The 144179-nt window shown below is 37.3% G+C and overlaps 1 protein-coding gene across 1 annotated transcript; it reads left to right on the top strand.

The window, feature by feature from the left end:
- Positions 1 to 61461: 61461 nt before the first annotated feature.
- LOC118654589 (protocadherin-11 X-linked) lies at positions 61462 to 142000 on the top strand. The gene is made up of 2 exons (XM_036305978.1): positions 61462 to 62026; positions 139478 to 142000. The coding sequence occupies exons 1-2, from the start codon at positions 61487 to 61489 to the stop codon at positions 141998 to 142000; spliced, it is 3063 nt and encodes a 1020-aa protein (XP_036161871.1). The 5' UTR covers positions 61462 to 61486.
- The last annotated feature ends 2179 nt before the right edge of the window (positions 142001 to 144179 follow it).

Below are 144179 nucleotides of genomic sequence, written 5' to 3'. Positions count from 1 at the left end.
TTTTTTTTCCTTTTGATAATTGTATTTTTGTTGTAGATTATATAGTCAGTGTAATAAATTTAAAAATATAGTAGATTTATTATCTTTTTCTTCAAAGATTGGTTCATTTTTATATCATTTCTATACAAATTTGACAGATATGACTATAGGCAAACCTGGAGCAATTTTTGATTTTTAATGAATTTGCTTGGACAATCCAAAGTTAAAATAATGGCTTTTAGTTCTAGTCACTGTTCAGAATCCTGATACATAACACTGGGATAAATACCAGGATGATAAAATGTCTCCCAGTATTAAACAACTAAATCACTAACATTCTCTTGAACCACAAAGGGAGACTGGAATTTACTTACAGTTCCATATGCATAGTATCACATCTCATTGAATCAATCAATTATTTTAACTGACTTTTTTTTTTTCCAAATTGACTTCTAGTTTTAATTTAATGTGGACATTAGTCTTTTTTCAATATTAATCATTCTATTGTTGTAAACATAACTTTTTGGAAATTACAGACCAACTTAAAACAACCAACAGCTTGCCAAACAAAGAACTAGCACCCAAATAATCCAAGAACTTGGACATTAGACTGATTGTCTAAATAACTCAATCAGTAGTTCTATGTCAAACAAATAAAGTACAGCAATTTTTTCTTCTTTAATCATATCTTTAGGTCTTATCAGCCAGGAAAGAAGACTATGAGTTAATAATATCGATCAAAGATTAGTCACAAGTTAAAATGTACTCACTTGAATTTATTTTTTAAAGAAATGACATTATTATAATGCAACAATGATGTGAATACAGTGCGAAAATAAACCTGATGAACATGGATGCCTCTGCTTGGTAAGTACAACAAGGGAAGCTTAGCTTAGTGGAATTTTGCCTAAGGAGACTCTCATTTTAGTAGGCAAACATTATGCATTTTTCAATCATAGTGATATATTTAAATCTTGAAAAAATAGAAGCACTTTTTAAAAATACAAGTACACATAACTTCTAAAATTGATGATACATAGCGGCCTTCAAATTAGATATAAACAAATATAAAGGAATCTTTAATAATTCCCCAAAATTGTATTTCACATACTAATATTCATGGCCACTTTGTTACTTGAGATTCTCCTGTTCACAATGAAATAACTATTTTGTAGAACTTAGATTGTCTTCCTGATATTAGGATATATTATCACCAGATAGCAGTGGCGCTGTAAGAATTCAGTTCCTATTGGTGTGTGTTTTGCTCAGACATGAAATATTTCTTCTTTAATAGATGTAATATCTAAAATTGGATAATAAACCATATTTATGCAAATATTCAAAACATTAAAAAATAAATATTTAGACCCAACTTATATTTTCCTTATCATATTTTGCTAATTAATTCTTAATCCCTAATCTTCTCCAGAGACTTTGATTAGTTTATTTCTGGCCTACTCTATAGTTTGTAATATTTTCCTGAACTAATTTATTTTTAAAAAACCTTGCAACTATGGGAATTTAAAATAGAAATTTTAGAGGACTATTCTATATTGTTGAATAGAGATTTGAACTAAATCCATAACCTCCATGGCACAAATTATTCTATTTTCACACTGATTTTAAGAAGGCACATCTACAACTAAAATGTCTGTTATTTTTTCAGTTCAATAATAAAATATAAACATATGTATTTCTGTTGAGTTAGTGGCTCCATTTCTATTGGGACATTGTGCTTTGCTTACAAGAGTGAATGTGAAATATTCACACTGAGATTATTTGTTATGAGGAGTAAAAGATAAACTTTTTTTTAAATTAAATCTTTATTGTTCAGATTATTACAGTTGTTCCTCTTCCCCCCCCCCCATAGCTCTCCTCCACCCAGTTCCCACCCCACCCTCTGCCCTTACCCCTCCCACTGTCCTCATCCATAGGTGTGCAATTTTTGTCCAGTCTCTTCCTGCACCCCCACATCCCGTTCCCCCCAAGAATTGTAAGTCCACTCCCTTTCCATGCCCCTGGTTCTATTATATTTACTAGTTTACTCTGTTCATCAGATTTTTTATTCACTTGATTTTTAGATTCACTTGTTGATAGATATGTATTTGCTGTTCATAATTTTTATCTTTACCTTTTTCTTCTTCCTCTTCTTAAAGAATACCTTTCAGCATTTCATATAATGCTGGTTTGATGGTGATGAACTCCTTTAGCTTTTTCTTATCTGTGAAGCTCTTTATCTGACCTTCAATTCTGAATGATAGCTTTGCTGGATAAAGTAATCTTGGTTGTAGGTTCTTGCTATTCATCACTTTGAATATTTCTTGCCACTCCCTTCTGGCCTGCATAGTTTCTGTTGAGAAATCAGCTGACAGTCGTATGGGTACTCCTTGTAGGTAACTGACTTTTTTTTTCTCTTGCTGCTTTTAAGATTCTCTCTTTGTCTTTTGCTCTTGGCATTTTAATTATGATGTGTCTTGGTGTGGTCCTCTTTGGATTCCTTTTGTTTGGGGTTCTCTGCACTTCCTGGACTTGTAAGTCTATTTCTTTCACCAGGTAGGGGAAGTTTTCTGTCATTATTTCTTCAAGTAGGTTTTCAATATCTTGCCCTCTCTCTTCTTCTGGCACCCCTATTATTCGGATGTTGGTGCGCTTGAAGTTGTCCCAGAGGCTCCTTACACTATCTTCATATTTTGCTTTTTGCTTTTCGGGTTGGGTATTTTTTGTTTCTTTGTATTTCAAGTCTATGACTTGATTCTTAGGATCCTCTTGTCTGCTGTTGTATCTCTGTATATTATTCTTTATTTCAGTCAGTGTATGCTTAATTTCTAGTTGGTCTTTTTTCATATCCTCTAGGTTCTCACTAAATTTATCGGCGGTTTCCAGAAAATTCTTGAAAAACCTTATAACCATGGTTTTGAACTCTATATCCAGTCATTTGTATTCCTCCATTTTGGTCATTTGTGACCTGTTTCTTTGTCTGCATTTTTTATGCTTCCCTGTGCTGGTTGAGTGGCTTTGTGTGCTAGGTGTCCTATAGGGCCCAGTGGCTCAGCCTCCCCCATTACCTGAGGTGGACACTCTTGGTGCACCCCTTTGTGGGCTTTGTGCACAGTCTTGTTGTAGTCTTGTTGTAGTTAAGCCTTGATTGTTGTAGTTATCACTGGGAGGAATTGACCTCCAGGCCAATTGGCTGTGAGAATCAGCTGTGCCTGCAGTGGGAGAATTTCTGTGCTGAAAACACCCTTCTGGGGCAAGACTTGCTTCACCAGGGCTTTGGTGCTCACTGAGTCTGTCCCCTGAGTGTCTCCCTTATGGATCTGAAGAGTTGTATTCTGGATGGTCCTGCTCTGACCACTGGGTACACTGGCTCTTGGATCCAAGGAGGTGCTAATTTAGCCTCTGCCTGAGGTTACCCAGCTGGAGGTTACCCAGCAGGAGCTACGAAGAGATCTGCAGATCCCCCTTCCTTTTTGGGGGGTTTGGAGGTGCCCAGATGAGGCCCAGCTGTTAAACACTGCAAGATGCTGTGGGGCCATGGACCTTTTCTTGGAAGTTCTGGGTCTGTCTGGCCCAGCTGCAATTTGTTAGGTATTTTTCAGATTGCAAAGGGCCAGGGCATTCATATGCAAAAGCCTCTACTGCAGCCTGGGTGGGGCAGGGTCTCAGGGAATTAACAGGGTGGAGCAAGCAGCTATGGCTAATCCTCAGCCCTGCCCTAAGGGGCCCAGCATCTCAGTGTCCCCGTAATTGTTTCCAGCACCTCTGAGGGAAAGCCGCCCTCAAATTCCGAGTTCTGCCTGCTGCCAGACAGTCCAGTTTCTCCCTGTATGAGTCCTGGGTCCCCAGAGACTTCCCGATACTGGAGTTCAGAGCAGTCGGGAGCTTGTGACTCCCTCCCAATTCAAAAAGACAGCTGCGTCCTCAGGTCCAGCCCCTTGCCACCCACGCTTGAGCTTCCGTACCTCTGCACTTTACTTCCACAGCTCCTCTGAGTCTCAGTGTGCTTTTCTCTTTCCTTCTAGTTGTAGAATTTCCACTCATCCAGCCTTCCTGTAGTTCTGGATGATTTCTTTTTTGTCTTTTAGTTGTATTTTTGAACTTGTTGTGGGAGGCAGCAATTTCCACTGTTTACCTATGCCGCCATCTTGGTTTCAGTCGACAAACTTTTTGATATAGCATAGTAAATGATGTAATTGAGCCTAATAAGGTTGTTTAAAGATTCACAAGAGATGATAGATTTCAGACCATTCGTTTTGATTTACTATGAATTCCTTTATAACTACTCAGTTTCTTGTCTGTGAAATAAAAATACTGGCCACTGAACAATTTTTTCTGAGATTGAAAATAAGTCATAAGACATTAAAAATTGTATTACACAGAAGAATAGAACTGAAATATATGAGGCTTTAAATATCTTACATTTATATTCATATATTTATATTTAAGTGTATCGATATTCAGAAATGATCACAAATACTAAATACTGACATACTCATAAATAAATTTTAATAATAAATATTATACATAACATTAGAAAAAACTGATGTGATGGTATATAAGTAAGTTGTATATGTTTCTTAACATTATTTGAAGTGCATTTGTAGAATTATGATACATGCATATATTCAAATATTAGACATTAGTATTTACATAAAGGCATATATGGATACATATGCTCACATATTATTGCTTAGAAAAAATGGCAATATAATGATTAGATACATGTTCTCAAATACAAATTTGAAATTATTGTATATACTAATGGAAAAACAAACTAGATTTTTAGATTTTCATCTGAATACTCAATTCCAAATATTTTTTTATTGACCCATTAGTAACAGGCATCACCACAACCCAGGTCAGAGAAAGTTGACAAGTTCACAAAGCAGGGAGATTTACCTCACTCCTCATTAGGGTTTTGCCCAGTAATTTTTATAATCGTCTACTTTCCATCACCTTATCCTTTCCTTCGACTGTACTTTTTCTTTCTTTCACTGAATTTTCACCTCTCTTTTTCAGAAAGTGATTTGTTGAAAGATTAAATATTTTACTTTGAAGTCACAGTTTTCTTTCTTTTTAAAAAAAACACATTTTTAATTGATTTCAGAGAGGAAAGGGGAGGGAGAGAGAGATAGAAACACAATGATGACAAACATCCTGCACACCCCCAACTGGGGATCAAACCTGAAACCCAAGCATGTGCCCTGACCTGAAATCTCACCCGTGACCTCCTGGTGCATAGGTCAACGCTCAACATTGAGCAACATGGCTGCGCAAGTCACTGTTTTCTATTTCTGTTCTACAGAGGTACATCTATCTATGCCAAAACAATGTTTGAAAATCCCTTTTATTGTACTTTTTAAACATTATCTGTTTTTCTAAAATTAAAGAAAAATTACAAGTAGGTATATATTCCTGGGATCCTTAAGACAAATATTTGTCCCATTTATATTTGTCCCTTTTCTTGCTCTCAATTGTCTTGGAGATGCAGAATAAAATAGTACATGCACAGGAGAATAGGGCTTTCATTTATATATCTAAATATTGCCTGATAAAAATAATAAACATATAAACATGTACTTATATTTTGACTAGAATTTTGAACAAAGGTGAGTCAAAATAGATAACTTTAATTAAAATGATTATTCATGCCCTAACTGGTTTGGCTCAGTGGATAGAGCATTGGCCTGCAGACTGAAGGGTCCCAGGTTCAATTCCAGTCAAGGGCATGTACCTTGGTTGCAGGCACACCCCCAGTAGGAGGTGTTCAGGAGGCAGCTGATCGATGTGTTTCTCTCTCATCAATGTTTCCAACTCTCTATCCCTCTCCCTTCCTATCTGTAAAAAATCAATAAAATATATTTTAAAAATAAAATAAAATTATTATTCATGTGTAATACTATGTTTATGTGCTCATTTGACTTGCATCTAGCATATGATTCACCAATAACTTTCTTTTTTAAATTATACTAGAAGCCCAGTGCAAAAAAATTTGTGCACTTTTGGGGGGGGGGGGGCGAATTCCATAGCCTGGCCTGTGCCCTCTCGCAGTCTGGGACCCCTCGGGGGATGTTCACCTGCTGGCTTAGGCCTGCTCCCAGTGGGGGTGGGTCTAAGCTGGCAGACAGACATCCCTCTGGCAGTCCGGGAACCCTCGGGGGATGTCCACTTGCCACCAGGGAGCAGGCCTAAGCTGCAGTTGGACATCCTTAGTGCTGCTGAGGAGGCGGGAGATGTTTCCGCCACCACCACTGTGCTGGCAGCTGGCAGCCTGGCTTGTGGCTGAGCAAAGCTCCCCCTGTGGGAGCGCACTGACCACCAGGGGGCATCTCCTGCATTGAGCATCTGCCCTTTGGTGGTCAGTGTGTGTCATAATGACCAGTCATTCCCAGTCGTTCTGCTGTTAGGGTCAATTTGCATATTACCCTTTTATGATATAGGATATTTTTTATTGATTTTAGAGAGAAAGGGAGAGGGAGAGAGAGATAAAAACATCAATGATGAGAGAGAATCATTGATCAGCTGCCTCCTGCATGCCCCCTTGCTGGGAATCATGCCCACATCCCAGGTATGTGCTCTGACCAGGAATTTAACCATGACTTCCTGGTTCATACGCAGACACTCAACCATGAAGCCATGTGTAATGGTGACTCAATCAGTCGGGCACCAATAACTTTTGAAAACTAAGAACCACCTTCTGCTGCTATCACTAACTTGAAAAAAGACAAAACAAAAAACAAACTAATCTTATCATAAAAACATTCAGTTAATAATTCAATTTAACTTTTAGGAATATTTAGTTTAAATAAAAAATCTATTCATTTATAAAAAAACACATAGAATACTATTTTTATAAAAGTTCATTATCCCATCTGAGCTTCAAATAAAATGATGTTAATAAGTTAGTCACTTACCTATTTTTAGAAAAATTTCAACAAATAAAATGTAAAGACTTTCAAAGAGAAACGTTTATTTTATACCTTTGTTAGTCAATATGAAAGAGGCTCTGGGTTTGCAATGTATGTTTCATCATTTTTAAGTTGTTAACAAAATGTAAAATATGGGCTGCATATTGTACCTGAATAATATACATTTTTAACATAAACTAATTGAAACACATTTGCATGGAAATGATAGTTTTGCATGTATTTTCAAAAGGGAGGAAATAGCCAAGCAGGGTTTTCCGGAATGCAATAAAACTGTCATTATTGAAAGCCACATTTTACTTTTATTTGGAGTGACATAAATACTTTAAAACTTTATCTAAAATGTAAATTCATATAAAATTACATATTTGAAAGCTAGAAATATTTTGATATTATTCAAAGCTAAAATTGTATGTGATATTAACATATGATAACATTAAATATCAATTATTTGCTTTGCAAAAAGATTTTTTGATGTGTAAATAGATTTAACCTAGACTCTAAATATTAGGTTCCCAGACTGTATTAAAAATGACATTTGGCCCTGACTGGTGTGGCTCAGTTGGTTGAGCTTCCTCCCATGCAACAGAAGGTCATGGGGGCAATAACTAGTCAGGGCACATGCCTGTATTGCAGGCTTGATCCCCAGTAGGGGGTATGCTAGAGGCAGCCAGTGGATGTTTCTCTCTCATATAGATCTCTCTCTCTCTCTCTTTCTTTCTCTCTCTCTCTCTCTCTCTCTCTCTCTCTCTCTCTCTCTCTCTCCCCCTCTCCCTCTCTCCCTCCTTCACCCTTCCTCTCTCTCTAAAATCCATAAAAACATTAAAAAAATAACATTTGTTATCAGTCCTCCAGGTGTTACATACATAACAGTCATGCTTAGTTAATAAGTGAAAGATGCTTAGTAGATGCAAGAATCTGGGATGACAAAATATGTTAAAGAACTTTATATAAATGAAACAATAAAATCCTGACTGATGTTAAAACACACTGATACATTAACAATATGCTTTCATGAAGAAGTGGTTACTAGAGAAAAGACTTAGCTCAGGGAATTCAGAAAGCTGGTCTTTCTTCAAGTGGGACAGATACTCTTCCTGTCCTTTCTTGCTTTGTATATGATTAAAGGACACTCATTCACATGAAAATGTTATCCTTGCATGCATGCATTAGGAGAGATGGAGTAACCTGTGTATCCAAGTTCTTATTGACAGTCTGTGTTCCAGTGCAGAGAAAATCTACAAGTTAAATAGAGGCAATTTTCTTTTTTTTCTTCCAGCTAATATTAGTATTTATTACCTTATAGTTACCTATGTTAGTAGAGTATACTGCACATAGTTTAGAGACTAAAATTCGTCTTCTTTGATCCCCTTTATTTTCTGCTTCTCACTGCCACATCTTTTATATTGTCTGTCTTGCCTTTATCAAGTCTCAAATAAGTATTTTTTTCTTTACTTATTTAAGCAACCAGCAGCTCACACCACATAAAAGTTACATTATTAGGAGGCCCACCAATTTTGATAATTTCTAAATCAGTTTTTCTGTCCTCTCAATTTGCACATTCCCCATATGCTTAGAATTAATTTTCTGTATGAATATTAGAGAATTTAATAGTAGTGGAAAGTCTCACTATACCTAGGCTGAATATATAAAGTAGGAGCATATAGAATTGCTTTTTTTCAGGTCAAAATTGGTTTAATATCAGCAATTTTATATGGTTCAACCTAATATTCAAAAGCCACAGTCCAGGAGATATACTGAAAGACAGAAATTGTAGCTTTACTGGTAATAATTTCTAAGTTATAATGATTATCAATGGAGATAGTTCCTGAATATAGTGCTCATATATGCAAATTTGTCAATATCCTATATAATAAAGACGTAATTTGCAAATTGACCATCATGCCCTCACACAAAGATGGCTACCCTTATGTGGTCACAAGATGTCTGCCACAAGATGGCTGGCAGGGGAGGACAGTTAGAGGTGACCAGGCTGGCAGGGGAGGGAGGGCAGTTGTGGGTGATTGGGCAGGCAGGGGAGGACAGTTGGGGCAATCAGGCCAGCAGGGGAGGGCAGTTAGGGTGACCAGGCCTGCAGGGAAAGGAGGGCACTTGTGGGGGGGACCAGGCAAGCAGGGGAGGGAGGGCAGTTGGGGACAATCAGGCTGGCAGGGGAGGGAAGTTGGGGGCAACCAGGCTGGCAGAGGAAGGCAGATGGGGGCAGCCGGGCCATCAGGGGAGCAATTAAGCATTGATCAGGCTGGCAGGGGAGTAGTTAGGAGGTGATCAGGCTTGCAGGCAAAAGCAGTTAGGGGCAATCAGGCAGGCAGGCAGGCAGGCAGGCAGGCAAGCAGTTGGGAGCTAGCAGTTCCAGATTGTGAGAGAGATGTCCGACTGCCGGTTTAGGCCTGATCCTTGAGAGGTCCTAGATTGGAGAGGGTGCAGGATAAGCTGAAGGACACCCCCCTTCCCCAGTGCATGAATTGTATGCACCAGGCCTCTAGTCATTACATAAAAATTAAGTAAAAATTAGAGTTGGAGAAATCTTTATGAATAATGCATATTTCTGGAGAAAGTACAAATTGTACAAGTTGGGACTTCTTACCTAATTTTCACATGCGTTCCTGAAAATGAAAAATAATTCCATTAAATGTCATTACTACAAATTACCCAATTATGCAACATCAATTTCAATGAGATGTAGCATCAAAGAAATTTATTTTCCAATTCAATTACTTATTGGATGAGCAGACATTTTTCCAATAAGAAGATAGGCATTTGGATCAAAAGATTGTATTTAGTTCTTTCTACAGAAGATTTATAGTATTTGTACTATAATACGGATTATAGTATTCACTATACACATAGAATGAGACTTGCATATTATTGTTTACCCATTTTAGAAAAGTGAGAAAATTTTATTCCTAGGAAAAAGTTAAATTAATAAAATAATTTGGCATTAAATACATTTCTAATTTTTCATGAAGTCACATTTTCATATAGATCAAATTTTACTGAGTGATCACCTCAATAGTTTTGATATAAATTCCAATTCCAAGACATTGGTAGGTTGAGTTTGTTTTAATATAAGTGAACACAAACATATTTTGTGTTGTATAAAATCTGTGTAGCAGTTAAGGGCATAAGCTTTGGAGTCAGATAAATCTTTCAAATTCTAGCTGAATACCTATAGCTCTGATACCTTGGGCAAGTTACTTAAACTCTTAGAGCCTCATATCCTCATATGTAAATAGAAGTGGCAATAACAGGACATACATCATAGGATAGTTGTATTAAATGTATTGAGTACAGTGTTTTCGATTTAATAAGAACTTAATAAAATGCTAACTACTATGATTTTAATTTTTATAAACTTTAGAAGTTCTATTAAGATTAAGCTAATTGAGATATCATCAAAATAATTTTTCAGGAACATGGACATTTGTTTCCTTTATATTTTATTTTAATAAGATTATGACTTACAGGAATTTACCAGTGTGTATATAATCTTGAAAGAAAGAATAGCCTGAGTGGAGAACCGCCAATTTCCTAGATTATTTTCAATCACATATTGATAGTGTGATTACTGATAAAGTCTATTGTTTGCTAAACAGTGGGAATTTTCTATTTCTTGGGTTGGTGACAGTGTGGCAAAAAGAGTCAGTATAAATAAAGAATATCCTTTCTTGAAAATGTAAGCAATGTTAATGTGATATGATCTCCCATTTTATCAAATGCAAGTTTTTTTCACATTCTTAGTAGAATTAATCCCGATTCCTTTTAAAATTTATAAAAATTATTTTAAAGGACTTTATATAATTAAAATTGCCATTTTTAATTTGAATTTTTGTGGTGATTCAGAATATTATTTATCAACAACAGTGTCACAAAACATAAAATAGCAGTTTTATTATAATTAGACTGCTCATTTTTAATTAACTAGTGAGAAAGTAAAAAAAAAAATTAAAGACTTTAAAATATCATTAAATGATTAGATTAAATTTTACATTTGTTTTAATTTATTGTTTCTAAATCTTTAATCATGCATTTATAGGTTTATCTGAGAAAATTCCATTCTAAAATAAATATGTTACTTCATTCTCCAATGACTACTCAGTCAACATTTATGTGGTTGTGGGTTTCCTTTCTTTTATGCTTGAAATCATATTTTATTTCTAAACTGATCACTTTCTGTGGTCAAAGATGGTATACTTTCAAGTGCAGTTATTTATTATAAAATTAAATATTTTGAAATGTTTTAGGTTTGAGCCACCAGGTATGGAAATAACCTAGCTAATTATGCAAGTTTTCAAAAGATTAACATAATAGCAACAGTAGGCACAGTATATCATGATTAAAAAAAAACATTTGTATGAAGACATATTACTTGATCTTACTTAAAAGATCAATTTTGTTGAAGAACTTTATTCAGTTCTAGAATCAAATCCAAGAATGAGGTTTTTCTTTCATTTTTTTAACATTATAAAGTCAGAAAGTTGAAAACTAGTAGATATAACACGGAAAAATTATTAAGAAAAATAGTCATTTTCCATTTATGAAAACTGAGATAAGAAGAATACTGATAAAATCACCCACTGCCATACTTCTAGAAGTTGCAGTTTCCCTTTGTGATATATTAAAAATGTTGAATAGACAAAACTTTATTTTAAGGAGGATTGTTTATGAATATAAAATCTAATCACTTAATCTATTTTTAAGAAATTTTTATAACAACATATTTAAATTTAGTAGTTATTTGTCTGAATTTTAGTTCCACCTTCTCCCCAAATAAATACAAGCAGAAGATGAATTTTTGAGGCCATAAATTCTGCTTCTCTCAAAAATGTAGTTTCATCATACAGTCTTTTGGCATTCTTTAAAGTAGACCCTTGAGAGTATTTATCATGACATTGTATATTTCTAGATAATATATAATGTTATATATTGTATATATACATATACTAGAGCCCTGGTGCACAAAAATTTGTGCACTCAGGGGGAGGGAAGGTCCTTCAGCCTGGCCTGTGCCTCTCGCAGTCTGGGACCCCTCAGGAGATAATGACCTGCTGGCTTAGGCCTGCTCCCAGGTGGCAGAGGGAAGGCCCAATCCCTAGGTGCAGCCCCTGGTCGGGCTCAGAGCAGGGCCAATTGGGGAGTTGGGGCGCCGCCCCCTGTCATGCACAGAGCAGGGCAGATTGGGAGGTTGTGATGCCACCCTCAGTCACGATCAGGGTAGGGCCGATTGGGGGGTTGGGGCACCGGCCCCTGTCACACTCAAGGCAGGGTCGATGGGGAGGTTGCGGCGCCACCCCCTGTCACTCACAAATCAGGGCCCATCAGGGGGGTTGGGGCTCCATACCCTGTCATGCACAGAGCAGGGTCAATCAGGGGGTTGGGGAGCTCTCCCCTGTCACACACAGAGCAGGGCCCATCAGGGGGGTTGGGGCTCCGTACCCTGTCACGCACAGAACAGGGTCAATCAGGGGGTTGAGGAGCTCCCCCCTGTCACTCACAGAGTAGGGCCAATAGGGGAGTTGGGGCACCGCCCCCTTTCACTCACAGAGCAGGGTGGATCAGGGGGTTGGGGCGCCGCCACTGTCACACTCAGGGCAGGGCTGATGGGAAGGTTATGGCTCTACCCCATCACACACAGAGCAGGGCCTGTGGGGGGGGTTGGGGCGCCGCCACTGTCACACTCAGGGCAGGGCCTATGGGGAGGTTAAGGCTCTACCCCATCACACACTGAGTAGAGCCTGTGGGGGGGGAGGTGTTGGGGCGCCACACCCTGTCACACACAGAGCCGCAGGGCGATCAGGGGGTTGGGGAGTTCCCCCCTATCAGGCACAGAGCAGGACTGATCAGAGGGTTGGGGTGCCTTCCCCTGTCATGAACAGAGCAGGGTGAATAGGGAGGTTGTGGCCCCACCCCCTGTCACACATGGAGCCTCAGGGCGATCAGGGGGTTTGGGCGCTGCCCCCTGTCATGCTGATCCCGGTGCCGGGAGGCATATTACCCTTTTACTATATAGGAGAGAGGCCTGGTGCATGGGTGGGGGCCGGCTGGTTTGCCCTGAATGATGTCCTGGGTCAGGGTGGGGGTCCCCACTGGGGTGCCTAGACAGTCTGGATGAGGGGCTGAGGGCTGTTTTCAGGCTGGCGGGTGACTGAAGCTCCCACCTGCTCCTTTTTTTCTTTTTTTTATTCTGGGCCAGCTTTAGCTCTGGCTCCAGCTCTGAGGCCTCTGCTGCTGAAAGCAGGTATCTGGTTTGTTTGGGTTTTATAATCGAAACACTGTTTTAACTCCAGCTCTGAGATCCTGGCTGGCTGAAAGCAGGTTTCTGGGGTTTTGTTTAGCTTCTATATTTGTAACAATGTTTCAAACTGCAAGCTCAGAGGCCAGCAAGGCAGGCGGGGAACGTTGGTTTCCTCTGTCACTGAAGCAAGCAAGCCTCATGTTAGCTTCAAGCTGCCTGGCTGCCGGCCGCCATCTTGGCTGGCAGTTAATTTGCATACCGCCCTGATTAGCCAATGGGAAGGGTAGCGGATGTACGGTAATTACCATGTTTCTCTTTTATTAGATAGGATATGTTATAAGTAAGTGTGTACTTTTAAATCAGCATTTATAGTAACTTTAATCATGCATTTCAAGAACTTTCAAACATTATAAGGCTCTAATATTAAGATAAAAACCTTACCTTCACAATAATGTTAATCGGTTATAGGTACTATGTTTAGAGAAGTTTCACACTATAATAAGTGATCATGATTAATAGATATAGGGCAAAATAAACAGAATACTTACCCCCAAAAAATAAAAGATAAACAGAGTTTGGTAATAAGAAAGTAACATTAGCCCTAACCAGTTTGGCTCAGTGGATAGAGTGTCAGCCTGTGGATTGAAAGGTCCTGGGTTCGATTCCGGTCAAGGGCATGTACCTTGGTTGTGGGCACATCCCCAGTAGGGGGTGTGCAGGAGGCAGCTGATCAATGTTTCTCTCTCATGGATATTTCTAACACTCTATCGTTCTTCTTTTCTCTCTGTAAAAAATCAATAAAATATATTTTAAAAAAAGAAAGTAACATTGGATAAGTGAAATGTCTAGGACTTTTTTCTTGAATAATTTAGTACATTTTATGTGAATAATTTAAGGAACTATAAAGTGGGGAGATTGACACAACTATACAAGTGAGGGAGGAGAAGAAAGGTTGCTATTCAAACTTGATTCAAATTGGTTGCCTGTGTGATGACACGTGCTTGAATATTTTGATCTATTTATAATGACTATTCTAAGGATTTACTAGGTTTTTTTAAAATATTGGGAAGAAATGTTAATGTTTTCCCCTTTTCTTGAGGTAGCCCGAAAATAAAGCTTGTTAGAAGAATGAGAATGAAAGTGAAGGAATGTTTTGTGTTTGCTAAAGCACAGCCACTTAAAAGGCTTGATTTCCACTAGAAAAAGTTGTTTTGTTTTAAAAGAAGAAAATGGGCATTTGATGTTTCTCACCTTTCATGGTTGTGACAATTCTTTTAGATAACTTAAATTCTTTAAGTGGAGATTTGTTGTAAATTCTATAGCACACCTGTTTAAAAAATGTAGGCCACAGAAATCTGAAACTACAAAAGAATCTTCTCAAGATAAGTCACAAGGAGTGTAAATTTCAGTTATCTCACCAATGGGAACTCCCTTTCTTATTACTGTTCATCTAATAAGGCACTCAGGTGATGGGAATTTTAATCTCACTGAAGAACCAAATTTCTCTATGCAAATCATTTGCATAAGTAAGTCAAGGTTTGAGTTTAGGCTTAGGCTTAAATTGGTGGAAGGATAATAGGCAATGTGGAATTTGGTGCTTAACTACACTTACCGAGTGCAAGAAAAATACAACAAACAATTCAGAAACCTCCCTGAGGTTTACAGGGGCTAGTCACATCTACATTCCTTGTTTTTTCCCTTACCAACTGTACCCATGCAATCACATCAGAACATGTAGAGAAGAGCAAACATTTTTTAAATATATTTTTATTGATTTCAGAGAGGAGAGAGAGAGAGAGAAACATCAATGATGAGAGAGAATCATCAACTGGCTGCCTCCTGCATGCCCCCCACTGTGGGGGGGGGGGGTCAAGCCCAAAACCCCGGCACATGCCCTCAGCCAGAATCAAACCAGGGACCCTTCAGTCTGCAGACCGACACTCTATCCACTGAGCCAAACCAGCCAGGGCAAGAGTAAACATTTTATTCATAGCTTCTGTGAAATCTAAATAGAGATGAAATTTTTCTACTATCACAAACACCAAGAATCTGGTCTTATAGATCCATGCATCTAAGGATCAGGGAGAGGCAATGAGATACATACTCCTATTCAACACAGTTCAAAGAATTTAACATTTAACAGAAACTTCCCTGTTACCCTTATTGATATAAAGGTGAACATGGAGAATCAATACCTAAGGCAGACAGCAACTGCACTTGATAAATTAATTTATAAGCTTGAATCAACCAATGAAGATGGTTTTCTACCGGAGACTGTTGTAGAAGAAAGCAGAGTATGTATGTTTCCTTTAGCTGATATGTTAGTTTCCTCTCTCTTCAGACATCTTTCTCTGTTTTTCTTCTTTCTATATTAGAAAAATCTTAAGTCAGAACTTTCAAACTGTTTTAGCTATATAGTTGTTTGCTTGACTTTCTCTTAATCTTAAAACTATTAGAATAACGTTCTTACTCCTACCTGGCCTTGGGAATCTTCAACCGAGATATGTACCCTTGACCAGGTAATTGAACCTGCAACCCTTCAGTCCGAGGGCTGTTGCTCTAATCACTGAGCCAAATCAACCAGGGCTGATCTTTACTTTTAGATTAATACAGAATGCAATACTAGTTGAGGAATTTAAAGCATTCGCTTAGGGCATGAAATTTTTTAAATTTAAGTTATATGTCATGGCCCAATAAAAATTCTATACAGAGATTAAGAGAAAATTCACATATATTTGCATTTAGCTATGCTTTTAAATATAGAGGCCAAGATAGATATTCACATAGATGATTGGTGATCACACTTCACTAGAGATCTCTAAGCATATCTGACCTCCACATTGATCTTATTTATCATTAATACAATTACAATCCTATATAATAAAAGAGAAACATCCAAATTAACCATCCCTCTGCTATGCTCAACCCACACCCACCAGCCATGCCCACCAGCCAGTGAGGAGTGAGTATGCAAATTAACCCAACAAAGATGGCAGGTAATTTGTATACACAGAGCAGAGTGGGAGAGCCAGCAACTTGGGGGGACATGGCTCCCTCGGTCACTCCCTTGTGAGGATGTGGCTCCCTCGGTCACCGGATGGAGAGCAGAGCAGGAGAGCTGGAGGCTTGGGGGGACATGGCTCCCTTGGTCAGGGAAAAGCCAGAGTGTGGGGAGCACCAGGAATTCTGGGAATCGTAGTTCTATCTAGACCAGGGGTGGGCAATCTTTTTGACTCGGGGCCACAATGGGTTCTTAAACTGGACCGGAGGGCCGGAACAAAAGCATGGATGGAGTGTTTGTGTGAACTAATATAAATTCAAAGTAAACATCATTACATAAAAGGGTACGGTCTTTTTTTTTTTTTTTTTTTTTTTTTAGTTTTATTCATTTCAAACAGGCCGAATCCGGCCCGCAGGCCATAGTTTGCCCACGGCTGATCTAGACACTAGAGCAAAGTGAGCCTGGAGCAAGTTACTGTTGCAGTTGGGGATGGAGGGGAAAACAAAGGTGAGAGACATAAGTAAAATCAGAGTGTCTAGGAAAAATTAAAGGGAAGATATCCTAAAACTTCCAGGAAACCTCCACCAATGGAGCCAAGAAAAAAAAAATGCCTCTATTATTCTGTGAGCAACAAACCAAACTGGGTTGGGGGTCTCAGACAATTCGCTCATATGATTGCAAAGACAGACAGAAACTCCCAGATTGGAGAGGGTGCAGGTCGGGCTGAAGGGCTCCCCCTCTACCCCCCATCTCCCACCCCAGTGCACGAATCTTCATGCACCGGGTCCCTAGTTAAGATATAAAGTTAGTTTGATGACTAGTATTATAACTATTAGCTAATAATTAACTTTTGTAATAAAATAACTTTTATAAAGATCTTAGATTAAAATATGTTCTCACAGGCAACAGTGTGGTGATGGCCAGAAAGAGGGGGGTAGGGTCTGGGTGAAGATGAGTAAACCAGGAGAACATGGGGGACATCTATAATAGTATCAAAAATAAAAATATATATTCTCTTATTTTTCCTCAACATTTTCTTGCAAACCAGGTCATTCCCTGATTTTACCTTATCTGTTGTTAACACTAACCTTTTCAATCACTTAGACTTAAAAAGCTTGGGAGTATTCCTTCTTCTTTATCCCCACTTTCCAAGCTATAAATTCAGATGTTTCTATCTTCCAATATCTTTACATTACCATCCTTCTTCCTATATCTTGTACCACTTAACAAAATAATTGAAAGAAATGCCTCCTCCATGATGCCCTTCCTAATACCATTATCCAAAATTTCATTTTTTGGTATTCCCATAGCATTTTGCCCTTTTTCTTTGTCAGTTAGCCTATTCAGTGTATCATTTATCTTGTACAAATCTTGTCTTATCTTCCCCAGTATATACACTTAACATAGTGTAAAGCTACTTTATTATATAAACCTAACTTAGTGATTTACACAGTATAGGTGCTTAAAAATTAACCAACTGGATGGATGGATGAATGAAAGGGGATGAAGTATCCTGATAAAGCACATTTTTCTTATGTAAAGACATGCATAACTTTAATTAAATAGGAATATGAAGTGCCTTTGAACTGTGTTGTCCAAAATGGTAGCTACTAGCTACATATGGCTATTAAAGTTTTTAAAATAAAATTAATAATTTGTTTTCCCATTTCCACTAGTCACATTTTAACTGGTTAATAGGCGTATTGTCTACCATATTGGGCCATGCAGATATAGCATATTTCCATCATCACAGAAAATTTTATTGGAGAGTGCTGCTCTAGAAATAAATGGAAGTGAAAACACAAGTCTCTGGAATTCTAGGAAGGTCAGGATCATAATTTCCCATATTAAAAGGTGTACCTTACAGATGCCCCCAAATGGTGGAGGATTAAGTGGAAGCTACATTGACACTCTCCCAGAATCAAACAAGAATTACAACTAAAATACGGGAAAATCATCCTGAATAATCAACTTAAAACTAGCTGGAGAGAACATTTATAAGCAAGGATGGAAAGTGGAGACTGCATAGAGACTGGTAGGAAGTTCTGAGTTGTGAGAGGGCTGGCTGGGTGCCCACAGGCAGTAGATGAAGTTAAGAGGGATATCTTAGCTGTGGGGGATTCCCACTGAGAACTCTGGGGTCTAAACCCCAAGTTGGGCTCCCCAGGCCAAAGTAGCAGAACCAAGAAAGTTGCCCACATAAAATCTGGTTGTGAAAAGCAGCAGGGTTGGTGTCTGCCAGGGAGAGATGGCTGGAAATGCAGGCACTCTCTTAAAGGACCAACATGCAAAATTTTGTGTGCAGCCACTGTCATTGTGCACCTGCAGAGAGAGGGCAGGGTGGACTGGAGTTGTGTGAGCAGAAGTCAGGGTTGGGGGCTCTGGAGTTAGAGCTCAGAAGGCAGACACCCCAATTTCCTATGCTGAGTCATTGCCCCATAATGCAGAGGATATCTTTCTCAGGCAGACCTTTATCATTCATGGAGCTTTTGCCATTGTCAGGGAAGCAATTGTCCTACCCTGTTGGAAAACCTCTTGCCCTACCACTTGGAGTTTATACCTTGCTGTGTATGTACCCTGAGGCTCATTAAGAGACTGAGAATAACAATTAGCCTGCAGACAGAGGCAGATATTAGGTTGCTTTCAGGCTTTGCCTGATCTGCTTCTGCACCAGGGGTTAGGAAAAGCAGACCTTGGTGCACATCTTGGTCCTTTCCAAATGTACCCAATCCCAGCAGAGGGAGCCACAAAGATTGCTGAGAGCTGCAAACAGGGCACTCAGGGACAGTCACAAACAGCCTCTGGTATGTTGTCCTGCACCAGAGACCCTCCCAAAAGAGTAAGTGTCATAGATCGATGTTATACATGGAAACAAAACCAAACAGGCAGCAAAAATGGGGAAACAAACAAACAAAAATCAAGCCCCAAATGAAAGAATAAGAGAATTCTCTAGAAGAGGAGCTGAATTAAATGGAGATAAGTAATTTATCAGATATATATTTCAGAATAATGATTAAAAGTATGTTCAGCAGCATGAGAAAATATATAGAAACTATGAAAAATGACCAGTTGGAAATAGAGAATGACAAAAAATAAAAAACACATTGGAAGGAATAAACAGCAGATTACAGGAAGCTCATGATTGGATCAGTGGATTAGAAGACAAGGTAGGAAAAAATCATTCAATCAGAGAATCAAAGAGGAAAAAAAATAATAAACACGAGGACAGCGTAAGGGAGCTGGGGACAACATGAAACAAAACAATATTCACATTAAAGGAATAACAGATGGTGAAGACAGTGAGCAAGTGATAGAGAAACTGTGTGAAGAAATAATGGCAGAAAAATTTCCTAACCTGGGGAAGGAAAAAATCACAAAAGTTCAGAAAGCACAGAGAGTTCTAAGCAAGAAGAACACAAAGAGGCCCACACCCAGATATATTATAAATAAAATGACAAAAATTAAAGACAAAGAGATACTCTTAAGGCAGCAAGCAAAAATCAATTTGTTACCTACAAAGTAACTCCCAGAAGGCTGTCAGCTACTTTTTCATCTGAAACTCTACAGGCCAGAAGGGAATGGCATGAAGTACTTGTGGCAATGTAAAACAATGATCTCAAAACAAGACTACTATATCCAGCAAAGCTATAATTCAAAATAGACAATAAAATAAAGAGCTTCCCAGACAAAAATAAGAGGGTAAAGGGGTTCATTTCCACCAAGCCAGCATTGCAAGAAATGTTAAAGGGACTCCTGTAATGAGAAGAAATGGATAAAGAGAGAAACATAGGCATAAAGAATTAAAATGGCAATAAATAAGTACCTATCAATAATAAACTTAAATGTAAATTCATTAAGCTCTAATAAAAAGACATAGAGTAGCTGAATGGATAAGAAAACATGTCCTAAATATATGCTGTGTACAAGAGACCAACCTCAGAAAAAAATAGTCATACAGGATGAGAGTGAATGTATGGAGAAAATATTCCATGCAAATGGAAAAGAAAAAAAAAATCTATGGTAGCAATATTCATATCTGACAAAATAGACTTCAAAATGAAGGCCATAAAACAGACAATAAAGGTCACTACATCATACTGAAGGGATCAATCCAACAAGAGTATATAACCCTGGTAAACATATATGCACCCAATATAAAAGCACCTAAATATATAAAAAATTTCTGGAGGACTTTAAGGGAGACATTGACAGCCTGACAGCAATAGAGTCATAGTAGGGGATTTTAGCAACCCACTGACTTCACTGTATAGATTTTCCAGACAAAAAATCAACAAGGAAGCAGTGATTCCAAATGACACACTGGATCAAATGGATTTAATTAACATATATAGAACATTTCACCCCAAAGTTGCAGGATATATATTCTTCTCAAGTCCACATGGGTCATTATCAAAGATAGCCCACATGTAAGAACATAAAACAAGTTTCTACAAGTTCAAGAAGATTGAAATAATATCAAACATTTTCTCTGATCACAGTGGCATGAAATTAGAAATCAACTACAGTAAAAACCAGATAAAGACACTACAAAGAAGGGGAAATACAGGCCAATATTCGTGATGAACAAAGATACTAAAACCCTCAACAAAATATTAGCAAATCCAATCCAGCAATATATGAAAAAGATCATACACCATGACCAAGTGGGGTTTATTTTAGAGATGAAAGGATGGTACAATATTCCCAAATAAAAAACATGATACATTATATAAACAAATTGAAGACACAAATCACATGATCATATCAAAAGACTCAGAAAAAGCATTTGACAAAATCCAACACTAATTTTGGATAAAAGCTCTCAGTAAAGTGGGAATAGATTGATCATACCTCAATATAATAAAGGCAATATATGACAAACTTACAGCCAACATCTTACTCAATGGACAAAAACTAAATCCACTTCCCTAAGAACAAGAACAAGGAAAGGATGTCTTCTTTCACCACTCTTATTAAACATAGAACTGGAAGTCTTAGCCCCAGCAATCAGAGAAGAAAACATAAAAGGTATCTAAATTAGAAAGGAGGAAGTAAAATGGTCATTATTTGCAGATGACATGATACTGTGCATAGAAAACCCTAAAGACTCCACCAAAAACTCTTAGATTTAATAATGAATTCAGCGTTGTAGCAGGATACAAAATTAACACCAAAATTAGATAACATTTTTAAACACCAATAATGAATTCTCAGAAAGAGAAACTATAAAAACAATCCCATTTACCATTGCAGCAAAATCAATCAATCAATCAATCAATCAATAAGATACACAAGAATAAAGGTAGTATAAGTGAAAGATCTATACTCAAAAAACTATAGGGAATTAAAAAGGAGATAGTGGAAGATATAAACAAGTGGAAAATATGCTGTGTTCATGGATTGGTAGAATTAACATCATTGAAATACCATATCATCCAAAGAAATCTATAGATTCAATGCAATGCCTATTAAAATACCAAGGGCATGTATCAGATATCTAGAACAAATGCTCCAGAGATTTTTATAGAACCAAACAACTACAAAACAACCACAGCAATCTTGAGAAAGAACAAAGTTGGGGGATCGCAATACCAGATATCAAGTTATACTACAAAGCCTCTGTAATCAAAACAATCTGGTACTCTCCAAAGAATAGGCATATAGATCAATAGAACAGAACAGAGACCCCAGAAATCAGCCCATGCCTTATGGTCAATTAATATTTGACAAAGGAAGCAAGAACATACAATGGAGTCAAGACAGTCTCTTCAATAAATAGTGTTGGGAAAAATGGAAAGACACAAGCAAAAAAATGAAACTAGACTACCAACTTACACCATACACAAGAATAAACTAAAAATGGATAAAAAACCTTAATACAAGTCATAAAATCATAAAAATCCTAGAAGAAACCATTGGCAGCACAATCTCAGACATCTTTTGTAGCAATATATTTGCCAATACATATCCTGGGGCAAGAGAAACAAAGGAGAAAAAAAAGGGGGGACTACATCAAACTAAAGAATCTTCTGCACAGCAAAATAAACCATCAGCCAGTGGAAAAGGGAGCCAACTATATGGAAGAACATATTTTCCAATGATACATATGATAAGGGGTTAATATCCAAAATATATAAGGAACCCATACAGCTTACCAAAAGAAGACAAATAATCCAATTACAAAATGAGCAAAGGACTTAAATAGACACTTCTCCAAAGTGGGCATACAGGTGGCCAGGAGATATATGATAAAAAGCTCAAAGTCACTAATCATCAGAGTAATGCAAATTAAAACAACAATGAGGTATCAACTCACACCTGGTTACCATCAACAAATCAACAAAGGACAATTGCTGGCAAGGATATGGAGAAAAGGGAACCCTATTACACTGCTAGTGGGGTTGCATACTGATGCAGCCACTATGGAAAACTATACATAGTTTCCTCAAAAAATTAAATGTGAAACTGCCATTTGACCCTGTGATCCCATTTCCAGTAATAATTTTATATCCTAAGAATCCAGAAACACTATTCAGAAAGAATATATGCACCCCTATGTTCATAGCAGCATTATTTACAATAAACAAGATCTGGAAACAACCCAAGTGCTCATCAGCAGATGAGTGGATAAAAAAAGCTGTGGTACATTAATATCATGGAATATTATGCATCAATAAAAAAGAAGGATCTCTTATCTTTTGCGACAGCATGGAGGAACCTAGAAAGTACTATGCAAGCGAAATAAGGCAGCCAGAAAAAGACAAGTATCACATGATTTCCCTCATATGTGGAATCTAATGAACAAAATAAACTGATGAACAGAATAGATCTAGAGACATAGAAGCATGGAAGAGATTGATGATTCTCAGAGGGAAGGTGGGGGTAGGGGGAGGGTTTGAGTGGGTGGGAAAAGAGTAACCTAAGAACTCATAGGAATATATGAATCACCTATGGACACAGATAATACTGTGGCAAGGGCTGTGGTGGGGTGCTTGTGTGGGCTAGAATAGGCCAATGGTGGCGAGAAGGAGCCATCTGTAATACTTTCAACAATAAAGATAAAATTTTTAAAAAGTGTAACTTACAGCCATTTACAATTTAAAAAATTTTATCCCTTAGAGAGGAACATTTATATCAGTGCCATTCTAATCACATTTTCATGTAAATTATAATTTTTATCAAAACCAATATAAACCTCAATATATAATATGAATAGGTAGTAAGTTGTAATATTTTTAACATAAATATGCTTTAAATAATTTAGCAAATTTGACTTATTTAGAATTAATAATGCAACAAGTGTAAGCTGGCTTTCCAAATATTTAAAAGCTTCATTTAGTCTAAAGCCTTGAAATGCCATTCCAACATACTCTATCTCCAAAAATATTTGGACAGTTTGTCTTTTAATCCAAGAGGATCCATAAAATCATGTTGCAAACAAACTTCATATGCCTTGTTTCCCCTTTTTCAAAATCTGAAATTGTGCAAAAGATCATTAATATTTTCTTGATTTGTAGCCATTACAGCAAATTGGAGGATCATGATGTGTAATGATGGACCTCGACTTGTTGAATTTAGATTTGTGGTTTCTTGAAATCAACCTCAAAATGTTTGACCTATCACAGGAAAACTCTGTTGTGAATAAGGAGGATTCCATAGAAGTCTTGCCTCAGCTGGTCTCAACTTTGTAGTCTTTTGAAGAAGTTTACAAGCTTGGGAGAGATACCATTTCACTGTCCTTACAGAATTAGAAATTTCCCTCTAAGATGGTATACATTGGTATAAGAGGCACTATCATTAAGAACAGTTTTATAATTGAAGAAAATTGATATTAATATATATTTATTTTAGGTTTTTTTAAATCTTTACTGTTGAAGCTATTACACACGTCCCCCTTTTCTCTCACTGACCTCTCCAACCCCACCCCCTCCAGGCCTTCACCACCCTATTGTATGTATCTATGGGTAATGCATATACCCATATAAGTTTATTGGTTGATTTCCCCCACACCACTGCCTTCCCTCTGAAACTGGACAGTCTGTTTGATGTTACTATGTCTCTGGGTCTATTTTTGTTCATCAGTTTATATTGTTCATCAGATTCCACATTTGAGTGAGATCAGGTGATACTTATCTTTCTCTGACAGGCTTATTTTGCTTAGCATAATGCTCTCTAGGTCCATCCATGCTGTTGCAAGTGGTAAGAGTTCCTTATTTTTTACAGCTGTGTAGTATTCCACTGTATAGATGTACCACAGGCTTTTAATCCACTCATCTGCTGATGGGCACTTAGGCTGTTTCCAAATCTTACCTATTGTAAATTGCGCTGCTATGAACATAGGGGGTGCATATATTCTATCTGATAAGTGTTTCTGATTTCTTGGGATATATTCCTAGAAATGGGATCACTGGGTCAAATGGGAATTCCATTTTTTAAGGTAACTCCAAACTGTTTTCCACAGAGGCTGCATTCCCACCAGCAGTGTATAAGGGTTCCCTTTTCTCCACATCCTTGCCAACACTTGTCATTTGTTGATTTGTTGATGGTAGCCATTCTGACAGATGTGAGGTGGTACCTAATTTTTGTTTTGATTTACATCTCTCTGATGATTAGTGACTTTCAGCATTTTTTCATTTTTCTCTGAGAATTTAAAAAGAATAAGAAAAGCTTATAATAAGCTATCTAAGCCTACAACTTAAAGAATTAGAAAGAGAGTAACAAGAAAAGCCTAGAGTAAGTAGAAGGAAGGAAATAATAAAGGTCAGAGGGGGAAATAAATGAAATAGATACAAAAAAAAACAATAAAAATGAATAAAATCAAGAGCTGGCTCTTTGAAAGGACAAACAAGATTGATGAACCTCTAGCCAGACTCACCAAGAAACAAAGAGGACCCAAATAAACAAAATCAGAATTTAAAGAGGCGAAATAACAACTGACCCCATAGAGATACAAAGTATCATAAAAAAAACAAAAAACAAAAAATCTACTAGGAACAACTCTATTCCAAAAAGCTAGACAACCTTGACCAAATGGACATATTCCTAGAAAAATACAATCTTCCTAAAACTCAATCAGCAAGAATCAGAAAACCTGAGTAGACCAGTAACTACTGATGAAATTGAAGCAGTAATAAAACAAACAAACAAACAAAAACCCCAGCACACAAAAGCCCTGGTCCCGATGGCTTCATGGGGGAGTTTTACCAAACATTGAAAGAAGAATTAACACCTATTCTCCTCAAACTAGTCCACAAAACTTCAGAAGGAAGGAACACTTCCAAACTCTTTCTATGAAGCCAGTATTACCCTAATCCCAAAACTAGATAAAGACACTACAAAGAAGGAGAATTATAGGCCAATATCCCTGATGAACATAGATGCCAAAATCCTCAACTACTAGCAATGCATTAGAAAGATCATACACCATGACCAAATGGGATTTATTCCAGGGATGCAAGGCTGGTACAATTCTGCAAATCAATAAATGTGACACATCAAATAAACAAACTGAAAGATAAAAAACACATAATCATATCAATAGATGCAAAAGAAGCATTCAACAAAATCCAACACCCTTTTTTTGATAAGAATGATCAACAAAGTGGGAATAGGGGGATCAGACCTCAACATAATAATATATGACAAACCCACAGCCAACATCATACTCAATGTGCAAAAATTAAAACCGTTTCCCATAAGTACAGGAACAAGACAGGGTGCCTACTTTCACCACTCCAGTTCGACATAGTACTAGACATGGTAGCTGTAGCCATAAGAAAGAAGAAGAAATAAAAGGCATCCAAATTGGAAAAGAGGAAGTAAAACTCTCATTATTTGCAGACGACATGATATTATATATAGAAAACCTTAAAGAATTCATAAAAAAACCCTAGATTTTAAAAATGAATTTAGCAATGTAGCAACATGTAAAATTAACACCCAGAAATCTATGGCATTTTGTTACACCAACTAGAGGCCTGATGCACAACATTTGTGCATGGGGGGAGGGGGTCCCTCAGCTCGGTCTGTGCCCTCTCACAATCCAGGACCCCTCAGGTAGGGTCCCTAGGCCTGGCCTATCTGGGCTTTACTTCCTCCAGTTGCCAGCAGATGGCTCCACCCCTGCTGCTGCCACTGCTTGCCATCTGTGCCATGCTGCCCCCCTCCCCCGCCACTGGTTGCCTCCTTCTATGGAGACAGGCATGGGGTGTGATCACTTGGCTGGCCTGGGCCTCCCTCTGTGGGTGATCTCTGCGGGAGGCCCCAGATCGATCACCCCACAAAGGGAGGCCCCGCCCACCCGCCACAGTGCCACCACCAGTTGGGTAGCCTGGGCCTCCTTCTTTGAGGTGATAGATCGCTGTCCACAGGGAGGCCCTGTCCACCCGGCCAGGGATCCTTGGTCGATCTCTGGGCAGAGGGTGGCCTGGACCTCCCTCTGTGGGGTGACCGCAGGAGATGGCAGGGTCCTCTGACCCCCGACCAATGGCATCATACTCACCTTGGCTGGCCAGACCAATGCATGTCATAGTGTGGTCATCTAGAAGGTCATCTGGATAGTCGTTTTGCTGTTAGGTAGTTTTGTCAATTTGCATATTATGCTTTTATTATTATAGATAATGAACTCTCAGAAAGGGAAACTAAACAAAGAGTCCCATTTACCATTGCAACAAAAAATTAAGATACCTAGGAATAAACTTAACCATGGAGGTAAAAAAACAACAACTGTAATCTGAAAACTACAGGATGTTGAAAAAAAGAGAGAGGAAGATCTATGCAAGCAGAAGAATGTACTGTGTTCATGGATTGGTAGAATCAATAACATTAAAATAGCCATACTACCTAAAACAATCTATAGATTCAATGCAACCCTATTAAAATACTAATGGCATATTTCACAGAAATAGAACAAATATTCCAAAAATTTATATGGAATCAAAAAAGACCCCAAACATCTGTAGCAATACTGAGAAAGAAGAACAAAGTTGGGGGGATCACAATACCAGATTTCAAGCTATATTACAAAGCCACTGTTCTCAAAGCTGCCTGATACGGGCACAAAAACAGACATATAGACCAATGGAACAGAACAGAGAACCCAGAAGTCGACCCAAGCCATTATGCTCAATTAATATTTGACAAAGGAGGCAAGAGCATACAATGGAGCCTAGACAGTCTCTTCAATAAATGATGTTGGGAAAATTGGACAAACACATGCAAAAAAATGAAACTAGACCACCAACTTACACCAAACACAAAAATAAACTCAAAATGGATAAAATACTTAAATGTAAGATGTAAAACCATAAAAATCTTAGAAGAAACCATTGGCAGCAAAATCTCAGACATCTCTCTAGCACTATGTTTAAGGATACATCTCCTAAGACAGTGGAAACAAAGGATAAACTAAACAAATGGGGCTACATTAAAATAAAAAGCTTCTGCACAGCAAAAGAAACAATCAACAAAACAATAAGAGAGCCTACTCCATGGGAGAACATATTTGCTAGTGATACCTCTGATAATAGGTTAACCTCACTAATGTATAAGGAACTCATACAACTTAACAAAAGTAAGATAAAGAATCCAATTAGAAATGGGCAAAGGACCTAAATAGAGAGTTCTCCAATGTGGACATACAAATTGATATTAATATTAAGGTAATTATGAATTTATAGTGACATAATATCCTATCTAATAAAGAGGTAATGTGCAAATTGACCATAACTCCAACACACAAGATGGCCACCCCTATGTGGTCAAAGATGGCCATCCTCATGTGAACATAAGATGGCCGCCACAAGGTGGCCAGCAGGGGAGGGCAGTTGGGAGGGAACCAGGACTGCAGGGGAGGGCAATTAGGGGTGACCAGGCCAGCAGGGGAGGGCAGTTAGGGGAAATCGGGCTCGCCAGGAAGCAGTTAGGCATTGATCAGGCTGGCAGGGTAGTGATTAGGGGGCGATCAGGATGGCAGGCAGAAGCAGTTAGGGGCAATCAGGCAGGCAGGCAGGTGAGCGGTTGAGAGCCAGCAGTCCTGGATTGTGAGAGGGATGTCCGACTGCCCGGTTAGGCCCCCTCCCACCAGGATTGGGCTTAAACCGCAGTCAGACATCCCCCAAGGTGTCCCAGATGGGAGAGGGTGCAGGCTGGGCTGAGGGACACCCCCTACCCCATGCACAAATTTTATGCACCGGGCCTCTAGTGTGATTAATAATTAAGGCAGTATAATTTTCCTCAACTTCAGAAAATAATTAGTACTAGGTAATGAGTCTAGGCTCACACCCACTCCATGTATATAGAACCTTGAATCTATGCTTTCCACTGTTTCATAAACCTACTGCAACTTCCATATTCCATGTTTTAGTTTTATAGACATGTTATAACAGTCAAGGGGAGAAAGTCCAATTCATGTATATGACATTTTTATTTAACCTTTCCCTACCAGACAAATAAGGGTAGCAGAGACTTTGATTCCCTTGAATTCCTAGAATATTTTGTGCCTACATTTCAGAGTCATGAGTTATTTGCTGCTAATGGTACTTTATCTATCAAGTAACATAAAATCCTTGCATCCCTGAAACCAAAGAAAGGGACCTTGGATACCCTGCTGTGCCAACTCCCACCTCATGTAGCATCGGGTTATTGAAGCCCTCTCTATTTAGTGCAACTATTTTACTTAAGTTTCAACTTATTATGTTGTACTGTATGCACAGGTATTTTTCTTCCTTCCTCTCTTTTCATCCTCCATGTCACAGCTGATTGCAGAGTACTATGAGGACTGTACAAAAGTGGTGCTTTATTTAAATATTTCAAGGTGATTTTTATATATGTTAAATACCATGTAAGTCACACTTCCACTGGGTCTTTGAAGGAGTACAGATTTTATCTAAACTATCAATTTTAGTGTTTGAACTTTTACTTTTCTTAAATAATTTGTTAACATTAAAATGTTAACAGAATGAATTAGGCAAAAGGGAATGCTATATTTCAATATACTAATTGATATCATGTGAGGAGAGCTATAAAACAAAAAAATCCCACAGATTACAGTAAATATTGGCTTGCGTGACCACATATGTCATCAATGTATTGTCAATTTCTAAAGAATAAATTATGGGAAGGACACAACATTACATAAAACCCTACTAATGGGAACCTACGAAGACTTGAAGGTCCTTTTGGATTATGGTGTGATGCCATTAGGTCTATTAGTTATTCATGTACTACTATATTACAGATGTACCAATTTTCAAAATGAATAACTTTTCTGTGGACTATGAGCATCCTGGGTAGAGGGACAGTTTTTATTTTTTTAATTTTTGCCTTTCCAATGCATGGTACAAAGAAACTACTCAACAAACATATACCAAACTAGCAAAAAGTAGGTTGTTATAATTAATAAATATATGGAATTTATTGAAATGGTGAGAGGATGATTCAATTGAATAAGTTAGTAGTGCATCCCCCCAATCTCCAATTAAATGAATAAATGTCGTTTAAGATCCTATTTAATTAAACAAAATTTGAAATATTGTATAAAATGTCATGGGAGATTTTATTTTTTCAAAAAAAGTTAGAGTTTGTAATTTATTGATTAATATGTCCTCCAATGCACCCTTTGCCTTCTCATAGTATTTGTGATATACTAATACATTATATTTTACCAGTGGCCCGGTGCATGAAATTCGTGCACATTGAAAGGGAATTAATTAGAGGAAATATTTTAATATTGCTATTTGCCCTTTCTCTATAATAAAAGTGTGAGAGATAAAAGGAAATGAGAACAATGGATATGAATATAATACATAATTTTATTAATAAATAAACAGTAATAAAATAATATAACAAACTCATGATGTAAAAACAACACTGATGCAAATAATGACTGATAAAGTGATTAAACTTATTCTAATATCTCCCTGTATACCACATTAAGAGTAAAAACACTTTCAGAGTGCTTGACTAATTTCCCTTGGGATAAAGTATTTACAACTTTAACTTTAACATCACACGCTCTTCGAACTCGAGAGAAAGCAACATATAATTGACCATGTGCAAAAACGGGTTTAGGTAGGAATATTCCTACTCTGTCTAGAGTTTGTCCTTGTGATTTATTAATAGTCATCTCAAATGCTGGCATCATGGGAAACTGTCGTCGAATTAATTTAAATGGGAGACCAGTGTCAGATGGGGACAAATCAATTCTTGGAATCAGAACAACCTCACCCTCTGCAGATCCTGTTAATGCTTCAGCTTCAATAATGTTAGGTTGTAATCTTTTGATAATAAATCTGGTACCATTACAAAGAACCCATTTACTATTGAGATTTCTCAATAGCATGATGATTGCACCCACTTTCAATTTTAATTTATGCCACGGCATTCCCGAAGGAGTAATACTATTAAGAAATTCGATGGGAAAATTTTCCTTTTCAGCATCATCTGTGGAGTCAATGGAATCATCACTCAAATATGTGTGAAAATCTCCATCAAGTATATCCAAAATTTCTTCATTTAATTTTTGAACATGCTCATTTTTTGGACAAAGAATTGCATGTTTAGATATATTTTTAATATTATCTATAGATATAGTATTTCCAAAGGTGGCTTCAATAATAGATCCGTTACAAATCATTTCATGGGGGATTTTAATAATATCCATTCCTAAATGAAAACTGCTATCAAGTTTGCCATCCCCAAGTTTTACTAACCACTCACTATAAGCAGAATCCTCTGCTCTCATATTTGTTGTAAGAGACAACTTTCTGAAACATCCCCAAACATTGCAGTACTTTAAACTCCTTTGTACTATGGCCGATCGCATAGCATGTGGTACAATACTGAGACATTGTCGAAAATCCCCTCCGAGAAGGAGAACTTTCCCACCAAATGCAACATTCAGACTCATAATTTCTCTTAGTAATCTATCTATGGCATTTATAGCATGACTGGATGCCATGGTGCATTCATCAATAAGAAGAACTTGGGCCTTTTTAATGATTTTAGCAACTTCACTCTTTATATCGAGTCTAGAAATTGAAGTTTCATTTAATGTAATCGGTTATTTATATTGGGAATGAAAGTTTCTTCCACCAAGAAGTAAATTTGCAGCAGTTCCTGTAGATGCTGTGAGTAAAACAGTACCACCACGACCTCTAATATAATGTGTTAAAACTTTATACAGATATGTTTTTCCACTACCACTTGGACCATCCAAGAAAAAGCATTTGGGGTTTACAGTTTGATCTTCGATGGCTGAAGTTATAGTCTGAAAGGCTGCCAACTGTTCATCATTCAGAGAATTTATCAAAACCTCTGCCCTTTGTTCCTCGTACAATTGATCACATGTATTTGCATTCGTTAATAAAGGATAGTCCGGAAGTTTGAAATGTAAACATTTCATTCCATGCAATGTGAATACCTCTTGAACTTCGTTAAGGGCATGCGTTTCACAGTTTACACAGGCACATTCTCTTCAGTGTAATTTCCAACAGAAATCTTCAATAAAATGAGATTTATTCTCTTTCCATAATTTGTCTGCAGCAGAAGGACATCCAAACACACATATGTATGCAAAAAGTTGCCATAGTTGTTTGGGCATATTAAGGATGATTGCATCGTCAATCATATCTTTGCAGATAGTGTCAACAAGTAATAATCCCCGGTGTTTAGCAACTTCACGAAATGTATCATAAGTTACTCCTCCTACAGTTCGCAGATCCTCAAAACTTACCGCACCTTTTACATGCAGAAGCAAAAGTCTAAGCTAATATCGTTCTAGTTCTCTAGTGCTCACAGTGAACAGTCTACTTAATACTTTATTCCCACCCTTTCAGCGTTTTGTCCACAAAGAATTAGTAAACACATAATGCTGTGGGATCACCCAATAATAATAATTACGTGCATCAGAGTCTTCTCTATTCAATAAGAACCAAGCCATCAAAGTCGAGTTATGCCTTTTAGCCCTATCTAAAACTTCAGCAAAATCATCTGCATGAAAATATAAATTCTGATCATTTGGCAAATGAATAGCTAATCTTGTGATTGCATGAGATTGGTCATGCATTCGCATTCCAAAAAGTCTCCAAACAGCCTCAGGAGTGCTCACATACCTGGAGTCAATGAAGTCCTGTACTTCGTCATGATTGATAATATTTTTCTCAGAAATTTGAATATTTGCACAGTCGTGCCCGTTATAGATGTATTTAAATAGATAATTGACACTTGTAATTGATGCACAGACTTCAACATTTATATGACAGTTATACTTGAGGGACAAATACGGGTTATAAGGGACAATCCAAGTATTATCAACAATTTTATTTCCAATAGAAATGGTGCTACCAGATCTTCGTTTGTATTTGGGATATCCATCAATACTTCCAATGGTCTCATTTTGAAATTCTTTCGGATATCCCTTTGAACATTTTCCATTTTCCATACATGGACTACTTGTATTTTGCATTCCACATGGTCCATGTACCATATTTGTTTTTACAATTTGAAAAAGTCGAGGACACTGGTTCTCATCTGGAATTTCTGCCTTAACTATATGGTCAATGTCATCTTCTGAACGTAATTTGGACTCATTATCTAATATACATAATATGTGAGCGTGAGGCAGTCCACATTTCTGAAATTCAATGACATGAATCTTAGCTATTACTTTGCCAAATAAATGGAATTTACATATATCATTTAAAAGAGCGTTCAGCTTAATATTAAAAACTCTGGCTACCAAGTCAGGTATGTTTTCAACTTTTTGCCAGCGTTGTAAATTGTTTGTAATATCTGCCCATTTGGGGTTGCATGTCATGCTTATAAATAAATCAGGCTTGCCATACTTCGTTACAATTGCCATAGCATACTGATATCGCTGCTGCATATTTCTGGGACTACCCTCAAAAGATGATGGAAGTATTATCATTTTACCAATTGGCACATTGTCATTTTCAGATCTAGATTTGAGATAATCCATCAAACCACTATATTTTTCAACTCTCAACTTAGATTGGTTTGCTTTGATGAAATTTATCCGATTGGCCTCCATTTTTTGAATATGAATCCACAATAAACTGTTGAGTTAATTTTCCTGCATTTAAAATAGGATTGAACGTGCCCCTCACAGAGAGATGAAATCCATAATACTGCATTTGGGTGACTCGTGTCCTTATATTTTCTCTAGTATTATTGCCGATTACACTGTTGTCTCTGAGTCTTAATGCTATATCTGTTCCCCAGCCTTTTTCACCATGTGGGAAAAGAATAGGATATGTCATTGCATCTAATGTAGGAAACAGGATATTGATTTATTTCATTTTAGTGGCACTTGGATTATTAGGATCTGGTTTACAATGAATGAGCAAGTCCCTTTCAAAAGGAGGTTCTCCATCTTCGTTTCTGAATATGACAGCAACTTTGGTTACACGGGGAGAATTATATCTACTTGGGTCACTGTTAGGATCATATTTAATCGCCATTGTTACCTCTGTGGGAGCAATACCTTTTGCTGCTGCTTCAGATTGGGCTTCCTTTTCTACCTCATGTAGCATCTTGTATGATTTTGTTAATTCATTTATTTCGTACATGAGGTTGTTGATGTTGATCATGAGTCTTTCTGAGAAGCCCTGGTTTTCTGGCATTGCTAGTCTTTTACTTGTAGCTTCAGCTGTATCCAAAATATAGAGTTGAGCAAACTTCAGAGAAACACCATCTGAAGGGTGTAAAGTTCCAGTACGGTGATAAACTTGTCCGTGTATTCTAAAACAGTATGGCCCATATCCTGATGGCGATGCAATATTAGCACCCATGGAAGCAAAAGCAAAAGAACTATTTATGGATCGAATATTTTCCATGAAATTTTTACTGTCAGAATCTTCGTTTGTCATTAATCTTTTTAAATATGCCAGGTAATCTGGAAAATGTATATCATTTGGACAGACTTTCCCTTTGCTACAACATCGAGTAAATTTCCCATCGGATGGTTTTTCATCGGAGAAATTTAGGGATAGGCAAAATTCACATTGAACCGTCATTCCACCACAACTATGTTCAAGGATTGCATCTTCATGCACTCCATTTTTGTTGAGAAGGCAGTTCCTACCGGTATCGGTAGTACTTGTTGATGACTGTTCTCTAGACATATTTTGTCATCGCCACCGCCTTCTTTCCCTTTCAAAGGCACGTTGGTCTTTAGACATTTTCTGTCGATGATACCTCAGTCTTTCGGCTTCAGAGTGACATTTTTCTAGTAGGTGCTCTTCAGATACATTCTGTTGCAGACATCGCCTTCTTTCAAGATCAGATGCATGTTGCTCTGCAGACATTTTCTGTCGATAACGCCGGCACTTTTCAGCTACAGAGCTACCTTGTATCAACCGTTTATCTTTGGACATTGTCCTACCTGTCTACTGACATCGTCTGAGATGCAGGAGAATGAGAGTCCTGCCGGTCAGGCCACTGAGAGCTATGTGACTAAGGGCTGATTCTGGCTGAGTCTGTGGGGGTGGGACTTCCTCCTCCCTGCTGTCACTTTCCTCAGCTGTGATGAGGAAGCTGGGGTGACAGGTCACACTGTCCCCGGAAGCCTGGGTCAAACACTGGAGGGCTGGTTGGGGGCGTGACTGGTAGTGAATTGCAGCCAGCCGGGATCTCCCCCAGGAGGGCCAGTTGGGGGTGTGACTGCTGGCCACCACTATGGTTGCCCCACCAGCCCAGATTCCAGGCGGGAGAGCCTGTTGGGGGCTGACAGCAGGCGGACCGCAGCAGCCGCCCCGCCAGCCAGATCTCTGGGTGGGAGAGCGGGTTGGGGGTGTGAGTGCGGGTGGACACTGCAGCTGCCCCGCCAGCCCTGGTCTGCCAGCGGGAGAGCGGGTCTGGGGCGTCTGCCCACAGTCACGCCCCAACCTGCTCTACTGCTGGGAGAGCGGGTTGGGGGCCTGACTGCAGGCAGAGGCCTCAGCCACCCTGCAAGACCAGGTCTGCCGGCAGGAAAGCAGGTCGGGGGCGTCAGCCCCGCCAGCCCCGGTCTGCAGGTGGGAAAGTGGGTGGACGCTGCAGCTGCCCAGCAATCCCCGGTCTGCTGGCAGGAAAGCGAGCCAATGCCGCAGCCACCCCGCCAGCCCTGGTCTGTCAGCAGAAGAGCGGGTTGGGGGCGTGACTGCAGGCGTACGCCTCAGCTGCCCCTCAAGCTCCCGTCTGCCAGCAGGAAAGCTGGTCTGGGGTGTGACTGCGGGGGGGGAAGCCGCAGATGCCCCGCCAGCCCTGGTCTGCTGGCGGGAGAGCCGGTTGGGGTCTTGGCCAGTGGCGGACAGCTGCGGTCATGCCCTGCCAGCCCTGGGTTGCGTCGCCAGCCATCCAGGTCACAGATAGCAGGCCCGGATGGTGGAGGGGCAGGCAGGATGGCGCTGTCCCATCCTGCCTGCAGTATGCAAATTAGCCGCCATCTTTGTTGGCGGTTAACCGCCAGGTTAGTTGGCAGTTAATTTGCATATCGCCCTGATTAGCCAATGGCAAGGGTAGCGGTCGTACGCTAATTACCATGTTTCTCTTTTATTAGATAGGATTAGTTACTATAAAATAAAATAGAAGTTTTTTTAATATATTTTATTGATTTTTTACAGAGAGGAAGGGAAAGGGATAGAGAGTTAGAAACATCAATGAGAGAGAAACATTGATCAGCTGCCTCGTGCACACTGGGGATGTGCCCGCAACCAAGGTACATGCCCTTGACCAGAATTGAACCCAGGACCCTTCGGTCCACAGGCCAATGCACTATCCACTGAGCCAAACCGGTCAGGCTAAAATACAAGTTTTTTGCCACAAATTCTAATTCTCAGTTTCACTCTTCCATGTGGCAGAAAAAAAGAGTGAAATATGTGCCACACACCTCACATATTTTTAAATTGATTTTTTGAGAAAGAGAATGAGTGTGCGACAGAGAGGAACATTGATTTGTTGTTCCACTTAATTGTGCATTTGTTGGTTAATTCTTGCATGTGCCCTGACAGCAGACCAAAAGCCCAATCTTGGCACATTAGGATGACGCTCTAACCAGCTGAGCTACCCAGCCAGGTCTCAGGCACATTAATCATTCCTTAGGGAAGAAAAGATTTAAACAACCTCCTTTTCCTTTAAAAAATATGTGTTAAAGTATACGTGGCATATAATATTGTATTAGTTTAAGGTGTAAAACTAATAGTGATTCGATATTTATATACACTAGCTGATCACTACGATATGTCCATTAACCATCTATCACTGTACAAAGTTTTTATGACATTACCGACTTTATTCCCTGTGTTGTACATGATACCGCCATGGCTTATTTATTTTATAACTGGAAGTTTGTATATCTTATCCCCTTCACTTTTCTCTCCCATCCCACTACAGTTTCAGCTTGAGTTCAAGGGATTTTTTTCTTCATCATTTTAGACTTTTAATCCCTTCTTGTACTTTTTTGATCATTATTTTCATTATTCCTTTCCATTATCTCCATTGCTTCTCTATCTCTTCCCATCATTTACTTCAGGTACTCAAATCCACTCAGTAGTATTCAGAACCACCATATCCAACAAATATCCCCACACCTTCCTTGTACTTCTCAGTCTTTCATGTCACCCATTCATTGAAGTCATTCCCAGTTCTACTACTGTTTTGCCAAATTCCTCACCGTACTTTTGAGCTTCCATAATTTTTCCAAGTCTTTACCCATTCCTTAGGTTCCAGAGCTCCTACACTCCAATTTCTGCCAATTAGTTTTCATTCACTATTGTCCTGCCTAGACTGTATGAATATTCCTATTCTCCTAGTCCACATCCTATCCTCAAAATCATTCATTGTCATTCTTTTTAAATGTAATTTTTATATTTCAATTACAGCTTATGTTCTATATAATTTTGTATTGATTTAGGTGTATAGCATAGTGGTTAGAAAATCATGTACTTTAAAAAGTGTTCCCCTGATATTTTGAGTAACCACCTGGCACCATTTATAGTTATTACAATATTATTGACTGACTGTCTTCACTATGCTATATTTTACATCCCATAACTATTTTGTAACTAACAATTTCTACTTTTTCATTTTTTCACCCCTCCCCCACTTCTCTCCCCTCTGGCAACCATCAGTCTGTTCTCTGTATCTGGGAGTCTGTTTCTATTTTGTTTGTTAGTTTATTTTGTTCTTTTTTTGTTTGTTTATTATTGATTTCTGAGAGGAAGGGAGAGGGAGAGAGATATAGAAACATCAATGATGAGAGAGAATCATTGATTGGCTGCCTCCTGCATGCCCCACAATGGAGATCAAGCCTGCAACCTGGGCATGAACCCTGACCGGGAATTGAATCATGGCTTCCTGGTTCATATGTTGACTCTCATCTCAACCACTGAGCCATGCCGGCTGGGTCTATTTTGTTCTTTAGATTCTGCATATGAGTTAAATCATATGGCATTTGTCTTTCTTTGACTGATTTATTTCACATAGCATAATACCTTCTTGATCCATCTATGCTGTTGCAAATGGTAAGAGTTCATTCTTTTTTATGGCCAAGTAATATTCCATGGTATATATGTACCACCACTTTTATAACTACCCATGTATTGACGAGTACTTGGGCTGCCTCCATATATAGGCTATTATAAATAAGGCTTCAATGAACATAGAAGTACATATATTCTTTCAAATTAGTGTTTTGGGTTCATTTGGATATATATCCAAATGTGGACTTGCTGGATCATAAAGCAGTTCCATTTTTTAATTTTTTGAGGAAACTACATATTGATTTCCACAATGCTATACCAGTCTACATTTCCACTAACAGCTTATGAGGATTCACTTTTCTCCAATCTTCAACAGCATTTTTTTGTTGATTTATTGATAATAGCCATTCTGACGGGTGTGATGTGATAGCTCATTATGGTTTAATTTGCATTTCTCTGACAATTAATGACTTTGAGAATCTTTGCATATGTCTCAGCCATCCTTTAGCACTTTTTGTAAAACTGTCTATACAGGTCCTCTGCTCATTTTTATTTGAATTGTTTGGGGTTTTTGTGGGGGTTTTTTGGTGTTGACTTGCCTGAGTTCTTTATAAATTTTTTTTAAATATATTTTATTGATTTTTTTTTACAGAGAGGAAGGGAGAGAGATAGAGAGTTAGAAACATCGATGAGAGAGAAACATCGATCAGCTGCCTCCTGCACATCTCCTACTGGGGATATGCCCGCAACCCAGGTACATGCCCTTGACCGGAATCGAACCTGGGACCTTTCAGTCCACAGGCCGAAGCTCTATCCACTGAGCCAAACCGGTTTCGGCAATAAATTTTAGATATTGACCCTTTATTGGATGTATTATTGGCAAATTTATTCTCCCTTTCATTACATTGTATTTTTGATGTGTTGATGGTTTCCTTTGCTGTACAAAAACTTTTTAGTTTGATGTAGTCCCATTTGTTTATTTTTTTCTATTATCTCCCTTCTTTTCAAGTTTTCTCCAAGCCACTTTCAAATTCCTCTGCTCCTCATTTACAAACAGCTTGAGTTTACAAACTGCTGTGAATGAGACAGTTTGTAGTTTAATCAGTGATAGGTTGGTTTAATTTTATTTTTATTGACCATTATCATGCACATGACATTTTAATGATCTGTTATTTATAGCAAGCTTGCTTTCAACGAAGTGTCTTTCAATAGATGATTGGATAGAGAAGATTTATACATACAATAAAATATTACTCAACCATAAAAAAGAGGAAATACTCCCATTTGCCACATGGATGGATGTTGATAATATTGTGTTAAGTGAAATAAGTCACACACAAATGTCAAGGTCCATATGATTTCACTCATATGTAGGATATAAAACTGAAAGCAGCAAATGAACTAATAAGGAAATCACACAAATATTCATAGACATAGACAACAGCATGATAGTTACCAGAGAAAAGGGGGATGGTGTGGTAAACAGTAAAGAAGGTCAAATATAAAGTTTTAAAAAACTCACTGATCCAAAACTTTGCTGACAGCCTTCTTAATAGTTGTCATATTTTTTTATTATGAGTGTCTTTAGCACTTATATTTATCCTTACTATTGTGCTCATTCAGATATTCTCCCAGTGATGCTAATGAGTGAGAGTATGAGGAACATAGTCGTGAAATGCCCTGAAGTAAATGATAACTGTGGATGACCAGAGAAGTGGAAATATTATTAGGTAGAGAGTGGGTGTTGGCTTGGCAGAAGAGGGACGGTCATGGGTTATAATTTAATGGGAAAGACATATGTTGGAAGCAAATGATAAAGACCTCAAATGCTAGGCCTCAGAGTTTAAATTCTATGCATTTTAATAGACAAAGCACTTAGACTTTTTTGTTGTTGTTGCTCTTAATCCTCATCTAATACTTTCCCCATTGATTATATATATATATTGATTTTATATATATATATATATATATATATATATATATATATATATATATATGGAGAGAGAGAGAGAGAGAGAGAGAGAGAGAGAGAGAGAGAGAGAGAGAAAGAAGAAGAAGAAGAAGAAGAAGAAGAAGAAGAAGAAGAAGAAGAAGAAGAAGAAGAAGAAGAAGAAGAAGAAGAAGAAGAAGGGAGGGAAGAAACTGGGAGGGAGGGAATGTTAGAGAGATAGAGAAAGAGAGAGAAAAACATTAATGTGAGAGACACATCAATTGGTTGTCTCCTGCATTCTCTCTGATCTGAGGCTGGGGATCAAACATGGAACCCAGGTATGTGCCCTTGAATGGGAATTGAACCCAAGATCCTTCTGTGTGCAGGCAGACACTATAACCACTGAGCCACAGCAACCAGGATGGTAACACATTTAGTTTTTTTATTTTTAGTTGTTGTTGTTTTTCAGTTTGGTTGTATATAGGGCTTTACAAACTAATGTTTGTTTATTTTCTAATATAAAAAAATAAAAATTGTTCCAATAAAAAAATAATGGTTGGATACATAATATTTGGGAATGCTTTTTTTTTAATTAAAAAAAAGGTGGAAGTGCTGTCCTCATGTTCTATGTGACTCCCTTTAACAGTTCCTTTTGAAAATTAGCATCTGTAATTAGTAAAAAAGTTTGAAGGTGCAATGTTGTAGTTGTCAGCTGTAACAGGTTTTAATTATCTTTTTTTTATTTTCAAGTGATCAACTTTACAGAAGTTGAATTTTTAGCATTTTCAATGCAAAATCATAATGACATTTTAGTAGGGAATTGTAAATTGAAAAAATCACTTTGTTTTGTGACAGGTGTCGGTTTCAATATTTTCAACACAGTGCTGGATTAGAGGCTTTCAACATGTACTACAATTAAGCAACTAAAGTAGCTACCTACTTGACCTAACTTATACTTGTTCTTTTCATTTATTTATTAAAAATTTTAACAATGGTTATGCAGGAAATGATTATCACAGAAGTTCTGAAAAAGGAAATAACTTTGTCATGGAGAGTAATAAGCACACAACTAAAAATGATAGCTTGACAGGAAATAATCTAGGTAGAGGTAGGTAAATCTTTGGACAAAGGTAACAATGAAGAACTTATGAAATATCTCCATGGGAGCCAGATTGAATCTCTGAATGATGCTTACTTGCTTTCCTTGCATGAATGTTGTACTTTGTCACAGTCAGCTACTGATGATGATAATACTAAAAGTCTAGGATCTGTTGAAAAGTCAAGACCTTGTTAACCAAACCTTGTTTACCAAGAAATAAACTTAGCTACATATACTTGTTGTTTAAAAATTCAAATGTTAATTAAAATCATTCAGTGAGCCCTAACCGGTTTGGCTCAGTGGATAGAGCACCGGCCTGCGGACTGAAGGGTCCCAGGTTCGATTCCGGTCAATGGCATGTACCTCTGTTGCAGGTCCATCCCCAGTGGGGGGTGTGCAGGAGGCAGCTGATAGATGTTTCTCTCTCATTGATGTTTCTAACTCTCTATCCCTCTCCCTTCTTCTCTGTTAAAAACATCAATAAAATATATTTTAAAAAAATAAAACAAAATAAATAAAATGATTCAGTGAGTCAATATATGGTTTCTGTTTCCTCAAAGGGAGAAATTGGTTGATTTAAACATTTCAAAAACTAGTCATACTATCTAAAAATAAAGGTCATTGGAATATAACCTTTTCGAAAAGTTTATCAAGAGTTGCAAAATTTTGACAGGAAATTCTATTACCAAAAAACTAACATGAAAAAGGAAAATGATCATTAATACTTTAAAAAAACAAGATATCCATTGTAAATTATATTTTAAAAGCACCTGTTGCCAAGCAAGAAACAACCTTAAAAGCGCTATCTACTGAAACCAAAGCATACAGCCTTTAAACCTAATAAATATAATTTTAAATCAGTTACAATTATTTAAAATATTCAGTTGATGACAATAAGGTATTTTAACTTTACATATGGAATTGTAATAAAAAATTCTTTAAGACTGAAGCATTGTTCATAATTGAGATTCATTCTGCAAATGATTACAGATTTATGACTAAAGCTTATTTCAATGTTAGAACAAGAAAGGATCTTATACAAGAACCTCAGTTCTACTTACTTTGATGAGGAAAATAGGCACAGAATGATTAAATGACTTCATCTAAGTCATAGCTACTTAAAGGCAGACTTAATACTCGAATTCAAGTACATTTTCCCACACAAGATTAGACTTATTTATCTTTGTGATTGAGTGCAGGATAAACAAACATTTTATTTATTTTATTTAGTTTAATAACAATAACAGCAAAAATTACAAACAAATTCAATGCTCATTGTGGTTCCCAGAACTATTCTAAGTGCTTTACATATATTAATTCATTTAGTTTTCAAAATACACCCTGAGATGGATTATATTATTATCTATATTTTGTATTGAGACACAGAAAATTTTAAAAACTTGAATAAAGTTACACAAGTAGTAAGTGATGGGTCATGGATTCAAACCAGGCAATCCTTCTCCATAGCTCATGCTACAAAATCCTATATAATAAAAGGCTAATATGCAAATAGACCAAATGGCAGAACAACAGGTCACTATGATGTACACTGACCACCAGGGAGCAGACGCTTAATGCAGGAGTTACCCCCTGGTGGTCAGTGCACCCCCACAGGGGGAGCGGTACTCAGCCAGAAGCCAGGATCAAGGCTGGAGAGTGTAGTGGCAGTGGTGGGAACCTCTCCAACCTCCACTGCAGGCAGGCAGTAAGAAGCGAGGGGTTCCGGACTGCAAGACCTTATAGGAATCGGGCCTAAGCCAGCAGGCAGACATCCCCCGAGGAGTACTAGACTGCAAGAGGGCACAGGCCAAGCTGAGGGACGCCCCCCCGACCAATGCAAGAATTTTGTGCACTGGACCTCTAGTATTAAATAATTTTTTAAAATATATTTTGCCAGGGCAGTTTATATTTGGATATAATAACATTTCATAATTTTGATTTTTAAATAAGATATAATAATTTTTATGACTTTCATTTTTAAGTAGGGAAATCAATGATTGTTTCAATCATGTCAAATACATTTAGCAATAGCTTTTAATGAATGGTTCGCTTCAGTGTATGTGAATCCCTGAATTAATCATTTGGCTGAAGTCATCAATACTGGTCATTAAGACAGTTGCAGGAATGGATCTATATGGAGTTCTTTAGTTCAGTCTGTATTTTCAGATATTTTCACTTATTTTTAAAACTAGAAGAGCATACCAAAAGTACATTTAAATAATGCCTCTATGAAATGTCTCATTTTTGTGAACATGGTGGGATTAGCTATCAACTATTTTTTTCATACACTTGATAATAACTATATTATCAAAAATGATTTTATATTTTTTCATGAATATGGACCAAAACACAGAAATAAAAGTCCTATTTTTTCTAGCTGGTTTTAGTCTGTTGTGTTGCTAGTTTCAAAATAATATTCAGTAAAATCATACCCTATAAAAGAGCATTTTTTGGCATTTATATGTTAACATACCATCATGTGAGAAAGAAATACATATAAGTGCATGAAAAACAATTAGAACAACATTATATACTAGTAGCCCGGTGCACAAAAATTTGTGCACTTGGGGGTGAGGGTGAGGAGTGTGGCCAGACCCCTCAGCCCAACCTGCACCCTCTGTCATGTTCCGGGACCCCTGCCACTCCTGGCCTAGGCACAGGCCTACAGGCTTGGGCAGCCTGGCTCCCGAGGCCCCAATTTATCAAGAGAACAAAGTCGGCATTAGTTACAGCCCCCATCGAACCCAGTACAGTGCATCTGTGTGTACAACTGCCTCGTTCATGTGCCTGCTTCGCCCTACTGAATTACTAACATCTTGAGGACATAGCTCTGTCTTATCCTGCTTCAACTTCAGTGCCTAGCCTGGTGCCATGGACCTGAGAGGGTTTGCTGAGTGAGTGAATAATGAGTGAGTGAATGAGTGAATGAATGAGCGAGTAAGTGAATGAGCAAGCAGCTACCAGTGGGGATAGTTCGCACTCTGCTTTGAGCTGCCTGACACCAACCCCGGGAAGTTTCCCCCCTGCTCCCAGCTGCCTCACTCCCCTCTCCTGGCTGCATAGTTCGTGCAGGGCAAAGGCTGCCCGGGTGTGCGTTTTGGCAAATCAGTGCATTAGCACCTGCTAGCCTGGGATCCCAGAGGAGGGCCCTTTGTGGGCATGACCAGTGGCAGATTGGTGCATTAGCACCTGTAGGCAGGGGATCCCCACTGGAGGGCTGTTTGTGGGCGTGGCCAGTGACAGATCAGTGCATAAGCACCAGTCAGCCAGGGATCCCCCTGGAGGGCCGTTTGTGGGCGTGGCCAGTGACAGATCGGTGCATTAGCACTGGTCAGCCGGGGATCCCCCTGGAGGGCCATTTGTGGTTTGGCCAGTGGAAGATCAGTGCATTAGCACCTGTCGGCAGGGATCCCCGCTGGAGGGCCGTTTGTGGGCATGGCCGGTGGCCGATTGCTGGGGTTCTGCCGCCAGCCCTGGGTCTGTTCCCATACGGGCCGCCTGCCACCCAGGTCGTAAATAGCAGGCCCGAATGGCAGCGGGGCAGGTGGGATGGTGCTGTCCCGCCCTGCCTGCAGTATGCAAATTAGCAGCCATCTTTGTTGGCGGTTAACTGCCATCTTGGCTGGTGATTAATTTGCATATCTCGCTGATTAGCCAATGGGAAGGGTAGTGAAGTTACGGTTAATTACCATGTTTCTCTATTATTAGGATTGGATGTGGAAAAGGTAGATGTCAATACCTAATGCACAGAATACTCATATAAATGTACTATTTTATATATACTGATATAAATTATGAAAACTATCATCAAAATTAAAATTACATTACAATGTTAGATCTTCCTTCACACATTCCTTCTATTTATCACATTTTTTTGAAATAGAACAAAAAATGAAGAAAATAAAATTTAGAATAACTGACTCAGAAGAAATAAGAATTTTAAAGGAAAAAAAAGGTACTAGGAGCAAGACTGGATATTCCATAGGGAAACTGAGGCAATTCATTTCTATTTCAGTGGATAATGGCTTTTACATGGGGTATAATTCACTTTGTCTAAGTTCTTTAAACTCTCAGAAGCCTTTTCTTTATTAAACATTATTTCTTTATTAAAATGTATATATAAATACATAAAAATAAAAATTCAGCAATATTTATTAAGACTGTATCCAGCACTGTGGAAAACTTTGAAATCAAGAGTGAAATAAGCACAAAAATAGAAATAGGAGGAAATTTGTAAACTGTAGCAGGTAATGTATATCATTGGTGCTCTGACTGTATGCTCAGAGGAGGAGAGTGATGTGGATTTGGTGAACTACACACAAGGATTGAGAGCACAATAATAATCCTATACAATAAAAAGCTAATATACTAATTAGACTGAACAACAGAACGACCATCCTGACAACCTTCTGGATGAAGCCAGGGCTGTGAGGGCTGAGGCATCTGGGGCTGCGAGGGTGGAGCCCCTTGCACAAATTTTGTGCATCGAGCCTCTAGCTAGATATATTAGAAAACAGTGGCTTACATTATTCTACATTATAGGTACTTATTTATAGTATTCATACATTTCTGATATAAATCAAGACAAATTTACTGTCTGAAGTTTTTGAAGAATTGATTATTTCTATTATGCATTATATTCCTAATACTGATAGTATAATGGTGGTAACTTATGATGGTGGTAAATCAGGAGAACGTGGTGAGTACCTCACACTTCTATTGACTGTACACAACCTACTAAAATTATCAAGTGGGTAATTGTATTGGTATATTATCTCATAATTTTAGTTTCTCAGATACAGAACATTTATCTATATAGCATTTCTCATAGGTTTTATTGAAAATAATTATATTTTAAGATACTATTTATTTATAATCATAAAACTGCACTTTTTTGGGGTCTCAGATCTCAAGTAGTGTGATTACCAATGTAAACAGACAGGAAATTCAATTGTTACTCCTTGAATGAACAGGTTACCAATCTCTTAAAAATATGCACTACCTAATAGTTTTCAGATTTAATATAATAAAATAGTATTCATTCCTAAATGATTCACTAATAAACTTTACTGCATTAATTTATATATTTTTGTCCTCTTCCTATTATTTGGGGACCCCAGCTATCATTTCACTTTCCTGAGTGCATGCATAGATCCAGATTATTTTCTTCTTGCTCTAGATTAGCACTGTCCAATAGAATTTTCTGTGGTGATAGAAATGCTCTATAATCTGCACTGTCTAATATTGTAATCCTTAACCACTTTTGCATATTGAACACTTGAAGTGTGCCAAGTGCAACTGAGCACTGGAATTTTTAATTTATTTTTAGTTTTTATAGCTAGCTATGGCAAGGGCTACTGTATTGAACTGCATAGCTCCTGATGCTTATTTGTAGTCTAAATATGACTATACTATGCAAAAGGAGACTTCTTTTATCAGAGCCTAATCATATTTGCTTTTAAAATTTTGTTCCTGTGCCATCTATAATATTAAGTCCTGACATGAAGTAATTTTATCATGAATAGCACTGGCCTTTATTTTCCACGGGTGTCATTCTATAGGAAGAATCAATACAGCATATGATTTCAATTTCCTAGCATTAGCATCAGTTATACCAAGTGTGAAATATTTTTGGTTATGATAACTCATTATTTAATCTTCATTAAGGATTTGAATATCTTTACTTTTGTTATTTATAAAGATTTTTAAATTGATTTTTATAGAGAGAAGGAGAGAGATGAACATTGACATGAGAGTGAAATATTTATCGGTTTCCTCCTGCCCGTCTCCTACCCGGATTGAGCCTACAAACAAGGCATATGCCCTAATGGGAAATCGAACAGGCAACCTTTTGATGCATGGGAGGACACCCAACAAACTGAGCTAAACTGGGCAGAGCTGGAATATCTTTGAAAAGGAAAATATAATCTTTGAGTGTTTCTAATATTTCTTGGAATATTAAGAAAATTTGAGGACAATATTATACAGTTATCATCTATATAGGAATTATAACATATCTAAAATGAGAGAAAGACAGTTTTCACCTATTTCACACTGGATTTCAAGTTGAAATCATCACAATAAGTTGTAATTCTGAAAATCCAAAGATATTTTTCGAGGAAAAGTAACAATCATTTGAGCCTCCAGTTCCTAATAAGATGAATGATGTCTTTATTTTCCTTCTTTAGAAAACTCTTTTTAAAAACCAGATTGAAATCTAGTTTTCAGAAGATATATTTAAGGTTTTTTTTGCAAACATTCATAAATAAGCAAAGTTAAAATTATATTTTCCATAAGCAGTACAATAGGTAGATTAAGAAAAATAAATGCCTAAATATCTTTTTTTGTCTCCATATGCATTAGTTTTGGGACTTGGTTAAAATTGTCAGTGGTGGTCAAGGGGTTGCCTCGCTGAAGATAAGCTCTGGCCAGAGATAGTACTCTGTACCCCCAGTTCTTACCTTGCTTATAGGAATGAATTCAAACAAGAGGTAACAAATAGCAGCAAAAGCAGATGAAGATTTATTTGCAGGAAAGAAATACATTCAGATAGGACCTGAGCAGGCAACTCAGTCAGCTGAAATGGAACTGAGTGTCTTGACATTTGGGAGTCTGAGGATTTAATACCCCTAGGCTGGAATATCTCTAGGCAAGGAGCACATCATCCCCTCCTTCATGTCTCAAAAAAATATATCTTTAAGCTATAAGAATCCTTCATCTAGGTGCTATTCCACCGAAGGGACTCTTAATCTTTCCTTCTCACATAGGGCCCTGCCACCTACATTGTCTATTTTCAGTTTGTTATATCTCAAACATGCTTCCTCCAAGCCACAGCTATCTCTCCCAGCTCATATCTTTCTATCTGCCCACTCTAACAAAGTATTTCATTTTGGGACTGCTTTAATGTGAGAGTAACTTTGACCATACCAGTTACATTTCAAATATTGTTTAGTAGACTGGCATTTTGATTGTTTTTTTTAAATTATTATTTTAAAATTTAAGTTACTTTTTATTCAATACTAGAGGCACGGTGCACAAAAACGTGCACTTGGGGGGTCCCTCAGCCCAGCCTGTGCCCTATTGTAGTCTGGGACCCCTTGGGGGATGTCCACACATGGGAGGCCCGGATGGCAGCGGGGCAGGCGGCGGCTCGCGCTGTCCCGCCCCGCCACCCTGGGTAGCACATGGGAGGCCTGGATGGTGGCTCGCACTGTCCCACCCCACTTGCAGTATGAAAATTTAACGGCCAACTTTGTTGGGTTAATTTGCATACTCTTCTGATTGGCTGATGGGCATAGTGAAGGTACAGTCAACTAATATCTTTGTCTTTTATTAGTGTAGATAATTTTGTACTAGAGGCCTGGTGCATGAAATGTGTGCACTCAGGGGGTCCCTCAGCCAGCCTGTGCCCTCTAACAGTCCAGAAGCCTTCGGGGGATGTCCCCCTGACAGCTTAGATCTGCTCCCTGTCAGTCAGACATCCTTAGCGCTGCCTTGAAGGCAGGAGAGGCTCCCGCCACTGCCACTGCACTCCCCAGCCATGAGCCTGGCTTCTGGCTGAGCAGCCCTTCCCCTGTGGGAGTGCACTGACCACAAGGGGGCAGCTCCTGTGTTGAGCATCTGCCCTGTGGTGGTCAGTGTGCATCATAGCAACCTGTCTTTCCACCATTTGGTTGATTTGCAAATTAGCCTTTTATTATATAGGATTAGTTTGAGTTGTACAGCATAGTTGTTAGGCAGAGGTACATTTTACAAATTGTTTCCCCTGAGATTTTCAGTACCCAATGGGTACCATACATAGTTACTGCAATATTATTGATGATATTCCTTATACTGTACTTTACATTCCCATGACTATTTTGTAATTTCTAATCTGTACTAACTATGAAAAACAGTATGGCGTTTCCTCAAAAAATTTAAAATGAAAACTGCCTTATGACCCAACGATTCCACTTCTGTGTGTATATCAACTGACACTTTTTCTTTGAAACTCTGTGCATGTGAACACACATATATACACAAGAATGTACACTCAGAAACATGAAAATTATTATTTAAATCATACAAATTAAATACATTATGAATATTTCAGTTAGGATTTAGCAATTGCTTATTGGTTCCAATAACAAAACTGTATCCAACTCTGAAGATGGAAAATTTATATTCTTAATTTCCCTGTTGACAGTTACTTAAAGTATTTGTGAGGTTAATGCACTGCTTGATTTATTTTAAAAGTAACAAATTCGTCTTACAATATGCTAGCTTATTATTATATAGAGGGAAGGCTCTTGTGGTGAGAAAGTGTGGAGTATGGTGAATGAAGACTAATGAGGAAAAGAGTGACTTTTAATGATTTTATGAATCTGTGGTAATCCAAAGTTGGAAACAAGATAAAAAGGGGAAAAAAGTAAATGAGAAGAATCTATAAGTATTTAAAAAAGATACATGATTAGAATTAACTTAAATATTACTTTACTTTTAATTGGAAAAACTGATTGCCTAAGAACAATTTAGTGTAATTTGTAATGAAGATACCTCCAGGAGAAGGTTGTACTTAAGATACACTCATCAGAAAAATATAGGCTTTTTAATAAAACAGAATACATGAAATAAAGAATATTCCAAGATTTTTTTATAACACAGCTCTTGCTTCTTGTGTCTTTTCTAGTGATGTGATCTTTAAAAAAGGAGTTCAAAACAAAAGAATTACAAATCCAAATATCTAAAAAACATTCCTTAAATACTTGTTATATATTTGGCATAATGTCCATCCACTGCTAAACTAAATAAAAGGCCTACTAATAAATTTTGGTAAATAGCTGAAATAATTCATTTGCATTAGAGTAGAAAACTACACTATAAAACATTATGGATCTGTACTATTATTTCCATTTAAAGCATATTTTATGGGAGATGAATTTTATACCTGTTTTTTGTGTTTTTTTAAATTTTCTTTTCTTTCTTTTAAAAAAATTATTTTATGGTTTAAAGTATTACAGATAATAGCACATATGTCTCCTTTTTTCCCCCATTGACCTTCCCCCAGCCTCCCCAACCCCCAGCACATGCCCTTACCCCCACCCACCCAGTGTCTTGTGTCCATTGGTTATGCTTACATGCATGCATACAAGTCCTTCGGTTGATCTCTTACCGCCCCCCGCCCAACCCACAACACACCCCAGCCTTCCGACTGTAATTTGACAGGCTGTTCAATGCTTCTCTGCCTCTGTATGTATTTTTTTGTTCATCAGGTTATAATGTCCTTTATTATCCATAAATGAGTGTGATCGTGTAGTGTTTTTCTTTCACTTCCTGGCTTATTTCACTTAGCATGATGCTCTCCAGCTCCATCCATGCTGTTGCAAATGGTAAGAATTCCTTCTTTTTTATAGAGGCATAGTATTCCATTGTGTAGATGTACCATAGTTTTCTAACCCACTCTTCTGCTGATGGACATTTAGGCTGTTTCCAAAACAGCTATTGTAAATTGTGCTGCTATGAACATAGGGTTGCATATGTGCTTTCTGATCGGTGTTTTTGTTTTCTCCGGATATATTCCTAGAAGTGGTATTACTGGGTCAAGTGGCAATTCCATTTTTAACTTTTTGAGGAAATGCTATACTGATTTCCACAATGGCTGCATCAGTCTGCATTTCCACCAGCAGTGAAGGAGGGTTCTTTTTTCCCTGAATCCTCTCCAGCACTTGTCGTTTGTTGATTTGCTGATGATACCATTCTGACAGGTGTGAGATGGTACCTCACTGTTTTTTGATTTGCATCTCTCAGATGATTAGTGACTTTGAGCATGTTCTCATGTGTCTCTTGGCTTTCTGAGTGTCCTCTTTCCCTCTTTCGAGTGTCCTCTTTTGAAAAGAGTCTATTTAGGTCCTTTGCCCATTTTTTTTATTGGGTTGTTTATTTTCCTTTTGTTGAATTGTATGAGTTCCCTATAAATGTTGGAGATTAAACCCTTATCGGAGACAACATTGGCAAATATGTTCTCCCACGCAGTGGGCTTTCTTGTTGTTTTGTCGATGGTTTCTTTTGCTGTGCAGAAGCTTTTTATTTTGATGTAATCCCATTTGTTTATTTTTTCCTTAGTCTCTCTTGCCCTAGGATCTGTGTCTGTAAGGCTATTACTACAACATATGTCTGCAATTTTGCTGCCTATGGAATCTTGTAGGATTTTTTATGGTTTCCCGTCTTACATTGAAGTCATTTAGCCATTTTGAGTTTGTTTTTGTGTATCGTGTAAGTTGGTAATCTGGTTTCATTTTTTTTGCATGTATCTGACCGAATTTCCCAGCACCATTTATTAAAGAGGCTGTTTTGACTCCATTGTATGCCTCTTTTGTCGAATATTAATTGGGTATAATGGCTTGGGTCAATTTCTGGGTCCTCTATTCTGTTCAATTGGTCTATATGTCTGTACTTGTGCCAGTACCAGGCAGTTTTGAGAACCATGGTTTGGTAATATAGTTTGATGTCTGGTATTGTGATCCCTCCACCTTTGTTCTTTCTCAGGATAGCTGTGGGTATTTGGGGTCTTTTTTATTCCAGATGAATTTTTGGAGAGTTTGTTCTAGATCTTTGAAATATGCCATTGGTATTTTAATAGGTATTGCATTGAATCCATAGATTGTTTTAGGTAATATGGACATTTTAATTATGTTGATTCTACCAATCCATGAACATGGTATGATCTTCCATTTGTTTATGTCTTCCTCTATCTCTTTTTTCAATGTCCTGTGATTTTCCAAGTATAGGTCTTTTATGTCGTTGGTTAAGTTTATTCCTAGGTATCTCAATTGTTTTGGTGCAATGGTAAATGGGATTTATTTTTTTCATTTCTCTTTCTGTGAGTTCATTATTGGTATATAAAAAGGCCATAGATTTCTGGGTGTTAATTTTGTATCCTGCTACATTGCCAAATTCATTTATTAGGTCTAGTATTTTTTTATGGAGTCTTTGGGGTTTGCTATGTATAGTATCATGTCATCTGCAAATTAGGACAGTTTTACTTCTTCTTTTCCAATTTGCATGCCTTTTATTTTTTCTTCTTGTCTGATCACTATGGCTAGTACTTCTAGTACTTTGTTGACAGGAGTGGTGAAAGTGGGCATCCTTGTCTTGTTCCTATTCTTAGGGAAAATGGATTATTTTTTGCCCATTGAATATGATGTTGGCTGTAGGCTTGTCATATAGGGTTTTTATTATGTTGAGGTATGATCCCTCTATTCCGACTTTGCTGAGAGTTTTTATCAAGAAAGGGTGTTGGATTTTGTCAAATGCTTTTTCTGCGTCAATTGATATGATTATGTGATTTTTGTCTCTCAGTTTGTTTATGTGATGTATCACATTTATTGATTTGCGGATATTGAACCATCCTTGCATCCCTGGGATAAATCCCACTTGGTCATGGTGTATGATCTTTCTAATATAATGCTGAATACGATTTGCTTGAATTTTGTTGAGGAGTTCATCATCTATGTTCATCAAGGATATTGGCCTATAGTTCTTATTTATTTATTTATTTATTTATTTATTGTGGTATTTATTTGGTTTTGAGATTAGGGTAATGCTGGCTTCATAGAAAGAGCTTGGAAGTGTGCCTTCCTCTTGAATTTTATGGAATAGTCTGAGTAGGATAGGTTTTAGTTCTTTTTGAATGCTTGGTAGAACTCCCCTGTAAAGCCGTCCGGACCAGGGCTTTTGTTTGCTGGAAGAATATTGATTAATGTTTCAATTTCTTCGGTACTTATCGACCTATTCAGGTTTTTTAACTCTTCTTGGTTGACTCTTGGGAGCTTGTATTTTTCCAAGAGTATGTCCATTTCATCTAGGTTGTCCATTTTGTTGGAATAGAGGTCTTCATAGTTTTTGTTTTGTTCTTTTTTCATAATCATTTGTATTTCTGTGGGATCGGTTGTTATTTCACCTCTTTCATTTCTGATTTTGTTTATTTGGGTCTTCTCTCTTTGCTTCTTGGTGAGCCTGGCTAGAGGTTCATCAATCTTGTTTATCCTTTCAAAGAACCAGCTCTTGGTTTTGTTGATCTTTTGTATTTTTTTTTTTTTTTTGGTCTCTATGTTGTTTATCTCTGGTCTGATCTTTATTATTTCCTTCCTTCTGCTTATGCTGGGCTATTCTTGTTGCTGTCTTTCTCACACTTTGAGTTGTAGGGTTAGATAATTTCTTACCAACTTTTTTTTTGTTTTTTTTGTTTTTTTTGTTTTTTTTTTTTTTTTTGTTGTTGTTGTTTTTTGTGTTTTTTTTTAAGGAAGGCTTGTAGCACTATGAACTTCGCTCTCACGACTGCTTTCACTGTGTCGCACCGATTTTGGGTTGTTGTGTTTTTATTGTCATTTGTTACCAGGATGCTTTTTAGTTCATCTTTTCTCTCTTAAGTAACCCAATCATTTTTTAATAACATGCTTTTTAGCCTCTAAGTGTTTGATTTTTTATTGTATTTATTGTAGCTGATTTCTAATTTTGTGCCATTGTGATCTGAGAAGATGCTTGATATGATTTCTATATTCTTGAATTTGAAGAGACTTTGTATGTGACCCAATATATGGTCTATCTTTGAAAATGACCCATGTGAACGTGAGAAGAATGTATATTCTGTGGCTTTGGGGTGAAATCTTCTGAAGATGTCAATTAATTCCATCTGATCTAGTGCGTCATTTATGATTGATGTTTCCTTGTTGATTTTTTGTTTGGAGGATTTGTCCAATGGTGATAGTGTGGTATTAAAGTCCCCTACTATGACTGTATTGCTATCAATCTCTCCCTTGATATCCTCCAGAAGTTTTTTTTTTTTTTTAATATATTTTTATTGATTTTTTACAGAGAGGAAGGGAGAGGGATAGAGAGTTAGAAACATCGATGAGAGAGAAACATCGACCAGCTGCCTCCTGCACACCTCCCACTGGGGATGTGCCCGCAACCAAGGCACATGCCCCTGACCGGAATCGAACCTGGGACCCTTCAGTCTGCAGGTCGATGCTCTATCCACTGAGCCAAACCGGCTTTGGCCAGAAGTTTTTTTATGTATTTGGGTGCTCATATATTGGGTGTGTATATGTTTTCCAGAGTTATTTCTTCTTGTTGGATTGCTCCCTTTAGTATTATAAAGTGGCCTTCCTTATCTCTTTTTATATCCTTCACTTTGAGATCTAATTTGTCAGATATAAGTATTGCTACACCAGCTTTTTTTTAAATTTCATTTCCATTTGCCTTAAAAAACTTTTTCCATCCCTTCACCATCAGTCTGTGTGAGTCCATTTTTCCTGAAGTGGGTTTCCTGTAGACAGCAGATATGTGGGTCATGTTTTCTTATCCACTCAGCTACCCTATGTCTTTTGATTGGGGCATTTAATCCATTAACATTTAAAGTTATTATTGATAGGTGCTTTTTTGTCACCATTTTTATTCTTTACGCCTGTGTTCCTTCTTCGTTTCCTATTTCTTCTTTTTACAGAAGACCCTTTAGCATTTCTTGCATTGCTGGTTTGGTGGTAATAAACTCCCTTAGTCCTTTTTTGTCTGTGAAGCTCCTGATTTCACCCTCAATTTTGATTGATAGCCTTGCTGGGTACAGTATTCTTGGATTCAGACCCTTCCTTTGCATGACTTTGTATATTTCATTCCATTCACTTATTGCCTGATGTGTTTCTGTTGAGAAATCAGTCACTAGTCTGATGGGGCATCCTTTGGAGGTAACTTTCTGTCTCTCTCTGGCTGCTTTTAAGATTCTTACTTTGTTGTTGGTGTTTTCCAATTTAATTATAATGTGCCTTGGCATTGGTCTTTTGGGGTTCATTTTGTTTGGGACTCTGTGAGCTTCTTGGATTTGTGTGAGTTTTTTCTTTCCTATATCAGGGAAGTTTTCTGTCATTATTTCTGCAAACATGTTTTCTGTTCCTTGCTCAGTTTCCTCTCCTTCTGGTACCCCTATTATGCGGATTTTGTTTTGTTTTGTGTTGTTCCAAAGTTCCATTATGCTCTCGTCCTGTTTTTTAAGTTTTGTTTTTTATTTTTTCTAGGTGCTGCTCTGCTTGGGTATTTTTTCCTGCCTTGTCCTCTAGCTCACTGATGAAGTTCTCTTCTTCTTCTAGTCTACTGTTGATGCTTTCTATTGGGTTCTTTATAGCAGCGATGTTATTTTTCATTTCTTCTTGGTTCTTCTTCACTTCCTCTTGGTTCTTACACATATTGTTGAATTTGTCTTTGATTCTTTTCAGCCACCTTATGACCATTTCTCTGAATTCTTTCTATGACATATTGCTTGCCTCCTTTTCATTTACTTCCTTTTCTGTTAATGCCTCTTTTTCTTTCATTTGCGGGCTGTACCTTTGTGTCCCCATGATCTCTCTTTTCCAGGTGTCTGGTTATGTAGCTCTCTCTCTCAGTCCAGCACTGCACACAGTTCTCCAAACATCTCTTCTGCAAGTTCTTTTTCCCCTGGCACTAAGCAGCGGGCACACTGGTACAATCTGAGGCTGCCTTTTTGCGCCCAGTCCAGCTATGGGCTGATTTTTAGAGTTCCCTTCTGCCAGCAGCCTTGCGGATCCCCTTCCACACCCATGGATCATGGTGGCCCCAATGGCTGTGGACTTTGTGGGGTGCAGACTTCCCCCACACACCCGTTTCTTTCTCCAACCTGGATTGCAGACCTCACCTTTCCCTAGGTAAAATCTCTATACCTATGTTTTTATGTTATAGAGGTAAATCATCAGGTATGAGGTAGGCTTTTACACATAAAAATACCACTTTTTATTATTCATTCTGTACACTTTGAAAGATGCTAATAATATTGAAACAGGACCCAACAGAAGTGGTGTTTAATTTAACTATAAATGCTAATTCCGTTTTTAAAGCCAAAATTCTGCATAATTATTTTTCAATCCTAAATTAATTTTATCAATATGTAATCTGTATATGACCCATTTATGGTTCAGATATTTTTCTATCAAATTACTCATTGGTGTTATTTTTAAAATTTATCTTTATTGTTGAAATGGTAATACATGGGTTATTCATAAATGCATATAAGTTCCTTGGTTAATTTCTTCCCACCCACCAATCTCTGCCTTCCCTCTGAGATTGATCAGTCCTATTTATGGTTCAAATGTTTTTCTATCCATTTATTCATTGGTGTAAATTTTTTTGCCATCCAGTTTGTTTTGGTTTTGAAGTGACACAAAATGAAAATCACAGAAATAATACTGAAATATGTATAAAAGAATAAGAATTTTAAAAATAAAGGATTTTTTTTGCTAAACCTTTAGTCTGAAGTGCCTGTTATTAAGCAGTTGATACACCAAGTAGCAAGATCAGTTTTTAAAATGTTGCTACATCATTATTGCTCAGTGTCCTATGATGTGTAGCTCCTGATGATTATGGATTATGTCACCCCAAATTCATGTTACCAGGAAGAACTTCTAAGAACTTCTTCCTGGGTGATTGAATGCAGTTAATAAAGGTGAAAGTCATCTCCCTGATTTTTGAGACATGTTGATAGACACCATTTTCTGATTACTAGTATCTTACCTTGATTCATTTTTCTAGTTTCCAACCACCATTTCCAAGATTATGGTGGTATATTTTGTTTGTTTTAAAGTGTCATTTTTATTACATCATGATTTTGATAAATTAGCAGCTGACATAAATGAAAATTATACTAAGTCATTACCATTTTTTTCTCATTAAACTTATACTCTTTGATTATTTTGAGAATAGGAATAAAAGTAATCACATATCCTTACTAAAAATAAAAATAAGTTATTTAACAAATTCACAGCAAATTCACAAATGTATACCATTTATTTATTTTTAAAAAAACATGATCATCTAGAGGATTTATAGCATGTGAAATTAATGCCTTTTGATATAAAAATTCAATATATAAATATTTGCCCACAGATATTCACATGTAGCATATAGTTGTTATAAAGATTAAATGAAATAAGTAATTTGAAATCACTTAGAGCAATTAAAATGCTATACAGAATAGAAATTATCTCTTTACCTTTGGTGAATCTAAGATTTATTTATTATGATATTATACTTAATGACCAAATATATTAAAATAATTCATAGATACTGAAATAATCATTATTAAATTCACCCCAACTTGATAAAAATATATGATAATGGATGAGCATTTTGCCATATGGAATATAATTCTTTCTATAATAATTCCATATTATAAAATCTCCCTAATTCATACATAAAAATCCAGAATAGTTAGTATAAAAGAGCAATCTTCATAAAGTATTTTTTTAAGCGTGATTAAGCATTGATTATTAACATATTTGAAACCCTGTTACAGAATTCTTGTGGAGTGTTAGAATGAATCAATAGAATATATCCGTGGCTGGTGAGGGGAGGGTTGTTCAGTTGGTTAGACCATCGTCCTGTACCCAAAAGGATTGTAGGTTTGAAAGCAACAATAAAATATAAACATTTATAGAAGGAAGCAACACTAATGGAATCCACTTCTTAGAGAAAATTAGACACAAACGTTAAAATTAGATCCATAAAAAATAAAATGGAATCAATGAGTCCATTGTGGAATAAAATTATTAAAAATACCAGTTTTATGGAATTAAAGTACCTTCTTAAATATTTAATTTTGAAAATTCAAGTTTAAGAATACATAGGAAATAATTAAGTCAAAGAGGACACCGATGCACCTCCCCCATTTTCACTGTGGTCAGTCCCTTTGAAAATATTGAATTTAGCAGTTACTCCAGTATGTTTTTCTCCAGATATGGTTTCTTTTCTTGCAAAGTCCTAAGATTTTTTTCTTGTCAACCTTAAGAACCACCTTAACATTTCCTATGCTTGTGAAAGAAGTTTTGACAGTGCATGAGAACAATAACTTAGAAGCGACTTTATTGTGGTTGTTTATTGTTTTGCTTGTTTGTTTGTTTACTTAAAGAGACATTAAAGTATTTAGAATGATGGGAGCCAAGTGGAGTTAGGATTATGGCCAACATATAGATATTTATTTTCATGTAATACCTAAATTGGTACTATTTTTAAATAATTTGTTATTGTAGTATGTAAGCCATTCACTCTTATAGAATTAAGTGTAAATAAATTAAACACAGCTCTTTAATGAAAGAAAATGTAGCAAGTATGCAAAGGAAATTATGCCTTGGGATTCTTCTGAACAACTATTTCAACATCACTTTTATGGTTTAAACTCTCTAGATTTTCATAGTAAAGATTTAGTTCCCCTACCTACTTATCTTTTTTAGAACTAGATTGTTCAGAGACTTTAAAATGAACCTGAACTTTTGCTTTTCAAATCTTAAAATTTCAGAGTTGCTTCGTTTGATTCTGTTTTTGCTTTCTCTAATTGTCATATGATTGTTGCCTACCCAACTGCTATGTGTTACCTATGAAAACATCACTTAAACAGCAGTATTGAAACCTGTAGATAAATTTAATTCTCTGTATCTGATTTCATTGTGCTTGTCCTAGCAATTTACATGCTAACCTTAGGTTATTGTAAGAGTGGGGTATGGAAGAACAGTGAAATGAAATTTAAGGTTATTTTATCATTTGTTCATGAAAGATAAATTTGAGCCAAGCAAAGGTAAATGTGTAGGAATATTTTCCCTGAATATCTGAGGTAAATATATCCTGCTTCTATAAAACCAAGCAGTGACTATTTATAGTCATATTTAGTAGCTAAGTTTCTATATTGGCCATTCAAAGAATTAAACTCAAAATTTTAAAGAAAATCCACTTTAATTTTTGTTTTGTTTGTAAATAATTTAGTATGTATAACAATACATATTCAACTAGAAAATGCAAGGGTTGGAATCAAACAATGGAGAATGAGGTTATTTAATCATGTATTTTTACATCCTGATAGCAGAGTTGAGTTTGTTATATATTGGTTTAACACTAACTTAAAGATATTTCGGAATATTTATATTATCATATATAACCTCTGTGAGGGCAGGTATGTTTATCTGTTTTTTTCACTGATATATTCTCAGTGCCTATAACAGTGCCTGGAATATGAAAATTGCTTAATAAATATTTTTGATAAGTGATTAAACTGTCATGATAGTAATTACTAACTAGAGGGTAAATATTCGTTTCAGGTTTGCAATATGTATTTTCATAACAGTTTTAGAAATGACATTGTCTTATTTTTTTCATTTTTTTCCATGGTTTTTAAAAACTCCAAATTAATTTTGAATGATAAAGCAAAGTTTAAAATATTTTATTTGATGATGTTATTAAACGGTAGAGTAGGACAGATTATAATGGGTTGGGAGAGGGAGACCGTTTGGAATTAGGTCACTTTCTTAATTCCTCCTCTTGTGTAGAGATATTGTAACATGCATGCAGTGTTTCTAAAAATGGTCTGTAGTATTCTTCTGCCAGTTGTAATGATGTGTAATACCTAAGGGTAAGACAAGAATAGAGTGGTAGTTTTAATTCCAGTTGTCAGTGTCCCATTTTTATTTTTGCTTATGTTTGCATGGTATTTATAAATTCACACACATAGACATTCATTTTTTAGGTGTCCTAGAGTCACAAGGTATAGTACACATGTATATGTATGCATATTAACTAATGGTAAGTATAAATAGGATACATTATTCTCAAATTTATAAAGGAGTATAAGGCCAATAATTCACAAGAGAATGAATCTTGAGGTTTCTATATTATGTAATCCCAATGCTCATCATTGAGCAAATGATGCTGAAAATACCACAGGCAATAGTATTTGGTGTTGTTTACTGAGATAGATAATTTCTTTAGCAATAGCATTGCTTAATATTATACTTAAAATGTTTTGTAAATGGCACCAATCACTCAAAACAGGAAAGTGGTTGAACCCTAAATACATACTTTTACAATTCAGTGAAAAGAAATATAAAGTGATATGTTTCAAGTTTATCTACTTTATTTATTGGTTCTCCTCATGACTTAAACCATCTCAATTGTTCTAACAAATGGATTTATTTTATTACTGATTGCAAATAGGAAAGTGTCCTTTTCTCCACTTTTTTGTTTTCTGACCTGTCCATGTGAATGTTTTTTTTAATGCAGATGCCCAGCTACACAGGGGGAAATTACTTAACATAATACATTGTCTGGCATAATCAAACCATTATGCCTATAGCAAGTTATGTCATTTCACGAGTCCTCTGTTTTTACTAAATTTTTTATTATTTATTTATTACTAATAAATACTGAGAACTTCCTTAATTACATACCTGTCTGCATTAATAGTTTTCCTTAATGGATTTTTAAATAACTATTTGTCAGCTAATTTTTTAAAACTTCTGAATGCATTGATAGCTGCATTAATACCTCTTTAATTATAACACATATAACATCTGATAGGGTTTATTGCAGTATGATACAAATTTTATTGTGTTTATATATTAACTACAAATGACATCTAGAAGCACATGAAATATTCCATGATACTATATATTAAAATGTATTTAATATACCAAAATTAATGCTATATTAAACAAATCTAGTTGAGAATAAAAATTGAGAATTAATAAAGGAAAACAAAAAACATTGAAAATTTAAATAATAAAAATTCCTTATTGAATTTTATCAGAAGAACCAGAGAACTGAAATAATTTGGCAGATTTTAGTGAGTTACAAATAATAAGCAATGTATTATAAAGAGCCAGAGATTCTTTGTTTTTTGACTCATTGGTTTAACTCAGCAAAGTGATTTCAAATGACTTTGTTCTTTTTAAACCCTAGTCAAGTTCTTCCTTTTTGTTGGTTAATTTTTATTTCACTGTGTAGATGTGAAAACCCGTTTCATATGGACTACTTTCTACCATGTATATACACAAATTCTCAGAGTTGAGCTATCTTCTAGTCCCGTTCTCCCACTGAATGTTTGGATATTATCTGCCAAATCATAAGTATGCAGAGCTAACCTGGTGATGCATCTTCTCTGTCACTACCTCCAAAGATGGAGTTCATTCTCCCCTGAAAACTATATTTTCCCCCAAAATGTTTTGTTAGGCAGCTGTTTGTATTAAACTAACAAAAATTTAGTTTCCTCCCTATAATTTATCCCTATTCTTATTCTTCTCATCCAAAGAAGGAAAACTTAATATGCTTTATGGATATTTTTTCCCATGTTTAAGTATTTGTCATATAAACTACTCTCCTCTCTGAAAGGACTTCTTTTTAATCCAAACTTACCATGCCTCTCATATATCATGATTCTTTATTTTCTGTTATTTAGATCGATTTTACATTTTGATGCCCAGAACAAAACACTCAAAATAGTGTATATCTTCATTACCAATAGAAGAATTGCATTTGAAATCCATATTATAACAAAGAATAATGATTACTAGTATATTTTTCTGATTGGTAACATATTCCTTTACTTTTCCCTAACCATTGAATTAAATATTTTAATTATTTTTATTACCTTTAACTAAGTTGGTATGTCATAATTTATCTTTTATAAATGTTATCAATGGTGGACACTTTTATAACTTCCTAGTCCTTTTAATTACTGTAGATAACTCTAGATGTCTTGTTTCATTTTACATCTTAATGTAAAAATGCATATTTTATTTTTAAAAAATCTGATAGTTTATTTAACTGTTGATTGTACTATTTTTGTTTAATGATTTTAAATTAAACTGAGTAATTATTAAACATACATTTAATTGTCAGCTTTACTAATTTCTTCTTCCTCTTCCTCTTTCTCTATCTCTTTTTTTCTTTTTCTTTTCTTTTTGACAGTACTCTGCGGGGGGGGGGTACAACGAACTTTGAGCCTTGTACCTGGTATGGACTTGTTGTCCGGGACGTATATATTTGCGGTCCTGTTAGCATGCGTCGTGTTTCAGTCTGGCGCCCAGGAGAAAAACTATTCCATTCGAGAAGAAATGCCAGAAAACGTCCTGATAGGCGACTTGTTGAAAGACCTCAACCTGTCCTTAATTCGACACAAGTCCTTAAAAATTCCCATGAAGTTCAAGCTAGTGTACAAGACTGGGGAAGTGCCACTGATCCGAATCGAAGAAGGTACTGGTGAGATCTTCACTACTGGAGCCCGCATTGATCGTGAGAAATTATGTACTGGTATCTTGCTGGATGGCCGTTGCTTTTATGAAGTGGAAGTTGCCGTTTTGCCAGATGAAATATTTAGACTGGTTAAGATACGTTTTCTGATAGAAGATATAAATGATAATGCACCATTATTCCCAGCAACCGTTATCAACATATCAATTCCAGAGAACTCAGCTATAAACTCTCGATTTGCTCTCCCAGCGGCCATTGATCCTGACATAGGAATAAATGGAGTGCAAAACTACCAACTCATTAAGGTGCGTTTTAAAAACATTTTGTTAGAGAAAATTCATTTTTTTAAAGACAAAAAGAATGGTCTTAGAGTACTTCAAAATTTGAGTAAGTCATCACCTTAATTTTTCAAAGTTTAAGCAAAGTATTGTGGAGAAAATTAATCAATGCAATTTTTGAAATTGAATAGGGTTTATTAATCTGAATCTTCATTTTATGTGTATTAATTTTCACCAATTGTTAGTGTTTCCCTTAATCCACTAATGTGGTAAGACAAGGGACTCAACCATACTACTTACAAATCAATAACCAACCCTATAACTTACTTTTAATCCGTCTGATTATGATTGCCACAAATTTGAACTAAACACACAAATCTAAAAGTTAAGAATGAATTGAGACATCAATTTTTCTCAGTGATTATTTTTGATAGAAACCTTTATCTTGCCTTTTGAAAATATTCTGGATAAATTTATTTGAGAGATTTTTCATTATTAGCATTTCTACACATATATAGAATAATGAAAATTATTTTTCATAATGATTTTCAAGTCAAGGTAAGATCTTTAAGCATTATGAGTCATCAAAATGAGGGTAAATTTCAGCCAATGTGCTGTTTGTTAATGTTAAATATTTTCATTTTTTTTCCAATTCTTTGAAAACACAGAGGATTTATTTGCACTAGAGGGTAAGTAAACCTTTTAGTGAAAAAGCTTCAATTAATCCGAAGAACCTATTTTGTCTTGAGTTGGGTCTTGGATGGGGAAGGCAGAGAGAAGATTAAATGGTTTCTTCAAAATATTTTAATTGCCTATGTGATATATAAAGCAGTAGAAAACTCAGATTTTGGTATTTGAAATAGTACAATGTGCTTGAATGATCTTGAAAAATGTGTAAAAGAACAAATGTGTAGATTTAATATAGAGATGGTCAAGGGATTTTCAAAATTTTATAAACATTTTTTGACAATTCATTACCAGATTGCATAGGGTTTATGAATAACATGAGTAACATGATCAATGCTAAAAGTATTCAAAGTTCACATAAATAAGATATTTTAATGTATATTACCTGAAGGTTTTGGAATGGAAGATGTGAAATATTGGAAAACTTCTCAGCTGATGCCAATATGTGGTGAAGGTATATTTATAAATTCATTTAGAAATTGAAGGCTACAGAACTCTTGAGTGAATTTGAGTGATATGCAAATTTGTGTGTGAATATAAGTAAAAATAGAAAGAGAAGTGATAGGTTATTTATAAATAAGCATTTAGGTAAAATCTATTCAGTGGAAAAAGTTGTAAGAATAAGAAAAGTATAGATCACAATTTTGTATTTAGAAAAAGTAGATAAGCCCCTTCCAGCTTAATATTTTTGACCATTAGTTTCTTCTATCATAATATGAAGATGATGATGTAAATGTCACAGGGGCAGAATTGGAAAGAATAAACACTAACTAGAGAGTAGATATAACGTCATAAAATATTTTTGGAGATGCTTTAAAATATGTGGCAATTTATAGAAATGTGAGGCTTAGTGAATACTATCTTTAAAGCAACACTGTCAATAGAACTTTCTGCAATGACTACATTTCTATAATATGTGATATCCAATATAGTAATTACTGGCCACACGTGGCTATTGAATACTTGAAATAGGATTAGTGTTACCATTGAACTGAATTTTAAATTTTATTTAATCTTAATTTTAATTGCCATATATGGTGGTAGCTACCATATTAGACAGCACAGTCTAAGCAAAATCAGTTTAATTTGAAAGTAAAATTTAACAGGTAAAAGCAAAGACTTGTCAAATTAAAAACATTTCATTCTACTTTAGAATGTATGATAAGCCAAAAGTGAACTATACAATGCACCTAAACTACTGGGGCATTTGTATGGCTCCATGTACAAGTAATATTCTGACTCTTTGTTTAAAATAATGAGTATGGAATATAAAGCTAATACCTGGGCATGCAGAGGGCTAAGACATGGGTGATGTTAACTGAGTGTACTTTGACTTACAGAAAGGTCCTGTCATGAAAATAGTACGTATCCTGGCAGGATAGAGAGGTTAAATAAAAGGAAGAAAATAAGCATGTTTTGATTAATCCATAAACTTTAATAAATATTACAATTTGAAAGTAAGTAAGCTAACCATCGTAATGTATTTTAAAAGACCCTCTGTCCAGCAGAATAAAATAAGAATTTAATTAACACTTATTTGTTCTATTTTTGTTAATTAGACAAGACTAACAAAATCATAGTTTACCCTAACTAGGGAAATATAAAATCCATATGAAAAAAATCACATAATAAAGGGGGAAATAATTTTTAACATTCTAGGCAAAAATACGTCAGTTTGTACATGAAAGGGTCCTGCTTTTGACAACTGTATATTAATTAACTAAAAATAAAGGCAGTGGTAGATGAATGGCAGCATGAGAGAATCCCTTGGTTTCTCCCCTTGAAGTTTCAACAATTTGAATGGCTATAACTCTACAAGGGATTCCATAGTGAATGCACAAACACACCTGAGAGATATGCACATTGAAACATCTAAAGGTGGGCAAGTCTGAGTGAAGGCGGGGAGGTGAGAAAGGCAGGAAGCTGAAAGGAGCCACACTTGCAGTTCTGCAGCTGAAAGCTCACAGTGAGGCTTGGCCTGGAAAGGGGAGGAATTGAGTTGTAGCTCCTACCCCATTCAGCCAGGAGGAGCAAAGAAATTTAGTGAGCATTCCTATAAGAGTAAACAGTACAGGCTGTGGCTGAGCCCAGGTTCCTGGTCAAGACACAGCACCGGAGTGAGGAAGCGGTTGTAGGTCAGTCAGCATTCCAGAAGGAGAAACAAAGCCATAGAGCTTGGTTACCCATAGCCTCCCAGAGCTCGCCTCCCTTTGTCCTTGGTATCTAGTTATGAAGCACACTATCTGCAAGCTGGAGAAATGGTCCTACAGAATCAATTTCATCCCTGAGCAAAGAGTGCACTCTGTGACTGGTTTCAGGGTTGGGGCACAGAGAGGACTCCCAGAAGTCAGGATGGCTGAGATCACCGTAACTCAAATGGCAAAACAACACAGAAGACTGCTGGGTTCCCCCAGCTCAGCTCATCCCACCCCAAGGAACTGCAACTACACTGATGGCAGTATCTGGCTATGGTGACAGCACTGGGATTTCACAGACATAAAAACTTGTGATTTAGCTCCACCTATTGGAAAATAATAAAAGGCCTATTCATATTAATCTGCTAGAGAAGTGTCACCTATATATAGATGCCTACACAGAGAAGGAATCCATCAACTACCATGAATAACCAAGGTAATGAGGCAGTTTGAAAAGAAAATGAAAAATATCCAAAATCAAACATGAAGACATGGAAATATGTGATTTAAATGACAAAGAAATAAAGATTATAGTTCTGAAAAAACTCAATGTGATGCAAGAAAACACAGATAGGGAGCTTAATGAACTGAGAAACCAAATCAAGGAACAAAACGAGTACTTTACTAAAAATATTAAAACTTAAATAAAATAAACAAATAGATATTGTGGAGATGAAGAACTTAATAAAGGATATCAAGAATGAACTATAGAGCCTGGCAGTGTGGCTCAGTGGTTGAGCGTTGACCCATGAACCAGGAGGTCACAGTTTGATGCCCGGTCAGGGCATGTTCCAGGGTTGTGAGCTCTATCCTAAGTAGGGGACATGCAGGAGGAAGCTGATCAATGATTCTCTGTCATCATTGCTGTTTCTATATCTCTCTCTCACTCTCCTCTCTCTGAAATCAGTAAAAAAAAAGAAAAAAAAGAATGAAATAGCAAGAATAGGAAATAGAGCTGACCAGATGGAGTAAAGGATTAGTGGTATCAGGTAGAAATCTAGATATGACAGAAAGGGAAAAAGAGAGAAAATTGAGCATAAAAAAATAAAATAACTCTAAGAGAACTATCTGACTCTATCAGAAAGAGCAATATAAGAATAATAGGCATACCAAAAGAAAAAGAAGAGAGAGAAGGGAGCAGAGAACCTATTCAAACACATAGCTGATGAAAACATCTCAAACTTATAAAAGAGCTAGATCCTGGAATCCAAGAAGGAAACAGAACACCTAATTACCTCACTCCAAAAAGGCCTTTTCCAAGGTACACTATATTAAAACTGTCAAAAATTAATGACAAAAAATAATTCTCAAAGCCGACAGAGAAAAGAAGAAAGTAACCTATAAAGGGATGTCCATTAGGTTATCATCGAACTTCTCAGCAGAAACCCTACAAGCTAGAAGAGAGTGGAACCAAATATTCAAACTACTGAAAGAAAGAAATTACTAACCAAGTATAATATATCCAGCAAAACTTATCCTTTAGATATGAAGGAGAAATAGAAAAAAGACCTCCATTGCATGAAGTACTTAAGGGGATTATTCTACCTGAAGCAATAAAGTATCGCAAAACTATGAGTAAGATCACCAACAACCTTATTGCAAAAACACAGATGATTTGTGACAACAACAAAAATAAATAAATAAAAGGGGAGGGGATAAAGGTCTGAATTTGAAAAGGAGGACGGAGCCAGATTCATTCAAAAGAAAAAGGACTACTGTATTTATGAAACTCTCTTTTTCATAACGCTAATGGTAACCACACATGAAAACCTAAAACTTAGACACCTAACTCTAAAAAAGATGAAACAGAGGAAAGAAATATGGAACCCATTAAAGAAAAACAACAGACAGAAACACAAAGGAAAAGAACCAACGGAGGCACAGAGCTACCAGAAAAAAAAGGATAAAATGGCTATAGGAAATCCTCATACACCAAGAATTACTCTAAATATAAACGGACTTAATTCACCAATAAAGAGGCACAGAGCAGCAGATTGGATCAAAAACAAAACCCAGCCATATGATGGCTTCAGGAGGCTCAGCTAAGCTGCAAAGACAAAATTTGACTTAAAGTGAAGGGGGAGAATTATTCTCTAAGCAAATAACATCCACAGGAATGCAAGTGTAGCCATACTTATATTTGACAAGATGGATTTCGAGATAACCAAGGTAATACGAAAGAAAAATGGATATTGTATAATGATAAAGGGGATATCAAGAAGACATAACACTTCTTAATATATATGCACCCAATCAGGGAGCACCAAAATATATAAAGCAGGGGTCCTCAAACTTTTTAAACAGGGAGCCAGTTCACTGTCCCTCAGACCGTTGGAGGGCCGGACTATAGTTTAAAAAAAAAAACTATGAACAAATTCCTATGCACACTGCACATATCTTATTTTGAATTAAAAAAAACAAAACTGGAACAAATACAATATTTGTATTTGCATGTGGCCCGTGGGCTGTAGTTTGAGGACCCATGATATAAAGCAACTACTAACAGAACTAAAGAGAGAAACTGACAAAAACACAATCATATCGGTATTCCATTGACAGCTCTTGATAAATCAACCAAAACAGAAAATTAATAAATATCAACTTTAAATGACATGTTAAACCAAATGGACATAATAGACATTTGCAGAGCCTTTCATCCCAGAATATCAGATTATACATTCTTTTCCAGTGCACATGGAACATTCTCAATGATAGACTATATGATTGGTCACAAAACTAGCCTTAGCAAAATGAAGAAGATTGAAATTATACCAAGAATATCATCTGACCAAAATGCCTTGAAATTAAAAATCAATTGAAAAACAGAAGTAAAGAAACCCACAGATATGTGGAAATTACAAGACTGGTAATTTAGCATTTGGCCACTGCACCCATGAGTACATAAGTGTAATAAAAAATCTATGGTATATTTACACAAGGCAATACTACATGGCTGTAAAAAGGAAGCAACTCTTACCTTTTGTGGCATCATGGATGAACCTGGAGATTATTATGCTAAGAGATATAAACCAGCCAGAGAAAGACAAATATATGATCTCACTTAAATGTGGACTCTAATGAACAAAATCAGCTGACAAACAAATAGAACCACATACATGGATACATGGTAGAGACTAACAGATGTCAGAGGGGTGGTGAGGAGAAGGGCAAGCAGGATGAAAGAAGATGAATTGAATAGCCAAAAAGCATACATGCATAGGTCATGGATGCAGATAACAATGTGGTGAGGGCCAGAGGGAGGCGAGGTGGGAGTCTCTGTGGAAGTGGCAAAGGTGGGAAAATTGAAGACATCTTAATAATGAAAACAATAAAAACAAAAATATATTACAAATATGTGGAGATTAAACAACATATTGCTGAAAAATGACTGGGTCAAAGAAGAAATAAAAGGTGAGATAAAATATATATATGACAATATGCTATATCAAAATTTCTGGGATGCAATAAATTCAATTATAAAGAAAAAACAAGAGAAATATCAAGTAAACAATATATGATTCCATCTTAAAGAGCAAGAAAAAGAAGAACAAAATCCACCTAAATTCACTAAAAGGGGAATAATAAAAATTAGAACAGAATTTAATGAAATAGAGAACAAAAAGATTATATAAAAATTAATACAACAAAGAGCTGGTTCTTTAAACAGACTAATAAAATTGACAAACCCCTGACTAGACTTACTAAAGACAAAAGAGAAAAGATTCATACAAACAAAATCAGAAATGACAGAGGAAAAGTTACTACAGACAAGATCATACTAGAATACTATAAAAGATTATGTGCCACCAAATTCAATAACCTAGAAGAAATGGATAGGTCCCTAGAAATGTATAACCTTCGTGGACAGAATCATGAAGAATTGGGAAATCAAAATAGGTTGATAAACTGTGAAGAAATGGAAACAACCATTAAAAACCTCCAGAAAAAAAAAAAGTCCAGGACCATATGGCTTCACTAGTGAATTGTACCAAGCATTCAAAGGAGATTTGATACCTACCCTTCTCAAACTCTTCCAAAATGTGAAGAAGGGGAAATACTTCCTAACACATTTTAGAGGCAGGGGCTGGGTGGAGATAGGCAAATGTGGGGGTTGGGGTTGGGGGTTGGGTACATCTGTATTAGTGTCAACAAAAAAATAAAGTTAAAAAAAGTGACCAGAGGGCCTGAACAGACATATCTCCCAAGATGACATGCAAATGGCCAACAGATATATGAACAGATGTTCAACTTCACTAGCTATTAGAGAAATGCAAATCAAAACTACAATGAGACACCCATTAGAATGGCTATTATCAACAATATGAGTAATAACAAATGTTAGAGAAGTGTGGAGAAATAGGAACCCTCATTCACTGCTTTTGGGAATGTAAACTGATACAGCCACTGTGGTAATTGGTATGGAAGTTCCTCAAAAAATTAAGAATAGATTTACCATATGAGCCAGCAGTCCCTCTTCTGGGTATCTATACCAAAAATAACTGGAAAACATTTATTTTCAAATATATATACAACTATATGTTCATTTCAGCATTATTCACATTGGCGAAGACATGGAGATAACCATAGTGTCCTTTGATAGAGAATTGGAAAAAGACAATGTGGCACATATACACAATAAAACACTACTCATCTATAAGAAAAAAATTAAATACTGCCATTTGTGACAACATAGATGGACCTTGAGAATGTTATGATAACTGAAATAAGTTCATCAGAAAAAGCTAAGAACCATATGATTTCACTCATATGTGGTATATAAAAGTGAAACTCATAGACACAGAAAACAGTGTGGTGGTTACCAGAGGGAAGGGGACAAGTGAGTAGTATAAGGTAAAGGGGCCCAAATATATGGTGACAGAAAATAATCTGACTTTGGGTGATGGAAAGACAATACAGATTATGTATCATAGAAATGTACATTTGAAATGTATAAATGATCCTATTAATCAATGTTTTCCCAATAAATTTAATTAAAATATAAAATAACTGTGTTTATGAAAAAAGTAAAGGCAGTGGTAGAAAATATTTATTAATGTATTTAAAATGTGTATTATATAAAGTAGCATAAGACTTAAAATTTAAAAGATTTATATTAAAAATTTAATTAATAAATGCTTTAATTAATTTATGCATATTTCATATTAAGTATGCTTTGACATATTGCTTTGAAAAGCATTAATATTTCACATTTTAAATATTTGTAAAATCCATTTCAGAATATAAATTTATTCTTTCTTTTAACTAGTATAGAAAGTGAGTATTGAAAGACTAAATTCATTAACAATTGATTTTTGCATAGTACAAAGAATCTATATATATAAAAACCTAAGTGACCAAAGGGCCGAATGACCAGAATGACCCGAATGGCCATTTGCTATGATGCGCACTGACCACCAGGGGGCAGAAGCTCAATGCAGGAGCTGCCCCCTAGTGGTCAGTGCGCTCCCATAGCTGACCGACCCATCCCTGCAGCCCACTAGCCCAGTGACAGACACTCCCTCCCTCAGTAGTCCTACAGGTCCAATCTCCAGAGAACAGGCCAGGCACCAAAGGACCATTGCCACCAGCATGATCCTGACCGCACCACTGGCATCCTGGAAGTCTTCCTCTGGCACCACAGCTGCTTCCCCTCCTTAGACGATCCAAAAGGAAGATACAATATAAAAGCAGCCGCGAGGTGGCTCCCGACAATCAGCACAATTGTCAGTGGGACGGATCTGGATCCCTGGCTGGCAAGGGCATCCCACTGCCAACCTGGAGAGCCGATCATATCCCGTCCTCCACCCTCCCCCCCCCCCAACCCCGAAGGACCCCACCTGTGCATGAATTCATGCACTGGGCCTCATTTTATATTAAAACTTATCTGTGTGACCTTGTTAAGGTTAATTTTAAACTTTTGTAGAGATGAGGTTACTCTGTAAGAAAAAGAGATTCATATATAAAATTTATGACATTTGTTGTCACTTAAAAGATATACAGAAGTGATATAGACTCTGTTCTCTGTTTTAAGTGCGTAAACTATAATGAGAATTTACCATAATATTTTTCTCCCATTTTTTTTTATTGTTTAAAATATTACATATGTCTTCTTTTTCCTTGATTGACCTCCCTCAGCAACTCCCACCTCTGAGGGCAAGTCCCACCACCCCAGTGTCTGTGTTTATTGGTTATGCTAATATGCATGCATACAAGTCCTTTGGTTGTTCTCCAAACACCCTTCTCCCGCCATTTGTCTCTGGATCTATTGTTGTTCATCAGTTTATGTTGATCATTAGATCCCACATATGAGTGAGATCATGTGGTATTTACCTTTTTGCGACTGGCTTATTTTACATAGCATAATGCTCTCCAGTTCCATCCATGCTGTTGCAAATGGTAAGAGTTCCTTCTTTTTTATAGCAGTGTAGTATTCCATTGTGTAGATGTACCACAGTTTTCTAATACACTCATCTGCTGATGGGCACTTAGGCTGTTTCCAAATCTTAGCTATTGCACATTTTGCTGCTATGAACACAGGGGTGCATATATTCTTTCGGATTGGTGTTTCTGTTTTCTTGGCATATAGTCCTAGAAGTGGAATTACTGGGTCAAATGGGAGTTCTATTTTTAATTTTTTGAGGAAACACCATGCTGTTTTCCACAGTGGTTGCACCAGTCTGCATTCCCACCAGCAGTGCACGAAGGTTCCTTTTTCTCCATAACCTTGCCAGTACTTGTCATTTGTTGATTTGTTGATGATAGCCATTCTGATAGGTGTGAGATGATGCCTCATTGTCGTTTTGATTTGCATCTCTCAGATGATTAGTGACTTTGAGCATGTTTTCATATGTCTCTTGGCCTTCTGTATGTCCTCTTTCAAAAAGTGTCTATATACTAGTAGGTGCTTTGCCCATTTTTTGATTGAATTATTTATCTTCCTTTTGTTAGGAAATATCAGTTATCTGTAAATTTGGGAGATTAAACCCTTATCTGAAATAGCATTGGCAAATATGCTCTCCCATGCAGTGGGCTTTCTTGTTGTTTTGTTGATAGTTTCTTTTGCTGTGCAGAAGCTTTTTATTTTGATATTGTCCCATCTGTTTATTTTCTCCTTAGTCTCCATTGCCCTAGGAGCTGTATTGGTAAAGGTATTGCTACAACATATGTCTGCTATTTTGCTGCCTATAGATTTTTCTAAGATTCTTATGGTTTCCCATGTTACATTTAAGTCCTTTAGCCAATTTGAGTTTGTATATGTGTGTGGTGTAAGTTGATGGTCTAGTTTCTTTTTTGTTGCGTGTATCTGTCCTATTTTCCCAACACCATTTATTCAACAGACTGTCTAGACTCCATTACATGCTCATACCTTCTTTGTCAAATATTAATTGAGCGTAATGGCTTGGGTTGATGTCTGGGTTCTCTGTTCTGTTCCATTGGTCTATATGTCTGTTCTTGTGCCAGTACCAGGCAGTTTTGAGAGCCATGACTTGGTAATATAACTTTATATCTGGTATTGTGATCTCTCCAAATTTGTTCTTCTTTCTCAGGATTGCTGTGGCTATTCAGGGTCTTTGTCGTTCTTTTTTTGTTGTTATTTTTTTTGTTTTTCAGATGAATTTTTGGAGAGTTTGTTCTAGGTCTGTGAAATATGTTATTGGTATTTCAATGGGGATTGCATTGAATCTACAGATTGCTTTGGCTAGTATGGACATTTTAATGATGTTGAGTCTACCAATGCATGAACATGGTACGTTCTTCCATTTGTTTATGTCTTCCTCTATCTCTTTTTTCAATGTCCTGTAGTTTTCTGAGTACAGGTCTTTTACCTCCTTAGTTAAGTTTATTCCTAGGTATCTTAATTTTTTTTTGCAAGGGTAAATGAGATTTTTATTTTATCTAATTTGTTTATTTTTATTATTTTTTTAGTTTTTCTCTCTGTGAGTTCATTATTAGTGTATAAAAAGGCCATAGATTTCTGGGTGTTAATTTTGTATCCTGCTACATTTCTGAATTTATTCATTAAGTCTAATAGTTTTTCCATGGAGTCTTTGGGGTTTCTATGTACAATATCATGTCATCTGTGAATAAGGACAGTTTTACTTCTTCTTTTCCAATTTGGATGCCTTATATTTCTTCTTATTGTATGATCACTATGGCTAGCACCTCCAGTACTATATTGAGCAGGAGTGGTGAAAGTGGGCATCCCTGGCTTGTTCCTGTTTTTTTTTTTTTAGGAGAAATGGATTTAGTTTTTGCCCATTGAGTATGATGTTGGCTGTAGGTTTGTCATATAGGTTTTTATTATGTTGAGGTATGATCCTTTTATTCCCACTTTGCTGAGAGTTTTTATCAAGAAAGGGTGTTGGATTTTTTTCAAATGCTTTTTCTGTATTGATTGATATGATTATGTGATTTTTGTCTTTCAATTTGTTTATGTGATATATCACGCATATTGATTTGCAGACAAGTTATTGCACCATCCTTGCATCCCCGGAATAAATCCCACTTGGTCATGGTATATGGTCTTTGTAATGCAATGCTGGATCCAATTTGCTAGAATTTTATTGAGGATTTCAGCATCTAGGTTCATCAAGGATATTGGTCTATAGTTCTCTTTCTTTGTTGTGTCTTTCTCTGGTTTTGGAATTAGGGTAATGCTGGCTTCATAGAAAGATCTTGGAAAACGCCTTCCTTTTGAATTTTTTGGAATAGTCTGTGGAGGATAGGTTTTAGTTCTTCTTTGAATGCTTGGTAGGACTCCATTCTAAAGTTGTTCGGACCAAGGCATTTGTTTGCTGTAAGATTTTTGATTACTGCTTCAATTTCTTCAGTAGTTATCAGCCTATTTAGGTTTTTGTTTTATTCTTCCTGATTGAGTTTTGGGAGCTTGTATTTTTCTAAGAAAATGTCCAATTCATCTAGGTCAGTGGTCGGCAAACTCATTAGTCAACAGAGCCAAATATCAATAGTACGATTGAAATTTCTTTTGAGAGCCAAATTTTTTTAAACTTAAACTACATAGGTAGGTACACTGTTATTAACTTAATTAGAGTACTCCTAAGATTTAGGAAGAGCCACACTCAAGGGGCCAAAGAGCCTCATGTGGCTCGTGAGCATCCGTTTGCCGACCATGAATATAGGTTGTCCAGTTTGTTGGAATAGAGTTGTTCATAGTATTTTTTCATAATCCTTTGTATTTCTGTAGGGTCAGTTGTTACTTCACCACTTTCATTTCTGATTTTGTCTATTTGGGTCCTCTCTCTTTGCTTCTTGGTGAACCTGGCTAGAGGTTCATAAATCTTGTTTATCCTCTCAAAGAACCAGCTCTTGGTTTTGTTAATCTTTCGTATTATTATTTTTTGTTGGTCTCTATGTCATTTATTTCTGCTCTGATGTTTATTGTTTCCTTTCTTCTGCTTATACTGGGGTTTTCTTGTTGCTCTCTTTCTCACACTTTGAGTTGTAGGGTTAGATAATTTATTACCATCTTTTCTTGTTTTTTGAGGTAGGCCTGTAGCACTATGAACTTCCCTCTCAAGACTGCTTTCACTGTGTCACATAGATTTTGGGTTGTTGTGTTTTTATTGTCATTTGTTATCAGAATGCTTTTTAGTTCTTCTTTGCTCTCTTCAGTAACTCAATCATTTTTTAATAGCATGCTTTTTAGCCTCCAAGTGTTTGATTTTTTATTGTATTTATTGCAGTTGATTTCTAATTTTGTGCCATTGTGATATGAGAAGATGCTTGATATGATTTCTATCTTCTTGAATTTGAAGAGACTTTGCCTCTGTCCCAATAAGTGGCCTGTCTTTGAAAATGACCCAGGTGCACTTGAGAAGAATACATATTCTGTGGCTTTGGGTGTAGTGTTCTGAAGATGTCAATTAATTCCATCTGATCTAGTGAATCATTTAGAATTGATGCTTCTTTGCTGATTTTTTTTTGTTTGTTTAGAGGATTTATCCAGTGGTGTCAATGGTGTATTAAAGTCCCCTACTATGACCACATTGCTGTCTATCTCTCCCTTGATATCTTCCAGAAGTTATTTATTTTTATGTATTTGGGTACTCCTGTATTGGGTGTGTATATGTTTACCAGAGTTATATCTACTTGTAGAATTGCTCCCTTTAGTATTATGAAGTGGTATTCCTTCTCCCTTGTTATGACCTTCACTTGGAGGTCTAATTTGTCAGATATAAGTATAGCTACCCCAGCTTTATTTTCATTTCCATTTGCCTGAATTTTTTTCCCATCCCTTCACTATCAGTCTGTCTGAGTCCTTTTTTCTGAGGTGGGTGTCTTGTAGACAGCAGATATATGGGTCATGTTTTCTTATCCATTCAGCTACCCTATGTCCTTTGATGGGGGAATTTAATTCATTTACATTTAAAATTATTATTGATAGGTACTTGTTTTTTGCCATTATTATTCTTTATGCCTGTGCTCCTTCTTCCCTTCCTACTTCTTTTTCCTGCAGTCCCTAAAGAATTTTTTGCATTACTGGTTTGATGGTAATAAACTCCCTTAACCCTTTTTTGTCTGTGAAGCTCCCTATTTCCCTTGAATTTTGAATGATAGCCTTGCTGGGTATAGTATTCTAGGATTCAGTCCCCTGCTTTGCATCACTTTGTATATTTCATTCCATTCCCTTCTGACCTGATGTGTTTCTGTTGAGAAATCAGTTGATAGTCTAATGGGAGATCCCTTGTAGGTAACTTTCTCTTTTTCTCTGGTAGCCTTTAAGATTCTTACTTTGCCATTGGTGTTTGCCAATTTAATTATGATGTGTCTTATTGTCTGTCTTTTTAGATTCATCTTGTTTGGGACTCTGTGAGCTTCTTGGATAATGTTAGGTGTTTGTTTATTTGTTTGTTTGTTTTTCCCAATATCAGGGAAGTTTTCTGTCATTATTTCTTTAAACTGGTTTTTTCTATTCTTTGCTGTTTCCTCTACTTCTGCAGCAGACCTATTATGCAGATGTTGTTTCATTTTGTGTTGTCCCATAGCTCTCTTAGGCTCTCCTCCTGTTTTTAAGTTGTTTTTTGTTTTGTTTTTTTCAGTTGCTGTGTTTTTCCTCCCTTGTCTTCTAGTTCACTGATGTGGTCCTCAGCTTATTCTAGTCTACTGTTGATGCTTTCCATTGTGTTCTTTATTGCAGCTATGTCATTCTTCAATTCTTCTTGGTTCTTCTTCATTTCCTCTTGATTCTTACACATGTTGTTGAATTTGTCTTCCATCCTTTTCAGTGTCCTTATGACCATTGCTCTGAATTCTTTATCTGACAAATTGCTTGCCTTAATTTTGTTTACTTCCTTTTCTGGTGATTCCTCCTTTTCTTTCCTAGGAGGGGTGGGTGTTTCTTTGTCTCCCCATTTTTGCTCTTCTCAGGGTGTCTGGTTATGTGGCTCACTCTCTACCACATTGAATTAAAGGCACAAAATACAACTCTTTCTATCCATGGATTGCCTCACCAGCTGTGTTTAACTGGCCAATTCTAGGTGGATGTTATTTGAATCAGCTGCTGCTTCTTCTATCTGCTCTCTGAGAAGGCGCAGGACCCGTCCCTCTATTCAGCCACCACCTTGTCTACCCTTTGATATCCCATAATATCCTATATAATAAAAGAGAAACATGCAAATTAGCCATCCACCCGCTATGCCCAAGCCACACCCACCAACCACGCCCATCAGCCAATCTGAGTGACTATGCAAATTATCCAACAAAGATGGTGGTTAATTTGCATATGCAAGTGTCAAGCACCCCAGGAGATGACAGCGGCTGTGGGCTCCCAGGACCTTTGCCAGCCCCAGGAGGTGTGCCAAGCCACACCCGTGGGCTCCCAGGACTTTCACCGGTCGGGGAGGCATGGCTGCCCATGACTAGCCATGCCTGTGGGCTCCTGGGACCTTGCCAGCAGAGAGCGGGAGGTTTGGAGGACTTGGCAGAGCAGGAGACAGCTGGACACAGAGCAGAGCAAGAGAGAGGGTGGCTTAGAGGGTGCGGCTCCCTCTGTCACCCCAGCTTCCTCATCACAGCTGTGGAAACTGACAGCAGGGAGGAGGAAGTCCCACCCCCACAGAATCAGCCAGAATCAGCTATTGGTCAGACAGCTCTCAGGGGCCTGATGGCCAGGACTCTCATTCACCTGCATCTCAGACCGTGACAGTAGAGAGGTGGGACTATGTCTAAAGGACAACTGTTGATACAATGTAGCTCTGCAGCCAACAGAAAGTGTCTGCAGAGCAACATGTGTCTGATCTTGAAAGAATACGGCACCTGCGACAGGATGTATCTGAACACCAGCTACTGGAAAAACATCACTCTGATGCCAAAAAACACCGGCATTATCGACAGAAAATGTCTAAAGACCAATGTGCCTTACAATCGTAACAGTGACCCAGGTAGATATAATTCTCCCCAATGTAACCGAGGTTGCTGTCATATTCAGAAACGAAGATGGAGAACCTCCTTTTGAAAGGGACTTGCTCATTCATTGTAAACCAGATCCCAATAATCCAAGTGCCACTAAAATGAAACAAATCAATATCCCGTTTCCTACATTAGATGCAATGACATATCCTATTCTTTTTCCACATGGTGAAAAAGGCTGGGGAACAGATATTGCATTAAGACTCAGAGACAACAGTGTAATCGGCAATAATACTAGACAAAATGTAAGGACACGAGTCACACAAATGCAGTATTATGGATTTCATCTCTCTGTGCAGGACACGTTCAATTCTATTTTAAATGCAGGAAAATTAACTCAATAGTTTATTGTGGATTCATATTCAAAAATGGAGGCCAATCAGATAATTTTCATTAAAGCAAACCAATCTAAGTTGAGAGTTGAAAAATATAGTGGTTTGATGGATTATCTCAAATCTAGATCTGAAAAGACAATGTGCTGATTGGTAAGATGATACTACTTCCATTATCTTCTGAGGGTAGTCCCAGAAATATGCTGCAGCGATATCAGGATGCTATGGCAATTGTAACAAAGTATGGCAAGCCCGATTTATTCATAACCATGACGTACAACCCCAAATGGGCAGATATTGCAAACAATTTGCAATACTGGCAAAAAGTTGAAAACAGACCTGACTTCATAACCAGAGTTTTTAATATTAAGCTGAATGCTCTTTTAAATAATATCTGTAAATTCTATTTATTTGGCAAAGTAATAGCTAAAATTCATGTCATTGAATTTCAGAAATGCGGACTGCCTCATGCTCACATATTGTTGATATTAGATAGTGAGTCCAAATTACCTCATGCTCACATATTATTGATATTAGATAGTGAGTCCAAATTACGTTCCTCTAATTAATTCCCTTTCAATGTGCACAAATTTTGTGCACCGGGCTACTAGTTTTGATATAATTTCCATTAATTTGGACTACTTATACTAAATATGTATAAATTTATATATATATGTGTGTGTATATATATATATATACGTATATATGTGTATACATATACCATTGTATATATTACAAATATATGTTGTATATGTATTTTAAATATATCATTTCATTAAATGTTATTAAATAATATATTTAAAGCATATTATTTTACATATTACATATGGTACATAGTATACACTATACATAATGCTACTATATGTATATCTTTATCTTCATCTATTATCTATCTAATACACATATACCATTGAGCAATATTTGACAGAGCTTTTGGCCAGGAGTTGAAAATTACAAAATACCTTTACTGTCACACTATTATTCTTATAGTGTGTTATTTATAAAGTTTTTTCATATTTTATGTTTGTAGACTGGGAAGCCAATATTTTCACAAATAAAAATGTACCTCAAGCACCTCATTCTGACTCTGGATATAGATATAAGGACCTACTCCTTCCCATGGTCCCATGGTTGGAACTCAGGGGAAATTAGTTTGTTACATATGTCTTCATTTTCTGCTTCAAATTTTCACCTTCCTTTATATATAAGCAGTAATATTTCTATACAAGTTCAGTGACAATGTGTTGATTGGTTTCCTTATGGTAGACTTGATGATGTTTCAAAGGCTGAGAGTTTATGCAGACAGAGCATGAAGATCAAGTGTTTCTCAGATTGGTGATCCCACTCAAAGTTCTCAACCATTTTGGCTCATCCCATCAAGCATCCTCATCTTTTGCATCAACCTCAATTTTTTCTTGGGTAGATTCTTTTACCACAATCAAGGTTTGGGGCCATTGTTTCTATATTTTAAAATTTAAAACAAAATACTTTATTTGGTCTTTATTTTTAAAACTAAAAGAGAACAAAACATATTCCCTGTTGATCAAGACCTTGGAATTATAAACTAAGGTTAGAGTTAGATTTGTTTTGAAATCTTAAATTAGAAAATCCAAATTTTGAAAATATTATCTACCATTCAATTTGTTAATCTTGAATCAAATTGCCAGGAATGAGGCATTAAATAATATATTGTGGAGAAAAATAATACTTACTTTATTATTCTGAAGGAGTTAATATCTATTTTATGTAACCATACCTCAAAATGGTGTGTTATATCAGGAGTGAGTAAAGATTCATTAATGGCTTTTCAGGCAGATTATGCTATAACAAACAATGTATTTAATTGTTTTTGGTAGCATAGTTGCCTCTAAGAGGCTCACAAGAGATTAACTATAGTGATTTTCTAATTTTTTCAAGTACAAAAATAAATTTTACTTAGAAGTTCAACCTATCAACATTAAGATAACTTGATTTTATATTCTTTGAATTCTATGGCATGCTGATTAACATTTTTATCTATGCTAAAAAGGCAAAGAAATGATGATCAAATGCTAATGACTATTAGGTCCCTGAAAGGAGAGGATTGTTATCAAAGTACATCTCCATTTTGGGGAAAATGACAACATAAAGCTTATTCTCTTTACAGATGGATCTTTATTAGTGCTGTCAATTCTTATTAAAATTAGAGTATGACACTAATAGGATTAAGTTACCTTTAACTTCATTGCCATTATCAGAGTCCTGGTTAATATTCATAGTCTACTAACGTATTTCATTAAATACAGCTGTTATTAATAGTCCTGCATGGGGCACATATACATAGAGCATTTTAGATCAGTTTTAGCATTTATAAATTGAGACTCTGAGGAACAAATGTGTTTCCAAGGCTGATTACTTTACTCACATCCTGCCCTTTGACCTGATAATACCAACTAACTATAAGAAATGCTGCTAAATTGTAATGTTGATTGTTATTAGGTACAGATTTATTTATCTGTTGTTCCATTGTTCACTGTATCTAAATAAAAACCAATACGATGCATAATTTTGTGACTGCCAAATGGTATGACTTAAAGCCCAATATAAATATATATTTATACAGACCTCCCTAATGAAAGCATGAGCTTTCATTAAACAAATCTACTTGGATTACATAATTCTGATAAGTGCAAATAATCTAAGATAATAAATGTATCAAGTGGGTAGTTAATTTGGAATAAGTTATTTTTTTTGTCTACACCACTTTATATTGGTTACATTATAGCAACACTTAGTGCTATGGAGGCACCTTCTTAATGAACTGAAATATGAGTTTTCATTTAATCTTAGACAAGACCAAAAAAATTTGATGGCTTTGAAATGGTTTCATATCAGAGGTAATGATTTCCTATTTAGAACTGATGATAAAAGCAATAAGGTCATTTTGGGAGAAACATTCTGATTTTGTTTTAGTTTGTCTATAAAATAATTTATATAGCTTTATGCTTTTCTCATTCAACATGCCTTATGCTTTATGTGAATCTATTCATTTTTGAAGAAATTATCAAAGTTATAGCAAAAACTATAAAACACACATAAAATGAGTTTTTATTTCAAAATGAAATACTAAAGAAATTAGCACTCTTTGCATTTATCACTTTATAATCTTCTTAATAAATCAATTAAAATGTGTGAATAATTAAATAATACACTAGCATAATAGATTAAAGAAATTACTTTGACCACAAATTAAATTTTAGTACATCTTTGTTGAACTTTCTTTTCATTTCTGAATGTAGGTAGAGGTTACCAGAGGAAGGAAAGTATTATGTTCAATCCTATATAATAAAAGCCTAATATGCTAAGTGCCCTGTTGCCCGGTTGGCCATTCAACCAATCAAAGCATAATATGCTAATGATATGCTAAGGCCACTCACCCGCTCACTATGACTTGAACTGACCACTGGGGTCAGACAGTAGACTGATAAACCAGTCACTATGACATGCACTGACCACCACAGGGCAGATGCTCTGACTGGTAGGTTAGCTTGCTGCTGGGGTCCAGCCCATCAGGACTGAGCGAAATGGGCCAGACACACCCTGGAGCCCTCCTGCAGTCCCTCCCCAGCTGGCTAACCTCTGGTGTCCCTCCCCGGCCCCGATTGTGCACAGGTGAGGGTCCCTTGGCCTAGCTTGCACCTTCTTGCAATCTGTGGACACCTTGGGGGATGTTGGAGAGCTAGTTTTAGCCCGATTCCGCAGGCCAGGCTGAGGGATCCTACTGGTGCATGAATTTGTGCACCGGGCCTCTAGTTTAATTATAAAAGAAAGCTGAATTGTCTTAACTATTTCTGCATTTTCTGTTTGCAGAAATTATTATATATCCATCAGTCTCCTCTTACAAAAATGTGATGTGTTTCATCCACAAAATGTTAAATATTTATTGCTAGAGATTTCAGTGCATCAAAATAGAATATCCACATGCATGCAGAAACAAATGTTTCTTTTAGAAACTAAAACAATGAACTATAACTGTCCAAATGTTTTTCATTTGCTGTGAAATAAAAGCAGTTATTCTAGATACCAATCATAAGAAACTTATTGCTTTTTTGTAAATTTAAAGACTGTTTAGTGGTAATATATTTTAATTGCTACATATAGGCATCTCTATACTTGCAGGTAAACTAAGAAAAGTAGTACAAAGTTATATAATAGTAAATACAAATGAAAGGCCTTTTGGAAAAGTAATTTTAAAGCTTGTTCTAGTAAACAAGGAGTTTTAAAAGTTGAGTATTATAAAATGAAGCTTTGGATTATGTAATCTAAATTACATTTGTCCTTGAGGTCTCATTTAATTGGGAATTTTATTCTATGGAGGATATGCTCATGAACATATCGCATCCTCTTGCTTATTTTGAATTTAGAAATCTGTTATTTTAAGATTCGCCAATAGAATGAAGTGAAATTCTAAAGAATGAAAAGTTTTTATACTAAATATTATCTTGGCTGTATCAATAACTGCTTACTAATATAACCACCTAATTACAGTCATCTAAATTTAACATATACTTAATGGGTGTTCTATATACAAAGTCTTGAGGGTTAAAAATATATTTAAAAATAGTTACTGTCTCTAAGGAGCTTAATAGCAGGCAGTATTGAGAGTATATGTTATACTAATGATAGTAAGGAGGAAAATGTTTACTATATTAAAAAAATTTTCTTGCATTGGTCACTTTGCCATTAAAAACATGTATTTTAAATCTTAATAGTTTCAGAAAAAGTAAAATTTCCAAATCTACTTTTAGTAGATTTTTATCAAGCACCTTAATTAATTTTTAATTAATCTATATACCATACTATTTTACTAGTCTGCAATTATGGCATTAATACCTTTTCCAAATGTTATTTTCAAAACTATTTGAGAGCATAAATAATACATTTTAGACAAAAATGTCAATTTCTGTGCTAGTGGTGGTAATTACATGTCTTTTTATTATCTTAATTTCAAACTTATCTATGCTTCCAATTCCTCACCTATATAATGGATAAAATTTAAATTATTCTTTTCTATCAGTAGGGGCATTATAAAATGAATAAAATAAGAGAAATATGAAATTTGCTGAGTGCCTTAAAGAAAAATATTCTATAAATAATAGTTACTGTTTTAACTATATAGCTTAAGATTAATTATAGTGTTCCCCATTTTCTCTAAAATTGCTTTATACCCTTTCAAAAGCATATTTTGAAACCTCCAACATACCTCTTGTCATGCATATTTTATATACGTATACAGAGAAAAATCTGACCATTATTCTCCTCTCAATCAATGCCACTGGCTCTACATTTATTTCTGCAATTATGGCATTAATAATTTTATACTAATGATAGTAAGGAAGAAAACATTTATTACATTAAAAATAATCATCTCAATTTAAAAACAAACAAATGAACAAACTTCCATTTACTTTCTTTAGCTATCTCTTTTTAAATTTTTTTTTTATTGATTAAGGTATTACATATGTGTCCTTATCCCCCCATTACCCCCTGACTCCTCCACTCATGCCCTCACCCCCCTATTATCTGTGTTCATTGGTTAGGCTTATATGCTTGCATACAAGTCCTTTGGTTGATCTCTTCCCCTTACCCCCACCCTCCCCTACCTTCCCTCTGAGGTTTGATGGTCTGATCGATGCTTCTCTGTCTCTGGATCTGTTTTTGTTCATCTCTTGAATCAAAGCTTTCATTCACTTCATTTGTCTTTGCTTCCTCTTGGCCCTCCATATGACAATGATACTGCTAATGTGAATACTTTCTCATATACAACTTCTACCATCTGGAATTGCTTTATTTACATCTCATTCATATGCCATTTAAAAAATAAAATTTTATCTCTTTTCTTTTTCACACTGAAATCATTTTCTATTTCCCTATTTCTTTTCTTGTATATGAATCATTATCATATTTACATAGTGGGTTCTGTAAGAAAGATAAGCAATAATAAATTTAAATATTTTAAATTTTTAATCACTAAATTTAGTAGGTTTTAAATATATTTTTTTAAACAGGAGATCTGCTAGTATAAGCCATTCATGGATGCTAATATATTTTCCTGGTTTATGAGGGGGAACAAGCTATCCTTTGATGACAAGATTTTGTTTAGAAGCATTTTTTGGCCAGGTACAAGAAGAGCTTTGCTGTTAGTAATCCTATATAATAAAAAGCTAATATTCAAATTGTCCCCTCGACCAGGAGTTTGACCAGGGAGTGGGGCCGGCTGGCCAACCTCCCACATCCACTCTCCCTAACTGGCCTGGGCTGATTGGCCCCTATCAGGGTGGGCTGGTCAGACCCCACCTGTTCATGAATTCATGCACCAGGCCTCTAGTGAAATTATAATGAAGTAAATGGTTAACAGATAACAAAGTCATGCTCCAAACAATTCAAGGATGTGTACATTAAAAAACCCCCACACAATTTAATGAATTATAAATAAAGACATTTAGAACTTTATATAAAAGATTACTTTTAGTTGAAAATACTATTTTATTTAAGTCACCAAATGATTACATAGAGGAACACAAAGTGCATCTATAATAATAAAAGTGTAATATGCTAATTAGACCGGAGAGCCAAACGTCCTTCCAGACGTCCTTCTGGACGACCTTCCAGACAAAGCCAGGGCTGTGAGTGCCAAGACAAGCCACTGTGGCTGTGAGGGCTGAGCCCCTTACACAAATTTTGTGCATCAGGCCTCTAGTATAGCTATAAAAAAGCTGGAAAATAAAATTATGTTTAGTTGCAAACTAAGATATATTTAATTAACTCCCTGATATCCAACTGCTTTTGATAAAGAAATATGAAATGAAGACCACTTAAATGAGTTGCATAAGCAAACTGATTATAAGATTCTGATGTTGATTGTTATATTCTATACTTCATTTAATGGTGTCACACTTTTTTTTTCCTGAAGACTTAAGCACAGTAGTTTCTCCTTATCCACAGTTCCACTTTTTGTTATTTCAGTTACCAATGGTCAACCTCAGTCTGAAAATATTAAATTGAAAATTTTAGAAATAAATAATCCATAGTTTTAAGTTGCACATCATTCTGAGTACATGACATGTAATATCCCTTTGTACAGTGTATTCAAGCTATATACCCTTCTCATCCATTACCAGCGGTTCTCAACCTGTGAGTCATGACCCCTTTGGGGGTTGAACGACCCTTTCACAAGGGTCGCCTAAGACCATCCTGCATATCAGATATTTACATTATGATTCATAACAGTAGCAAAATTACAGTTATGAAGTAGCAATGAAAATAATTTTATGGTTGGGGGTCCCCACAACATGAGGAACTGTATTAAAGGGTCACGGCATTAAGAAGGTTGAGAACCACTGCTATAGACACTTAATAGACATCTTGGTTATCAAAGGAACTGTGGCATATCTCAGTGCTTGTGTTCAAGTAACCCTTATTGTACTTAATAATGTCCCCAAAGCACAAGAGTAGTGATGCTGGTAATTCAGATATGCCAAGGAGAAGCTGTAACATGCTTCCTTTAAGTGAAAAGGTGAAAGTTCTCAACTTAATATTGAAAGAAAAAAATATGCTGAGGTTTCAGAAATCTACAGTAAAAATGAATCTTTTACCCTTGTAATTGTGAAGAAGGGAAAAGAAATTTACAGTAGTTTTGCTGAGAAAGATCACACTCTTATTTTTTAACCATATATTGTTACACTTGCTCTATTTTATTATCAGTTATTGCTGTTAATCTCTTATTGTGCCTAATGTACAAATTAAACTTATGTAAGTATAGGGAAAATATACATAAGGCTCAGTATTATTTGTAGTTTCAGGCATTGCTGTGGATTTTGGAATATATCACTTGAGGGTATGGGGAACTACTGCACTTAAGACATTTTATATTTCAGGAGGCATGTAAATTTTCTAATTTTACTGTAAAGAAATTGATACCTTAAAGTCAGCTATGAATCACCATACAATGTTTTCAACACCATGTCACCCCTTCAAATACATCATTCTAGATTTCAAACTCAGTCTACAACTTTCTAAGCAGAAGTAGCATCCTATCATTTCTTTAAACTTATTTTTATTATTGAAAGTATTACATATGTCCCCTTTTTTCTCCATTGATCCATACTGCTCTGCCCCCCATGCCTTCACCACACTATTGTCTGTGTTCATGGCTTATGCATATATACATATAAGTGATTTGCTTAATCTCTTCCCATCCCACCTCCCCCCCCCCCCCGAGATTCATCAGTCTGTTCCATGCTTCCATGTCTCTGGATCTACTTTGTTCATCAATTTTTGTTGTTGTTGTTCATTAGAGTCCACATATGAGTGAGATCATGTGATACTTACCTGTCTCTGGCTTATTTCACTTAGCATAATACTCTTCAGGTCCCTCCATGCTGCCTCAAAGGGTAAGAGACCCTTCTTTTACAGCTGCCATGCCTTTCAAACAATTGTAATCATGTGGGAATGAATTTTAATGGGATAAGAAAAGTGAAAATTTTCTTCCATGGGGATGGTGGATATGGCTTTTAGTTGGAACACTTTTGAATGGCTTCTATTTAGACTGAACTCATTTATCCATCTGTAGGTTTTAGGATTCTCGACATTTCTCTAAAATCTCCCCACCCCCCCACCCCCGAAATCCTGCCATGAGTTTTCTGGCATATTTAGGTGCCTGGAGTTTTGCCTTAGTGATTCAAATGATGCTTAGGATCAAATATCCAAATGGTATAATGAAAAGACTTTAATAAAGCTAGAGGTCTCACATAGAAAACTAGTTTACATGTAACATAACCAGAATAATTAAACTGAGGTTTTAATCTTTTTAATATAAATCAAAATTTCATTTTTTATTATTTATCTAGTAGACCTGACTTCTTGAGCTATATTTGTCTACACAAATATAATTATACTGTAGTAAATTTAAATAATGTAAAGTAATTTATAATTTTCTCCAGTTGTTTTGTGGATGTTTTGTAAACACTAATCTCCCTTTAACTATGCCTGGTCTTCTATAATCTAGACTGGTAAATTGACTCCTGTCTTAGATGTTATGTTCTACATACCCTACAAAGTAGCAGCCAGCCTCATTTATGTATTAATGATTGTAAAAATAGCATTTTAACAAATAACTTTCTGACACTAGCAGACAATTGTGGACTTTGGTGAAGCAATTCTAATAGTTTTGTACTCTCTTCTTCTTTCTATCTTAAGGCATAATGACCTCATTAGATTAGCACCAACTCTAAGTCAACATAAACTATTGTCTTATAACCTCAAATTATTCTGAAACATCTCCATGCTTTGCAATACAGCTTATTAACAATTGTTTCAACTGCTGCAGCTGTTAACATTTCTTAAACTTGTGACTTCTTCAATGAGTTAGTGATAGTTGATTCACTATGTTGCAGTGCATTGCCACAATGAGTTACTGACAATTCTTTTTACTGAAAACAGCTTTTGTTTTAGTAGGATATTGAAATATATTTTTCATGCTCTAGCCGGTTTGGCTCAGTGGATAGAGCGTTGGCCTGAAGACCAAAGGGTCCTGGGTTCAATTCCAGTAAAGGGCACATATCTCGGTTGCAGGCTCCTCTCCCACTGAAGCCCTAGTCAGAGCTCCTGCAGGAAGCAACCAATCTATGTGTTTCTCTCCTATCGGTATTTCTCTCTGTCTTTCCCCCTCTCTTCCACTCAATGTAAAAATCAATGGAAAAAATATCCTCAGGTGAGGATTAAAAAGTATATTTTTTCATTGTTTTTTTCCTCACAAATAACTGACAATATAACTCTGTGCTTTCACACATGGTTAGCAACTTGTTTCACAAATAACTCAATTTGTTCTCCTCGTCACAGTTATTAGTAGTTGCATTAAAAGATAGCTGCTTATTTTTCTGATTGCATAGGCAATATTTTTAGTTATTTTAAATGTTGATTTCTCAAATTATTTCCACAGAGATAGTGGACAAATGGTTTGACCTGTAGAGTTCAGATTCAATTTGTAGATTAAAGAAGAATTATGTGTGTGTGCCTGGTCTATATCTTTGTGTATATTTTACCTCCATTTTATTTGAATCTGGTTTTCTGTCATCTATTTGCATTATACAATTTACCCTCTACTTAAGAGTAAGTTTGAAAGTAAAAGGGTCCCTCTTAATAAATTAAGTGAGGAGTCACAATATCTAAAACCAAATTATCTAGATTAGTTCCTTCTTTGACATTTTACTTTCCTCTCTTCCTGAAGGTTTGATCTACCTTGCATGAGAGAGCTGCTACCTCCTGTGAAAATCAGTAAAATCAACTATTGTGCAAACTTAAACTGCATTATCCATTCATTTCAGCTGATTAACTCTCAGGCCGAGTTAACTCAATTGGTAAAACATTACCTTGTGAAGAATTATTTGACAGCAAACATGCTGTCATCAAACTTATTTAAGGAATGGAAAACAGATATAATTTCATTAAAAACTAGTGGCTCGGTGCACGAAATTCATGCACGGGTGAGGGGGTGTTCCTCAGCCTGGCCTGCACCCTCTCCAATCAGGGACTCCTGGAAAGATGTCCTACTGCCGGTTTACAGGGATTGGGCCTAAACCAGCAATTGGACATCCCTCTAGCAATCCGGGACTGCTGGCTCTTAACCACTCACTTGCCTACCTGCCTGATTGCCCCTAACCACTCTGCCTGCTGGCCTCCCCCCCCCAACTGCCCCTCCCACCATTGGCACTTGAAAAGAATGTATATTCTTCTGCTTTGGGGTTAAATCTTCTATAAATGTCAATTAAATCCATCTGATCCAGTGTGTGCTTTAGAATCACTGTTTCATTGTTAAGTCTTTGTCTAGAACAATGGTTCTCAACCTGTGGGTCTCGACCCCTTTGGGGGTCAAACGACCCTTTCACAGGGGTAGCCTAAGACCATCAGAAAACACATATTTTTGATGGTCTTAGGAACCAAGACACCGCTCCTCTATCCTTCTCCAGGTGGGTCCACCCACATACAGATACACCCACATACGAGTACCTGGCGTATTAAAGGGTTGCGGCATTAGGAAGGTTGAGAACCACTGGTCTAGAAGATCTATCCAGTGAAGTCACCTGGGTGTTAAAGTCCCCTCCTATGACTGTATTGTTGTCTAGATCTCCCTTAAAGTCCTGTAGAAGTTATTTTTATATATTTAGGTGCTCCTATATTGGGTGCATATATGTTTACCAGGGTTATATCCTCTTGTGGGATCGATCCCTTTAGGATCACATGGTGAACTTTGTTGTCTCTTGTGATGTTTTTCATTTTGATGTCTGTTTTGTCAGATATGAGTATTGCTATTACAGCTTTTTTTTTCTTTTTCATTTGCATGGAAATTTTTTTCCATCCCTTCATTCTCATCCTGTGTCTGTCATTTGTTGTGAGGTGGGTTCTTGTAGATAGCATATAATTAGGTCATGTTTTTGCATCCATTCAGCTATCCTATGCCTTTTTATTGGAACATTTAATCCATTTACATTTAAGGATATTACTGATAGGTACTTATTTATTGCCATTTTAGTTCTGTATGACTACGTTTCTCTTTCTGTTTCTTCTCATTACAGCAATCCCTTTAGCATTTCTTGTAATGCTTGCTTGGTGGCGATGTACTTCTTTAGCCCTTTCTTTTTTGTCTGGGAAGCTCTTCATTTGACAGTCTGTTTTGAATGATAGCTTTGATGGATACAGTAATACTGGTTTTAGATCCTTGCTTTTCATTACCTTGAAGACTTCGTTCCATTCCTTTCTGGCCTCTAGGTTTTCTGATGAGAAATCAGGTATCCACCTTATTGGAGCTTCTCTGTAGGTAACAGTTTCCTTCTCTCTTTCTGCCTTTAAGATTCTTTGTCTTTAATTTTTGACATTTTAATTATTATGTGTCAAGGTGTGGGCCTGTTTAGGTTCTTCTTGCTTGGAGTTCTCTGTACCTCCTGGACTTGTGTGAGTTTTTCCTTTGCCAGGTTAAGGAAGTTTTCTGCCATTATTTCTTCAAACACATTCTCTATTCCCTTCTCCCTTTCTGCCTCTTCATACACACCTGATATTTGAATATTGTTATGTTTCACATTGTCCGACAGCTCCCTTAATCTATCTTCATGGTTTGTAATTGTTTTTCCTTCTGGGTTCTCTGATTGAACAATTTTTTTCAACTCTGTCTTCTAATTCATTATTTCAATCCTCAGCTTCCCCTAATCCGCTGTGTATTCCATCCAACGTGTTCTTTATTTGTGTTATGTCATTCTTTATCTCAGACTGTTCTTTTTTCATAGTTATTATATCTTTTTTTATACTGTTGAGCATTTTTACCATCATTAATCTGAACTCTGTTACAGATAAATATTTTTATCTCTGCTTCATTTATCTATTGTTCTGGAGAATTCTCTAGTTATTTTATTTCGAGGTTGTTTCTTTGTTTCCTCATTTTGGTTGTTTGGGTTTGTGACTATGTATTAGGTAGATCCTCTACACCTCTCAATCTCTAATGCAGGACAGTGTAAAAGGCTGTTTCTGACTAATTGGATCAGGCAAAGACTCAAAAGCTCCAGAGACCACCTCTGTCTACAGACTAATAGGATTTCAACTAGAATTGCCCCCAGGCAATTGTCCTCAGATGTAGGTAGAATTTTTTCAACAGGGTGGGGCAGTGGCTTCTGCCTGGAGCCTAATTGTTACTTTTAATCTCTTAAATGGCCTCAAAGCAAGGTGTTTTCCAATAGCATGTGTCGACTGTCTTCCCCTCAGGCAAGGCAAATGTCTGTGTGGGAAAGATGTCCTCTGCTGGGTGAGGGAATGACAGCCCAGGAAACTTGGGGTGTCTGCCTTCTGAACTCTATCTCCTAAGTCCCCAGTCCTGGGTTCTGCTTTCACAGCTCCAGTCCACTTCACCTTCCCTCTTCTAGAGCACAAGGTAGATGGCTCCACAGGGAATTTTTGTGCATTATCCCTTCAAGAGAGTGCCCAAACTTTCAGCTGCCACTTCCTGGCAGACAGCACCCCACTGATTTTTCACAGATAGATGTTATGTGGGTACTCTCCTCAGTTCGGTGCTCCCAGCATTAGGATTAGATCCCAGAGTTCTCAGTAGCACCCCCGTCCCCCTAGTTGAGATATCTCTCTGGGACTTCAGTTGCTGTTTGTGGGTGCCTGGCCAGCCCTTTCATGCCTCTCCCCCTTCTACCAGTCTCTATGTGGTCTCCACCTTCAGTCCTTGGGTATTAGGGTTCTCTCCTGTGAATTTTCTGTTGATTATTCAGGAAGCCTTTCTGTATTTTAGTTGTAATTCCAGCTTATTCCTGGGAGCATTCTGTGCCTTTAGTTCCCTTTTTATTAGGATTTTGTCTTGAATAACCCTCAGGCAATCATCCATAGGTGTGGGAAGCATTTGTTTTCAACAGATTGAGATAATTGCTTCTGTTTGGAGGCTAATTGTTATTCTCAGACTCTAATGGGCCTGAGCAACTCCACACCTTGGGGCAGATTGTTTTCCAATAGGGTGGATCAACTGTCTTCCCCCCAGTCAAGGTCGCCTGTATAGCAAATGTCTGCATGAGACAGGTGACCTCCACAGTGTGAGGGAATGACTCAGCATAGGAAACTGGGGTATTTGCCTTTAGAGCTCTTAACCCAAAATCCCCAATCCTGGTGTCTGCTTTCACAGCTCCATTCTGTCCTCCATCTTCTGAAGCACAAGGTAGGTGGCTCCACAGGGAATTTTGTGCCTTGGAGTCTTAAGAGAGTGCCTGCATTTCCAGCCATCTCCCCCTGGCAGACAGCAACTCCACTGTTCTTCACAGCCACATGTTATGTGGGTACCCTTCTCAGTTCTGGTGCTCTCTGCTGGGGGCCCACCTTGGGGATTAGACCCCAGAGTTCTCAGTAGCAACCCCACACAGCTGAGATATCTCTCCAGAACTTCAGCTGCTATCTGTGGAAGCCTTCCAGCACTTTCATGTCTCCACCCCTCCTATTAGTCTCTATTTGGTCTCCACTTTCTGTCCCTGTGTATCAGGTGTGATCACTCTACTCCCACTTTACTGAGAGCTTTTATCAAAAATTAGTGTTGGATTTTGTCAAATGCTTTTTCTGAATCTTTTGATATGATCATGTGATTTTTGACCTTCAATTTATTTACTATATGATGTATCAATTTTTTTTGCTAATATTGTACCATCCTTGCATCCCTGAAATAAATCCCACTTGGTCATGGTGTATGATCTTTTTAAAATACTGCTGGATTGAATTTACTAATATTTTGTTGAGGATTTTAGCATTTATGTTCATCATGGATATTGGCCTGTATGTCCCTGGTAAAGCTATCTGGACCAGAGCTTTTGTTTGCTGGGAGATTTTTGGTGACTGCTTCAATTTCTTTAGTAGTTAACAGCCTATTCATGTTTTTTGATTCTTCCTGGTTGAGTTTTGAAATCTTGTATTTTTCTAAGAAAATGTCCAATTCATTTAGGTTGTCTGACACTGCCTCTAGATGGATATGTTTCTGTTTTTGTTTCCAGTACCAAATGGCACCTCAGCCCATTTCTAAAGGGCTCCCTGGGGGTATTTTGAATCTTTGTTTCCTTGCCAAGCTCAAGGCTGGGTGTGGCTGCACTGCTAGGAGGGACCTGGTCTTCAGGAGAAAAATGTCTGTTCAGGGTTTGAGGAATCGGAGTGTCTCAGAGCTGGTTTCCTGATCGCCTCTCCCTATTTTGTTCCCCAGATTCCACAAAATCACCTTCCCCTGCACTGCAGCCTAGGTGAGTGTTTTTAATTGAAAGACCCTGGGTTTAGCAAGTAAAAGCAAGGAGATTATAAAGACAGAGTCACTGCGCTGCTGCACATTTCTCTCCCCATGGCACTGCATGCCTGATGCAGAATTTCAGGCTGCCTTTCTGGGAGCAGCCTCCCATGGCTGTGGGCTTAGATCTAGAGTTGCTCTGCTGCCAGCAGCCCTGTGGACACCCTTCCACAGTCAAACATTACCTTGTCCTCAAGGGACATGGTGTTGGTTCAGTGCAGTCCAGGCTGCGCATGTTTCTCCCCCCAGCTCAGATCCCTGATCCCACTGTTTTCCTGGCTTACTCTGACCTTTCTGTCCACTGATTGCCTCTCCAGATGTGTTTAATTTGCCAATTCTGGGTGGGTGTTATTTGATTCAGCTGTTTCTTCTATCTGCTCAGTGAGAAGGCACCAAATCTGTTTGACTATTCATCACCATTTTGTCTCCGCCTGGACAAACATTTAGGAGCTCGCAGTCAGGGAGGCTGGAGTCTCAGTGTTTGTGGCTTCACAGCTGTGGTAGCTGATCCCTGGCCAGTGTGGCTTTAGGGTCCTGGGTAGTGTCCGAGGTCTCCCCAGGTGGAGGTGTGGGTGAGCTCTCAGCCACAGCCGCTGTCCCCCTCAAGATCTCCTTCGTCATATATTTATTGACTATTAGGTGTGTGCTGATTTCTGGGGTCTCTTTTCTGTTCCATTGATCTATATGTCTGTTTTGGTGCCAGTACCAAGCCCATTTGACTATAGTGGCTTTGTAGTATAATTGCACATGTTGTATTGTGATACCTCCAATTTTTTAATCTTTCCCAACATAGCTGTGGCTATTTGGGGTGTATTTTGGTTCCGTATACATTTGGGGAGTGTTTTGTTTTGTTTTTTAGATCTATGTTATATGCTGCTGATGTTTTAATAGTGATTGGATTTCATCTATAGATTGCTGCGGTAGTATGCACATTTTCATGATGCTAATTCTGCCCGTCCATGAACATGGTGCATTTTTTTCATTTGTTTATATCCTCCTCTATCTCATTTTTCAAAATCCTGTAGCTTTTCACATACAGTTCTGTTTTATCCTTGATTAAGTTTATTTTTAAGTATATTTATCTTTGCAATGAAAAATGTTTTGTTTTATTTTGTTTGTTTTTAGTTTCTCTTTCTGAGAGTTCATTATTGCTGTATAAAAATACCATCAATTACTTGGTGTTAATTTATAACCTGTTACATTGCCAAATTCATTATTAAATCAAGTAGTTTTTTTTGGTAGAGTCTTTAATCTCCGAATAATGATAGTTTTATATCCTCCTTTGCAATTTGGATGCCTTTTATGTTTTTTTTTTTCTTGTCTTATCCCTGTGGTTAAGATTTCCAGTACTATGTTGAATAAGAGTGGTAAAAATGGACATCCCTGTCTTGTTCCTCTTCTTAGGGGAAATGATTTAATTTTTCTCCATAATGTATGATGTTCGGTGTAGGTTTTTCATATATGGTCTTTATTATATTGAGGTATCATCACTCCATTCCCACTTTACTGAGAGTTTTTATGAAAAATGGGTGTTGAATGCTTTTTCTGAGTCTATTGATATAATCGTGTGTGTGTTTTGTTTTTTTTTTTTGGTCTTGTAATCTGTTTATGTGATGTGTACCACATTTATTGATTTCATCATACACACTTGGTCATGGTGCATGATTTATTTAATATTTTGCTGGATCTGATTTCCTAATATTTTGTTGAGTATTTTAACATCTCTGTTCATCAAGAATATTGGCCTATTATCTATCCATTTTTATTGTCTTTATCTGGTTTTAGAATTAGGATAATACTGGCCTCATAAAAAGACCTTGGAAATATTCCTTCTTATTATATTTTTTGGAATAATTTGAGGAGGATAGATGTTAGATCTTCTTTGAATGTTTGGTAAGACTCCCCTCTGAAGCCATCCAGACAAGGGCTTTTGTTTGCTGGGAGATTTTTGATTACTCCTTCAATTGCATCAGTTGTTAATGTCCTATTCAGGTATTCTGATTCTTCTGGATTTAGTTTTGGAAGATTGTATTGTTTTAAAAATTAGTCCATTTCATCAACATTGTCCAGCTTGTTCCCATATAGTTGTTCATAGTATTTTCTTGCAATCCTTTGTATTTCTGTGATGTCACTTATTACTTCACCTCTTTCATTTCTTATTTTATTTGACTCCTCTCTCTCTCTGTTTCCTGATGAATATGGCTAAAAGTCCATAAATCTTGTTTAGTCTTCCAAAGAAGCAGCTCTTGGTTTCACTGATCTTTTGTTTTGTTTTTAGCCTCTGAGTCATTTATTTCTGCTCTGATCTTTATTATTTCCTTCCTTTGACTTACTCTGGGCTTTTCTTTTTGTTTTCTTTCTAATTCTTTTAGTTGTAGGGTTAGATATTTTATTTAAAAAACATTTTATTTCAGAAAGTCCTATAGTACTAAGAACTTCCCTGTCAGGACTGTCTTGCCATTTTCCATAGGCTTGGGGTTGTTGTGTGTTCATTTTAATTTGTTTTCAGCAAGTTTTTTGATCTCATTGGTAAACCATTCAATGTTTAATAACATGCTATTTAGCCTCCATGTTTTTTTTTTTAATTTTTAGGTGTTTTTACTGTAGTTGATTTCTAATTTCATGCCATTGTGATCAGAGAAGATGCTTAATATGATTTCAATCTTATAGAACTTATAGAGACTTGTTTTGTGTCCTTTCATGTGATTTATCTTTGAGAATGACCCATTTATACTTGAGAAGAATGTATATTCTGTAGATCTGGGGTGAAATGTCATATAAATGTTAAGTAAATCTATAGGATCTAGTGTGTCATTTAGAGTCACTGTATTCTTGTTGATTTTTTGGGGGGAGGGGGGGTCTGGAAGATCTATACAGTGAAGTCAGAGAGCTATTAAAATCCCCTACTATGTCTGTATTGCTGTCACTCTCTCTCAATGTCCTCCAGAAGGTTGTTTGTTTGTTTGTTTTTTATTTAAATGCTCCCCTATTGCTGCATATATGTTTACCAGGGTTATATCATTTATTTTTGGATCGATCCCTTTAGTATTATGTAGTGGCCTTTATTGTCTCTTGATTTGACCTTCATTTTGACTTCTATTTTGTCAGATATGAATATTGGTAACCTAGGATTTTTTTTTATTTACATATTCATGGAAAAATTTTTTCCATGACTTTACTCTCATGCTGTGTCAGTCTTTTGTTCTGAGGTGGGTCTCTTGTAGACAGCATACATTTGAGTCATGCTTTCTTATCCATTCAGCTACCCTGTGTCTTTTGATTGGAGCATTTAATCCATTTACTTTTAAGATTATTTTTTTGTTAATCGTCACCTGAGGATATTTTTCCATTGATTTTTAGAGACAGTGTAAGGGAGCAGGAGAGACACAAGAGAGAAATATCGAGTGAAGGAGACATTGATAGGTTGCCTCTGCATCCACCCCTACCAGGATTAGGGATTGAGTTTGCAACTGAGGTATGTATCCTCCACCTGGAATCAAACATCGGACCCTTCAGTCCACAGGATGATGCTCTATCCACTGAGCCAAACCAGTTAGGGCATAAGATTATTATTGAAAGGTACTTATTTATTGCCATTTAATTAATTATACCTCTCTCTCTCTCTCTCTCTCTCTCTCTCTCTATATATATATATATATATATATATATATATATATATATATATGATGGTTGTCCATTTAACAGTGCTGCTTTGGTGTGATAAACTCCTTTAGCCATTTTTTGTTTTTGTTTGTTTGGGAAGCTCTTTATTTTACCATCTATTTTGAAGGATAGTCTTGCTGGATATAGTAGTCTTGGTTTGAGATCATTGCTTTTCATTACCTTGAGTACTGCATGCCATTCCATTCTGGTCTGTATAGTTTTTTTATGAGAAATAAGCTGACACTCTTATGGGAGCTTCTTTGTAGGTAAAAAATTGCTTTTCTCTTGCTGTCTTTAAGATTCTCCATTTGTCTTTAATTCTTGGCATTTAAGTTATGATTTGTCTGAGCATGGGCCTCTCTGTTTTCTTTTTGATGAGGAGTCTCTGTGCCTCCTGAAGTTGTGTGACTTTTTCCTTTACCAGGTTAGGGAATTTTTCTGCTATTATTTCTTTAAACAGGTTCTCTATCCCTTGCTCCCTATCTTCACTTTCTTGGTACTCCTATGATGCAGATATTGTTACATTTCATGGTGTCCCACAGCTCCCTTAAGTGGTACTCCTGTTTTTTAATTAGTTTTTCCTTTGGTTCTCTGATTGAGCTATTTTTTTTTTCTACCCTGTCTTCTAATTCGCTGAGCTGATCCCAGTTTCCTCTAATCTGTTGTTTATTCCATCCAATGTATCCTTTATTGCTGCTTTGTCATTTTTCATTTCCAATTAGTCATATTTCAAAATTTCTATATCGTTTCTCATGCTTTTGAGCATCCTTATAATCATAGTTTGAACTCTACAACCTATAAATTGTTTATCTTCATATCATTTAGCTCATCTTCTGGAGAAATCCCTTGTCCTTTCATTTGCTGCTTGTTTTTCTTTGTCTCAGTTTTGGCTCTCTGTTTGGGTTTCTTTCTATGTATTAGAGGCCCAGTGCATGAAATTTGTGCATGGGGGGGGGGTTCCTCTCTCCAGTCTGCACCCACTCCAATCAGGGACCCCTTGGGGGATGTCCACCTGACAGTTTAGGCCTGATCCCTCCCTGGTCGGACACCCCTCTCACAATCTGGGACTGCTGGCTCCTAACCACTCACCTGCCTGCCTGCCTAATTGCCCTTAAACCATCTGACTGCCTGCCTGATTGCCCCTAACTGCCCTCTCCTGCCGGCCTGATCAAGCCCCTCAACTGCTCTCCCTTGCTGGCCTGATCTCACCCCCAACTGCCTCTGCCTGCCTGATCATCCCTAACTGCCCTCACTTGCCAGCCTGATCTCGCCCCCAACTCCCCTCCCCTGCCAGCTTGGTTGCCCCCAACTGCCCTCCCCTGCCAGCCTGATCTCACCCCTAACTGCTCATCCCTTCCAGCCTGTTTGCCCCTAACTGCCTCTGCCTGCCTGATCACCCCTGCCAGCCTGATCTTGCTCCCACCTGCCCTCCCCTGCAGGCCTGATCTCACCCCAACTGCCCTCCTCTGCCAACCAATTTGGTTCTGATTGGCCAGTTTCTATGCCAGTTGGCGTCAAAAGCTCTGCCTCCTAGGCAGCCATTGGCTCCTTACATTCATCCAGATTTGGTTCTTATTGGTCAGTTTCTATGCCAGTCAGCATCTCTGAGCTTATCAACGGGGCCTGATCAGAAAGGTGGGGCTGATCAGCAGCCCTGGTGGAGGCCTGGAGATAAATGGATGTACAGCTGTTGGCCAGGCAGGGAAAGAGGAAAGTTCTGATCAATGGCTGCCACAGAGGCTATGGATCAGACCATGCCTCTTTCTCTGCAGGCCTCTCTCCAGGCCTGATCCGGAGCCCCCGAAGCAGCCCCAGTCAGTGCTGGGTCACCATGGCAACCCAGCACTGACTTCCAGTCTGGTCAAGCCTTTGGCTGTAATTGGTCATGTAGGGGATCTACTTTACTTAAAAGATAGTTCTCCACACTTAGTCCTGGGGTGAAGGCCAATGGGGCAGGTGCCATTTTGAATCAGTACCAGTCTGTTCTGTCATTTGGCCCTCTGCGACCAGGATGCAAAGCTTGCCTCTCCATGCCTGCTGCCCAGAGGCCCTCCATGGCTGGGGTGGAATGCTTGCCTCATCTCCGCGGTGACAAAGCAAGAATTCTGCCAGGCCACTCATGCTGCCTGCTCTCAGCGGCTACCCCCCCAGGACTGTGGGACTCCATCAAGACTGAGATGAATGGGTGCCACCATCTTGTGGCTATGGGCACCATCATCTTTGTGGCAGAGTTATGATCAATTTTCATATTCCCTCTTTAATAGATAGGATGAGGTAGATCTGCTATGAATCACATTCTTTTTGGAGAGTCTCTCATGCAGGACAATAGCAGATGCTGTTTGTGACTTGCCCCAAGTGTCCTATTTGGAGCTATCTGCAATCTACATCTTGTGGTTCTTGCTGCTGGAGGACCATAATACACACCAAAGTTTGCTTTATCTTGCTCTGTGTCAGAAGCAGATCAGGCAAAGCCTGAAAGCACCCAGAGATCTGCCTCTGCCTGCAGGCTGATTGTTATTAGTCTCTCTCTTTTTTTTAAGATTCTTAATTAAATCTTTATTGTTCAGATTATTACATTTGTTCCTCTTTTTTCCCCCCATAACTCCCCTCCTCCCAGTTCCCGCCCCACCATCCGCCCTCACTCCCCACCCACTGTCCTCATCCATAGGTGCACGATTTTTGTCCAGTCATTTCCCACATCTCCCACACCCCTTTCCCCCCCAAGAATAGTCAGTCCATTCCCTTTCTATGTCCCTGATTCTATTATAATCACCAGTTCATTCTGTTCATCAGATTATTTATTCACTTGATTCTTAGATTCACTTGTTGATAGATGCATGTTTGTTGTTCATAATTTGTATCTTTACCTTTTTCTTCTTCTTCCTCTTCTTAAAGGATACCTTTCAGCATTTCATATAATACTGGTTTGGTGGTGATGAACTCCTTTAGCTTTTCCTTGTCTGTGAAGCTCTTTATGTGACCTTCAGTTCTGAATGATAGCTTTGCTGGATAAAGTAATCTTGGTTGTAGGTTCTTGGTATTCATCACTTTGAATATTTCTTGCCATTCCCTTCTGGCCTGCAAAGTTTCTGTTGAGAAATCAGCTGACAGTCGTATGGGTACTCCTTTGTAGGTAACTCAGTTTCTTTCTCTTGCTGCTCTTAAGAGTCTCTCTTTGTCTTTTGCTCTTGGCATTTTAATTATGATGTGTCTTGGTGTGGTCCTCTTTGGATTCCTTTTGTTTGGGGTTCTCCGTGCTTCCTGGACTTGTAAGTCTATTTCTTTCACCAGGTAGGGGAAGTTTTCTGTCATTATTTCTTCAAATAGGTTTTCAATATCTTGCTCTCTCTCATCTTCTGGCACCCCTATAATTCTGATGTTGGTAACGCTTGAAGCTGTCCCAGAGGCTCCTTACTCTATCTTCGTATTTTCGGATTCTTTTTTCATTTTGCTTTTCCGGTTGGGTGTTTTTAGCTTCTTCGCATTTCAAATCTTTGCCTTGATTCTTTCGGTCCTCTGGTCTGCTGTTGGGAGTTTGCATAATATTCGTTATTTCAGTCCTTGCATGCTTAATTTCTAGTTGGTTCTTTATCATAACATCGAGGGTCTCATTAGATTTGTTGAGGATCTCATTAAGTTTATCAGCGGCTTCTAGACAGTTCTTGAGAGACCTTAAAAGTGTGGTTCTGATCTGAATATCCTCCATTGACAGTTTTGTCCTTTTTCTTTGTCTCCACATTTTTTATGCTTTCTTGGTGCACTCCCTAGTGGTCTTTGTACGCAGTCTTGTAGTTAAGCCTTGATTGTTGTAGTTAATACTAGGGGGATTTGACCTTCAGGCCAGCTGACTGTGAGAATCAGCTGTGTCTGCAGTGGGAAAACTTCTGTCCTCTAGGGAGGTGCTAATCTAGCCTTTGCCTGAGGCTATCTGGCAAATGGCTCTGCGCAGGGCTTGGGCGGGGCGGGTGGGTCGCTCGGGCTTCGGATCAACAGGGTGGGCCAGAGAGAGCAGTTATGGCAGCTCTCAGTTCCGTCCCTAGGGGTTCTGCCTCACAGAGTCCCAGCAACCGCTGCAAACCTCGGAGAGAAAGCTGTCTTCGAGTTCTGACTGAAGCCAGACAGTCCCGCTTCTCCCATTTGAGTCTGGGTCCCTAGAGACTCGCCCGGATCTGGAGCTCAGAATCTGAGACTCCCTCCCGATTGAAAGCACCAACCGCGCCCTCCGCCTCCAGCCCGCTCCGCGCACACTCCGTACCTGAGTATTTCACTTCAGCACTGCGCCTCCTCTGAGTCTGGGTATGATATTCTCTTTCCTCCTAGTTGTAGAATTTCCACTCAGCCAGCCTTCCTGTGGTTCTGGATGATGTCCGTTCCATCTTTTAGGTTTGTTTTGATTTGGTTGTTCAAGGCAGCTATCTCCGGCGTTAACCTATGCTGCCATCTTGGTTCTCCTCCTGTTATTAGTCTCTTAATTAGCCTCCAAGTGTAGATCACAGCAAGTTGTAAAGTCCACAGATGGGGCAAGATGTTTTCCAGCAGAGTGCAGCAATTGCTTCTCTCCAAAGGAAAAAGCTTCATGGATGGTAAAGTCCTGCTTGAGAAAGACGTCCTCTGCAGTATGGGGGAATGATTAAATACAGGAATCTAGGTGGCTGTCCTTCAAGCTCTATCTTCAGAGCCTCCATCCCTAGATTTTTCTCACACAGCTGTAGTCCACTTTACCCTCCCTCTGCCAGAGCCCAAGGTGAGTGGTTTCACATAAAATTTTACATGTTGGTCTTTTAAGAGGGTGCCTGCATTTCTGGCCTTCTTTCCCTGGAAGACACCAATCCTGCTACTTTTCACAACCAGATGTTATGTGGGCACCTTTCACAGTTCCAGTGATTTGGCCTGGGGAGCCCAGGTTAGGGTTTAGACCCCAGAATTCTCAGTGGGAATTCCCCACATGTGAGATATCCCTCTGATACTTCAGCTGCTGTGGGAGCCTAGCCAGCACTTTTGCATCTCTGCCTTTCCTTTCAGTCTCTATGTCCTCTTTATTTTCTCCCCTTAGTTATCAGGGTTCTCTCCAGCTAGGCTTCAGTTGATTATTAGGGTGGTTTTTGTATATTTTTGTTGTAATCAAATTTTGGTACTGGGATAGTGTCAGTGTACATTCCAGTTAATGTGCCTCCATCTTGGAATCCCCCTGAGCACTACTTTAATATGCATGTTTGTTTGTGCATACTAGTATATGCATAATTCTATATAACTCATTCATTCATAACCACACTCAACACTGTTATTATGTAATTAATAATCTAATTTGATGAAATCATTTTCTTTCAAACTTATTTTTTTTTCAAAATACTTCGTAGAAATTTTCTACTTTAGCAAATATATACCAAGTTTCCCAAGAAGCATTTTTAAATTCCAGAATTATTCTTGAGATTGGATAAACTCACATCTCCATTAGCTGTTTTTTTCTATTATTAGCAAGTACATCTCTTTAGTTCAGATCAGTGTTGTATCACCCTTATTCTTGGTTTCCATTGCATATATAATATTGTACTAGGAGGAGCATCTTTCCTTTTCTAAGAGGATAGATAAGACCAAGTGAATTACTCAGTTTATTCAGAATTGTAGGAATTTTTACTTTCAATTTCATTTTATATTGGTTTTAGGTGCACAGCTTAGTGGTTAGACAATCATATATAGTGTTCCCTTTGATTTTTCCGGTACTCCTACTTATTATAGTAAGAATATTTAAAGGGAATTTCAGATTGGAATTTGTAGGTATCACAACCTCAATTAATGGCCATCATTGATAAAGAGATTCCTCTTTCAACAATTTATTTTGGTGCATCTATATTCTGTTTGAAGATTTTTGGTAGTTGTATATGTTTCCTTAAACTATTTCTTCTGTAATTATTGGCTTCTTATTGAGGCGGTAATTACATACCTACACTTTTAACTTCTGCTTTGATATCCAGAGGGAAAATATAAGTATACTGCCTTTAACATATAAATACCTTTATATTTTATTTTAATGAATATAAAAACAAATTTCTTTTTTTACCATATTGCCCAAATATCATCATTTTATTGTAGTCCTTATTAATTCTACACAATGCTTTTTGGGCATGATAGTTTGGAACTTATTTTGAGAACAGTTTATTCAAAGAATCTTATCAACGCATGACTATGAAATAGAACGTATTTTCCTATTATCATTAAACCTGTACCTCTTTCTGTCCCCACCTTGTAAAATAAGACTTGTAAATGCATACTGACTGAAAATAGGTTTGCATATTTATGAGCTTAATTGATAAACTTTATTTAATATAGGTCATAAGGGAGGAGATAAAACCCCAAAATATCCCAATTCAAGAGAGAGTTAAATTAATTTTTTCTAACAATTTCATACTTTTTAACATTCATTTTATAACCCCTTAATTTTTAAGAATTGTCATATTTTTATCATTTATGACAGGTCTCTTAGTAGAATAAGTTACGTATGTATTAGATCAACTTCCTAGTAGATTACAACTGATGACAATTCTGCTATCATGATCTCTTTTTTCTTGCACTGTCTACTAGATTATCTATTATTACTCAATATGATAAAAATAATTAAAATAAATAGTGAGCCATTAAAAATATCCTATATTTTTCCATAAACCTGTTTATTGTTTGTACAACAGTAAATCACTGAGCAATGAATCAAATATTAAGAATTAAATTATAGAATTATTAAATTATCTATAAAAACTACTTATTTAAACTTCCATGGTTTTTCATATGATATTGTTACAAATCAAATATATTCACACTTTTTAAAGAAATAAACAACATTAATTTTAAATTTACATAAAGTAAAATAAAAATGGTTGGGAATTTATTTATGTAAGATAAATAATGTTTCCTATGTATATATATTTCCCATATTTTCAGTTTTTCATTGTAATCTTTAGCTTTAGTTGTAATTGAATAAGAACCTTTCTTGGAGTATTAATGAAAATGTCATTTGAAAATTTTAGTTGATAACCAAAGATCAGCTGAGGAAATAAAAATTTATTCTGTTCTTTCTTTTTTAAAATTAAATTTCTTTGATCCAGGATGGCTGCTGACAGGACAACAGGCTGCAAGATAGTGTGTGAGTGAGAGAACAAAAGGAGAGTGTGTGGACGTGTGAGGAGTGTCTGTATTTGTGAGAGAGGGTTAGCTATATTCCAAGGGACTGTTGGGGATTGGTGGAACAGGCTCCCCTGGACAGGCAGCCTGTATTGATGCTAAAATCTCTCCTGGGATGGCCATCTCTGCTGCAGAGACCATGCCATCTTGCAGGGGAGAGTGGCTGTGATCTGAAGTCCAGCGTTACCTTCAACTGGGGAGACCTCGGATATCTCCTGAGACCTTACAACCACATTGCCCAGGGACCAGCTACTTCAGCTGCAAAACCAGGAACACTGGGACTACAGCCTCATTTACCAAGGGCACCTAAAATGTCTGTCCAGAGGAAGAGAAAGCAGTGTGAATATCGGGATGAGCCCTGCACCTTCTCACAGAGAAGATAGAAGGAACAGCTGAATCAAATAACATCCACCCAGAATGGGCGAATTAAACACAGCTGGTGAGGATTGGAAGGAAAAGTCAGATATTGCCTAGAGAAAGTTAAAGCAGGAGAGAGAGCTACATACCCAGACACCCAAAGAGGAACAATCATGGGAAGACAAATAAACAGCCTGCATACTGAAAAACGGAGATATCACCAGAAAAGGAAGTAAACAAAATGGAGGCAAGAATTTGTCAGAGAGAAAATTCAGAGCAGTGGCCATATGGTCATTGAAAAGGATGGAAAACAAATTCAACAATATGTATAAGAACCAAGAGGAAATGAAAAAGAACCAAGAAGAAGTGAAAAATTATATTGCTGCAATAAAGAACTCAATAGAAAGCATCAACAGTAGACTAGATGAAGTGAAGGACCACATCAGGGAGCTAGAAGGCAAGGTAGGAAAAAATACCCAAGTAGATCAGCATCTAGAAAAAAAAATGTAAAAAACAGGAAAGCCTCAGGGTACTTTCAGACAACACGAAAAACAAACAAACAAACAAAAAAAAAACAACATCCACATAATAGGGGTGCCAGAAGGAGAGGAAACTGAACAAGGAATAGAAAACATGTTTGAAGTAATAATGACAGACAACTTCCCTGATATAGAGAAGAAAAAACTCAAACAAGTCCAAGAAGCTCACAGAGTCTCAAACAAGATGAACCCCAAAAGACCAATACCAAGACACATCATAATTAAATTGGTAAACATCAATGACAAAGTTAGAATTTTAAGGCTGCCAGAGAGAGACAGAAAGTTACCTATAAAGGATCCCCCATCAGACTAGCAACTGATTTCTCAACAGAAACACATCAGGCCAGAAGGGAATGGAAGGAAATATACAAAGTCATGCAAAGGAAGGGCTTGAATCCAAGAATACTGTACCCAGCAAAGCTATCAATCAAAATTGAAGGTGCGCCGAAACCGGTTTGGCTCAGTGGATGGAGCGTCGGCCTGCGGACTGAGGGGTCCCGGGTTCGATTCCGGTCAAGGGCATGTGCCTGGGTTGCGGGCACATCCCCACTAGGGGGTGTGCAGGAGTCAGCTGGTCGATGTTTCTCTCTCATCAATGTTTCTAACTCTCTGTCTCTCTCCCTTTCTCTCTGTGAAGAATCAATAAAATATATTAAAAAAAAAAAAAAAATTGAAGGTGAAATCAGGAGCTTCATAGACAAAAAAAAGAATCAGGGAGTTTATTAACACCAAACCAGCAATGCAAGAAATGCTAAAGGGTCTGCTGTGAAAAGAAGAAATAGGAAGGAAAGAAGGAACACCAGCATAAAGAATAAAAATGACGACAAACAAGTACCTCTCAATAATAACTTTAAAAGTTCAAAGATGGTGACCGGCAAGAACTTAGGGAGGGAGAGTGTGTGAGAGAATGAGGGAGTGATAGAAGAGTGTGTGGACATGTGTGGTGTGTATGTGTGAGAGAGCTAAGGACAGTTAGATCCTGCATGTCTTCCAAAGGGCTGCCAAACTGGGCAGTCTTAGATAACAAACCCTGCTGCCAGCATAAAAACTCCGGGAAAGTCACCACCAGCACAGAGAACATTCCATCTTGAAGAACAGAACTGCTTGAGACTAGGATCCTAACCTCGCCTCTACCAATCTGGTCTCAAGCGCAAACTGGGACCCTATAGCCACTTGGGTAACAGGCCTGCGACCACAGCTGCAAACCCACAGACACCAAGACTCCAGGCACCCCACCCACAGATATCTGTGAGTCACAGAGCCAGTCCCCCTCCCTGCCCGCCTGAGGCTGTGGCATAGGAACTGCCAGATCCTCACCATGCAAACAAGCCTCCTTCCCACACACATCAGCGGTGGCTCTACCAGAATTTGATCCTGGGTACACAGACATGGGAAGTTTGTTTCCTGCGACCAGACCCCACACCCACACAGGGAAGCTGTGCTGAATTTGAGCCTGGGTGCGCGAACTTGGGGAGTTTGTTTCCCACGACCAGACCCTGCACCTACACAGGGAGGCTACGCTGAATTTGAGACTAGTTGCAAGAACTCGGGGAGTTTGTTTACCATAGCACACACCTGCATGACAAGAACCCACACCCACACAGGGAGGCTGTGTTGAATTTGAGCCCTTGTGCACAAACACGGGGAGTTTGTTTCCCATAGTGCACACCCGCGTGACCAGACCCCACACCCACACAAGGCGGCAGTGCTACCTGACTTTGACTCAGGGCAAGTGCACATGCACTCCGCAGGGCAGGAGTGGAACTCCTTCTGAAACAGTGTGACTGTGCAACCCGGTAACACAAGAAGACCAAGGACCCTGATTCTCTGCAAAAGGCAGCACCGAGCACCAGTGACTTGACTCTGTTTCTCATCATGCGTGCCTGGGATCCCTGATAACCAGTGCATTCACACTAAGAGCCAGTGACTCCAATTCTTGACACATGCTCACACAGAGACCCTGATTCTTGGCACGAGGTTGCACCAAGCAACATCGACTCTGATACTCGATTATTGGCATGGGCACAGGGGGTCTCTGATGCCTTACACGTGCTAGGGGACTCTTATTTTTGGCACATGCCAGAGGGGTCTCTGTTTCAGCATGGTGCAGGCAGGATCAATGATTCTAGGTGCACACATGAGGCCACACTAAACGCCAGTGACTCTGATCCTGGGCGAGCGGGGCTCCCGCCAACCCACAGCAGCCACACATCTTGGTGTTGGAGCTCTTCAGTGACACTCAGGGAGTGCGAAGCTCCCACTGCACATGGCCCAGGCTCCCATAACTCAACATTTAAGCCTTCTGGTGATAGTTAGAATGGGGAGACAACAAAACAATCCCCAGAAAAAAGAAAATGAATTGCCAGGAAAGGAAATAAGTGAAACAGAAGCATGCAACATAACAGAAAAATAATGCAGAGTAATGGTCATACAGTTCATACACCGGATGGACAAGAAAAATCAACAACTTATGCAAAATCAAGAAGAAATGAAAAGTGATATAGGTACAATCAAAAATACCATGGAAAGTTTCAACAGTAGGCTAGAAGAAGCAGAGGAATGAATTAGTGAGTTAGAAGATAATGTACAGAAACAAGCCTAATCTGAACAGCACCTGGAGAAAATAATTAAAAAGGATGGGAACCTAAGGGAGATTTGGTACAACACAAAATGAAGTAACATATGTATAATAGGGCTCCCAGATAGAGAAGAAGAGAAGCAAGGATTAGAAAATCTATTTGAAGAAATAATGACAGAAAACTTCCCTGATGTGGGGAAGAAAATAGTTACACAAGTACAGAGAGTCCCAAGCAAGATAAATCCCTAAAGACCCACACCAAGACAAGTCATAATTACAATGGCAAATGTTAACAACAAAGAGAATCTTAGAGGCTGCAAGAGAGAGACAGAGAGTTACCTACAAAGATCCCCCATCAGATTATCAAATGATTTCTCAACAGAAGCAAATCAAGCTAGAAGAGAATAGAAGGAGATATAAAAAGTGATGCAAAGCAAATGACTGAATCCAAGAATACACTATCCAGCAAGACTATCAATCAAAATTGAAGAGGAAATCAGGAGCTTCACAGAAAAAAAAGGCTAAGGGAGTTTATCACTACCAAGCCAGCAATGCAAGAAATGTTAAAGGGAATCCTGTGAAAAGAAGAAATAGAAAGGGAAGAAGGAACACAGGCATAAAATACAGAAATGGCTACAAAAAATACCTATCAATAATAACATTAAACATAAATGAATTAAATGCTCCAATCAAAAGACACCAAATGAATGAATGGATAAGAAAACATGATCCATATATATGCTGTCTACAGGAGAACCATCTCAGAACAAGGAACTTACACAGACTAAAAGTAAAGGGATGGAAAAATATTTATCAGGGATATGGAAATGAAAAAAAGCTGGGGTAGCAATACTTATATCTGACAAAATAGACCTCAAACTGAAGACCATGACAAGAGACAAGAAAAGCCACTTCATAATTCTAAAGGGATCGATACAACAAGAGGATTTAAGTCTGGTAAACATTTATGCACACATTGTAGCAGCACTCAAATACATAAAAAAATATGGAAGATATGTTAATACTGCAATAACATCACTGGATAAATCCTCTAGACAAAAAATCAGCAAAGAAACATCAATCCTAAAAGACTCACTAGATCAGGTGGACTTAATCGACATCTTTAGAACATTCAACCCCAAAATTACAGAATATACATTCTTCTCAAGTGCACATGGAACATTTTCAAAGATAGACCACATATTGGGACACAGGCAAAGTCTCTTCAATTCAAGAGGATTGAAATCATATCAAGCATCTTCTCAGATCAGAATGGCAAAAAATTAGAAATCAGCTACAGTGAAAACAATAACAAAAATTCAAACACTTGGAGGCTGAATAGCATACTATTAAACAATGACTGAGTTACCAAAGAGATCAAAGAAGAAATAAAACACATCCTGGAAACAAACAACAATGAAAACACAACAATCCAAAATCTGTGGGACACAATAAAATCAGTACTGAGAGGGAAGTTCATAGCATAACAAGCCTACCTCAAAAAACAAGAAAAACTGATAATAAACCATATAACTCTGCAACTTGAAGGATTAGAAAGAAAACAACAAGAAAAGCCCAGAGTGAGCAGAAGGAAGAAAATAATAAAGATCAGAGCAGAAATAAATGACACAGAGAAAGAAATAATAACAATAAAAAAGATCAATGAAACCAAGAGCTGATTATTTGAAAGGATAAACAAGATTAATAAAACTCTAGCCAGGCTCACAAGAAGCAAAGTGAGAAGACCCAAATAAACAAAATCTGAAACAATCGAGGTGAAATAACAACAGACCCAACAGAAATACGAAGAATTGTAAAAAAAAAAATACTTTGAGCAACTCTACTCCAACAATCTGGTCAACCTAGAAGAAATTGACATATTCCTAAAAAAAAAATAAAACCTTCCAAAACTCAACCAGGAGGAATCAAAAAACCTGAATAGGTTGATAATTATGGAGGAAATTGAAGCAGTAATCAAAAATCTTCCAACAAACAAAACCCCTGGACCTGACGACTTCACAGGGGAGTTTTACCAAACATTCAAGGAAGAACTAAAAAGTATCCTCCTCAGACTATTCCAAAAAAATTCAAGAGGAAGGAGTACTTCCAAGCTCTTTCTATGAAGCCAGCATTACCCTAATCCCAAAACCAGGTAAAGGCACTACAAAGAAAGAGAATTACAGGCCAATATCCCTCATGAACATAGACACCAAAGTCTTCAACACAATTCTGGCGAATCTATTCCAGCATTACATTAGAAAGATCATACACCATGACCAAGTGGAATTTATTCCAAGGATGCAAGGATGGTACAATAGCCACAAATCAATAAATGTGATATACCACATAAACAAACTGAGATATAAAAAGCATATAATCATATCCATTGATGCAGAAAAAGCATTTGACAAAATCCAACACCTTTTCTTGATAAAAACTCGCAGCAAGGTGGGACTAGAAGGATCATACCTCAACATAATAAAAGCCATATATGACAAATGCACAGCCAACATAATACTCAATGGGCAAAAAGTAAAACCATTTCCCCTAAAAACAGGAACTAGACAGGGGTGCACACACTCACCACTCCTGTTTGATATAGTACTGGAAGTACTAGCCATTGCAATCAGACAAGAAGAATAAATAAATGACATCCAAATTGGAAAAGAACAAGTGAAACTGTCCTTATTTGCAGATGACATGACATTGTACATAGAAAACCCCAAAAACTCCATAAAAAACTGCTAGACATAATAAAGGAATTCAGCAAATGTAGCAGGATCCAAAATTAACACCCTGAAGTCTATGGCTTTTCTATACATCAATAATGAACTCACAGAAAGAGAAATTTAAAAAGCAATCCCATTTACCATTGCAACAAAAAAATTAAGATACCTAGTAATAAATTTAACCAAGGAGATAAAGGAAATGTACTCAGAAAATTTCAGAACACTGAAAAAAAGAGATAGAGGAAGACATGAAAATTGGAAGAATATGCCATGTTCATGGATTGGTAGAATCAACATCATTAAAATGTACGTACTACCCACAGAAATCTATAAGTTCAATGCAATCCCCATTAAAATACCAATGGCATACTTCAAAAACCTAGAACAAATTCTCCAAAAATTCATTTGGAATAAAAATAGACCCCAAATAGCTGCAGCAATCTTGAGAAAGAAAAACAATGTTAGAGGGATCACAATACCAGATATCAAGCTATACTACAAAACCATTATTCTCAAAACTGCCTGGTACTGGTACAAGAACAGACATATAGACCAATGGAACAGAACAGAAAACCCAGGAATTGACGCAAGCCATTATACTCAATTAATATTTGACAAAGGATGCAAGAGCATTCAATGGAGTCAAGACAGTCTCTTCAATAAATGATGTTGGGAAAACTGGACAGATACTTGCAAAAAAAATGAAACTAGATCACCAACTTACTCCATACTCAAAAATAAATTAAAAATGGATAAAGGACTTAAACATAAGATGGGAAACCATAAAAATATTAGAAGAAAGAATAGGCAGCAAAATAGCAGACATTTGTCGTAGCAATATATTTACCACTACAGCTCCTGGGGCAATGGAAACTAAGGAGAAAATAAACAAATGGGACTGCATCAAAATAAAAAGCTTCTGCTCAGTAAAAGAAACCATCAACAAAACAACAAGAAAGCCCACTGCATGGGAGAACATCTTTGCCAATATTATCTACCATAAAGGTTTAATCTCCAAAATTTACAGGGAACTCACATAACTTAACAAAAGGAAGATAAACAACCCAATCAAGAAATGGGCAAAGAACCTAAATAGACACTTTTTGAAAGAGGACATTCAGAAAGCCAAGAGTCATATGAAAACATGCTCAAAGTCACTAATCATCAGTGAGATGCAAATCAAAAAAACATCTCACACCTGTCAGAATGGCTATCATCAACAAATGACAAGTGCTGGAGAGGATGCAGAAAAAAAGGAACGCTCCTCCACTGCTGGAGGGAATGCAGACTGGTGCCGCCACTGTGGGAAACAGTATGGCATATCCTAAAAAATTGAAAATGGAACTGCCATTTGACCCAGTGATCCCATTTGTAGGAATATAACCCAAGAAAACAGAAACGCCAGTCAGAAAGGATGTATGCACCCCTATGTTCACAGCAGCACAATTTACAATACCTAAGATTTGGAAACAGCCTAAATGCCCATCAGCCGATGAGTGGATTAGAAAACTATGGTGCATCTACACAATGGAATACTATGCTGCTATAAAAAAGAAGGAATTCTTACCATTTACATCAGTATGGATGGAACTGGAGAGCATTATGCTAAGTGAAATAAGCCAGTCAGTGAAAGAAAAATACCACATGATCTCACTCATTTATGGTTAATAATAATAAAAAAAAACATTGTAAATGGATGAACAAAAATAGAGAGGCAGACAAGCATCGAACAGACTGAAACTCCAACGCAAGACTGGGGAGGGTTGGGGAGTGGAGGTAAGAGATCAACTAAAGGACTTGTATGCATGCATATAAGCATAACCAATGGCTATAAGACACTGGGAAGGGCGTGAGGGCATGTGCAGGGGGGTAAGGGAGGCTGGAGGAAGGTCAATTGGAAAAAAAAAGGAGACATATGCACTACTATCTGTAATACTTTAAACAATTAAATAATAAACAAATAAATAAAGTAAAAATCTTAGGTAAACTGCATAATATAATCACCATATAACTATCACTAATTATTATGGCAGATACTTCTAATTGCTTAATTATTTATTTAAAAATATATTCAAATATTTTAATTATGTTCAGTTAAGTGTACTTGAGTATTTGTGGCACAATGCATTATTTATTTTGACGAAAATGCTGCCTAAATCAACTTGCTCTGGCATTCCATAATTTGTGCTCGCACATCTCTAAAATAAAACCATTGTATGGACCTATCAAATGGTTCTTCTGGATAAGCTATGATTTTACATTTTTATCTGAATTTGATTTTACTGTACCACAAAATAAAATGTATTAGTTTCTTTACACTAAAAAAATAAAAATAATAATTACTTTTAAATGTAAATTGATCAAATGCCCCAATCAAAAGACATAGGGTAACTGAGTGAATAAGAAAACATGACCCATATATCTGCTGTCTACAGGAGACCCACCTCAGAACAAAGGACTCACACAGACTGATGGTAAAAAGATGGAAAAAGGTTTTTCAGGTGAATGGAAATGAAAAAAGGCTGGGGTTGCAATACTTACATCTGACAAATTAGACCTCAAAGTGAAGGCCATAACAAGAGATAAGGAACACCATTTCATAGTACTAAAGGGAGCAATTCAACAAGAAGATATAACTCTGGTAAACATATATGCACCTGATACACGAGCACACAAATACATAACAAACAAACAAACAAAAACTTCTGGAGGATATAAAGGGAAAGATTGCGAGCAATACAGTCATAGCTGGGGCTTTAATACACCCTTAACACCACTGTACAAATTCTCCAAACTAAAAATCAGCAAAGAAACATCAATCCTAAATGACTCCTAGATCAGATGGAATTAACTAGATCAGATGGAATTAGTTGACATCTTCAGAACATTTCACCCCAAAGCCACAGAATATACATTCTTCTCAAGTGCACATGGATCATTTTCAAAGATAGACCACATACTGAGACACAGGCAAAATCTCCTCAAATTCAAGAAGATAGAAGTCATATCAAGCATCTTCTCAGATCACAATGGCATAAAATTAGAAATCAACTACAATAAAAACAATGAAAAAAATCAAACACCTGCAGGCTAAATAGCATGCTATTAAACAATGTTTGGGTTATCAAAGAGATCAAAGAAGAAATAAAAAGCATCATGGCAACAAATGACAATGAAAACACAACAGTCCAAAATCTATGGGACACAGTGAAAGCAGTCTTGAGAGGGAAGTTCATAACTTTACAGGCCTATCTCAAAAAACAAGAAAAAATGGTAATAGATTATCTAACCTTACAACTAAAAGAGTTCAAAAGAGAGCATCAAGAAAAGCCCAGAGTGAGTAGAAGGAAGGAAATAATAAAGATCAGAGTGAGATAAATGACATAGAGATTTTAAAAAAAAAAGTACAAAAGATCAATAGAACCAAGAGCTGGTTCTTTGAAAAGATAAACACGATTGATGAACCTCTAGCCAGGCTCACCAAGAAGCAAAACGAGAGGACTCAAAAAAAACAAAATTAGAAATGAAAGAGGTGAAGTAACCGACCCCACAGAAATAAAAAGGATCATAAAAAAAAAAAATACTATGAACTCTATTCCAACAAAATGGACAACCCAGATGAAATGGGCATGTTCTTTGAAAAATACATGCTCTCAAACTCAATCAAGAGTAATTAAAAATACCCTGAATATTCCAATAACTACTGAAGAAATTTAAGCTTTGATCAAAAATCTTCCAGTAAACAAAAGCCCTGGTTTGGACAGATTTACAGGGGAGTTCTACCAAGCATTCAAAGAAGAACTAAAGCCTATCCTCCTCAGACTATTCCAAAAAATTCAAGAGGAAGGCACACTTCCAAGCTCTTTCTTTGAAGCCAGCATTACCTTAATCTCAAAACCAGATAAAGATACAACAATAAATAAATAAATAAATAAATAAATAAATAAATAGAAAGAAAGAAAGAAAGAAAGAAAGAAAGAAAGAAAGAAAGAAAGAAAGAACAGGCCAATAACCTTGATGAACATAGATGCTGAAATACTCAACAAAATTCAAGCAAATCATCTTCAGCATTACATTAGAAAGATCATCCACCATGACCAAGTGGGATTCATCCCCGGGATGCAAGGATGGTACAATATCCACAAATTAGTAAATGTGATATATCACATAAATAAACTGAGACACAAAAATCACATACTCATATTAATGGATGCAGAAAAAGCATTTGACAAAATCCAACACCCTTTCTTGATAAAAACTCTCAGAAAAGTGGGATAGAGGAATCATACCTCTACTTAACAAATGCCTTATATGACAAATCTATAGCCAACATACTCAATGAACAAAAACTAAACTCATTTCCCCTAAGAACAGGAACAAGATAAGGATGCCCACTTTCACCACTCCTGTTTGATATAGTATTAGAAATGCTAGCCATAGCAATCAGACAAGAAGAAGAAATAAAAGGCATCCAAATTGGAAAAGAAGAAGGAAAACTATCCTTATTGGCAGATGACATGATACTATACATAGAAAACCCAAAAGACTGCATCAATAAACTATTAGATCTAATAAATGAATTTAGCAATGTAGCAAGATCCAAAACTAGCACCCAGATATCTATGGCTTTTTAATGGACTAATAATGAACTCACAGAAAGAAAAATAAAAAAAAAAAAACAAACACAACAACACAGCAATCCCACTTACCATTGAATCAAATATGGGAGAACGTATTTGCCAATGTCATATCTGATAAGGGTTTAATCTCCAAAATTTATAGAAATATCATACAAGTTAACAAAAGGAAGATAAACGATCCAATTAAAAAAATGGTCAAAGGATCTAAATAGACACTTTTTGAGAGAGGACATAGAAAGGCCCAGAGACATATGAAAACATGCTCAAAGTCACTAACCATCTGAGGGATGCAAATCAAAACAATGAGATACCATCTCACACCTGTCAGACTGGCTATCATCAACAAATCAACTAACAACAAGTGCTGGAGAGGATGTGGAGAAAAAGGAACCCTCCTACTCTGCTGGTGGGAATTCAGACTGGTGCCGCCACTGTGGAAGACAGTATGGAGTTTCCTCAAAAAGTTAAAAATGGAACTCCCATTTGACCCAGTGATCCCACTTCTAGGACTATATCCCAAGAAAACAGAAACACCCATCAGAAAGTATATATGCATCCCTATGTTCATAGCAGCACAATTTACAATAGCTAAGATTTGGAAACAGCCTAAGTGCCCATCAGCAGATGAGTGGATTAAAAAACTGTGGTACATCTATACAATGGAATACTATGCTGCTATAAAAATAAGGAACTTTTACCATTTGCAACAGCATGGATGGAACTGGAGAGCATTATGCTAAGTGAAAGAAGCCTGTTGGAGAAAGATAAATATCACATGATCTCACTCATATGTGGGATATAATGATCAACATAATTTGATGAACAAGAATAGATCCAGAGACAAGTGGTAGGGAAGGGGGTGTTTTAGAGCAACCAAAGGACTTGTATGCATTCATATTAGCATAACCAATGGACACAGACATTGGGGTGGTGGGGGCTTGCCCAGGGTGGAAATTTCTTGGGTGGCGGTCAATTTGGGAAAAAGGAGACATATGTCATACTTTAGACAATAAAAAATTTAAATTTCTTGGTGCTAATAAATTAATCCAGCAAAGTAGAAGGATACAAAATTATTAAGCAGCATTTATTGAAAATTTTGTATACCATTAACAAATTCTCAGAAAGAGAAACTAAAAACTATGCCATTTACTATCCCGCCAACAACAAAATAAAATACTTAGGATTAAAGTTAACCCATGAGGTAGAAAACTTCTACACAGAATACTGTAGGACATTGAGGAAAGAAACTGAGGTAGATATAAATAAGTGAAAGCATATACCATGTCCATGGATTGGAAGATTTAACATCATTAATACATCCAGACTACAGAAAGAAGCCTATAGATTGAACACAATTTCTGTTAATATACCAAAGCCATATACCACAGATCAAGAACAAATATTTCAAAACTTTATATGCAACCAAAGAAGACCCTGAGCAGCCTCAACAATATTGAGAAAGAATAAAAAATTTGGAGGTATCTCAATACCTGATATCAAACTGTACACTACAAGGCCTTTGTAATTGAAATAGCCTGGTACTGGCAAAAGAACAGGCATATAGATCAACGGAACAGAACAGAGACCCCAGAAATTGACCCAAACCATTACGCTCAATAAATATTTTACAAAGGAGGCAAAGCATGCAATGGAGTCAAGACAGTATTTTTAATAAATGGTGTTGGGAAAATTGGACAGGTATATGCAAAAAAAAAAAAAAGAAAGAAAGAAAATCGCCAACTTACAACACAAACAAGAATGAACTCAGACTGATAAAAGACTTAGACATCAATCAGAAAATCATAAAAATATTCAAAGAAAACATAGACAGCAAAATCTCAGATATCTCTTATAGCAATATGTTTGTGGATACATATCTTAAGGCAAGTGGAACAAATAAAAAAATAAAAAAAATAGGACTACATCAAACTCAAAAGCTTCTGCACAGCAAAAGAAACTATCAATGAAATGAAAAGGAAACCCACTGTAAGAGAGAACATATTTGCCAATGATACATCTGATAAGGGGTTAATTTCAAAAATATATAGAGAACTTGTACAACTCAACACAGGAAGACAAATAATCCAATAAAAAAATGGGCAAAAGCCTTAACCCAGTGTTTCTCAACCTTCTGGCCCTTTAAATACAGTTCCTTATGTTGTGACCCAACCATAAGATTATTTTCATTGCTACTTCATAATTGTAATGCTGCTACTGTTATGAATCATAATGTAAATATCTGATATGCAGGATGGTCTTAGGCACGACCCCTGTGAAAGGGTCGTTCAAACACCAAAGGGGTCGCGACCCACAGGTTGAGGACTGCTGCTAGCCGGTTTTGCTCAGTGGATAAAGAATCTGCCTGCGGACCAAAGGGTCCCGAGTTCTATTCTGTTCAAGGGCATGTACTTTGGTTGCAGGCTTCTCCCAAGTCCAGACCCTGGTCAGGGCTTATGCAAGAGGCAACCAATCAATGTGTTTCTCTCACATTGATGTTTCCCTCTCTCTTCCACTCTCCGTAAAAGTCAATGGACTAATATCCTCAGGCTAGGATTAACGATAGATAGATTAGATAGATAGATAGATAGATAGATAGATAGATAGATAGATAGATAGACAAATGACCTGAATAGACGCTTCTCTAAGGAGGATCATACAGATGGCCAAAAGACACAAGAAAAAAAATGCTCAAAGTCACTAATTATCAGAGATATGCAAATTAAAACTGCAATGAGATATCACCTCACACTTGTCAAAATATCAATACATCAACAAACAGCAAGTGTAGGAGAGGATGTGGAGAAAAAGGAACCCTAGTGCACTGCTGGTGGGAATGCAGACTGATGCAGTAACTGTGGAAAACTATTGATTTTCCATAAAAATTAAAAATGGAACTGCCTTTTGACCCAGTGATTCCACCTCTGGGAATATATCCTAGGAATCCAGAAACACCAAGTAGAAAGAATATATACACCTCTATGTCCATAGCATTTTTATTTATAAGTAAGGGCTCAGTGGATAAATCTGTGCACCTTGAAAGAAACTATGGGCCTCGAGGCTGTGGTAAGCACAGGGGCAGGTCTCGGCCCATCCTTTGCACCCCTGCCAGGCCCCTCCTGCTGCATCCTCGGGTCCTCTGTCTGCCAGGAGCCCAGTTCACACTACTCCCATGTGCTGATAGCGCCAGCACTGCTCACACCTACTGAAGGTGCAGAACAATTGAGGCCGGTGCCAGCAGCAGTTGTGAGTGGGGATTGCTGGCCCCAATCTCTCCTTAGGAGCAAGGGGAGGTGGAGAAGCCCTCAAGGGAGATTGGGGCTGGCAGCCGCTGCTTGCACCCACTGACAGTGCTGAACGATCAGGGCCAGTGCTGAGCACTGGCAGTGGGTGTGAACAGCAGATCTGGTGCCAGCAGAAGGTGCGAGCGGGGCCGGTGCTGGCAGCAGGTGCAAGTGCCAGGCAGGGCTGTGGTGCACAGAAGCAAAGAATTTTCAGTAATTACCAGAAGTTTGCCCTGAAGACAGTGACTGGCACCCTGCCTTGGTCTGGCGCCCCCACTTATCCGCTCCACCATCCCGCCGCAGCCAATGCCCACCATTTTCTGTGTACTCCCCCTGGTGGTCAGCACACGTCATAACGACCAGTTGTTTGGTTGGTCCACCATTCAGTCTATTTGCATATTAGCCTTTTATTATATAGGATAGCCAAGATCTGGAAATAACCCAAGTGCCTATCAGTAGATGAGTAGATAAAATGCTCTGGTACATTTACACAATGAAATATTAAGTAGTTGTATGAAAGAAGAAACTCTTACCCATAGCAACAGCATGAGTGGACCTGGAGATTACCATGATAAATGAAATTAGCCAGTCAGAGAAAGACGAATACCATATTATCTCACTTACATATGGAACCTAATGAACAAGATAAACTGACAAACAAAATGGAAATAGAGTCATGGATACATTGACTAGACCCGTGGTCGGCAAACTGTGGTTCGCGAGCCACATGCGGCTCTTTGGCCCCTTGAATGTGACTCTTCCTAAGCCTTAGGAGTACCCTAATTAAGTTAATAACAATGCACCTACCTATATAGTTTAAGTTTAAAAAATTTGGCTCTCAAAAGAAATTTCAATCATACTGTTGATATTTGGCTCTGTTGACTAATGAGTTTGCCAACCACTGGACTAGACTGACAGATGTCAAAGGATTGGTGGGTTGAGGGGAATGGATGAAAGAATGTGAAGGGACTAGCCAAAGAACATATATGCATAAACCATAGACACAGACAATATTGGGTGTTGGCCATAGGGAAAGGAGCGTTGAGGGCTGGGTGAAGTGGGAAAATAGGGGAGGGGATGGGATCATCTCTAATAGTGTAAATGATAAAACAAAACAAAAAAAGAATAGGAGTGTAGAATGTGTATAATAGCACTGGTTAATTCCATAGTAAACACTCACAAAGAAAAAAATAATTTATTGGGATTACATTGTTTAATAGGATCATATAACTTTCAAGTGTATAATTCTATGATACACCATATATATCTTGGATTGTGTTCCCATTACTCAAAGTTAAATATTCTTCCATCACTATATATTTCATTTCCTTTACCCTTTACAATTCCCTGCCTTTCCTTTGGTAACAACCATACTGTTGTCTGTGTATTTGAGTTTGTGTTAGTTTTTCTTGTTTGATCATATGCTGCTTTTGTCAGATGATCTCATCATTAGATATTAATTGGATTCACTCAGGTTCAAATATTTTATTTTAAACATGTATTGATTTTATCACCTATAATTTCAAGCTATTGTATAAATCTTGGAGCTTTTAAATGGTATTTCCATTGGTAACAAGTAGAAATTAGTTTGCTGTTATTCTGGCCTAGCATACATATAATAAAAATCAAAAACATTTCCTCCTAGAAACACTTAATCCATTTACCTTTATATAAAACTAGAGGCCTGGTGTACAAAATTCATGCACTTGGGGGTGTCCTTCAGCCTGGCCTGTGCCCTCTCACAGTCCAGGACCCCTCAGGGGATGTCTGCCTGCTGGCAGTCAGACATCCCTCTTGCAGTCCAGGACCCCTCACTCCTTACAGCCTGCCTGCTCACTACTCCTTACCGCTTGGCTCACTGCTCCTTCCTTAGTGCTGCCATGGAGGCAGGAGATGCTCCCACCACTGTCATGAGCCTGGCTTCTGGCTGAGCAGCGCTCCCCCTGTGAGCAGTTCCTGCATTGAGGAGTGGGCCTAAGCTGTCAGTCAGACATCCCCTGAGGGCTCCCAGACTGTGAGAGGGTGTAGGTCGGCCTGAGGGATCCCCCCAAGTGTAGAATTTCATGCCTCTAGTGTTAGTATAATAAACTTTAGAAAAACCATTTACAATTTTTAATAAAGATCAAATGATAAATATTAACATCTAGAATTAGGCAAATTAAAGATCAATTGGAGATACAGTATGTGAATGGAACACAATTTGCGTTGGTGTACAATAACACTAATATGGCTATCCCAGTGGTCGGCAAACTCATTAGTCAACAGAGTCAAATATCAACAGTACAACAATTGAAATTTCTTTTGAGAGCCAATTTTTTTTAACTTAAACTATATAGGTAGGTACATTGTTATTAACTTAATTAGGGTACTCCTAAGGCTTAGGAAGAGCCATACTCAAGGGGCCAAAGAGCTGCATGTGGCTCACGAGCCATAGTTTGCCAACCACGGGGCTATCCTGTTTAAAAGGAGCATTTATTAATCTAATATTTTTATTAATATGTTTATTTATTTATTGTTCTTGGCTCTTAAACTTTATAATTTTTTTCTTTAAGTATTGTAGGACATGAAAAAATATTTCGAGCACATATTTACAATCATTTTTATCTAAAATGCTATTATTTGTTGAAAATAATGTTTCAACTGGAAACTGAGACCAGTTTGGTTAAACTTGTCACTGGCTCAGTTTGTGAAGAAGTGATGAATTGAATAAGACTGGAAATTTTAGTTGATTGATTTACATAGATGCTCCATGTTGCAGCATTAAAATACTGGTCTTGCCTTTTTGAAAACTATTTATTTATTTATTTATTTATTTATTTATTTATTTATTTATTTATTTATAGAGGAAGGCAGAGGGAGAAAGAGTTAGAAACATCAATGATGAAAGATAATCATTGATAGGCTGACTCCTGTATGCCCCCTGCTGGGGATTGAGCCTGCAACCTGGGCAAGTGTCCTGACCAGGAATCGAACCATGACCTCTTGGTGCATGGGATCATGCTCAATCCACTGAGCCACACGGACAGGGCCTGATTTTGCCTTTTAAGGCATAACCTGAATTAATTTTGGAAAACTTTCGTGAACATTACTATTCTCTGGATGGTGATTAGATATTATATTGTACTGATGTCCTGATTAAAGAGTATGATTCAGTACATGTGAAGGGAAAAACTTACTAATAGTCTGAAGTTACCGTTGTCTCCCCTAATTCAAACTCATTCCAGACATAATTTAAATTACTCCCAGAATCAGCGCCATGGGGCTTAGTATTTGCTGATATTAAATACTTCTAATATGTTTGACTAGGTTAAGGTACCTTAAATATATATGCTTATTTGTCATTGATGGCTTTTTTTTTTTCTTATTGAGAAGTTGCTGTAAGAATACGTGGTTTTATTTGAAAGGTAGTGGTAATAATTTTTTTGGCTTTTACTATGCAATAATTAATTTAGTTAGAAATGGCTTATATATTTTAGCTTTTGAAAATGAATAGATATATTTATTTTGACTTTTTTGGTGTGTGCATGTGTGTGTGTGTTCATGAAAACGATACCCGAGTTGGCCTGTGGAACTGTTCAAGAGACTTATATCTATCTAGAAGTGTTAATGCCTTCAGAGGATAAAAATTACTACAACAATCATGATAAAGATGTATATGATGAAGATAATGGCAATAATGATGATCCTGTTGATGATGAACATAATGGATTTTCTAATGATGTCCCTTATTTGATGATTTATTTAACTTCAGAGAGGCCTCACCTTTCCATCTTGCTGAAAACATGCCAATGATGAAGAATCAGAAATCATCTTAGAGGACATGACACTTTCTTCTAAATCAGATTCAGAAAACATTTGGGCAACTGGAGATGAATTCCTCTTCCTTTTAAATTGAAACAAGAATGTATGGGATAGGGGTAAGGTCCTTTTGACATATTTAGATATAACCCATGGGATCAGTTACAGTTGCGTCAGCTTTGGATTATGAAAACAATTTTGACTAACAGTGGCCTCGCTTGGAGCTTTCTATGATTCAGTGGATAAGATATGCAGCTCTATTCCTGATCAGGGCACATGCCCAGGTTGCAGGTTCGGTCCCCAGTCGGGATGGGTATGGTAGGTAACCGATAGATGTTTCTCTCTCACATCAATGTCTCTCTCTCTCTCTCTTTCTCTCTGTCCCCTTCTACCTTCCCCCCCTCTCTAAAATCAATAAAAACATATATTTTTTTAAAAGATAAAATGCCTTCCTAAGACCTTAGATTTTGTAACATACTTTCCTCCCAGTTATCTTATGTACTAATTGTCTTTACCTGAATTTTTTGACACACTAGACCAGAAATATCTTGAATTTTATCTTCCTCATATTAATAAGCAATCAGTTAATTTTGAAAGAGTGTCTATTAGTGAGGGGATCATATTTTCCATTTTTATGACTAATTTTCAGATATGGTTTGACCTAATTATGAATTTTATTATATATACAGATAACGCATATTTACAATTATATACTTGAAACCTATATAAATTTACTATCCAATGTCACTCCAATTAGTTGAATAGAATTTAAAAACTTAAATATTACCTTACCTTTTTAAAAACAATTATTCAGATAAAGTATGCAGCTACATAAAATGCTTTGGTTTTATTCTTAGAAAGATTTTTAAGAATATATTTTAAAGAAAATCTCCCATGAAATAGAAAATATTTTACACTATTAAAGAGTGATGGTGAATTCTGTTTATCCTAATTTATGCATAGAAGCAATAGTATTCTTTATATTTTAAATGTGTTTCTTTGGCTTCCTTATTCACCAAACATTGCTCCTTAGGATAAGAGAGTAGCTTAAGGGAACATGGCAGCAGCCTTTTCATCAGTGACTCAATGGTGATCAAGAAACACATATTTTTTATTCCCTTTTTGCTTTTTTGAAGTATTGAGTTCCTGATGATTATCTTATGTACAATAGCTCTCCAAAGTATAATAGTTCCTGCCAGTATCAATAAGACCTCCCTTTTGAGAGGTAACCATAGTTAAAACTATTGAACTCTGGTCTAGAGATTTGTTTTCAAACTAGCTGTAATACACTAGCTGTGAGATCATGAGCAATTTACCTAACATCACTGAGTCTCAGTGTTCTTTTCATAAAAGAAGAATGAAGGCTGGATAATATCTGAAGTCCCTTTTATTATTACTAATATTCAGTATTTCAGTTACTGTATTCTAGTTTTCTTATGAATCCAGCTCATCTAATTTGAGCACAAGGGAGCAGCTGCTAAAAAGAGCTGTTTAACAATAATTAGAAGTAACATTTCATTTGTTTTGCATGTCTTTCAATTAAAAACAGTGATTAAGATTACATGATTGAAAATGTATTCCTTAAATGAAAATATTTTCAGTTAAAATGTAAAACATTAAAATCTCTGGTATTGAGCCCAATTTGTGTTTTAAACATTTGTCTAGTATTGAAGAGTATGTCTATGTTGTAAGGCATGCTTAGTCTTTTCAAGTCTTAGAAACAGCAGAGAGAGAGAGAGAGACAGAGAGGAAAGAACAAACAAGCAGCAAATGAAACAAGGGAGAAAGAGAATGCTGAATTATTATATACTAGAGGCCTGGTGCACAAAGAATTGTGCATGGGGGGATGGTTCCCACAACCCACCTGCACCCTCTCCAATCCGGGAGCCCTGATGGCTTAGGCCTACTCCCCGTGGTTCTCTACTCTCTGCAGGACCTGGCCGCTCTGTGCCCACTGCCCAGAAGCTCTCTGCTTCCTCAATCTTCTAGTTTTGTTTGAGAAGCTTTTCTTTACAAAAGACAATTTTCTCATATCTCCATTTTTCTCTTCATGTTCTTCTCTCAGTTAACCTGAAGACCTATCTCCTACCCAGAGGCCCTCCGCAGGTGGGGTGGGGCGGAACGCTGGCATCCTCCAGCATCCTGCCCCTGGCTGCTCCTTGCCTGTGTGCATGTGCTGCCCAGAGGCCATCTGCATGTGGGGAGGGGCAAAACAGCTGCATTGTCACCGTGGTGATGACACAAGCATCCAGGCCCAGCTGCCATCATCTTTGTTGTGCCAATTTGCATATTCCCTCCTTATTGGCTGTGGGCGCCACCATCTTGGTTGTGGAGTGATGGTCAATTTGCATATTTCTTCTTTATTAGATAGGATACTAGTAAAAATGATTGGTTTCCTCTTAGGAAGTTAGAATTAATCAGACTATGTCTTGTTTCATTTATATCGCATATTTAGTCTATTGTTTAAGATTTCCCCTTTTTTCTGAATGTAAAGATCTGCTTTTTTGTTTTGTTTTGTTTTTTTCAAAACTAAGTGAAGAATAGACTGAAAAAATGGAAACTAGTCCATGGGTTTGTTTAAATATCCATATGTTCTCATGGGTATAACCACTCTGATATCTTCAATTAAATCTTTTTTTTTGTTCCAGCTCATAACATGAATTTAAGTTAACACTTCAAGAGATTTCATTCTTATGTCCATTGGTTATGCTTATATGCATGCATACAAGTCCTTCAGTTGAGAAGACACTGGGGGGTAGGGGAGGCCAGGGGATTGTTAAGGGTGGGGAAAAAAAAGGACACATATGTAATATCCTTTGTAATACTTTAAGCAATAAAAAAAAAACACACAAAAAAACAAAGAGATTTCATTCTGAGCACTTTTTCCAAATAATATAGTCAAGTAGTTTAATTATTCCCCCAGATAGAAGACACAGAATAGTATCCATCACATGGCCATCAAAAGGGTAATTGATATGTGCCTTTTTAAAAAAAAAAATGATTTGAGAGGGAGAGAAACATTTTTTTTTTTTTATGTGAGAGTAAAATATCAATTGGCTGCCTCCCACATAAACCCCAATCAGGAATTGAACCCCTGGCTTTTCAATGCACAGGGTAACACTCAAACCAATGAGCCACACCTTCCAAGGCTGGGTTTCCTTTGCTGTGCAGAAGCTTTTTAGTTTGAGGTAGTCTCATTTGTTTATTTTTTCCCTTTGCTTGAGGGGGCATGTCCAAAAAGATATTACTGAGACTGATGTCAGATAGTATATGTCCTATGTTTTCTTCTAGACTTTTGTGGTTTCAAGCCTTACATTTAAGTCTTTAACCCATCTTGAGTTTATTTTTGTACCTGGTCTAAGAGAGTGGTCCAGGTTCAATATTTTTTTTGCATGGGTCTCTCCAGTTTTCCCATTGCCACTTGTTGAAGAGACTTTCTTAACTCCAATGTATATTTTTACCCCCTTTGTCATAGATTAGTTGACCATATTATGTGAGGGGTTATTTCTGGGATCTCTATTCTGTTCCATTGATTTATGTGTCTGTTTTTTGCCAGTACCATACTGTTTTGATTATTTTAGCTTGTAATATATTTTAAGATCAGATATATTTTGGTTCTTCTTTTTCAAGATTGCTTTGTCTATTTGGGGTCTTTTGTGGTTCCATATAAATTTTAGAATTATTTGTTCTAGTTCTTATGGGAGTGGCATTGGTATTCTGATAGGAATTGCATTGAACCTTAAATTGATTTTGGTAGTATGATCATTTTAACAACATTAATTCTTTCTATCCCTGAGGATGATATATCCTTCCATTTATTTGTGATCTCTTCAGTTTCTTTCTTCAATGTCTTAGAGTTTTCAGAGTAAAGGTCTTTCATCTCCTTTGTTAACTTTATTCTTAGTTATTTTATTCTTTTGGATGCAATTTTGAATGGGGTTGTTTGCTTCATTTCTCCTTCTGATTGTTCTTTATTTTTATGTAGGACTTGACAGATTTCTGTATATTAATTTTTTTATTAATTCTATTAATTTTGGGTAGGTCCTTTAGGGTTTTCTATATATAATATCATGTCATCTGCATATAGGACAGATTAACTTGTACCTTTTCTTTTTAGGTGTCTTTTATTTATTCGTGTGTGCGTGTGTGTGTGTGTGTGTGTGAGAGTATGTGTGAGTGTATGTGTGTGTGATTGCTGTGGCTAGGATTTTCAGTACTATATTGAATAATAGTTATAAAAGTGGGCATCCTTGTCTTGTTCTTGAACTTAAAGAAAAAGCTTTCAGCTTTCACTATTGAGTATGATGTTAGCTGTGGGCTAGTCATATGCAGTCTTTATCAACTTGAACTAAGATCCTTCTATACGTACTTTCTTACGAGTTTTTCTTTCTTTTTTTCTTTTTTAAATTTTATTGCTTAAAATATTACAAAGGATATTACATATGTGTCCATTTCCGCCCCCCCCCCCGCCCTAGACACTCCCCTAGCCTCCCCTACCCCCCAGTGTCTTATGTCCATTGGTTATGCTTATATGCATGCATACAAGTCCTTTGGTTGATCTCTTACCCCCCTACCTCCTGCCCCCCACCCCTCCCCGGCCTTCCCGCTGCAGTTTGACAATCTGTTTGAGGCAGCTCTGCCTCTGTATCTATTATTGTTCAAAAGTTTATAATGGTCTCTATTATCCATGAATGAGTGAGATCATGTGATATTTTTCCTTCATTGACTGGCTTATTTCACTTAGCATAATGCTCTCCAGTTCCATCCATGCTGTTGCAAATGGTAAGAGTTCCTTCCTTTTTAGAGCAGCATAGTATTCCATCGTGTAGATGTACCACAGTTTTCTAATCCATTCATGTACTGATGGGCACTTAGGCTGTTTCCAGATCTTAGCTATGGTGAATTGTGCTGCTATGAACATAGAGGTGCATATATCCTTTCTGATTGGTGTTTCTGGTTTCTTGGGATATATTCCTACAAGTGGGATCACAGGGTCAAATGGGAGTTCCATTTTCAGTTTTTTGAGGAAACTCCATACTGTCTTCCATAGTGGCTGCACCAGTCTGCATTCCCACCAGCAGTGCACAAGTGTTCCTTTTTCTCCACATCCTCTCCAGCACTTGTAGTTTGTTGATTTGTTGATGATAACCAGTCTGACAGGTGTGAGATGGTACCTCATTGTTGTTTTGATTTGCATCTCTCTGATGATTAGTGACTTTGAGCATGTTTTCATATGTCTGTTGGCTTTCTGAATGTCCTCTTTTGAAAGGTGTCTATTTAGGTCCTTTGCCCATTTTTTGATTGGATTGTTTACCTTCCTTTTGTTAAGTTGTATGAGTTCCCTATAAATTTTGGAGATTAGGCCCTTATTAGATATGACATTGGCAAGTATGTTTTCCCACACAGTCGGTTTTCTCACTGTTTTGTTGATGGTTTCTTTTGCTGTGCAGAAGCTTTTTATTTTGATGTAGTCCCATTTGTTCATTTTCTCTTAGTTTCAAGTGCCCTAGGAGCTGTATTAGTGAAGAAATTGCTTCGGCATATGTCTGAGATTTTGTTGCCTTTGGATTCTTCTAGAATTTTTATGGTTTCCTGTCATACATTTAAGTCCTTTATCCATTTTGAGTTTATTTTTGTGTATGGTGTAAGTTGGAGGTCTAGTTTCATTTTCTTGCATATATCCATCCAATTTTCCCAACACCATTTATTGAAGAGACTATCTTGGCTCCATTGTATGTTCTTGCCTCCTTTGTCAAATATTAATTGAGCATATTGGTTCGGGCCGATTTCTGGGCTCTCTATTCTATTCCATTGATCTATATGCCTATTCTTGTGCCAGTACCAGGCAGTTTTGATAACAGTGGCTTTGTAATACATCTTGATATCTGGTATTGAGATCCCACCTACTTTGTTCCTTTTCTGGATTGCTGCAGCTATTCGGGGTCTTTTTTCATTCCAGATGAATTTTTGGAGAGTTCGTTCCAGATCTATGAAGTATGCCGTTGGTATTTTAATAGGAAGTGCGTTGAATTTATAGATTGCTTTAGGTAGTATGGACATTTTAATGATGTTGATTCTACCAATCCATGAACACGGTATGTTCTTCCATCTGTTTATGTCTTCCTCTATATCTTTTTTCAACGTCCTGTAGTTTTCTGAGTAGAGGTCTTTTAACTCGTTAGGTAAGTTTATTCCTAGGTAGCTTAATTTTTTTGGTGCGATGGTAAACGGGGTCGTTTTTATAATCTCTCTTTCTGTAAGTTCACTATTGGTGTATAGAAATGCCTCAGATTTCTTGGGGTTAATTTTGAATCCTGCTACATTGCCAAATTCATGTATTAAGTCTAGTAGCTTTTTGATGGAGTCTCTAGGGTTTTGTATGTATAATATCATGTCGTCTGCAAATAAGGACAGTTTTACTTCCTCTTTTCCAATTTGGATGCCTTTTATTTCTTCTTCTTGCCTTATTGCAATGGTTAACATTTCCAGTACTATGTTGAACAGGAGTGGTGAGAGGGGGCATCCCTGTCTTGTTCCTGTTCTTAGGGGAAATGGTGTTAGTTTTTGTCCATTGAGTACGATGCTGGCTGTCGGCCTGTCATATATGGCTTTTATTATGTTGAGGTATGATCCTTCTACTCCCGCCTTACTGAGAGTTTTTATCAAAAATGGGTGTTGAATTTTGTCAAATGCTTTTTCTGCATCAATTGATATGACCATGTGGTTTTTTTCTTTCAATTTGTTTATGTGATGTATCACGTTTATTGATTTGCGGATATTGTACCATCCTTGCATCCCTGGGATAAATCCTACTTGGTCATGGTGTATGATCTTTCTGATGTACTGGTGGATCCGATTTGCTAAGATTTTATTGAAAATTTTGGCATCTATGTTCATGAGGGATATTGGCCTGTAATTCTCTTTCATTGTGTTGTCTTTACCTGGTTTTGGTATTAGGGTGATGCTGGCTTCATAGAATGAGCTTGGAAGTGTTCCTTCCTCTTGAATTTTTTGTAGTAGTCTGAGGAGGAGAGGTTTTAGTTCTTCCTTGAATGTTTGGTAAAACTCCCCTGTGAAGCCGTCTGGTCCTGGGCTTTTGTTTGCTGGAAGTTTTCTCATGACTTCTTCAATTTCTTCCATAGTTATTGGCCTATTGAGATTTTTAGATTCTTCCTGATTGAGTTTTGGAATGTTGTATTTTTCTAGGAATTTGTCCATTTCCTCCAGGTTGTCTAGTTTGTTGGAGTAGAGCTGTCCACAGTATTTTTTAACAATCATTTGTATTTCTGTGGGGTCTGTTGTTATTTCGCCTCTATCGTTTCTGATTTTGTTTATTTGGGTCCTCTCTCTTTGCTTCTTGGTGAGTCTGGCTAGAGGTTTGTCAATCTTGTTTATCCTTTCAAAGAACCAGCTCTTGGTTTCATTGATTTTCTGTATTGTTTTTTTGGTCTCTATGTCATTTATTTCTGCTCTAATCTTTATTATCTCCTTCCTTCTGCTCACTCTGGGGTTTTCTTGTTGCTCTCTTTCTAATTCTTTGAGTTGTAGAGTTAGATGATTTACTACCATTTTTTCTTGTTTTTTGAGATAGGCCTGTAGAGCTATAAACTTCCCTCTCAGGACTGCTTTCATTGTGTCCCATAGGTTTTGGATTGTTGTGTTTTCATTGTCATTAGTTTCCAGGATGTTTTTAATTTCTTCTTTGATCTCATTGGTAACCCACTCAATATTTAATAGCATGCTATTCGGCTTCCAGGTGTTTGAGTATTTTGGGCTGTTTTTATTGTAGTTTATTTCTAATATTATGCCATCGTGGTTTGTGAAGATGCTTTTTATGATTTCAATCTTCTTGAATTTGGGGATACTTTGCTTGTGACTCAATATATGGTCTATTTTTGAATATGTCTTATGAGCATTTGAGTAGAATATATATTCCCTGGGTTTGGGGTGAAGTGTTCTGAGGATGTCTATTAAGTCCATCTGATCTAGTGAGTCATTTAGGATTGCTGTATCTTTGCTGATTGATTGTCTAGAGGGCTTATCCAGTGCTGTCAGTGGTGTATTAAAGTCCCCTACTATGATTGTATTGTTGTCGATCTCTCCTTTGATATCTTCCAGGAGTTTTTTTATGAATTTGGGTGCTCCTGCATTAGGTGCATATATGTTTACCAGGGTTATATCTTCTTGTTGTATTGATCCCTTTAGTATTATGTAGTGGCCTTCCTTATCTCTTGTTATGGCCTTCACTTTGAGGTCTATTTTGTCCGATATAAGTATTGCTACCCCAGCTTTCTTCTCCTTTCCATTTGCCTGCAAGATATTTTTCCATCCTTTCACTTTCAGTCTGTGTGAGTCCCTTCTAATGAGGTGGGTTTCTTGTAGACAGCAGATGTATGGGTCATGTTTTTTTATCCATTCAGCCACTCGATGTCTTTTGTTTGGAGCATTTATTCCGTTTACGTTTAAAGTTATTATTGAAAGGTACTTGTTTGTAGCCGTTTCTTTTTTTGTGTGGCTGTTTTCTTTCTGAGCTTTTTATTTCTTCTTTTTATACCAGACCCTTTAGCATTCCTTGCATTGCTGGCTTGGTGGTGATAAACTCCCTTAGCCTTTTTTTTGTCTGTGAAGCTTCTTATTTCCCCTTCAGGTTTGAATGATAGCCTTGCTGGATAGAGTATTCTTGGATTCAGTCCTTTGCTTTGCATCACTTTGTAAATTTCCGTCCATTCTTTTCTGGCCTGATGTGTTTCTGTTGAGAAATCATTTGATAATCTAATGGGAGATCCCTTGTATGTAACTTTCTGTCTCTCTCTTGCAGCCTGTAAGATTCTCTCTTTGTCCTGAACATTTGCCATGGTAATTATGATGTGTCTTAGTGTGGGTCTTTTCGGGTTCACCTTGTTTGGGACTCTCTGGGCTTGTGTGACTTTTTTCTTCCCCACCTCAGGGAAGTTTTCTGATATTATTTCTTCGAATAGGTTTTCTAATCCTTGTTCATCTTTCTGTTGTTCTGGTACCCCTATTATTCGTATGTTGTTTCATTTCATGTTGTCCCAAAGCTCCCTTAAGCTCTCCTCCTGTCTTTTTATTTTTTTCTCCAATTGCGGTACATTTTGGGTGTGTTTTGCTTCCTTGGCTTCTAATTCACTAATTCGGTCCTCTGCTTCTCCTAGTCTACTGTTGATACTTTCAATGGAGTTTTTCAATGCAGCTATATCACTCTTCATTTCTTCTTGGGTCTTACTTAAGTTGTTGATTTTTTCATCTGTTTCTTCTAGCTTCTTCCATATGTTATCGATTTTTTCATCTGTTTCTTCTTGCTTCTTGCAGAGGTTGTCGATTTTTTCCTCCATCCGGTTTATGCACTCTAGGACCCTTATTCTGAATTCTTTTTCTGTCATGTTGCATGCCTCTGTAATACTTAGCTGCTTTTCTGGAGAGTCCTCCTTCTCTTTCCTTTGGGGGTTTCTTTGTCTATCCATGTTTGATCTCACTGACATATCTAGACGTTGAGTCGTTCAGTGGCTGCTCCCTGAGTGGCAGTGACTCCTTGGTCTGTGGTTGCTCTTCGGGCGGTTGCGGTATCAGCTGCTCTTCAGTTGGCAGCAGCTCCTCTGGTGGGTGCTGTTCACAGCTGTGGTGTCTCTTCTGGCTGGTGGGGGGAGGTTTCACGTACAGCTGCTGTTCCTCAGCAGAGGGTGTGGTGCTTAGGAGGCTGCTGATGCTTGGATCTGCTGCTATATTTCTGTTTATAGTGATGAGAGGAGTTTCAGCCTTTTAGGAGAATGCTCCTGGAGTACGTTGTGGGCAGTGTTTATGTGTTGCCTGGTGATATGGCTGCAATTGGGATCGGAATACCCACCAAAGGTATCGTGGGCAGCCTGGTTTCTGTTGGGTGAACTAAAAGTGTGATATCTTCAGACCCGTCCCCCTCCGTAAAGATTGGGAAGGGTGGGGGCAGGGAAAGGGGAGCCAATATTGTGATGGTGTGATTTATAAAAGGCACTATCTATTTAAATCCTTGGAGTTTCCTAATCAAGAGTTTTTCTTTCTATCTTAAATGGATGTTCAATTTTGTCAAATGCTTTTTCAGCATCTATTTAGATAATCTTATGATTTTTATCCTTATTTTTGTTGCTGTGATATAAAAGATAATAGCAGTTATCATATGTCATCCTCAAATCCTGAAGTAAGACAGAAGTACATTTTAAGACAGAATTGAGTCCAAAACTGTTATCAGTTTTGAGAAACTTCCTAAGTGCCTACTTTTTTGTCCAAGAGGAAAAACAAACTGCCCTACTGTTGAAATCTAATAAAATAAAGAAAAAATACAATAGAAGAAATTGCTACCCTAGCCAGTTTTTCTCAGTGGATAGACTGGTGGCCTGTGGACCATGGGTCCCTGATTCCATTCCGGCCAAAGGTACATACCTTGGTTGCAGGCTCCTTGCTGGCTCTGGCCCTGGTCGGGGCTAATGCAGGAAGAAACCAATCAATGTGTTTCTCTCACACAGATGTTTCTCTCTGTCTTTCCTTCTCCCTAAAAACCAATGGAAAAATATCTTTGGTTGAGGATTAAAAAAAAAAGAAAGAATGAAAGAAATTGCTTTGCTTGTGACCAATGCTAAAAAAAAAAAGACCCTGTGATACAAATATCACTGTTCTACTAAATAGGCTTTGTTAAATCACAATGGATAACATAAATAACATGTGTGATATCTTAAACCCTGTGTATGGCTTTACTAAAATTAACATCATGTATATTAATAGTTTAAAGTAAATCTATTTATTTAAAAAAGAGTGTTTTATTAGATACAATCCTCTCCTTTACCTTATATAACTTTATTTATTTTTATTTTTTTACCTTATATAACTTTAAAGTAAGAAAATATTCAGTGATTTCAAGGTTATTGTCAAATATGTGACTAACTGCTGAAGTCATTTTATATGTAATCTATTTTTTATTGTATTTCCTTTTACAATGCTAAAAATGAATGCTAAGATAAATGTTCTAGAAATACTCTATAGAATCTTGAATATTGCAATTTAAACTGTTGCTATTCTCTCCAGTAGTTCTTGGTAGCCTATAGTAATTAAAGAAACTTTAATGGAATGAAAATAATTTATTATAATACCCATTAATATTGAAACTAGAGCCCCTGTGCAAAAAAAAATTGTGCACTTGGGGGAGTCCCTCAGCCCATCCTGTGCCCTCTCTCAGTCTGGGACCCCTCAAGGGATGACCACCTGCTGGCTTAGCCATGTGCCCTGGGGGATCGGGCCTAAGCTGGCAGTTAGACATTGCTCTGGCAGGGCAGGAGCCCTCGGGGGATGTCCACTTGCCAGCAGGGAGCAGGCCTAAGCTGCAATCGGACATCCTTAGCACTGCTAAGGAGGCAGGGGAGGCTCCCACCACCACCGCTGTACTGGCAGCCATCAGCCTGGCTTGTGGCTGAGCAGAGCTCCCCCTGTGGGAGCACACTGACCACCAGGGGGCAGCTCCTGCATTGAGCATCTGCCCCCTGGTGGTCAGTGTGTATCATAGTGACCGGTCATTCCCAGTCGTTCTGCTGTTAGGCTCAATTTTCATATTACCCTTTTATTATATAGGAGTGGCTGGCCAGCCTGGGTGAGGGGCTGATGGCTGTTTGCAGGCTGGCCACAACACCGTCAGTGTGGGTGTCCCCGCTGGGGTGCCTGGCCAGCCTGGGTGAGGGGATTATGGTTGTTTGCAGGCTGGCCACAGCCCCTTCAGGGTAGGGATCCCCACTGGGGTGCATGGCCAGCCTGAGTGAGGGGCTGATGGCTGTTTGCAGGCTGGCCACAGCCCCTTCAGTGTGGGGGTCCCCACTGCAGTGCCTGGCCAGCCTGGGTGTGGGGCTGAGGGCCATTTTCAGACTGTCAACACCCCCTTCAGGGTGGGGGGGCCCTACTGGGGTGCCTGGCCAGTCTGGGTGAGGAGCTGAGGACCTTTTGCAGGCTGTCCACAGCCCCTTCAGGATGGGGGGTCCTCCTGGGGTGCCTGTCCAGCCTGGGTGAGGGGCTGAAGGCCATTTTCAGGTTGGCTAAGCCCCCCAGCTGGGACCCTCACCCCATGAGGGTGTGGCCAGCCTGGGTGAGGGGCTGATAGCTCTATGCAGGCTGGCCACAACCCCCAGCCACCCAAGCTCCCAATGGAGGCTGGCTGGAAGCAGGTATCTGGGATTTATTTGTTTTCTATAATTGAAACTTTGTTGCCATGAGCAGAGGCCTCAGCTGACTCAGGGCTGAGAGGAAGCTTAGCTTCTTCCATCGCAGGAGCAACCAAGCCTCCTGCTTGCTCCAGCTCTGTGGCTGCTGGACGCCATCTTGGTTGGGTTAATTTGCATATAGTGACTCTGCTTGGCTGGTGGGCATAGCTTAGTGCATAGTGCAGGTATGGTCAATTAGCATCTTTGTTTTTTATTAGTGTAGATTATTATATTCATTTTACTATAGTTTTCTACAATAGCCATATCTTTGTGATTTTATCCATCTGAAACTGTGTTATTGCATTTTTCTGGCCCCAAAATGTATAATTAATCAGAACAAAATAAAAAAAATAGGTTGGTTCTTTTTTAAAAAATTTCTTTATTGATTAAAGTATTACATATGTGTCCTTATCCCCCCATTGGTTCTTGATCATTAAAACAGTAGTAAAGCTCAGAAATAATTTTTTAGTCTTTTCCCTAGCATTCCTTGATCTACAGAATAAACAGCTTTTATTTTATCAGTTTTAATATTCAACATTTTTGGAACTATTTTTAGTCCTTACTGGCACTCCGTGCGCTTTCTGGGCAACTATACCAGATTTATAGCTTTGGAAGTGCTGTGTTATTTATTACCTTCCAGTAATCAATGAAGTGATGTCTTGCTCATGCATATGTCAAAAATGTTAAAGTTTGGAACAATGGATCAATTAATTCTTTCCCAGAACAATAGGCAAAAATATAGCTTCTAATATAGTAGCACATATATTTTCTTTTTTCCAAAAGCAAAATACTGCTCTTGGAATTTTTATAGCTAACAGCAACTTTCTCTTCTTTCATTTTACAAATCCCTACAAAAAATTATGATCTCAGATGAGCTTAACACCTTGCTTATTTCAGCAGTTTTTGTCCTGGGTTTGCAAACTCAAAACTTATTTTTGAATTTAGGAAGAAATATAATTCACAAAGAAAATTAAGCCTTTTGCATTACATGAGGTTATTAGAGAGTCCATAATTTTGTCTTAATCTGAACTGGACTTGGCAATTTTGTGTACTAAACATCAATGTCTTTTAAGATGTCAGAATTCAAAATCAACATAAAATGTGTTGCATCCAATTTATATTCTATGTTGTTTTCTGAGTTTTTATTTTCTCTTTTTACTGTTTGTGTACATTTGTGTTTGACAGATGTAAGGTTTTGCATTTTATAAGTAATGCACTGGCCACTTACCACACTTAATACTTGTCATCATTTCTTCGGAGAATAAAGGTTTACAACTAAGTTGTAGTTTTACCAGAAATGGACGCTTTAGCTTATTATATCCCTAACAGTAACAGTAGTTGTTTTATAAAGTGTTTTCTGGACAGTTTTAATAAAATTAAAAAAACCTAATTAAACAATTATAGCATATTTCTATGCCTACACAGTCTGAGAATTAAAAACAAAAACAACCAAACTCTATCCTTTCTCCTTTTGTCTTTTGAAATCAGTATTATTATTTTTCATTCATGCATTTTATCTAATAAATGCTTATTGAATATGTTTGTATATGCAGATGCTATGTCCTTAGAGATTATAAATATAAATGAAGCTTGATGCCATGTTATACTATACTCATATCCATAAGTGTATTAAGGCTTAAGTAAATTACCGAGTGACACATAGGAGTGATGCCTAGTGCTCTCACAAAAGGATGAATATTTGGGAGAGATATCCAAGGATTTTCTCAGATAGAGTTTATCCCTCAAAACAAGGGGGCAGTAATTTTAAGTAGGTTTGGAACTGAGGATACTACTGGTCAATTATTAGTATATAGGACATGTCTATGCTAAAGGTAGCGAGGTAATGAGTTAAGGAGCCATACATTTTTAGTTCCCCTTTTCAGCTTCCCGAGTGTTTGCATGTCATGGTCTAACATACAGAAGAAGGATCATGTGGTTGTGAATGTCAGGTGAACTGCCATAGGGTAGAAAAAATGTTGAATCTATGTGTCAAGTCATCTTTCATTCCTGAATGAGACAAGAAAAAGAAACAGCCTTGGAATACTCATTCCATAATAATGGTAATAAGCTCATATTGACACTACACTTTGGCATAAAACTTAGATATGTTGAAAATTATGTCTTACATGTGGGCAATTCCTTTACAAATTCCTTGGACAATTAGAAATTTAAATATGTAAATCAGCAAGTCATTTGTAAAGCTCTAAATATCTGGGAAAGATATGCACACAATCACCCGACTGTGTGATTTTATAAAATTCATAATGTATTTACTGGCTGGTTTCCCACTCACCTTGATTCAGGGTACTTTAGTGCCTCTTCCTTCTGAAGAAGCATCCTTCCATCAGCCATGCTTTTTCTCCTGTAGGCTGATAGAGGACAGCGGAGCAGTCAACACACAATACCACTGATTGTAAAGTACTAATGAAGGTGGTGATTTTATAACATCCTGGGCATTTAGATGAGTGAGATGAAGGGGATCCTTAGCCAGAGGTATGTTGTCATAGGGAGGTAGTCACTGCCAGAAAGGGTGAACATAGATCTTTGTAAAAGAAAATTACGACACCTTAAAATAATGCAGTTGAGTAGGACGTTGTGTAATAATGGAGATGTTTTATATCTGCACTGTCCAACTGAGTGGGCACTCAGTTTACATGTAGCTATGAGAACTTTAAATGTGGCTAGTGAAACTGAGGAAATCTTTTTAGATTTTACCTACTTTTAATTAATTAAAATTTAAATACTTGTGGCTAATCGCTATTGTATTGGACAGAACAGTCATTGAAGACAGAAGAGCAATAGGGACATTATCCATTATCTGACATGTATATCTTATTATCAGCCTTCAAATTTGAAAAACCTATTTTTTTAAGATTACTGTCCCTTCACATAAAATAATTAAAAGGCAGTTAACATGCTACTCATGGATTTTTCAACTGACATAAACTTGCCTTCATTTGCTTAGGAAAGCAAAGGTCAGTTAAAAATTTAGGTAAATGTTTAAGAACTAAATATAAATATACAAAAACAAAATACACAAACATAAATACATAAAATTTAAAATTAAAACTAGCATATTCTTTTTCCCAGATATAGTATAGTCATAAATTAGACAATTGGGTCTAAAAATCAAAAACTTATAATTTTCTTGTTCTTTTTATATTATATTACATATTCTAGTTTCCTCTTATATAACCTATGAAAATACTTTATAATATCTACTGGAGGACTGATGCACAAAAATTTGTGCACTCAGTTAGTGGGGTCCCTCAGCCCGGCCTGTGCCCTCTCGCAGTCTGGGGCCTCTCTGAGAATGTCCATCTGCTGGCTTAGGCTGGCTCCCTGGGGGATCAGGCCTAAGCTGGCAGTAAGACATCGCTCTGGCAGCCCGGGAGCCCTCGGGGGATGTCCACTTGCCAGTGGGGAGCAGGCCTAAGCTGCAGTCAGACATCCTTAGCACTGCTGAGGGGGCGGGAGCGGCTCCAGCCATTGCTGCTGTGCTGGCAGACATCAGCCTGGCTTGTGGCTGAGCAGAGCTCCCCCCTGTGGGAGTGCACTGACCACCAGGGGGCATCTCCTGCATTGATCATCTGCCCCCTGGTGGTCAGTGTGTGTCATAGTGACCAGTCATTCCCAGTCGTTCTGCTGTTAGGGTCAATTTGCATATTACCCTTTTATTACATTGGATAGAGGCCTGGTGCACGGGTGAGGCCCAGCTGGTTTGCCCTGAAGGGTGTCCTGGATCAGGATGGGGGTCCCCACTAGGGTGCCTGGCCAGCCTGGGTGAGGGGATGATGGCTGTTTTCAGGCTGGCCAAGCCCCCCAGGAGGGACCCTCACCTATGGAGGTGTGACCAGCCTGGGTGAGGTGCTGAGGGCCGTTTTCAGGCTGGCTACAGCCCCTTCAGGGTGGGGGGGCCCTACTGGAGTGTCTGGCTCACCTGGGTGAGGGGATGAGGGCTGTTTGCAGGCTGCCCACAGCCCCTTCACGGTGGGGGTCCCCCCCCTGCAGTGCTGGGTCAGCCTGGGTGAGGGGCTGATGGCCGTTTTCAGGCTGGCTATGTCTGCACGCTGGAAGCATGTATCTGGGGTTTATTTACCTTTTATAATTGAAACTTTGTAGCCTTGAGCAAAGCTCAGGGCTGGCAGGACAGGCGGGAAGTTTGGCTTCCTCCATCACCTGGGGCAACCCAAGCCTCCTGCTTGCTCTAGCTCTGTGGCCGCTGCCATCTTAGTTGGGTTAATTTGCATAACCACTCCTGATTGGCTTGTGGGCATGGCTTGTGGGTCTAGTGGAGGCATGGTCAATTTGCATGTTTCTCTTTTATTAGATTTGATTTATAGCCCTTATTAAAATGTAATTATTTTCTTAATTAATATAAACCTGTTAATATCAAGACCATAATTAAATACTTAGACTGTCATTTTTTTTCTCATCTTAGCTAGCATTTAATTTCCATTACATTAGTAAAATGTGTTTACACACTCCACATCACCAATGCCTAGAAGAATGCTGTGACCATTTTTGTCACTCAGTATTGGCATGCCAAGAAGTAACATGGATTTTTGTAAATTAAATTAAAATTTATTTTTCCTACCCGTAAATGAGACATTCTGTATTTGAACTTTTCTAAAAACCCTTTGAAATGTCATTGCAATCATAAAATGATCATTAATCACTAATTCATTTAGATCAAATTTTAATGGTAAATATATTTATCTATATTTAATGTCATTGTCCTAAAAATACACAGTTGACAGATAGGTTTCAGTTTGCTAATTTTTTCACAAACTAAGTGAATATGACATAGCATATGTTTCTCTCGCTATATATTTTATTCAAAGAAAATGCAAATTGTTTATTGGCTTATGTGAATAAAATATTAATAGGGTGTTCATTTCAGCTGTGTAAAATAAAACAAGATAACAAATACTCATGGATTGCTTCATATGATCTTGCCAGGTGACTAAAGGGTACTTACTCAGTAGTATTCTTTAGTCAGCTAGTGAGATCACTATTTGTGCAGGGCTTAGCGTATTGTAAGTCAGAGGGGACTTTTAAAATTTTTTGTTTTATTTTGATAAATTGGACTTTATCAACATTAAGGTACTTGACTATTTAAAAGACTTGTTGAGAGTAAGAGACCTTTTGTGTACGGATAAGCAGTAGCACTGGAGAGAGCCCATGCATACTGATTATGTATTTTACAATTTTAATTGATTGAATTTCCTTGGATTATTCAAACACCAGAGACTGTACTTTAAACATTCCCATAATCTGACTTCATGTGATGAAAATAATATAGGTGCTGTTTCAAATTTGACATTTTGGCATGTAACTTCATTCCACTGTGCTTACTCATTTAAAAAAAAAAAAGTGTTTTTAATCTCCAAAAAAATTTTACTTTTATGAATTGTTCTTATAGAAAAAAGATGAAATTCTTTGTATTTTACACAAGGTTATATTCTTATCAGAGTTTCATTTTCTCACCTCAGCAAAGGTTTTGGTATATTTTTTAGATGTAATATATGTGCTACTGCCTTGGACAAATATTTCATATTCTATCATAACTTATCATGGTGAAAAGCCATCGGTACAATTGAAATCTACAATAAAATATTTTATTTATATGGAGTAACTGTGGTTAATTCACTTATAACTTCATTTACCATGTGAAACATAGTGACAATTCTTTTTAAATATTCTACATACTTCTTCCTTTTGAAACTTTAATAGTTCACTTGAGTTACATTCATTATTATAAAATGCTACAACTTTAAAAACCCTCAGGACATTTTCTAGCAGAACTCTTTAATTTTAAAAATGCCTAGAGATGTTAAGCGACTTGCTTATGATCATAATATTAGTTATAGGCAGAGTTGGGACTTAGAATTCAAGTTTTCTGGCATCTATTTCTGAGCTAATCCTATATCATGTGGCTTTGAGAATTTGAAAATTGGTCTATTACATAATAACGTAAGTTAAATGTTTCATTCTATATTTTCCAGGGTCAAAATGTTTTTGGGCTCGATGTCATTGAAACGCCAGAAGGAGACAAGATGCCACAACTGATTGTTCAGAAGGAGTTAGATAGGGAAGAGAAGGATACATATGTAATGAAAGTAAAGGTTGAAGATGGTGGCTTTCCTCAAAAATCCAGTACTGCCATTTTGCAAATAAGTATTGCTGATATAAATGATAACCATCCAGTTTTTACGGAGAGTGAAATTGAAGTCAGTATACCAGAAAATGCTCCTGTAGGTACTTCAGTGACACAGCTCCATGCCACAGATGCCGACATAGGTGAAAATGCCAAAATTCACTTCTATTTCAGCAATCTAGTTTCCAACATAGCCAAGAGGCTATTTCACCTCAACTCCTCCACCGGACTTATCACAATCAAAGAACCACTGGATAGGGAAGAATCACCAAACCACAAGTTACTGGTTTTGGCAAGTGATGGTGGGTTGATGCCAGCAAGAGCAATGGTGCTAGTAAATGTTACAGATATCAATGATAATGTCCCATCAATCGATATAAGATACATCATCAATCCAATCAATGGCACTGTGGTTCTTTCAGAAAATGCTTCACTCAACACCAAAATTGCTCTCATAACTGTGACAGATAAAGATGCTGACCATAATGGTAGGGTGACATGCTTTACAGATCATGATGTCCCTTTCCGATTAAGGCCAGTATTTAGTAATCAGTTCCTCCTGGAGACGGCTGCATTTCTTGACTATGAGTCCACCAAAGAATATGCCATTAAATTACTGGCCGCAGATGCTGGCAAACCTCCATTGAATCAGTCATCCATGCTCCTTATCAAAATAAAAGATGAAAATGACAATGCTCCCGTTTTTACCCAGTCTTTCATAAGTACTTCTGTTCCTGAGAATAACTCTCCTGGCTCCCAGTTGACAAAAATAAGTGCGACGGATGCAGACACTGGACGTAATGCTGAAATCACTTACCTGTTAGGCGATGATGCTCCATCTGAATTCAACCTGGATCAGCGTACAGGCATTCTGACTGCAATGAAGAAACTGGATAGAGAAAAACAGGAAAAGTATTACTTTACAGTTCTGGCAAAAGATAACGGGATCCCACCCTTAATAACTAATGTCACAGTCTTAGTGACAGTTCTTGATCAAAATGACAACAGTCCAATTTTCACACACAATGAATACAATTTCTATGTCCCAGAAAACCTTTCTAGACATGGCACAGTAGGACTAATCACTGTAACTGATCCTGATTATGGAGAAAATTCTGCAGTTACTCTCTCCATTTTAGATGTGAATGATGACTTCACTATTGATTCACAGACTGGTGTCATTCGACCAAATATTTCATTTGACAGAGAAAAACAAGAGTCTTATACTTTCTATGTACAGGCTGAGGATGGTGGTAGGGTATCACGTTCTTCAACTGCCAAAGTGACCATAAATGTGGTTGATGTCAATGACAACAAGCCAGTTTTTCTTGTCCCTTCTTCCAACTACTCCTATGAATTGGTTCTACCATCCACTGATCCGGGCACAGTGGTCTTCACAGTAGTTGCTATTGACAATGACACTGGCATGAATGCAGAGCTTCAGTACAGCATTGTAGGAGGAAACACAAGAGGTCTGTTTATAATCAACCAAACAACAGGCAACATTACAATGAAGGAGAAATGTGTTTTAGCAGACCTTGGTTTACACAGACTGGTAGTCCAAGCTAACGACTTAGGGCAACCTGATTCTCTCTTCAGTGTTGTAAGAGTTAATCTATTTGTGAATGAGTCAGTAACTAATGCTACACTGATTCATGAATTGGTGCACAGAAACACTGAAACATCAGTAACCCAAAATATTGAGACAACTGATGCATCCTCCCCAACCACTGACTATGTCAAGATCATGGTTGCCATTGTTGCTGGCACCATAACTGTCATCCTTGTTATTTTCATCACTGCTGTCATAAGATGCTGCCAATCACCACACCTTAAGGCTGCTCAGAAAAACAAGCAGAATTCTGAATGGGTTACTCCAAACCCAGAAAATCGGCAGATGATAATGATGAAAAAAAAGAAGAAGAAGAAGAAGAAGAAGAAGCATGCCCCTAAGAACTTGCTGCTTAACTTTGTCACTATTGAGGAAACTAAGGCAGATGATGCTGACAATGATGGAAAGAGCATCACACTAGACCTTCCCATTGAGCTGGAAGAGCAAACCATGTGCAAGTACAACTGGGGCACTACACCTACTACTTTCAAGCCTGACAGCCCTGATTTGGCCAGGCACTACAAATCTGCATCCCCACAGCCTGCTTTCCAGATCCAACCGGAAACTCCCCTGAATTCAAAGCACCACATCATCCAGGAACTGCCTCTTGATAATACCTTTGTGGCCTGTGATTCCATCTCCAAATGTTCCTCCAGCAGTTCTGATCCCTACAGTGTTTCTGAGTACAGCTATCCGGTGACAACTTTCAAGACCCCTGTGTCTGTACACACCAGATTGGTAGGTATTCACAGTTTCTAACTAACTTTTCTAATTTTATTTTGTTTTGTTTTTTAATTATTTTAAGTTGCAGTAGAATTTTACAATATCTATTAACTCAAAAAATGATCAAAACAATCATACTCTGCAGAAGTATTTAAATAGATATATGGATTAATTTTAAGTTTGGTAGAAAATGAGAACAAATAACTCTTTTTTAAAAAAAATCTTCACCCCAGGATAAATTTTCCATTGATCTTTAAAGAGGGGGTAAAGAGAAAGGAGGCAGGATGGGGGAGAGAGGAAGAGGAACATCAATGTAAAAGAAACACATCATCTGAATGCCTCCTGCATGATCCCCAACCAGGAGCCAGGGATCCAGCCTACAACCAGGGTGCATGCCCTTCACCAGGAAATGAACTCATGACCCTTTGGTCCATGGACTAACACTCTAACCACTAAGAAAAACTGGTCAGGGCCTAATAACTCTTGATTGTAGAAAAACTTGGTCTGAACCATGATTATAATAGGGCCAAGGTTGTCTGTAGATGTCAGTATAGCACATCTTGCTATAGAATATACTGGAAAAACTCTAAAATAAAGGGGTCCTGGCACTGTCCTCAGTACCATTGTGTGCATGAGCATCAGAACAGTTGAGGCCAGACCCATCACACTAAAGCTGTTTATAATCTAATAAGTAGGTGTTAAAGGTGTTGAGAATCCCAGCTCCACTTGAGAAAATCTGTGTGTACTCAAAACATTCAAATAACATCAAGACATCTTTCCTACCCACAATGTCCCTAAGCCCATACAATGAAAACAGAGTATCATTTTCACATTAAGTATTTACCATTATTCTGGTCCAGAAAATCTATATTCAAACAATGTAATGAGGATGGGATTAGAAAAATGAAGTCTTGTTACTCAGTCTCATCTTCAAGCCAGAGAATGAAATATACATAAGCTCTCTATTTTAGATATTCATTTAAGTATTTCCATATTTATACAATACATTGAGAGTCCTTCAGGATACATTCCTGAAAGATAATGGCTTTTGGAAAATGAAATATGTTTTCTTTCTCTAATGGACAAGAAAGTAAATAAAGGCATAGTAAGACCCAAGAAATCTTTAAATAATAATTTAAAACCCAAAAATAAATTTATGAAAATAATGTATACAATGTTTTTTATCTTATCCCATGGAGAAGAAAAATGAATAAAAATTTATCCATAAATTCATAATTAAATTAAATTATATTTAAATGTGGTTATTTCCTTAATATAGTGATGTACTTTATCTATTTTTATTTTTCTCAAAGTCATGCTACATGTTGACTTCATTATTTTGTTTTTGTTACTCTTAAAAGTCATCATCTCAGTTTCAGTGAATGAAAGTTTTTGAAACCTATTCAGGGTTAATAAAATAATAGTGATGTGAAAGTGAATATAAGAGTCTTCTCAACAAGGTTAGAAATAATAAAGAAGTCTATTAGGATTCAAAATAACAATGGATCTACCATATTTTAAGAAATTATTTTAAGAATCATGCTCATTCAAGGATAGGTATGGTTTAATTATAGCATAACATGATTTTTCTCTCTTGAGCACACAGTAAAGGATGTGTATGTTGTTACTATAGGTCCATAGTTATACTATTGCAGATGATAAAACAGAACCCTTAGTCACTTTGTGGAAAGTTTCTGTTATGTCTTAAATGAGTTTACAGGGCAGTAGTTATTTCTCTGATATGAATGGGCCCCATTTTTTTCTAATTCAGTGGATCTTAGATGGGTTACAAACACAATAAATGCCTAACATCTTGGGATGTGTTTTTGTTAATACTTAACAATTGAAAATGGCACTCTTATTTTCTGATTAATTTTGGTTATTATTCTGTTCATTGGAAGCATTTCTCAATAGGAAAACATCCTTTATGCATAACACTTTATATGTATTTTGTATCCTAATAGCACTTTTCCTTGGACTAAATTTATGACTCACTTAAAAGTGTATAAGAAAGGTAATGTTTGTGCATTACATTTGGATATCACCATTTTTAACAGATTGGTTAATGTAGTTTGTTAAAAGAGTAAATTCTGATTTCAACTGTTTTGGAAAGCATGGAGATGTTTTATGAGATAGATTTATTTTACTTGAGAATATACAGTAAGCAAGGCATGGATGAAAGGAAAAAATTAAAGTGTTTTCCAAATATCCTCTA

Source organism: Myotis myotis, unplaced genomic scaffold (assembly GCF_014108235.1).
Source record: "Myotis myotis isolate mMyoMyo1 unplaced genomic scaffold, mMyoMyo1.p scaffold_m19_p_4, whole genome shotgun sequence".
Classification (NCBI taxonomy): Eukaryota; Metazoa; Chordata; class Mammalia; order Chiroptera; family Vespertilionidae; genus Myotis; species Myotis myotis.
Note: the sequence above shows the minus strand (reverse complement) of the source record. Positions and strands in the feature narration are given on the sequence as shown.

What these genes read in the sequence shown, in the direction of transcription:
- LOC118654589 (XM_036305978.1), top strand. Translation starts at nt 61,487, where the DNA reads ATGGACTTGTTGTCCGGGACGTATATATTTGCGGTCCTGTTAGCATGC. An exon ending in AAAACTACCAACTCATTAAG is followed by an intron (nt 62,027 to 139,477) that starts GTGCGTTTTAAA and finishes TATATTTTCCAG; the next exon opens with GGTCAAAATGTTTTTGGGCT.